The sequence below is a fragment of the Hetaerina americana genome, unplaced genomic scaffold (assembly GCF_022747635.1).
Source record: "Hetaerina americana unplaced genomic scaffold, ioHetAmer1.1.p SCAF_27, whole genome shotgun sequence".
Lineage (NCBI taxonomy): Eukaryota > Metazoa > Arthropoda > Insecta > Odonata > Calopterygidae > Hetaerina > Hetaerina americana.
The window spans coordinates 5668376-5790271 of NW_027286841.1; the positions used below are offsets into that span (position 1 = coordinate 5668376).

Below are 121896 nucleotides of genomic sequence, written 5' to 3' on the forward strand. Positions count from 1 at the left end.
CTATAAAACGCTCTAACCAATACATACTACATCCATATATACATACAGGGTCGCACCCAAAAGTGGTTCGACTGATTTTTTTACAAGAATTTTATTGACGATATACTTACATCGACTTAATAATCTTCAAAGTATGCTCCTTGAGCTGCTACACACTTAGTATAAAGTTGCTCCCATTCCCCGAACGCCCGCTGGAAATTTTCTTTGGGGATGCCGTTGATGACCCTCGTCGAAGCCTCTTGAACGGCCTTTATCGAGTCAAAACGTCGTCCCTTGAGCTGTCTTTTCATCAGGGGGGAGAAGAAGATATCCGGTGGTGCCAGATCGGGAGAATGGGGCGGGTGCGGCAACGTGGCAACGCCGTATTTCGCCAGGAGCTGTCTGACGACGAGCGCGCCATGGCACGGCGCGTTGTCATGATGAAGCACCCAAAAGTTTGCGATGGCCGGTCGGACTCTTTTCACGCGTTCTCGGAGGCGGGTGAGCACCTGCACGTAAAAGTTCGCATTCACAGTCTCCCCTGGTGGGACAAACTCCTTGTGAACCACTCCATGACGGTCGAAAAACACAATCAACATCGTTTTGATTTTTGATTTACTCATGCGAGCCTTTTTTGGACGTGGGGACGCGGAAGTGTGCCATTCAGCGGATTGTCTTTTCGTTTCGGGGTCATATTGAAAAACCCATATTTCATCACCAGTTACCACATTGTCCAAACAATTTTCATCTCGGTGCAAATTGGCTAACACTACTTTGGAAATGCGCGCACGCGTTGCCTGTTGGTCGACACTCAGAATTTTCGTCACCATCTTGGCGCACACCTTGCGCATGGCCAAATCCTGTGAAATAATGCGTTGGACGTTGGATGCAGACAGACCCAACTGGTCTGCAATTTCTTCACTGGTTAAGCATCGGTCTGTGTTCAGCATTGTCCTCACTCTGTCCACATTCGTGTCGGTTCTTGCCGTCGACGGCCGTCCGGAGCGATGGTCGTCTTCAACGAGCTCCCTACCCTCTTTAAACAACTTGTGCCACTCAAATACTGTAAAACAGCTTAAGGCAGTGTCCCCATAAGCCTGCTTGATCATATTGAGGGTCTCAGTTGCCGTCTTCCCGAGTTACGCACAAAACCTCACGGAATGACGTTGCTCTAAATTCAGATTCATTTTGTTTTTCGACGCGGACAAAAAACCTTGCATCACTAAAAACGGTGTCCTCACTCAACGACAGCCCGCAGGCGACTGAGGTTAGTGTCAGTCAATTGCTAAGAACCCCCTCCACCTTACCCTGCCAGGCAGACCCCCCTCCACCGCTCCGTTCGCGCCAGAGAAAATCAGTCCTACCACTTTTGGGTGCGACCCTGTATATAGCAGAGGAATGGTGAAATCAGTGCGCCATACAGCAAAGTTAAATCTTTATCGAGAAGTAAGAAAGGGAGATCTATGCTACGATTAGAGATAAGGCGGGTAAGGTAATAGTTGACACAGGAAAGATCCAAGAGTGATGGAAGGAGTATTTAGAAGAACTGTATACTAAAGAACTTCGACCAACAAAGTTAGACATTGAAAAAGAATATGACGTAGAGGAAGATAGCTTAGGTCCAGGCATACTAGACAAAGAGATAGAAAGGGCATTAAGGGATATGAAACTAAATAAGGCCGTGGGGATGGATAGTATTCCCGCGGAACTTTTAAAATGCTTAGGAAAATGTGGGAGGAAGAGGCTATATGGGCTGATTCGTAGTATTTATGAGGGAGGAATCTGGCCGGAAGACTTTGTGAGATCAGTTTTAGTTCCTATTCCGAACAAGGTAAAGGCTACATCGTGTGAGGACTACAGGACGATAAGTTTGATATCCCACGCAGCTAAAGTTGTTCTCAGGATCATAAACAAAAGGATAGAGAGTAGAGCAAATGATTACTTAGGGGATGATCAGCTTGGTTTTAGGAAGGGGAGAAGTACGCGTGATGCCATTGCAGTAATGAGATTATTAACCGAGAGGAATATAGAACACAATCAGGACGTATTTGCCTGTTTCGTAGATTTCGAAAAAGTGTTTGACAGAGTGAATTGCGAAAAACTAATGAGTATTCTGCAGAAAATAGGAATAGATTGGAGGGAAAGGAGGCTAATCCGCGACCTTTATATGTCTCAGGCTGCTCAGGTGCGGGTGGGAAACGGGGAGTCCGGATTGGCAGTGTTAGGAAGAGGTGTAAGGCAGGGTTGCCCATTATCACCGTTGCTGTTCAACCTGTATGCAGAGGAAATGATGAAAGAGGTATGGGAAGAACTGGAGGTAGGAATGAAAGTGGGCGGGGAATTCGTAAAATCAGTTAGGTTTGCTGATGACCAAGCTTTAGTTTGTCAGTCAGCCAAGGGGCTGCAAGCATTGCTGAGTGAATTGGAAATTCAGTGCGACAGGTATGGGATGAGAATCAATATTAATAAAACAAAGGTTATGCGATTTTCTAGAAAGAAAAAGGCTAAGCTAAACATTAAAATAGGAGTGCAAAAACTTGAAAAGGTTACGTATCGTACGTTTACGTATCTCGGAAGTGTTTTGGACCAACACGGTCAAAGTAGTAGGGACGTAAGGAGAAGAATTGCGCTAGGCAAATAAGCTTTCACAAGGAGAAGGGAGTTGACGACAGGGACCTTGAGTAAGGATGTTAAGAAAAGACTCGTAAAAACTTTTATATGGAGCTTATCTATGTACGGTGCGGAAACGTGGTATATAATAACTTTATTCGAGAGGTTAGGGGATCGAGATGATGCGGGGGCTAACGTACTGGCTTCCCACCCGGAGGGCCCGACTCCCCGTTCCCCACTCGTACCTGAGCAGTCTGAGACACGTACATGTTGCAGATTAGTCTCCTGTCCCTCTTATCTATTCCTATTTTCTGCAATATACCCATTAGTTTTTCCCAATTTACTCCATCAAACGCTTTTTCGAAATCTACGGAACAGGCAAATACGTCCAGATTGTATTTTATATTCCTCTCGATTAATAATCTCATCACTGCAATGGCGTCACGCGTATCTCTCCCCTTCCGAAACCCAAAATGGTCATCTCTTAAGTAATCATTTGCCCTACTCGCTATCCATTAGTTGATGATCCTGAGAAACCCTTTATCTGCGTGGGATGTCAAACTTAAGTTTCTGTAGTCCTCACATGATGTAGCCTTTATCTTCTTCGGAATAGGGAGTAACACTGATCTCACTAAGTCTTCAGGATAAATTAGGTTAGGCACAGGTTTAGAAACAGAGTGATCAATTTTCACAGTTTTCCGGGAGCGGATATTGATTCAGATATCATAATTTAGTATTCATGAAGTTTAGCGTACTATTCAAAAAGATGTGCAATGAAATCTCTGTTTCAATGTCTCATCGTCTTGAGCGTCCATCAATGCATTTCAATGGAAACCACAAAAAGAGCTCCCAGGGTGAACGATCATCAGATGAACCCATTGTTCATGATGAGCGTGAGCCATAATATTTCGCCAGTGGACCATTTTAGGATCTGCAAGCAACGAATTTAATTATTCCGAGAAATCTCAAATCGTTGGACTATGTCGGATGCTGAGACCTCGTTATTGCTTTCCCTTCAAAGTCAAATCCAAAGGTTCGCAAAGGTCCAGAACAAACGAATTTAACAATAACACTAAGGGAATTATGATGGTCCCTCACTACTTAGGTAGATCAGACCATAAAAATAAGATAAGGATCCAGTATTCTGGACAGTGACTCCAGTACAGATAGATAGAAATACTCATTCTTTCCCCGGACAATCAGGAATCATAATGGTAAGAAACCAAAGCCACTCTAGAAATATTAAAGACATTCTATTTAAAAGTCAGGACAAGGTTAAACGCTGCGTAGGAAGGTATATTCGTAGATGTATATGCATGCTAGAGGAGAGTATATTTATCTGCATGCATGTAAGTTATAAAGGTTTTTTAATGAATAAATACGACTTTGTGGGCGTAGATTGGCACGAATTTGTGGGTTTTGCGATTTTATTCCCTTTTTCGGGTGGTGACCTAACACCCCCCGCCCTTTCAGTGGCTTGCGGGAAAGTATGTAGATTTATGAAGTGACGGCTTCAGACGCTCGAACATACGTCATAAAAACACGCTCATCCACTTCAAAAGAATTTTGGGTGACTCAAAACGTTCGTCGCTCCAAAGTGAGCCCCTCTCTCTCTCTCTCTCCCTATCATAGAAATGAAGAATAAAAGCTCGTGTACTGTGCTGAGTTCTCGTGCCATGTCTCTCTCTTCCCTGAGGCCCGACTTTTGACCGCTCTTCTTGTCGCACACGGTCGGCGGCCTTCGGGCCAATCATGAGACTCGATATAAACCCCAGCCACCCTCTCGGAATAGATGCACGCCATGTGATCGCTCCTAGGTCAAACCAAATTCTAAGGCCAATTAACTCGCACGAACAGGCTTCAACCATTCGAGTTCCCCCTGAAGAGGCTTGTTGCCTGAAACAGGGCTTCCTAGTAGGTACACTGTTAAATTTTATAAAATGTTATTGTTACAATTGTTCCTTGTTAAATGTATGTACACCTACTTGGATAAATAAACACTTGAAATTGGAAAAAAATTCGAGTTCCAGAATAGCCCCGCTTTTATTTTTCGAAGGAGTCCCTGAATCCTTGAAGTATGACTTCCATTCTCTAATTTTACTTCAGAAGTCCGTTTTGCAGACACAAGTGGGCAATCTTCCGCTCTTTCAAGGTCATTAATCTGAGACTACATTCATCGCAGCCTTTGCTAAGCTTTGTTGGGGAATTGGCAAAGAGGAAAATAGCATTGGGCTCTTAGATGTACATATGCACTGCTAGAATAGGTACATATTGGGCCGAGGAATTGGGAGCGGTACCCCTCACGGTATGACGGACGTGTGAACGGGGCTTACTCCTCCGACGGCGGAGCCCGCTGCAGCTCTCGGCGAAGCGCCCGTTGCTAGACACACATCGTGCACCCCGACGTCGTCCGCCCTGTGTGGCCCGGAGCATGCATGCGCCTTCGCACATTCGTCAGTTTGTCGCCCGAGACAGGGTGCGTGGATGTGTCGCCAGGATTCACCAAATCTCTGGTGAAAAGGAGACGAGGCATGGCTGATTGCCCCACAATCCATTCATTGAGGCGTCCAAGATGTTCTCCTGTTATGAGAGCACTGCTGCTCCATCGAGGCCTGACTCCCTAGCAGTAGTATTTAGGGGAGACGACCGACAGCCGAGGTCATTTGCGCCATAGGGGATGGACAGGAAAGGATGAAGGGTGGAGAGAGAAACCCGGCGTCGGCATCGGCCTACTCTTTACGAAAAGTGCCAAGGGGTCAAAAAGTTTAACGCCCCATCCGACAGACGGCGTACTCACTCGAGCACCTCAAGTAGGGATCGAGATACCACTGAAAAACATTCAACACCGCCGGGATTTGAACCCGAACCCTCTGGGAGGAAAGCCAGCACGATGGCCACCGCAACATCTCGAGACGGGAGGGAGGGAGCTTTCGTTGAGCTCTCTCGCGTGCTTCGAGCCATTTAAGCGGCGGAAAGCAACTGCCGCTCGTTGAAATTGCAGGGCCATCTTGCTTTTGAGATGTGGCGAGTTTGGAGAGGAGTGGAATCGGAAAAAGGCGTGGAGTGCGAGGGAGACGAAATTGAAATGTTCGAGAGGAAAGCGGAAGTTGGGAATGGAAGATGGCAGAAGAGGTAGTTGGAGGAAATGCGAAGAAAGGAATGTCAGGCAAGGGGGAAGAAGAAGAAGGGCGACTCCCTTTGCACTTGGCGAGGAATGGGCAGGGAACTAAAGAAGGAAATAATTCAAAGACACTCCGCCAAGACTTGCTTCAGTGGAGTCACACTCTGTTGCGTGCAGACGGCTTGCAATAATATCACAGCAGCGAGGAGATATTGGTCCAGACGATTGCGGTCGCAATCCCAACCCCTCCGTTCCCGCCCAAGCGGCTCCTCTCCCATCCGGCAGAGGTCATTCCATTTCAGCCGGGCGTTCATGTCTCCTTCCAATCAGACTCCGATCCCGAAACTGACAAACAGTCTCTATACATATAATATGTGAAGTATATGTAATTGTATTGTATGCACATAATACAATTACATGTACACACGAAAAACTTCATGCCATTATACACGATGGATTTATGGGCACGCCTGACTAAATCGTTGAAATATGCTACAAAAATGCGTAACATTGGTGTGCTATAGAGTGTGTGATGTGGTGAAAAGGTTAAAGAGAAATGCTTTATATCGCTCTTTAGGGCTCCTTTCACATTTGCATCGCATGTCCCTCGTACTTTTCCCATTAATTCTATTTTTTTTGTTGGATTATCCACACAGTCGCCATGTATGTTTCACCATGGAGAGATCGTGAGTACCGCCGAAGCATTTAATCGAGACTACACTTTCGTTATTCCTGATGCAACAGGGAATTGCTCTTTTTCATCACCTCGCACTTTTTTCGGTTTAATTCCGATTGCCAAGTGTACCAAAAGTCAAAACTGTACAGCATTTAGGTCATCTGCTAAAGTTACTTTATTCTCAGGATTACGGATATCTTTGTAAACCACTGCATCATCGGCATTTAAACGTATCTTACTAGTGACTACGGAGTCAATGTCGTTAACGTAAATTAGGAATAAAAGATGTCCGATGACAATTCACCGCGGAACACCAGCAGTTATTTCTACTGCATTTGAACCATTCAAAAAGTCTTTAGTCCAACCCCGGATATTTTTATCTATGCCATATGCTTCTAGCTTTGTGAGCAGTGGACCATGAATTACTTTGCCGAAGGCTTTCTTAAAATCTAGATGAATCACGTCCACTGGAACATTGCTATCTCCCGAAATAAGAATACCATGAACAAAAAGCTCAAGTTGTGTCTCGCAGGATATACCTTTTCGGAAGCCGTGCTGGTTTTTCATTAATAATTCCTCATTATCGAGGTGTCTCACGATCAAACTAGCAACTATATGGTCCATAACCTTGAACGAAATAGATGTGACAATAGGAAATAGGTCTGTAATTGCCTGGTTCCTCCTTGTCTCCGTTTTTAAATATTGGTGTTACGTTAGCCGTTTTCCAATCTCTGGGGACGTGGTGATCTAAGCAATACTAGCGACTTCTTAAATATAATTTCTAGATACGGTACAACTTCCGACTCTAGTTCCTGAACTATACGAGCTGGTATTTGAACGGACCATGTAATTGAATAAACTCTGTATCACGTATTTCCAAAGTCAAAAAGAGCACGTGGCAACGAAGGATAGAGTCCTCTTTTTCATTTTTCTGATGCTCAAATGAACTTAAATTCTGGATCATATTTCTGAAAGGGAGAACATTTTTCCGTTTTTATATGGACTACAACCTTGACATAATGAAAGGGCCTGTTCTGGCGAGAGCAATGATAATTACTCCTAGTAGGATAACCCATGCCAGATAGGTAAGAGCCACACGAATGTTCGTCCACGTGGCGTCTGTTCCTCACTGAGGCGGCTGCAAAGGCGTCCCACTCAATGCAACGAAAGCCACATCCGTAAATTATGCCACCAATTTGAGATCACCATAGATTTCAGCATGAGTTCTAGTCATGAAATACGAAGAGTCAGGCCGCTGCTCCGGGTGACGGTAGCGGGAAAGGCGAGGAGGCTCCAGCGGTCGTCGTCTCTGACGAAACCCATGCCAAGCTCTAGCCGAAACGAAAGGAATACGAGCAGCAGCAAAGTAGAGGACACGAAAGAGAACCGAATTATTTGGAATAGGGACTTGGGATGTTAGGGAGACGTTGATAATAGAGAATACGGAAAATAGATGCGCAAGATGGAAATGGGACATATAAGGTTTGTATAAAAAGTATTGGTAACAATTTTTTTCTGACGTAAGCGTGAAGTGCTGAATTCAGACCGTACTTCTGGCATTGACAAGATAGTAACAGTCAACACACCAATATATCACTAAAAATTTAGCGATGCAAATAAGATAAGCGCTAAACTCGTCCACCCGAAGGGTTTTGGAGCAGAGTCGAGTGTCCTCTGCTTGCGAAGACCTTCTGAAGCGGCATCGCGACGATTCCCCATCCCAGACTTGGCACCAGCAGGCTATTTCCTATTCCCAAGAGTGAAATCCTCCCTCCCTCAAAGGACAGCACCACCATGGGCCCTTTAGTGCCGTCAAAGAAGCTTTACACGCTCGTACCCTTGAGGACCTTCCGCCTATCAGGGAGCCTTCGAGTCGTGGAAAAGCCGCTGGCGTCTCAAGTGTCTACACTCAAGGGATGTACTAAATGAAGAATTTGGAGGCATTGTAGCGACATCTGAAATAAATTTATTTTTCCGAAACGTTTCCCGATACTTTGTTAACAAACCATATATTGTCATCTTAGGGTTGTGCAAGGTGAAATGTTGAATTCTTCTTCCCTTACGCGTTTCTGTCGATTTCGTGCTCCGCCATTTGTCTGCTGCCAGTTCGCAACAGCGCAGAGAATCGCTAAAGTCACACAAGGTTTGTGTTTCAAATTCCTGTTCAAAGTCGTGGACGGAGGGGGTCATTGCGCAGGCGCACGGGTGCTTGCAAGGGAGTTGGGAAATATTTTGCTCCCTTCAACTTTCCGAACAAAAGCATCGCATTATGTAAGGACGCCGGGTTAGCTGAGTCAGAGAAGGAATCGGAGCGATATCGAATGTTTTTGAACCGAGTCCCGGACCATTTGAATGATTGACGAGGGTAGGCTGAAAACTAATGCACACATGCTTGTAGAACAAAACAAAAATCACCTACAGAGGAACTCCTAATGGCATTTGGAAGCAGTAACATTCCCCCTCAACACGCATGCGCGGGTTTGATATCGTTCCATTCCAGGTGTCGACTGACAGCCAAAACGTTTCTCAAATTGGCAGCATTTCCCTTGCGAAGCCCGTAGACAATCAGCCAAATTTAAATTGCTAAATAAATAATGAAATACTGCGGTGTTTCAAAGAAAGGGCTTCGTTGAAAGTCGAACTAAATGCATCCCGTAAGTGCATCAAAGCGAAGCGATTCAAAAACAAATTCCACCGAAAACAATTGAAATCCTCGAAGATTAAAATCAAAAGAAATTGAAGTCTCACTCAGACCTCAAGAAAATGTAGCAGATTTCTTCATTGCTTTGGCGAATAAATCCTGTCTGCCTGCTGCAAATACTTACTAGAAAATGGTCTCGCTATAGCTTACTCTTACACGAATGGATTAAGGAGAAGGTCTGGAATTTTGGCGCTTTGGAGTTAGCGTAACTGTTATGTCCGAGACCGCCAGCTGTGTAGCCGATACGATATTCGAGCACTCTAGGGATTTATTGAATTCGAGCGTAACCCAAACAGTGGGTCTCTAAAAGACCCCATTGCCAAACAATTTAGCCTGAAATGAAGTGAGGATCAGTTCTAGAGTTACATAAAATAGGTCATTTAATATGAATCAGGTAGCATAGCACGGAATATTTTATTAAAGATTCGATAATGATAAGAAAAATATCCTAGATAAATATTGAAGGGAGCATAATTTCATGTATCAGTAATTAACTGTCGAAGTTTAAGAAAAAAACCATTAATGAAATTGAAAGCTGGTTAACCACTGAAATCTCCGGCGCTAAATATTTCACAAAATTCTATTCCGTATACAGAAATGAAGGAGTAAATAGATTCGGCGGCGGTGACTTTATTGCAGTTAAAAACTTAGCTGGGCTGATTTAATTTATGATATGGTTTCGAAAGTATTTGGTATTCAATTAAAAGCCCTCAGTCCAAAATTTAAAAGTTTCTCATCGCTAAACTACCATCGAGACATAATAATCTGTGGACATCTCCATGTCCCTCTCTTTGATTGGAGCACAAATAGGCAGGGGGTCAAGACAAAACACACACGTGTATGATTATTATGTTACCTCGAGCACCACACATCAACTGGGGGTGATAAAACTCTTGATTTGATAGCAACAAACGTGTCCGAAAAGTCCTTAAATGTAGAAACGATTAATGGAAATAGCGACCATATAGGAGTAAATACTAAACCTTCCTTGCATGCGTTCCGAAATAAGAATCCCAAAAGAAAAATTTAATTTTTTTAAAAAGGGCAATATAATGGCTGAAAATGGGTGCTGCCGAGCTCACTTGTGGATTCTGAGAGATGTGGCAACCAAAGAAACACTGATGATGAGTGGAATGACTTCTTCCACATAACGAGCTCGGCAGTGAACTTATTCATTACATGTAAATTTATAAAAGACAAAACGGAGCCTAGATGCTACAACGGGGTAGTTAGAAAATCGTGCAGACATCAAGGATAAATTTACTCCAAGATGAAAAATACGCGGAATGATATATATTGCAAAAAGTATGAATCATTCATGACTGTAAGATACGTGTACCTAGGCCGAACGCCAGAAAAAACTTTTCGAAAAGCGTTAGGTGAATTCAAATGAATTTTGGATCTATGTCTCATGTAGTTTTATTTATTTATAAACCCTGCGAACCACCGCTAGGGCGTGTGGCAGAGGGTGAATACACACTAGAATAATTTTACCCGAACGTGATCCTACCTCGGTCGAAAAATGTGATCATGATCCCTAATCGTTCGTAGAAAAAATGACATCTTAAATCTATCTGTTCCACACTTAATCTCTCTGACATGATCTCTCCTATCGTAGTACGACGGAGGTACCATACATTTTCAATATCACTTCTAAAGAGACCTTCAAGAGATTTAATTTGTAATTTAACCTTCGCTCCTATGAGTGATTCCCAGCCTAGCTGCTCTAATATTTAGGATACGCTACTAAGTTTATCATAACAACGTTTTACGAATCTAGCTCCTCTACGCTGCACGCGATCCAATTCGGCAATCAATCCAACTTCGTGAGGATCCCATATACTTGCAGTATATTTTAAAAGAGGCCTAATAAGCGACAGATAACATTTCTCTTTGATCCTTTCATCACATTTACCCAGTACTCTTCTGATGAATCCTGATTTTTCGTTAGCTTGTCAACATATTCCACCTAGTATGTGTTTTATTCAGGAGAGATCGTGAGTGAGGTTAACGCCTATGTATTCGATTGAGTCTACACATTCCATTTCGGTGTTCCCGATGCAGTAGGCGTTCGGGAGGGAATTGCTCCTTTTCCAAAAATGTATCACGACGTACTTTTTAAAGTTAAATTCTAATTGCCGAGTGTCTAACCGGCGTTTTATAGAGTTAAGGTTATCGTTCAAAGATGCTGTGTCCTCAGGATCACGGACATCACGGTGACCACTGCAACGTCGGCAAATAAACCTATCTTACTTGTGACTACGGAGTCAATGTCGGTAAGGTAAATCAGGAATAGAGGTTCGATTACACTTTCCTGGGTGAAAACTGCAGTGACTTCTACTGCATTAGAGCTAACACCGTCTATGAATACCCTTTGTGGTACTCATAGACGGAGTTGCCTCTATATATGGTATTGTGGTGACAAACCCGGCCATTCCAGAAGTCTTTGATCCGTCGATGAATAACGTTTTTCAACCTCACTAGGGGGGAAGAGTATTTTTGGGAAAAAAACTGGTTGGTCTGTAAACACACCCTGCGGTGGCTTGAAGGGTAGTGCTTTTATTTTTCTTTTGAGTTTTATTAAGTACCTAGCGAGCCACCGCCAGGGTGTGTGGCAGGAGTGATTGCACACCAGACTACCAATGACGCAAAACACCTTTCCCTCCTAGCGCTGTCCGACAAACGTCATTTTATTCTGATCACTTATCGCTATGGGAAAAAATGGCATCTTATGCATCTCAATTTCGTTAGTAATGCAAAGAATAAATTTGATACGTGACTCAGTTTAACACCATCAACTTCTAAAGGCGGAGCCTTGTCGTTGCAGCCATTGGTCTCTCTCTCTCCTTCCATTGCCATTCTTTTCACTTCATAGCACGCTGCCACCCCACGAGTACTTATTTATTTCATCTATAAATTTCCTTCTTGACCTTCCTTTTCCTATTTTTCCTATTATTTTCCCTTCCATATTATTTTCCAGGAAGGTGTTATGTCTCAAACATGTCCGACAAATTCAATTTTCCTTTTCTCCTTCTATTTTATTAGATTCATTTATTCTCTTTCATTTCACTCATCATCTCGTTCTTCTTATCCTTCTCCAAATCCACATTTCCATTGCTTGCTTCTAATCCAGTCTTTCTCCACTTTCACAATCTCCCAAGTTTCGCATCCATATACTAATCTACTCCAAATAAACGCTTTTGAAAAGGATTATCTAATTCCAATTTAATGTGTTTGCTTCCTCAGTATAGCATATTTTTACAAATCTCGATCCTTTACGCCATTCGCGACCTAATTTAGCCACCAATTCTTCTTCAGAATGTTTCCACACAATGGCGGCATATTTTAAAGGAGGCGTAGGAATGTCAACTTCGCCATTTTGCCATAATCACATTTTTTCCACTCCTCTCTTAGTGAATCCTAACTTTTCCTAGCTTTTTGCGGTCGTGAGCCAGAAGAGTAACACTTCAACGCTTCACTTCTATATTTCGTGTTTAAGGAATCGTTTTTCAATTGAGGTGCTCGCAGACATCCTCATGCGTGCGGGATGTGAGACTCGAAAACTATTCATCTTCTGGCTCCCCTGCCTTTCGGAGAGTTCCGGAGGATCGTATGCACCTCACGTATTGAAACGCGCGTATTTCCAACTTCAACTAAGTATAGTATGCTTAAGTGCCAGGAATCTCGCTAGCGCCGAGACGCCAGTCTGGGACGGAAGGAAGTGAGGGGAGGGAGGGAGGGGGGGAATAGAGGGGGAAAGGGAGGGAGAGAGAGGGTGCAGAAGGACGAGGCGGCGGGGAACTTGAGTTATAGAGGAGAGTGTCTTCCACAACAGGCGGCGAATATTTCTGAGGAGTGGCTGTGGAGGGGGAGGGCGGGCGAGATATGAGAGAGGGCTTCGAATGAGTGGTTGGGGCTAAGTGTGGGTCCTGCGAGGGAGGGAGGGGGATGAGTCGTCGTCGGACAGGCAGCCCCAATCTCGTCTCCGGGGTCGGAATTCCCACTCGACACGAGAAACCCATTTGCGCACCAGCCCTCCCCCCCCACCCTCGCCCCTGGCGGCGCCCCTCCCCCTTATTAGGGACTCCGGCGCGGGTGGTAAGAGGACGGGGGGCAACCGGCGACTGCACAAACACACCTGCCGAGTGCCGCCGCTTCTCTCATTCCGTGGTCCTTGAGAGAGGGTCGGGACGTCTCCTGCACGGCCCCGCGCCAAGAATTGGGTTACGACGAGTAACATCGAGCGAACGTTTCGACGGGAGAGTCCCATCACATCTTCGGTGCGATAAACAAATGTGATTCGAGTCCAAAATTTATGCGACGGGTAATAATTTTTTATTAATAGGTAATCCACCGGTTAAAGTAGGTTTTGGATGGACACAACAACCCAATAAATACATATTTTGTTTCTCCTAATACAACACAACTTAACGTCCGACTCTACGGCAAGTCCCTCTTCATCTCTGTGAGCTTCCTCCATCCCGTCCAACATCCCTATGCCCTATTCCTGCCCTTTCTTATTCAACACTCATCTACATCTCAAGGACGCGTGAGGGAATTTAGCTCACCATACCCAACCAGCCATCATAATTCAATTTCTCTTTGTTAGTTTAGCCTAAGCCCATTTTGTAACCATTGTCTCAACTAATTCCTTCTTTACTGCAACCCTTACTAGTTGCTCGTTTTGCAAGCACGGATTATAGCATCTTGTTATTTAAGTGACATACTGCATGAAAAGCTACTCGTGGAACTAATTTTCAATTGTTTGAACTCTGTTATTTATATGTTTGTCATTGACATTTCAGGAGCACTTCGTTTGTATTTTTTGTTATCCTAAGAGCCACCGCTAGGGTGTGTGGCAGGGGGTATGTTTCTTCTCAAACGCACGCGAAAGAGACGAAAGGCTGGTATCCGATATAACAAACGTGGTTAATAAACGGATCTTACATAATCAATGAGATGCTTAAATATTCGCCCCCTAGGCATCCACCCAGACGGTATTTTAAAACTCCAACCTCAAATAATGGAATTTACCTACTTTGAGAATTAATTTGATGCACAAAATTATTTCTCTGCCGACAAAAACTTCACTAATTCACTCAAAATTGAAGTGGGATGTCATGACGCCATCGACAACTGAGGGCGATACCTTGAAAGCGATGTAACGTGTGTGTTTATGGTATTCCTGTTAACCTTTTCCGCCCTTACTACCGGTTGCGGCAACATGATTTGCTGATCAGACAGGCAAATGCTATGCAAGTCATTCTGCCGCACCCTGTCCTAATGTTTTGGTGGTCCGGAATGATTCCTGTGGTGAAATTACACTCCCCATCATCATCGGTGGCTTGTTGCATGTAGATGTAGAAAAACAGTCCCCATTTGGTTGTTACGGGGCACCTGCTGGCTACCTCCCCCCTCCCTCTCCCCGGAGGCGCGTGTGCGGTCACCCCGCCCGGGCCTCGCTCACGTCCCGTCGACGGCGGCGCCGCCTGACACCCGCACCCCCACCCACCCACCCTCGTCCCGCAAACGGCATCGCCCCCTAGGAGTCGTCGTCGCAAGGGCATCCGCGCAAGACACGCCGTGCCAAAGACGATACCGTGCACGTCGGCCGGCTGACATTCACCCACGCCTTGAGCCGCCGCGAGGAATTGCGGAGGGGTCGTCGCAGGGCTCTTCTCTAAGGCATTCGGGAAGTAGGAGAGTAGAGTACTTTCAGATCGTAGAGTGACGTTCAGTGAGTAACCCCAGTTGCAGGCACGGATTGGCCAAGGGAAAAATGAATCCTATTGTACGTATCGAATGGTTTGATTGGCCAGTTCGATCTCCCATTTATCATGTAGCTTTAAATGAAGTGAGGTTCAGTCCTAGCAATAATTCATTTAACACCAAAAAGATAGTATCGGACGGAAAATTTTGCAAGGGATTCAATACTCGTATTAATAAGAAGGCGTCTCTCGTTAAAAAACGGTAATGTCAAGGGAACATTATATGTATCGGTAGTTAGTTGCCGAAGTTTAAAAAAAACAAAGTCGCGGAATATCATCACCATATTCAGAGCACAGGCGCAGATATATTTATTGAGACAGAAATCTGGTCGTCCACTGATATAATATATATATCATATAGTTCGTGGAAAAAATTACATCTTCAATCTATTTGTTCTACACTTTATCTCTCTAATTTAATTGACATCATATCTCCTACTGTAGTACGATGGGAGTAATAATATACTATCAACATCATTGCCAAAAAGACGTCCTTCCAATTTATGCAAGAGATTCAATCTGTAAATTAACCTTTATCTAATTGAGTGATTCCCGGCCTAGCTGCTCTATTATTTTGGATACGCTGCTAAGTTTATCATCAGAACAACGTTTCACAAATCTAGCCCCTCTACGCGGCACGCGATCCAATTCGCAAATTAATCCAAGTTCGTGAGGATCCCATATTTGTACTTGCAGCATATTCTAAATGAGGCCTAACCAACGATGGATAACATTTCTCTTTGATGTTTTCATCACATTTACCCAATACTCTTCTGATAAATCCTAATTTTTTGTTAGCCGGTCCACACATTCCCCATAGTATGTGTTTCACCGAGGAGGGATCGTGAGTGAGGTTAACGCCTATGTATTTAATCGCGTCTACACATTCTATTCCGATGTTCCCGATGCAGTAGGCGTTTGGGTGGGAATTGCTCTTTTTACGAAAATTCATCCCTAAGCACTTTTTTAGATTTAATTCTAATTGCCAAGTGTCGCATCAGTGTTGTACAACATTAAGATTATTTGACAAAGCTACTGTGTCTTCAGGATTACATATACCACCGTAAACCATTGCATCGTCCGCAAATAAACATATCTTACGAGGGACTATGAGGAGAATGTCGTTAACTCAAAGTTTGAATAAAAGAGGTCCGATGACACTTCCCTGGGGAACACCTGAAGTAACTTCCATTGCATTTGAGCTAACTCAATCTATCACTACTATTTGAACCCGACCATACAAAACGTTTTTCATCAAACCCCGGATATTTATATCAATGCCATACACTTCTAGCTATGCTAGTAGTTTACTATGAAGTACTTTGTAAAAGGCTTTCTTAAAATCAAGGAAAATCGCGTCCACTGAAACATTGCTCTCTCCCGAAATAAGAATACCATGAACAAAAAGCGCAAGTTGTGTCTCGCAGGATCTACCTTTTCGGAAACCGTGCTGAATTTCCATTTATAACTTCTGATTATCGAGGTGTCTCACGATCGAACTAGCAACTATATGTTCCATAACCTTGCACGAAATGGATGTGAGGTAAATAGGTCTGTAGTTGCTCGGTTCCTCCCTGTCTCCGTTTTTAAATATTGGTGTTACCTAATCCGTTTTCCAATCTCTGGGAACCTTGTGAAATGCCAGCGTCTTCTTAAATATTATTTCTGGATACGGCGCAATTTCAGAAGCTAGATCCTTAAATATACGAGCGGGTCCGGAGGATTTATTAGGCTTAATATTTTTCAGCATACATTATCATATGAGATTTCAATGTTGGGATTCGGTTAACCGGCAAGATTTGGTAAGCAATCGGGGGTATTCTGTGAGATATTAGTGAAGAAGCTTGAAGAGAAGGAATTTATTGAGTTAGCCTTTTACAAACTGCTCGTTACTCTTACTCCTTTATCATTTTTGAGTGAGTTAACGGTTGACTTATTTCCCTGAATTTCTCTGGCGTCCGACCAAAATGCTTCGGATTCTCTTTCTAATTTCCCGCTAACCTTTTCATTTCGAATTCCCTTAACGCTTTCCGAAATTCATTCTTGGCATTCGCCCAAGATATCTTATAAGCATAAGTGATCTCATTCTTTTTGTCGCTAGAGATGTCATCCCTACTATTTTTCATCTTGGCGTGACATAGCCTTTTTACGTCGTAATCCGCGTCGTAACATCTAGGTCCCGTGTTATCTTTTATAAATTTACCGGGATTGAACTTGTCGACTGCTGAGCGCGTAATCTCAAACAAATGATTCCACGCATCTTCAGTCTTTCGGTGATTTCTATCTTTCTAAAAACATGCAAATTGATTCTGAAATACGCACTTTAGGCCATTGTAGTTCCCTTCGTTAAACAAGTAAATTTTCCTCTTAGGCCTATTATTTCGGACCCCATGTAGCGAAAACTTAGCATTTACTGCCCCGTGTCACTAATTGCTTTTATAGTTTATATAGTTAAGACTTTTCGGGGAAATCCGTTGCTAAAACAGGAAAAATATTGTCGCCCCGAGTTGGCGAAGTCACAACTTGATGCAATGAGTTCAACGTAAAAGAATTCAATAGCGATTCGCGGATATCTTCGTGTTTACATCGCATTTTAAAACTACATGTGCTCTAGTCAATAAATGGGACATGGAAATCTCCACTGATTATAACGTCACGATCATTGTGTTGAGATAAGAAACCTTTGAATTGCTGATATAATTCTAGTATTGAATTGTCTCTGTCGACTGTCTGTCTGTTTAATACGCATACATATATTCATTAGGATTGAGGACTTTTAATTGAGCACCAAACGCTTTCCAAACCATTACCCGGAATTACCTCAGCCCTGCTGACTCAAGAACTTTTGACTGCAATAAGTACCCCGCCCCCGATTCTATTTGTTCTGTCATTTCTGTAATTGGAAAAGGATTTTGGGAAAATTTCACCGAAGGCATAAACAGTGGATGACCAGGTTTCTGCCTCAATAAATATATCTGCGCCTGTGCTCTGAATATGGTGATGATATTCCGCGACTTTGTTTTTTAAACTTCGGCAACTAACTACCAATACATATAATGTTCCCTTGAAATTACCGTTTTTTAAATTTTTAACGAGAGACGTCTTCTTATTAATACGAGTATTGAATCCCTTGCAAAATTTTCCGTCCGATACTATCTTTTTGGTGTTAAATGAATTATTGCTAGGACTGAACCTCACTACATGATTTCGCAAAGGAGACCCACTTATTGACTTGCACTTTAATCTAAAAAGCCCTGCAGCGCTCGAATGTCCTACCCGTGACACACCTGGTGGCTTCAGTCGTGTACTGAACAACAGAACGGTTAAGGGGGTTCCTACGCGATTGGATCGCCGGTTGAAGGTCGACGAAGGGCGCCCCGACATCCCCGAAGAAAGCACGCAACCTCTGATTGACGCCTTCCACTCGGCTCCAAACCAGAGATCCACGATCAGTCCTCAGGGGGACGATGCGTTGACAAGGGAGCGATAGCGTCGCATCAACCCCCTCGGCACCACCCACCCTCTTCACTTCCGAGTTTAAATCCCTGAAGGAATTCAGAATCTCTTCAGATCCACCCTCGGTCGATGGCATCCTTGACGCCAATATGAAACACTACCCGCAGCCTGGAACACTTCGTGCCCGCAGCCGCCGCTCCAACCGCCTTTGTCACCTGGGGAACGCCGCCACCAGGAATGCACCATGCCGTCAGGCGCTGGCACACACCCTCATGGTCTGCCCTCTACACCGCTACGGGACCATCACACGTCTGGCGTTACTGCTGCCTATCCCTAGAATCCCCCATTAAGGTCTGATATCAATCCTTAACTTATTCCAGGGATCGAAGAGCCAGATGTAGGTCCGTTCTGTTGCCTTGAGTATGAGTGGAGGGTGGGAAGGATGCTGGAATAGAGACAATATAATATTTATCAAAGAGTATGTTATGCTGGGAGGCGTCCTCTTCCTCTCCTCTTGAAACCTTCTCCTCAGTTCCTTCTTTCCGCAGAGGCAAGAGTTCTTTCCACCAAAATTTTCGGAATACGAGTTTCCTTTTTTATATTTTTCTGTTTTTGTTGGCTAACGCCATCTCGCTCTTTCGTTTGATCTATATATATATATATATATATATATATATATATATATATATATATATATATATATATATATATATATATATATATATATATAGATAATAACACACAATATAGAGACACAAAAAAAGAAGAACACTCACACGTTATTTCTTGATATTTCCCTTTTTCTTGATATTTCTCCTTTTTTTGTGTTTCTATATTGTGTGTTACTGTGTATTGTACTATTCGGCACTTCCGTGTAACGTCTACGAAAGCATATATATATATATATATATATATATATATATATATATATATATATATATCCTCACGGGGAATGCTTGGTATTCCGGATCTTCACGCAGTTGTTATAAGCGCGCGGATGTGTTACGATTTATTTCGTCCCTTCACAGCATCGAATCAGTGACGTCCCACTCCATGAATCGGTGATTTCATCCAGTTTCGGTGGGGAAGGAGGGCTAGGAAATCGTTCACTAATACAGACGTTCCTTGTTTGCCATGTTTTTCTCTGTCAATCGTCTCCAGAAAAGAAAATATAGAACGCGTGATGAAATACGAACGCGAAAAGCAGCAAATGGAGCAAATCGCTACCAGGCCCGACCCCTTTTCCTATAAGGCTGACTTTTTATTCTTTCCTTCCGACCGACGCTGTGTGGCGACAAAAACAAATAATTAACCGAGATTTGACTGCGGCGCCCCGTCTAGATGGCGGCCGCGGCAGCATTACGAGGTCAATTATCTTCCCTTGGAGTGACTCAAATATTCGAACGCTTCGGACTTTGCAGCATTCGTGTTAGCAGAGGGAGGGGCGAGTGAGTGAGTGAGTCGAGCATATGTGGGAGTGAACGGAGGGTTGCGCGGAAAAGCTGGGCGCGCTTGGGGAGACCCCGGCGAATGACGAATTCGGTCCACGATAGCAAGGGGCTGCTACCTATTGGACCGACGCATCGTCTGTGGTGCTTCACCGGGAAAGAGTGAAACCTGGGAAGAGGGCGGATCGCATGAAGGCCGACAGATGTTTACCAAAATCGGTGAGTCGAAATTACTGCGCCTCTCCCTTTTAAAGGACGCCGCCTTTTTCTTCTCCTGCGCGCGTGATCGCACCCGTGCTCGAGACCTTGATGAGTGTGTTAACCGATAACTAATTGCATCACGAAAAAGCACGGGAAATTTCATCAAATTCATAGGGCAGTGGCTCGAATGAGGAAGTATTTTCGCGGTATTGTCACAAAGCTAGAAGCATATGGCATAGACAAAAATATCCTAGGTTCGATAAAAGACTTTTAGAATGGTCGAATACAAAGAGTAGTCGTAGATGGACCACTGCAGTAGATGTTACTTCAGGTGTTCCCCAGGGAAGTGTTATCGGACTGCTTTTATTCCTACTCTAACCTACCCCAACAACGCTGGTGCGACACTTGGCAATTTGAATAAGGTTTGAAAAAGTGCTTAGTGATGAAGTTTGGCAAAACGAGCAATTCCCACCCTAACGCCTACTGCAATGGGAACACCGAAATGGAATGTGTAGACACATTAAATACCTACGCGTTACCGTTACTCACGATCTCTGCCGGGCAGAGCACATACGGGGAATATGTGGACAAGCTAACAAAAAATTAGGATTTATTAGAATAGTACTTGGTAAATGTGATGAAAACATCAAAGAGAAATGTTATCTGTCGCCGGTTGGGCCTCGTTTGGAATGTGCTGCAAGTACAAATATGGGATCCTCACGAAGTTGGATTGATTGCCGAATTGGATCCCGTGCAGCGAAGACGAGCTAGATTCGTAAAACGTTGTGGTGATAAACTGGGTAGCGTATCCAAAATATCAGAGGAGCTGGTTTGGGAATCACTCACGGAGCGAAGGTCAAGTTATAGATTAAATCTCTTGCATAAATTGGAAGGGCGTCTCTTGAGCAGTGACGTTGAAAATGTAATGTTACCCCCATCGTACTATGGTAGGAGAGATCATGTGAGTAAAATTAGAGAGAGATAGAGTGTAGTACAGGTAGATTTAAGATTCCACGGACGATAAGGGATCAGAATAACATTGTCTGACCGGGGTAGGGGTACAAATATTTGGGTCAAAATTATTCTGGTGTGTATCCACGCCCTGCCACACACCCTAGCGGTGGCTTGCAGGGTACTAAAATATCAAATGTTAAATAACGCCACCTTATTATTCTACGAGCGTGATCGCACCCTTTCTAGCAACCTAGAGGAGTGGGTTAACCGACAACTAATTACATATCTCCGCGGTTAAAACTCCTTCCGGATTTATGTTCGGTGAATAATTCAGAACAAAATGACGCTTCCGGTAATCACCCATTACCAAAACTCTGGTCTGTATAGCCGCCAACAGCATAGTTTTGAAGATATAATTGCATTCACTCACTTAAGTCTAATCAATGACGCCGATTGGATGGCGCAATAGTAGAAGATATCAATTGCCAATCAGCATGGTGGGCGATTGCTCATAACCTTTTACATCAGTGTCCATGACGTTGATACTATATGCTCTGACAACACCTATATCCATTTGGCGTGCCATTCTAACGCCGTGGTGAAATCAAAACACCCTGGTTGGTGCTGAGACCCTTTGAAACAAATAACCCTAAGCTTAGCCACAGAAAATATCGTGGCATCCCACAAAAACTGAAGAAGGAAGGCTAGACAGGCAACAGCTTTAGCGAAATTAATACCCCTCGGTAGATACCTTCGTCCAGCCCTACATTTAAATTACGCCTTGTCAATGGTGAAGGGGTGTGTCCTGAGGATGACGGAAAGACCATCTTAGACTTGGTCTCAAAGCCAAAAACAATCAAGAGCTTGAGCATCAATCCTTTCCTGATTTGTCATAGGATACAGATGGTAATCATTAGAGAAATACGAGTATTTTAATCAATAATCATAAACATACTATCCAGCCAACAATCAATGAACTATTTTTATTATTGGAATTCTTATGGTTAGGCTAGGTTTTGGATGGACACAGCCTTCACAACAGTGCCACAAGTCATTTCCTTAACTCTTCTAACAAAACACAACCTGATATCTGACACTACAGCTAGTACATCTTCATCTCTGTGTACTTCCTTCATTCTGTTCCACATCCGTATCCTGTTCCTGCCCTTTCCTCATTTGCCTAACATTCTCCCGTCTATTACAGTCTTCAACATCCCACTGCCGGTCAATACACCCTTCATCCTTTTTTCCTGCCTCCTTAGGATTTCTCCCAACAAACCCCTATCTTCGCCCACCATACCAAGTACTTCCTCATTTGTTTTCTTCTCTGTCCATTTCAGCTTCTCCATTCTTCTCCACACCCACATTTTGAAAGCCTCCAGTCTACGTCTATCCCCCTGCTTCAATGACTATGTTTCTGCACCGTACAACACTACACTCCATATCAAAATTTTAAAGAGCCTTTTCTTAAAATCCTTATTCAACATCTCTGTCATCAGCTCCTTACTCCTTGTGGAAACTTCATCACCCAATGAAAGTCTTTTACAGCCCTAATATTATTTTCCTTCAGGATTCTTCCTTTTTAGGTTAACTGTTCTACATAACTTTTGTTTTGCCTACTTTTTTCTTACCCAAATTACCTTAGCTGTCGGTCGCCTCCCATAAAAAAAACTTTTCTCATTCCATACTCTGATTCTGTAATATGCTCCGCAATGATTGCAACCCTTTGTTTGCCTGGCTAGCTAATGCTTGATCGTCTGCAAATCTAATTTTAAGAATTCCCCATATATTTCATTCCCTGCTCTTGCAATTCCACTTTCACAATTTCCAAAGTGTTAATATTGAAAAGTACGGACAATAGCAGACAGCTCTCCAGCAACCCTTTTCCTAACATTTCTGAGCCCTGCTCTACATCTGCTACTATGACGTCTGAGCCACACATGTTCTCTGGATCTATCCCTCCGGTCCTCTCTTCTCCATAAATGCCCAAAGTGATCATCCCCTGAGTAATAACTTGTCCTCTTCTCCATTCTAATATGTTTAGACTCTCCTACTCAACATTAATTAGGACTGATAAACTAATAAAATCATGCATGTTTCTAATTACTACATTCAAAAATTTAATCAATTGAAACATAAGCTCTAAATTGGGACGTGGTAGTCCAGGGGCAGAATATAGGAATACTGACTGGAGTGTCCAGGTTCAATTCCCAGCCATGCATCTCTAGAAACCCTCCGCTTCTCTGTAGCTGTGAGATTTTTTGGGCACCAGATCTTTCAGGGAAACCATAGCTGGCACAGGGCAATGATCTGACCCTCCCTACCCTGCTGATTCATGAATTTCACACACCATTGGGTGAACTTCATCGACACCAACCTAACAGACCTTTTGGGTGATCACTATGTCTATGGTGTTTATAAGCTCTATGCACAAATCTACAATTTATGTATGCATGTACAACTGAATAATGGCAATGAAAAACATATGCTTGCGCATTCTCCACCATATATTATGTAGTAATCATAATTTGAGAATTTTAAAATAGTGTGAAGCAAAACACAATCAGTTGCGTAGAAGAAAGGCAAAGAAAATATAACAACAAGGAAATTAAATGTGACTTTTTTTTCAAACTCTAACAAAGTTTACTGCTGCAAATTAGTTGGTGCCAAATTCAGAAATACAGAGCATACCTATTTTTGTAGTCAAGTTTATACTTTGAAAAATATTTAAAATTTAAAAAAGTTATTTTTTGGCCACCAATTTCCGAAATGGCTCGCTATGAGTGATGTCGCCCTCAAGTAAGAAAGAGTGAAACCAGTAAAGGTGAGCTCAACTGCAATTGTTTAGTTCATTTCATTCATAGTAACGACTTGTAATTCAAAAGTGAAAATAATAGTTTGAATTTAATTAAAGTTATTTGCAACATATCTGCAATGAAAAATAACCTCTGAATTTTCAGGTGAAACGATTTAACATAAAACAAAGAGTGCTAATGTCTTATTTAAAATTTTATTTCCCTTAGTTAACATGTTTCTTGGCAAGCTTGAGGGGATACCATTCTTGGCATTATTTTCTTTTGTCATTTATCACTAACATCTACTCTATCCCCCCCATTTGGCCTCTAGTCATTCCTCCCTTAGTACAAAATGTATAAATTGAATTATCACCTCAGTGTCGGATCCAAACTTGAAGGATTCACATTTTCCCCATAGGTTGCCTAACATTCAATACTACTAACCCATTGAAAGGTAGCTATGCCCGAATTCCAACAAAAGTTCCCACTTGCTCATCTTGCTATCTATATCAGAAGACCTGGGCAAAATTCTTCCCTTCATTCTCCCTAATTCATGAGTGATCTCCTGTGGTGAGCCCCAATTTTTCTATATCACGCCTGAATAATGAATCATAGCAGTTAAATTAAATGAAGAATACAGTGTATCTTTCCACTGTCTTTTATGTCAGGCACCATGATGATGACGACGCTTGAGCGTTGAAACTAGATGTTCGTGAATAAAGGACAGAGGAAAGATGCATTGTATTCTTCATTTAATTAAAATGAATTTCCACAAAGTTGAGCTGGGAACAATTAAATCATATCAGTTATTATTAAATACATCACCAAGTACTTTCAACAGCTAATTTACAGAAACCAGGTCCATACATATTGCAAGGAACATCTGCAGTTCATCTGTTTCCCCAGATACTTATGAGGGATTAAATTCTCCAAAGTGGAAACAAGACGAGGGGAGGGAGGAGTTCCACGGGTCCTCCCATTCAGAAGCCACTATCACCACATTTTTTTAAAGGATTAAATTGTAAACAATTATCTTTGCGCCACTTATTAATTTATGAAGATCATTCAAGAAAAATCTACAGTTCACTTGACTCATTCTTTCTCAATCTATTACTGTGTCACTAGTAAATAGAACTTCTAACCCAAGTGCTCTATGAAATTTCTGTAGACTAGCTACAATATGTACACCTGAACAATGACCAAGTTCATCTGTTCTGCTTTTACCCCTACTAGTCGTATCCAGAAATGTCAGTAATCCAGGACCATGTTTGATTTCTACATGTAGCCAACAAGGCAAACTCAACCCTAATTGGTTATGCCGCCCATCTTGGCAATGCAACGAGTGAAGCTTTGAACGCAACATTCCACATGGGGAGACTATGGAACACCACAAAAGCGCCACACTGGGCGCACATCCTACGCATCAATGGCATACTGACAGAGGAGTTTGTAGAGGACGGCAATTTTGACTCTGGTGGAGTTATATACCCAGGTAAACAAACAATTGCAAATTAATATACTTCATTGCTGCATATAATTTTTATGAACATCCATCCTTATATTATTTTTATTGTAAAACAATGTGATAATAACGATGGGCTTTATAGTATTATATGCTATCCATGGCAGCCAAAACCAATGGAGGTGGAAATCGGATCATGGTTACCATTTCCATTACTTCAATTCCAGTTTTGCCCATTTACAGTTCATTTCAATATCAACCACACTTTGTGATGAAATATCAAAGCTCGATTCCCTAGGTCATATTTCTTATGATAAAAATTTGGGTGAAACAAGTAGTTTCCCCTCCCTGAAGGTAGCAGAGAGAGTTTATGAAATGTCGCTATGGCCTTGATCTAGCTGCCTGGAAAATCCTGGCAATCATCTCCACACATGGCGGAAAGGGATCAATATTTACGAGGGAAAAAGTGGCTAATAATTGCAGGGATTGGGTCTGCCTCTCCCAGGGAACTTAGAGTGGAATATTAAAGCTTTAATGGGAGTAAAAAGTAAGAAAAATCAAAGTGAATTCAATGAACCAAATTCAACAAAAACAGCGCTAAAGGTCAACTAAGAATATTATTTAATGATCTACCCCTTGAAACCATATTGAAAAATAGTCATCAAATATAAGAAAAATGCAGCAACATTTCATTTATCTACGTATTAACCCAATCATTTGCATTAATTTCAAGAGAATTATCCCACTAACAATTGTATACCTGAACCTATCATGTGCTATCATTGTTTTTATATGATAAAGCTATGACTTAAAACATGTGCTGCAATTGCTATTTTTCATTTGTCTTTTACATGATGTTTTTAAGCATGGAATGTACGCTATATAATTGAAAGAACTGCGAGAGATGCACACATTAGAGTAAATTTTAAAAGAGTCACCTGCTAATATGAAATAAAATGCACAACTTTCGGTGTAAAAGCCATTCACCTTGACCGGGATTCAAGTATAAGAGGATGATGGCTAGGTACCTTAACTGGCTAAATCACTTGGCTGGACATCGAGGTATCCGGGTTTGAATCCCAGTCTAGGTGAATGCTTTTGGCACTATGAAATTTCTGTATTTTACTATAATATATTATAATATCAGTTCCCCTAACAAAATGTAATACTAATATTATGCTGTAATGAATAGTGTGACAATATGGAACAAATCATAATTTTATTGCAAAATTTTAAAAATCTTAGTATTATTATAATTCTGGTAATAGCTTTCATTTTGATTTCTACGTTTCCAATATTTCAAAGGAATAATACCATATTTTCTCATCGATACCCACACCCAGAACTTGTAGTTATCATGAATTTGTATAGATACCGTGCACCTAGGGCTTCATAGTTATCTTGAACGTGTATAGATGCCGTGCATTTGTATATACATGTACATATATATATATATATATATATATATATATATATATATATATATATATATATATATATATATATATGTATTATATATATATATATATATAATCCACAGTAACACACAATATAGAAACACAAAAAAAGAACACTCACACTTTGTTTCTTCATATTTCGACGGAAACAATCCGTCTTCATCTGAAGATATAGAAGTAATGACTGCCGGAATTGCAGAGGTGAGGGGTGCAAGAGAAAGGGAAGGGGGCCAGGGGAAGGGGAGAATGGGAGCCAGAGGAGGGGTGAGAGGAATGGTTGGGGAGAGGAATGCGCATAAAAATTATATATAGTGTGTGTAAAAATACGTCTATATCGGATGTGTATGTGTAAAAATTCATTTATGTTTGGACTTTTTCAATTTTCATTACATAACGTGCATCATCATTTTTTTGATTATCTGAGCATTTTTGTATAGATGACGCATGTCTTATTGATGGGAAAATACGATATTTTCTTTCCTGTGATTAATATATTCACTTCGGTCATATTGATGCTTTCCTGTTTAATAAATCTGTAGAGCTCCTCCTATCAGACCTGAGTCTTCTGGAGCCTCCTACTTTGAATGCATAGAAGTGTGAATACTAAAACTATAACAAGAGTGAAAATGTTAATACACTGAAATGAAATGAATGGGTGAAGAGACAAATAACAAAGTCAAATGATAAAATACTTGGGACAATGAGATGTGGCAGAAGGATCTGTACGAGGAGAGAGAGAAATTTCAGATATGAATGAATATTAGAAGCACTGCATAAGGAGGTGAGGGGATTTAGTTATTAACAGAACAAAAAGGGATTCAGGAAAGGTAGAAAGAATGCATGGAAAAACTTTATGGTAGAGAGATAAGGCCAGCTAGCTTTGAAATAGATAGACAGTGTAATGTAGGCGAGGATAGCTTGGGTTCAAGAATACAATATGGTGAGATAGAAAAAGGACAATGGGAAATAACATTGAAAAAGGCAGACAAAATAAATAATATCCCACATAATTCCCTAAGAGTTTAGGTAAACATGGTAATGAAGAGATTTTTTGTATTGACCGGTAGTTTTAACAAGCCAGAAATTAGGTCAGAAGACTTAATTTAAACACTGACTTCCAACAGAAAGTGAGTAAAATGGCAGTATACAAGGATTGATACAGGATGAATTGGTAGTTTAATTTTGCAAGCAGAAAAGGAAATTCTGACAACTAGAATAAGACAATAAATAACCAATAGATAGTTATTCAGTTCAATCAACTAGCCAGGTGAAGATCGATTTGAGTTCAGAAATGGTAGACTACCTTGGATTGCAGTCTGCATCCTTGATTGGTCCTCCTTTGTGTCGTTCCAGCGAAGAAGGACAACCAGATGCCCATGATCCTCATCCTACCCCTTGGCGGAATCCTCCTCTTCCTCTCGCTCATTGCCCTCATTGTTATGTTTCGGCGACACCCAGCCATTGTGATGACCGTGGCAGCATCATCCCTCCTGGCCGTGGGGGCTTATAACCTTGGACTTGTCCTCTGGACTTCTGAAGAAAGTGCATACCGTACCACATTTGACCCAAGAGCACCACCAAAGTATGAGTGATACATTATAATTCAATGCAACCAAGTTTGTAAATAGCAGTGAATTATTACACAATGCAGAAAAGGTGCTGTATTTATTTTTAAAGTTAAATGTATGTGTGTGTATACTATATAAACACAAATTTCAACCCAAAAGTCAGTTTGCTATGTGATGGTAGAGTTCACCCACTACTAAGCTCTTATACGGTGTATGGAATTCACCCATCAGGGTAGGGGGGCCAGTTCCTTTCCCTGGGCCAGTTATGGTTTCCCAGGAAAATCTGGTACCCGAAAAATCATATAGCTTCGGTGGAGCTGCAGGTGGTCAGAAACTTGCCCGGGAATCGAACCCTGGACACTCCAGTCAGTAGTCCAACGCTCTACCCCCTGGATTACCTCAATACACACACACACACAAACACACATATATATATATATTTACATATATATATATATATATAGAAATATGTATATATTTAGGTATCCTAACGTTTAAGGTAGGTTTTTGGATGGACACTACTCCCAAATAAATATTTTATTACTCCTAACACAAAATCCAGCATCCTACTCCACATCAGGTCCCTCTTCATCCCTGAGTACTTCCTTCCTCCCTTCATCCCATCCAACATTTCTATCCTGTTCCTTCTCTTTCCTCGTTTGCCTAACATTCTCCCCTCTATTACAGTCTTCAACATCAACTGCCGGTCAATACCCCCTTCATCCACTTTTCCTGCCTCCATAGGATTTCTCCCAAAAAACCCCTCTCTTTGCCCACCATAGCAAGTACTTCGTCGTTTGTTTTCTTCTCTGTCCATTTTACCTTCTCCATTCTTCTCCACACCCACATTTCAAAAGCCTCCAGTCTACGTCTATCCTCCTTCTTCAATGACCACATTTACGTGCCGTACATAGCTACGCTCCATATCAAAGTTTTTACGAGTCTTTTCTTAATATCCTTACTCAATGTCCCTGTCATCAGCTCCCTCCTCCTTGTGAAAGCCTCTTTGCCAAGTGCAATTCTTCTCCTTTCGTCCCTACTACTTTGACCGTGTTGATCGAAAACACTTCCGAGATACGTCAACTGTTTCACCTGCTCTAGTTTTTGCCCTCCTATTTTAATGTTTAGCTTAGCCATTTTCCTTTTGGAAAATTGCATAATCCTTATTTTATTTATATTGATTCTCATCCTATATCTATCACACAATTTCCCATTCACTCAGCAATGCTTGCAACCACTTGACTGACTGACAAACTAATGCTTGGTCATCAGCAAACATAACTGATTTTACGAATTCCCCGCCCACTTTCATTCCTACCTCCAGTTCTTCCCATGCCTCTTTAATCATTTCCTCTGCATACAGGTCGAACAGCAACGGTGATAATGGGCAACCCTGCCTTACACCTCTTCCTAAAACTGCCCATCCGGACTCCCCGTTCCCCACCCACACCTGAGCAGTCTGAGACATGTACAGGTTGCGGATTAGGCTCCTTTCCCTCCAATCTATTCTTATTTTCTTCAATATACTCATTAGTTTTTCCCAATTCACTCTATCAAACGCTTTTTCGAAATCTACGAAACAGGCAAATACCTCCTGGTTGTATTCTATATTCCTCTTGATTAATAATCTCATTACTGCAATGGCATCAAGCATACCTCTCCCCTTCCTAAACCCAAACTGATTAAGTAATCATTTGCCCTACTCTCTATCCTTTTGTTGATGATCCTGAGAAAAACTTAAGCTGCGTGGGATATCAAACTTATTGTCCTGTAGTTCTCACATGATGTAGCCTTTACCTTTTTCGGAATAGAAACTAAAACTGATCTCACAAAGCGTTTGACAGTGGTAGTCCTTAAGACTGCAGACTACCTACAAGAATGAAAAAGATTACTCTCCGACACGTCTTCCTATCAACATATTCCTACGGACCCTAACCCCGGATTCCAAAAAGAAATAATCGCATTCCTCTGAGACAATGGCCCTAAGGAGAATCCATCCTCCAGGGACATTTCCATCTTTTCCCCTTCCCAACCACACACCCCTCACTTCTACATCCTTCCTAAGATCCACAAACCCAACAACCCAGGCTGCCCTATAGTCTCCTCTTGTAGCTCTTCGACCGAAAGAATTTCGGCCTTCGTGGACTACTACCTCCAACCTTTAGTTCATTCCCTACCCTCCTTTATAAAAGATACCTACCACTTCCTCAGATTGCTCCACTCAACTTCCCTCCCTCCTGACACCCAAACTACTATGGCTACAATCGATGTCACCTCCTTATACACATCCATTCCTCACCAAGAAGGCCTTTCTTCCCTACGCCACTTCCTCTCCAAACACCCTACCCCTCACATCCCCAGCACCGAATTTCTCATTGATCTTTCTAATTTCATTCTCACCCATAACTCCTTTTCTTTCAACAATAACTATTACCTCCAAATAAAGGGCTGTGCCTTGGGAAGTAGATTCAGCCCTTCACATGCAAACCTCCACCTTGGTGTCCTGGAAGAGAATTTCCTTTCAAACTATCCTCTGCAACCCCTCCTGTGGGTCCGATATATTGATGGCATCTTTCTACTCTGGCCACATGGCATAGATTCCCTCAATTCCTTCATCTCCCTACTCAATGATTCCTCATCTCTGTCTTTCACCTCGACCATTTCATCCTCTCAGATTACCTTTCTCAATGTTAATATTTCCCTCAGCAATAACAAATTCCTTACCTCTGTTCACACTAAACCTACTAATAAGCAGCAATATCTTCATTACAACAGTAGCCACCCCTCCCATACCAAGCGCTCCCTCCCTTACTCCCTCTCTATCTGCGGTCACCACATTTGCAACCATCCCGAATCCCTTAGCAAATACCTCAACAACCTTCACCACTCCCTCCTCCAACGAGCATACCCAGATTCTCTCCTCCATAAAAAAATACTCAAACATTCCAACACCCCCAAGCCTACCTCAACCACCGACTCCCAGCCTCTCTCAATCTGTACTTCCTACTTCCCAGGCATTCAGTCCCTCAAATTCATCCACGAAGACCGATTCCCCATCCTCAAAAATCACAACACTCCCTCCAACCTTCTTCCCAAATGCCCCTCTGTCACCTTCAAACATCCCGCCAACCTAGCAGATATCCTCAAATCCACCAAGCCACTCTCAAAATCCCCTCACATTCCCAGAGCCATACTCACTCCATGTCATCAAGGAAGATGTAAAACCTGCCCTAATTTCCCCACTCCATCCCACCTTTTAACACCCTCCAGCCCTTCCCCCATTCCTCCTGCACATCCAAGAATGTTGTTTATCTTCTGACTTATAAACTCTGCCTGGCCTTTTATATAGGCCAATGTTCCACACCCCTGAACCTTAGAATTAACAACCACTGTGCCTCATGCAATCCCTCCTCCCCATCCCTAAACATGCTTCCCATCATAAAACCCCCTTCAACCAGTGCTACGTTTCCGTCCTAGTGTCCCTTCCCACATCTGATAACCCTATAGAATTAAGAACTATTGAAATGGCATTCATTTGGATCTGTATGGCCTATCAGCATCCAGGTCTCAATGTCGTTCACTAATGAGAATGGTCTGAATTGTCACTTTGTGGAAGCGATGCATATCGGAGAGGTGAATACTTTGCTCTTCTGCATGAGTTTTGGTATGCGTGGCCTTTGTTTTGACTTGCAGGATCTTGATTACCACTTTGTAAGTTGAAACCTGGGCCTTGGATGTTGCAATAGTTACGGTGAGCAGATTGTTTTCTTTTCCAATTTTGTGCCAATTCCACCTCCTCCCTCTCCCTCCTTCCCTATCTCCGCTCCCCTCCAGCCTCTCCTCTCTCTTTCCTCCACGCCAACCATTCCTGTCACCCCTCCTGTTCTCCCCTTCCCCTGGCCCCCTTCCCTTTCTCTCGCACCCCTTACCTCTCCTATTCCAGCAGTCATTACTTCTATTTCTTCCGATGAAGATGGAGCTGAATTCCGTTGAAATGATCAAGAAATAATGTTTGGGTGATCTTTTTGTGTTCTTATATTGTTTGTTGCTGTCCAAGTTTGTTATATATATATAAATATATATATATATATATACATATATATATATACATATATATATATATATACATATATATATATATATATATATATATATATATATATATATATATATATATACATACACACACACACACATGCACACACATAATTATGGCAAATTTTCCATGATTCAGACCCCAGAGATGTTGAGCATATGAACCCTCAGAGCTTTCTATAAGCTGGGATTGAAGACTATACAGTGATAATTCATCCACACACTCCATTCCCTCTTTGACTTTCAACTTTCAGTTCAAGAAGCAGTCAATCTCTCCTCGGCATCAGAATGGCTAGCGGCCAAAATTCACTGTGTCAATAGTGTTTTGTCTTTTTCCTGCCTTGCCCTCCTCTCCATCGTCAAGACTTTTTGTGCAATGCTGGAGAACTGCTTTCATCAACTCTTATCTCTCCGGTTACATACAAGGTTTGCATAAATAGTATCAGTAACAATTTTTTCCTGACATGTACTGAATTCAGAGAGTCGGTTGATTAGTGCGCGAATGACTGCACGTCATATACTGGCATTGATAAGATGACAGTGCGCACGCCATTATCATTGAAAATTAGTTGATGCAAAAGATCTCCACTAAGCTCGTCCCAAAGGTCTTGACGAACGATTAAGAGCAGAGTTGAGTTGTCTGCTCGTGAAGATCTTCTGCAAAGGCATTGCAATGATTCCCCAACCCCTTTACAGTCCCAACTTAGCACCAGCAGACTATTTCCTACTCCTGTAAAAGTTAAATTCTCCCACCTTCAAAAGGCACTATTAGACAAAAGACACATGAAGACTATTTTCTTTCCCAAACTTTTTATACAAAGCGTGTGTGTGTGTGTGCATGTAGAGGGAGAGAGAAGAGGTGGAAACAGCCCCTTTTGCCATTGCACTGCATTTGACAAACTCCAGCAATCAAGACTTTGTAAAAGGTTTATGTTAAACACATGCAGGAGTAAATGTACATGTAAAAAAGAAAAAAAAAGCCATTCACTAGTGGCAAATGCCCTCAGTCCCAGCCAGCCTTAATATATTTCAGAGGTAGATTACCAATGAAGGTTTAGGATAATAAAGACTGAACATTGCTATATTTTCTAACTTCGTATAACGAGACATCAACCTGACATACAATAACTACATCATATTAAATTGGCCTTCAGTTTCACAGAATTCCTTCCTCCCTCCAATCTGTCCAGCATCCCTATCCTATTCCTGCCCTTGCCTTGCTTGCAGAACATCCTCCCCTCTATTACAGTCTTCAAGATTCCATTGCCGATCAATACGCTCTGCATTCATTTTTCCTGTCTCCTTATGATTTCTACCAGCAATCCCCTCTTTCCCCCACCATTCCCAGCACGTATTTCTTGGTTCTCCTTTCCATACATTTCACCTTTTCCAATCTCTTCCAGATCCACACCTGCTTCATCAACCATGTTTTAGCACAATGAAATATGTTCTACATCTAAGTTTTCACAACTTTTTCCTTTACATCCTTGGCCAAAAATCCCTACACCACACAATATATCAAAGTTTTAATGAGTCTTTTTTCTAACATCCTTCTATGCCCCTGTCATCCATTCCCTCCTCCTTTTGAAAATTTTCCACCTCATGAATATTAGTCTTTTAATGTCTTTACTACTTTGACCACCTTGGTCCAAACCACTTCCAAGATAGATGAAATGTTCTGCCCTTGGCGGGTTTTAAACCTCAGCAGCTCATGCATAGTTTAAAGTACATAATATAAACACCAATGTACAGAGAAATTATATCCCAAGAGTTTTCACCTGCAGAAACTCCTTTACTGATCAAATGGAGTTTTTAAGCAGCAAAGAATGGTAAGACAATTTGAATTTTGGTAATGATGCAATAATTTTATTCTAACATTTTTCCCCACCATATCATGCTCTACTGGCTCTTGTAATCTGCAAGATGAAATGCCTAGATTAAGTAGTTTGTGGGTATGACGACAGTGAATAGTACTCCAAATTTTAAGATCTATCAACTTGCCTTTTGTAAACACCAGATCCCATCATAAATACACAAATTTATAAAAGACATAGGTAATAGTTCATCTCTCCTGTTCCTTTACATTAATCCTCATTCCATACATGCTGCATTGATTTTCTAATGCACTCGGCAATGATTGTGACCCCGTGAACTAGCTAACTAAAACTTCATCATCCGGAACATAAGGAATGCATTGCACGTGAGTTCTCCCTTTCAATGGGTTTTTTCTTGAAGCACGAAGAAAGAATCAAACACTTTGCATTTCCACAAGAAAGAATTTATCGCTGTCGAGTAGTTTCACAACACTGAAGCGACGATGACATCTCTCTCCCATTTGCTACAGAGTAGCGAAACTAATCAGGAAAAATAAATTCTCTCTGGTGGAAATGCTAAGTCTTTGATTCTTTCTTCCTGCTTCACCAAAGGATTTCCGCAAAGTATCGGACTCTCTCAAAAGGGTTTTTTCTTATTTGTCTTCTTAGTGTAGTCAGTGGAGTAGTTACTGTATAAAATTCATGACATGTATAACCCTCCTCATGGGTTGGAGCCTTGACGTGGCGGAGGGGCTTGCGCATTCCATGTGCCAGGGGGAGCAATGATATTTGCTCCTGGATGCCAGATAGATCGAACGTTATAAGCCAGACGAAAGGTAGTCACACAGCATCTCTTCCTCAGTGAAGCAGCTGCAAGGGCATTCGATCCATACTGGGGTCGCCGTTCGAGTGATGGTGTCATGTTGAAAACACTATTGAGGAAGGCGACGGGAAATCACCTCGATTACTTATTCCTTGCTGCTATGAGAAATATTGGATGGTCAGAGATTGAGCCATGGTAACCATGGAATAGGGCCCACTGAGGGGGTAGAGGGGGAAGCAAGGCTTCATGCAAGTATGTCACCCCATCTCACAAAATCCTTGCAAAGTGAAAGCGACAGCACAGAAGAGGACCAAACAACTTGGAAGAGGGACTTGAAATGTTAGGATGATGTTGAGGGCAGGAAAATTAAAAAAAACAGAGGGAGAGGCAGAGAGAAGAAATAGAAAATATTTTAAGGCTGCGCTAGGTGAGATGGAATGATAGAGAATAGGATTACTAGGTGGGTAGATATAGAAAGATACGCAGCAGAAGGGAGGAGTGCCAGCAAGAAGAGGAAAAATTTTGAACAAACGGGTAGGAAGAAGTGCAGTGAACATAAGGAAGCCATTAAAATAATATTATTACTAGAAGTAAAAGCAGAACAAAAGAACTTGGTCATTGTGCAGGCCAACATGCAGGCCACCGAGCAATTGTGGGGAGGAAAGAGTCAACGGGGTATATGATCAACTAGAAGAAATAATTGTGGGTATTCCTTGGAGGATCATCACAGAGTGACAGGTGATTGGAATTCAATGGTAGGCAAAGGGTGAGATGGTAGTGAGGAAGGGGACTATGGCTTGGGAACAAGGAATGACCGAGGGAAGAATGCAATAGAGTTCTACATGAGACAGGGATTAATCATCACCTACACTTGATATAAACACCACAATAGGCAACATATGCATGGAAAATACCAGGAGATTTCGGTAGATATCGTTATCAGGCAAAGATTGAGGAATATCATCATTAATTTTGTAGGGCTTCCCAGGAGATGTGAAATCAGATCAACATTTAGGGCTAAAGAAGTGTAAGATTAGCTCGGAAAGGATAACACAGGGAAGATGTATGGCAAAATCGAATGTAGAATCATTAACTAAGATGAAAAAGTTAGGAGTGCCAGGAGGCAGGGGGGATATTGATGAGTGAGAACAGGGTAACAAGTAAAGGAGAAGAAATAAGGGAAAATATAAAAAAAGAGATATTGAACGGTTCTCTATTCCAACAGTACCAAAATTAAAGAGATATCATCAATCGTTGAAGGGAGAAAAGTAGTTTTTGGTATGATTGGTGCTCAAAATATCCCAAATAAGGGAATAGTGAGTATGAGGGAATTTTGGAGAATTTCATTTTCTCCTTCATGACATTTGGTACATATGCATCATAGGGCGACATTTCTTTATCAAAAAGTATTTACTGAAATGCCATAAAATATTTGATCCTAAAACATTGATTTCTATGAAAAAATTAAACATTTGTTTTTGCCGACAAAGATATTTTTGAGTAATGTTTTGAATTGCTAAAACTTTCTAATTGAGGACTTCTAAATTCTTTCAGTCTAAATACAAGTTATAATAGTTTAAATGTCAAATTATAATAGTTTAAATACCAAATAATAGTTTTTAAATACCAAGAGAGTAAGAGTGTTAAAAATTGTCAAATCTATCACCCCTTATAGTAATTATCATTAATTTTCTTAATGATATGTACAGAGAAAAGATGAGGATGACTTTTTAATAACGGAGTACTAGAAAGAATGAATATTGAAAGGAGACTTACAAGGTTTATTGAAAAAAAAAGAGGCTTACTGGGAGGACAAACAGATACTCTACCACAAGCTTTTAAATTTTACATTGTAATGCAAAAGCCCTAGATGCAAAGAATCTATTCACGCAAAACATAATGTCAGACACAAGGTAGGCATGAGATTTCACATGGTAGAGTGCAATTAATGTTCCAATGGACAGTGAAGGGGCCGATCTTCTATTCATAGAAATACAGATAACCAGTTTCTCAGCTGATCCTGACACAGGAATAGACCTGTTGTTTAAATGTGTGGTGGGTGTAATAAGGGGTTCTAAACCACTGTATCTCAAAATCTTTACACACTGAGTGAGAAAAGCAATTTCATCTCTCCATTTTATAATAACCCCAAGCAATTTTATTTCTGGATGTGGTTATGACACCAGGATTCTGTCAAAGCAAACTGCACCCATTATTGGATGTGATTTGACAGGGTTCCTATTCATGGATGGATTTTACCTTCTAATTCTATTCAAGTTTGTATTTTGCTGAAGTTAAACATTGCGGAACATATATATTAAATAAATGAAGAATAACCACGAGGAAAAGTTCTACGGTTTGCACCTACGTCTTAAAGATGACTTATTTAGCAATTCCTGAAGAAGTTTCTGTCCACATGGTAACTAGGAGATTCCATATGCGCCACCTCTTTCAACTTCTCTCAGGTCACTGGTCACCATCAAAACAAAGGATATTTTCGATTACTGCTGGTGTGTAATTGAAGCATTCAATTTCAAGGTAATGATTTCTTCACTTTAGGATATCATATACTGCACCACATAAGCTTAATGGGTGGCTTTTATATTCAAATGGAGAGAGAAATGTTTTTTTTTGGTTTTGCTAATTCATTGCCAAGCACTGAAAAGTGATACCAATTAAAAGTAAATGTGAAACCAATTCCATCAAGCAGGACTTGACCAAAGTCCTGACAATTAATTACGAGCCAGTAGAAGAGTGAAATGATTAGCACATCTCGTGTTATTATTATCATAAAAAAACATTTCAATACAAATGGAAATTCTTACCATGTCCTTGAAGGAATTCTAACAGAGTAAATGCACACAGTTCACACAAAAACACAGACTGATACCATCAGCGTTTGACGAGTCCGTTTACGGCAGAGTGCACACCCCTAGCATATGTTATTCACGATGCAAATGCACACACTTACAAGTCACTGTCGCTGGCACTCACTTCCAATGCCTTCCTTCTTTCACACACTATTTTCCAACACGGCAAAAATGTCAATCTTATGGATTTTCTGCTGTGGGATCCAAATGGTATGATCCAACTGATATGGGAGTATGCCTCACAAAGAGTACTTTTAAAACTCCAGTTTAACCAGCGGCGAGTTTAGCTTTCTGATTTGCCATTTCAACCGACACTTGCGTGACTGTCCTCAGGTACAGGGTCAAAACTTCTCTGAGTTCATTGTGGAGCTGAAAAAAAGAGATTCGTTGGAAATCAATTATGACTATAATGGAATTAATACGGATACATTTAAATAAGCAGGCACTCAGAAGAACATAAAACAAGTATTAGCATTCCTTCTGATCTCATGAATATCCTTCCATACACAAAGAATGCTCCATTTCCAGGAAAATGGAACAGAAAACTATTTATTTGAAAATCTCCATGAGAATTAGAAAGACGTGTGTTAAAATGACAACATTTGCTGGGGTTCCAAATAATTGGGCACGGTAGTCCATTGAATAGAGCGCTCGATTACTAACTGGTGCACCTAAGTTTGATTCCTGGGTGATGCTTCTGGGCACCCTCAGATTCACCCAAGCTGTGCGATTTTTCATTCACCAGAATGTCCTGGGAAACAGAGGTGAGGTGGCACAGGGGCCCTTCTGAGGTCCAGCCACCCTACTCTGATGTATGCACTTCCATTGTGCTTGGTACTAGGCGAGCTTTTCCCTCACCCATCAAACCACTCTTTCGGTTGAGTACTATGCTTTCGTTCCTAGAAAGGACTATGCTTTTGGTAATACAGTGTATCCCTCAAATCCCAGGATCCAGAATGCACTCATTTCTCAAAGAGACTTAGTTTTGTGCAGTCCGGAGGGCACTCCACAAAGAGCACTGCAACCAAAACCTCACTTCTACATGAAATTTGTTGTCTCCGGCATAACTTTGTAACTCCACACACACTTTATGCTTTTTTTCCCTGTATTTCCTCGACCAATCAATTTCTAAAGGTAAACATCAGTTGAAGTACTCCATTTTTGGAAAGAAATATATATGGACCAAATAATTAATTTAACTCCAAGGCATTGCTTCGCCCAAAAGTTTTCAGCATTTCATGCAATGATCCTCCGATTAGCCTCTATTCCCATGTCAGATTCAAACGTAAATTAGGAGCTTAATGTAATTAAAATGATGGCAGCTAACCATGGCTATCCAGATGAACTAATAAATAAACTTCAGCAGAAGAAACTTACTAAAATAGCCATAAGCAACATTTACCACCAGGACTATATAAAAGATCCCACTGCCAAACAGCAACAAATTCTCTGTCCTAGGAACATTTCTTAAAAAGTAATCAAGAATTTACAAAAAGAAAAAATTAAATTTGCCTTTTACAATAATTAATGCTTTAATAGCCTGATCTCAAATGCTGAAGACAAAAGTTCCCAAAGATGAAAGGAGTGGAGTGATGAATCAGTGCTCTGAGTGTTCCACTAAATATATTGGGAAAACGGGATGGAAATTTAAAGAAAGAATAAAAGAGCACAAAACATACTTGAAAAATAAGACCACAACATCCCTATTTGCGAAGACCCTCATCCAAAGTGGCTTTGTGACTAAAATTCTCCATTTTGAAAATAAAGGCCACAGACTCAATGCATTGGAGCAGTTGGAAATTTTAAAATGTGTTTGTTGCAGGGATGAATTTGATGACAAGATTTTGTCTCCCTCCCACTTCCCCCTCCTGGTCGTACCACTCTTTCAAGTCCAGTGATCCCCACAGGGGGTATCCCCCTCCCAAGCAAACCCCCATTGACAGCCAACGATTGACACCAAAAGATGTACTTCCCTTTCCTTTCCCTCTCATCTACATTTCTTAAACCTTCACTTCCTCTCCAACTCGGACCAACCCCTCCCCCGCTCAGAAGGTAGACATAAGAAGTTGTCTTCTCAGAGGACCACCTGATGATGACGTCCAACGTCAGCGTGATGTGGTGAACATTATGTCGAACATTATGAATAACAATGCTCAATCAGTTATTCATCGTCGAAATTTAGGTTGTGTTCTAAATAAAGTAAGTGCGTGGGAATCACAAAGTCACTAATTTCATTTCAATACTCAATCTATATTCCTGGAACCAAGAATCCAAACAAAATCTCACCAATTAATGGAAAAGATAAGCCTCCTTTTATTGGATTTTAAGTGAGGCATCATTCATACATACATATTACATCTATATTATAGGTACATGTTCATTTAAAGTAGTTTTTTCAAAAGCATTGGTCATTATTAATTTGTATAAAGATAATCAGACTATCATCATTCTAGGGGTCGGAACTTTGAGAAAATTTCAATTAAATATGGTGATAAATTTTTCTAGGTAACTGACGGAAATAGAATGTGGATGGGTGTCATTAATTTTAATTTTTAATTAATTTAATGGGTGTCATTTTAGTGCAATTAAGAATACAATTGAAGGGAAACTATCATGCACTGCACAAGAATATTCCACTGGAACCCTGCTAAATTCCCCCCAGACTCAAGCGAAATTGGCTCCGTCAGACAAATTTACATTTTCAAAGATATAAAATCTGCTCTAAAACCACAAGAACAGTAAATATGAAAAGGACGTGGTAACCATGGATTAAGAAGAGACAGAAAGACAGAAGGAAATTGAAGAGTGAAAAAACAATTGAATCGAAGAAAATACAAAAAGACAAATAATAAACTAAGGCAGGAAACTTATAGGGAGAAAAACGCATGGTGGAAGATGCAGAGTAACCATGTAGAAAGTCAAACAGGCATTTCATAGAGTGAACTGAGTAGAGTTAATGAATGTATTGCAGAAAATAGAAGCAGATTGGAGACTAATCCGCAACCTGTACATGTCTCAGACTGCTCAGGTGCGAGTGGGGGATGGGGAGTCTGGATGGGCAGTGTTAGGAAGAGGTGTAAGGCAGGGTTGTCCATTATCACCGTTGCTGTTCAACCTGTATGCAGAGGAAATGATTAAAGAGGCATGGGAAGAACTGGAGGTAGGAATGAAAGTGGGCGGGGAATTCGTATAATCAGTTAGGTTTGCTGACGACCAAGTTTTAGTTTGTCAGTCAGCCAAGGGGTTGCAAGCATTGCTGAGTGAATTGGAAATACAGAGCGACAGGTATGGGATGAGAATAAATGCAAAAAAACGAAGTCTATGTGGATTTTGGAGGAAGATGAAGAGGCTAAGTTAAAAATAGGAGGGTAAAAACTACAGCAGGTAATACAGTTTACATATCTTTGAAGCATTCTGGACCAAAACGGTCTAAGTAGCAGGGACATTAGAAGAATAAGGCTAGGCAAGAAGGCTTTCACCAGGAAGGGGGAGTTGATGACAGGAAAGTTGAATAAGGATGTTAAGAAAAGACTTGTCAAAACTTTGATATGGAGCATAGCTATGTACGGTGCGGAAACGTGGTCACTGAAGCAGGAGGATAGATGTAGACTGGACGCTTTTGAAATGTGGGTGTGTGGAAGAATGGAGAAGGTGAAATGGACCGAAAGGAAAACAAAAACCAGTAATCCCCACTATCCTTCCATCTCACCTTGCACTTCCCTAACAATGTCATCACATTCTCCCCTAACATATTTCCTCTCTCCATCTCCCAGTTTATATTTTCTAATTTCCCACTCCTAAACACTGTCCTACTATTCTAAGTCCCTGTTCTAACCATTCCAGTTCTTTTCTGTGTCTTCCGTGCTGGTCCTGTAGGTTCAGCTTAGCAAGTATTTTGCGTGATGACAACCGTAGGAGCCTTGCTCTACCACTGCCGGGCAAGACACACAGCCCAGCAGGCTGGCTTCTGTAGTTGCTAGGATTCATTGCTATACACTTCGTCGTCACTTCTTGGGATAAATAATTGAGGTGATTTCTCATGGCCTTCCTTAGCAGTGTTTTTAATCCTCAATAGTGCAAAATCAAGACTATTCCCTGCAAGTATAGATGTATAATGTGACACTGTATGCCTGCACCCCAACCCCTTCACTGGTCAGAAAAGTACGACACCAGGGGTAAGGATAATCTTCAGAATGGCATAATTGCAGAGTAGCAGCACTACAGAAAACTCCAGAAGTTTCGGGAAGACTGTTGTTTAATCGACTCTCTGAGAAGCTAAAACGAATACTCCCCCAAGGAAGTAAATTCAAATAGCGCTCAAAGACTTCTTCATAAATAATGTTTTTTATAGTATCCTAGAATGCATAGAAAGAGCCGATGCAGGGGATACTTGTTTTTTAAATCTTTAATACCCATTATCATTTATTTTTCTATGGCAAATAAATCTACCATCCATCAATCTAATGTGACAACAGCATTAGCATGAGAGATAATCACAGTAATAAACCCAAAGGTCGGTTTCAAAAAGATGATAAGAGCTCACCTAGTGCTAAGTCCCATAAAATTCAGAGAATGCTAACGGGGGCAGTTCGTCATGATTTCCTAGGAAGATTCAAAAAATAGCACAGCTTGGGTGAAGTTGAGGGTACACAGAGGCATCACCCAGATTTGAACTCGGGCCCTCTATTAGGGGATCCAGATTATGAGGTGGCTAACATACCGGCTTCCCACCCAGAGGGCCCGGGTTTGAATCCCATAGGCAGCAAATATTTTTGATTAACATCTCGATCCCTGCAGATGGTGCTTTGTGGAGGGAACAGAGTGAATCCGCCATCCATTGGATGGGACGCTTAACTGTGGACCCCTTGATGCCTTTTGCTAATTCCAACCTCCACGTTTTTCTCCACCCTTCCTCCTTTCCTCTCCATCCCTGATATCAAAAATGACCTCAGCTGTCGGTCCTCTCCACTTAAACTACTACTACTACTCAGGCCCTCTACTTTGTAATTCAGCACTCTAGCCACTGGACCACCGTGTTCCGAGCTGTGGACATGTTTATAGAAAATTTTGGTCGCTGCATCATCACTTCAACATTAGTACAAGTATCAATTTGTGTCGCTTAAAGTGAGCCAAGCACTGGTATATCAAAGGTGCAGAAACAGGTTATTGAAGCAAAAATTTTTATTGAAAACATAAAGGTTAAGCATTTCCAAGAAACTCACAAGTATCTTCAAAAGAAAATTGTGGACATAGCAGCAGTTGAGTAGTAGCTTTTCCAACAAAAAAATGTTTCACTATGCTGTTATTATTGCTTAGTAGTGGCTTAAGAATTTCTAGTCCTTGCCACATGTGCCCTTCAAAATAAATAATATTTGGTAATTTTGAAAATTATATTGCAATGAAGTGCTTCTATTTAATAATTGTATTTGACAAGCAGTTTTACTTTCAAAAAGATATGTGCATGGGACTTTCACAGATTTCCACACTTTGCAATGACCATAAGCCAAGTAATACCAACCTGTTCGTACTCGGGGTCCGGAGGAGTAGCATCGGCCAACTCCAACAGGTAGAGGTGAAATATGCTGTGGGGTAGGCACAGCTGCGGTTTGTTGGCATGCAGTGCAGACTCCAGTCCCCAGCGGTCCGTCCCCTTTCCCAGGGCAGCCCAAAGGTACTCTATAGCCAACGCCCCACCCTCACTCAGCCGACCCGCCTCCAGGAATATGCGCAGCAGCTCTGCCGGATCTCTCCTCTGCACGATCAACGTCAAAACAAATTCGAGCCAAACTCACATTAATCAACGAACATCAATCACACCTGCAGATTTCTCAAGACCAAAGCATATTTATAGATTTTCCAGGAAAATAATTTCGACAATTCAAGGTATTCATATTGGAATTTGGAACATCAATGAAGCACACTGACAGTAGAGTAGTAATACCTTTACAGTGCAGCCACCGTACAGAGGTTGATTTTGTGGATGGAGAGAGAGAGGGCATACGAGATTTGCATGAAAAGTATCCGTGGCAATTTCTTCCAGATGTGTGCGTGAAGTGCTGGAATAAGACCGTTAGTTATGCGTGCACATCGTCACGTATTGAATATTGACATTTTTAGGATGACAGTGCGCACACCATTAGCCAAGAACATTTGGCGAGGCTAACGATACCTGCACGAAGCTTGTCTCGAAGGTCTTTGGACAGACGACCAAGAGAGCAGAGTTGAGTGTCTATTAACAAAAAACCTTCCGCAACGGCATCACGATGATTCCCCAACTCCTTTAGGGTCTGGACTTGGTACCAGCAGACTATTTCCCATTCCCGAGAGTGAAATCCCCCCCCCTTTCAAAGGACACCACCTCAAGTGTCATCAAAGAAGCTTGCACGCGTAGTACCCTTGAGGACCTTCCGCTGACCAGGGAGCCTTCCAAGTCGTGGAAAAGCCTCAAGGGCAAAAGTGTGCGTCGACGCTTTCAAGGGATGTACTTTGAAGAATTTTAAGGCATTACAGCGATATCTTAAACAAATCTATTTTTAAGAAAACCTTTCCCGATACTTTTTATACAAATCATGAACGTTGCTCCATTTTGAGTGGTATTTGCACCCCACACCAAACACCAACTTTCCTCCAAGACGCTACCTAGCGAAGAGGAAGCAACACCCACATAATGCCACATACTTGCAAAAACATTGAAAGACCTTGACCCATGCAACACCAAAGAAGCCTTTGCATCGACTTAATTTGAAAACAAGTTACATTTTCATAATTTAATGAATGGGAGTCGCTATATTAGAAACATACTTTCATTCAGCTGTAATTCTATGAATCATACTGGCCAATGTTGTAATCTTTTATGATTTTGAAGATTTTTACACTCAAAATTTTCAGAATATTAATCATTTTACAACTATTCAGATCCCTCTATACTGAAATTTTACCTCCAAATTTACCAGATTTTCAGCAAAAAATATAGATGATAGAACAGCATTCATATTAACCTAAAAAATGGAATATTATGAGCAATATTTCCAGCAATTTGCAAACACACTACATACACAATTACAATGTACAGAATCACACCTCTTGCTACCTGTCACACTGAACTGACAGTTCTGCAATTTTCCAGAAAAAAAAAACTTCAACAACAAGCTAAGTAATGGTTTCGTTAAAACTTATTGTTATAACAATGGGCGATGGACATAGCATGAGAAATCCTTCATTTCTAGGGAATTAGCCCATGATGAAACTCTTGCCTTTGGACCAGATTTAGCATTTGGCACTAGCATACATGAAATTTGTTTTCTCCTGCATAACTTTATGGAATTTATATAACATATTGAAATAAAATGAGTAACTTTATAATTCCAGACAGACTTTATTTACAAAGTAATCACAAATTTAACAAAAGAAAAAATTAAATTTGATTTTTACAATAATTAATGCCTAAAAATCCGTATCTCCCACGCCAAAGACAAAGTTCCCGAAGATGACAGGAGCAGAGTGTATGAGTTAAAGTGCTCGGAGTGTTTCATTGAATGTATTGGGCAAACAGGATGGAGGAAATTTAAAGAAAGCATACAGGAGCACAAAACATGTGTGAAGAATAAGAACATAACATCCCTCTTTGCAAAGCAACTCATTCAATGAGACCACAAAAGTGAACTTTAAGACTGAAATTCTCAGTTTTGAAAATTAGGCCACAGGCTTGATGCATTGGAGCAATTAGAAATTTAAAATGTATCCGTTGCCAACAAAATTATGCGCCCATCCCACTCCTAGATCTACCACTCTTTCACGCCCAGTGCTCCCCACAGAATGCCTCCCAAACAAACCTCCATTAACGACCAACGATTGACACATGAAGCAGTACTTCCCTTCCCTTCCATTTACAGTTTAACGTTTATATCCCCTCCCACTCTGACCCATCCCCCCCTACCCTGCTAAGGAGGTAAATTAATACAAAGTTATCTTCTGCGAGGCCCACCTCATGATGATAGACAATGTCTAAACCTAGGTCGTGCTATGTAGAGAGTGTGTGGAATTACTAGTCAATAATTTCATTTCAATATAACAATGCATGATTTTCCAGGTGAAAGAACTGCAAAGCTTGGCAAAACCATTTGCCAATGAAACACTTACCTTATAGGAGGCTAAGAGCCAGTGCGGCAAAAATGCTCCCATTGAAAGAATTCGAGTGGCCACAGCTTTGTGAAGTATTGTCTGCCCTGGTGTTTCATACTTGTTCACAAAATGCTCGAGGAGCTTCCAAGAGAGTGAAACTGCAGGAGCATCTCCAATGCCAAGCACTGCAAACACAAGAGTTTGAAATTTTCCCAGAGTAATTAATGCTGCACATATTCAGTATTTAAATCCTTAAATAGTAAGTCAATTGTTTTAAAATGTTGTGTTAAAAACTAATAAAAATAAAAAATTGTGTTAAATACAAGTTTGCATTGAAAATAAGAAGTTATGTTGCCGCACCCTATATATATCTTTGGAAATTACCATTCTTCAGCAACAACACAAATATATGTAAACTATTTGATTCAAAACTTAACTAAAAAGAAACAAAGAAAGGGCACTCACGGGTAAGTTTGGCATTTTGGAGGGAAGGTCGCCATCTTCAGAAGGTGGAATTCTTAAGATGGTGGCCTGCCCGTTGAAACATCTAACATACTTAAGAATGAATGTCCTTTATTCAGTTAAGGCTTGAATCAAAGTCTATGCAAATTGTAGCCTTAGAATGCAATTATTTCCTCATGGGGAGTTTAATCCTTTCTGTAAGAGACGTGAAGAGAGGAAACCAATGGCATACTTGAGAGATCGTTTTCCCCAAGAAGGTCCCACGCAGACGTGGAGTCCCGGGACCCTCCAATCTCCACCCCTCCACTTGCATAAGCAGATGATGGTCCATTGGGCAGGAGTCGAACACAGGCGGAGGCTGCTGTCTCCAGGACACCCACGGCCCACTCACAATCGTGCCGTGACTCAAAGAGAAGGGCACCCAATCGAAGGGCATTGTCGTACATGCCAGCCTTTGCCAGGGCACCAATCAACTCCTCTTCCGAAAGGGCTAGACCTCAAGTAATTGGAAAAGCACACTCTTGATTACTCAAGGACCAAACAAAGGAAAAAATGAATTACAACAGCATTCCTGTTTCCCCTTTTACTGCTCTTATTGATTGACATCCAATGCACAACAATTTGAAGTGCGGTGCGTGTGCGCATGGTTTTACAGTAGAGTGGTTGCAAGTCAAGGAAGGACGAGCAAAGTTATTGGGGGGGAGGGGGGGGGGGAAGAGAAAATTTCAGGAATGGGAGTAGACAGGATGATGCAGTTGAGGTCAGAATGTGAGGAAATACTTCACAAGTACAAAACATAGATGGCTGCAATGTGCTCAGGGTTTGCACACCTGCTGTATGAGTGGGAAACATTTTTAATACTTCAAAATTACATCATCTAAGGTCTGTGAAAAGCATGCGATAATTCATATTATTCACTTGCGAGGTTTACCATCCATTGCAAGTTATCGTAGACAGAGTAGGACATACTGCAATGGCGCCATGGATTTGGGTGCAGTGCATTAGTGGGTTCAACAGAGTGCAAAGGAGGTCAAACCAGTTGGGGTGCTCATGCAATTTTCATGACCCCTGCAAAAGCGTTCTCAGCAGACATGGAATCATAATGTAGGCATTGTGAAAAAGTTTTTGTCGATGGGTAGATTATGCTGAAGAGTAGCTGAAGTTTCCACCTTCTCGTGAGTGTGGTGTGCCAGAAAATATTACGAGACCTTAGAAATTATCTTGGAACAAATATTGTAAAAAATAATTAATTATCGACTCGCTAAGTTAAATAAAAGAACAATGGTAAAAAGAAAAGAAAAATAACAAAAAGCAAAGAAATTTTAAGCAATTGTTTTTTTTTGTAAATTCTTAACTATGAAGCAAAAGCCTCTACGTAGCATTGGGGGACCACATATATTGAATTCTCCATATTTTACACTGTTTAAGGAGAATACCAAATAAAATGCACTGAAAAATATTTTACATAGGAGTGAGCTTTTACAATTGCTTATTTGATTCTGCAACACTTCCTGACCAAGACTCACCAAGGCTGAACTTGCTGACAAGTTAACAAGAGAAAAGCTAAATTTTGATTTATTTCCTATTCATTGGATTAGGGATTTGAAAACTTTTTTCAAAGCCGAAATATCTCAAAAGTCAAGGCTCAATGGACATTTTTTCCTAAAATATGGCAGAATAAATTTTTCTTTTATCCAATGACGTTTCATGATGGTCCACCCTTTGCAATCGGGATTTAGTAACCTTGCTAGTTTAGCATTTAATTTCACTTCAATTTAATTTGATAAGTATTCCCCCAAAAAGGATGAAAATAATGAAAACAGGATAAAATTTAGCAGAATTTAAGAAGGACAGACACAGTAGATGGGAATGTTAGGAACTTGCTGAAAAATTAAATTCTGTGTCTGAACATTATTAAAAGACACAAAATTAGCTTTCTCTTTATCACCGATAGATGTCATGACAGAGAAGATGACTATGGCAAAGTAAATCATATTCCTTCTTTTCTTTGGGCCCGGAGTGGTTCGGAACCAATTGACAGATGCAGTGAAATGTTGGTTTTGAACAAGACAAGCATGATGCACAAAATGTTGCCAATGGCAAATCTAAATTTAAATGTATTTATACTTTTGTTTCCAAACAAAAAGGCTGTGCTTTAAAGTTCTCACTTCGTCTACACTTCTGCTTTCATTAAACACATGTTTTTGTAAAACAAAATTTGTGGATATTCCTTTATTCATTTCATTCACCTTTGTTGATATAATTATAGGGTAGCAATACAAAGATGCTTCGCTCAAGCCTCAATTTTACATTTTTATAATTGATGAAGTGCACTGGGAATTTTTTTTCTGTGATCATTGACACTTCCATTCCTAAACCATAAAAAGTTCAAGTATTCAGGTGAGTACTGATGAAACTACCACAAAGAACAAATTATTAACACACAGCAAGGAACAATTCAATCCAAAAGACAATAAAAAATTATCTATGATAAAAGAATATGGCAAAACACTTTCAAAATTATCACACAGCCACAAGGGAAGTAACCACGCTCAACAAATGGACTTGACGGACCAAAACTCAAAATCTTCACTTCACATTGAGATCCACTTTCCATGGCATTTCAGAAACAGGAGTCCCACAGCCAGAGACTACGGTAGAGTTTGCATAGCGTGGTAGTTCCCGGTCAGGGGGAGAGAAGTGAAACTGTTGCATTCCAGACAGGGTTACTCAACAGCTGTGATTGGAGCATTGAGCACTATTTGATGTGTTCACTCAGAGCCCTCGAGTGGAGCATCAAGCAAATGTGGAACTGTCTTACTTTGCTTTGTCCGCCTTCCTGCTATTCATACAAGATTTGTATAAAAATTATTGGTCAGAGAATTATTTCCTGACGTGCATTGCATGAAGTGCTGAAATGAGACTGTGTTGGTTAAGTGTACGCATGATCACAGATCGTATATTGGCATTGATAAGATGAAAGTGCACACCATAATCACTAAAAACTTGGGGAAGCAAAAGATGTGCTAAACTCATTCCGAAGGTCTCCCGACAGATGACCAAGAGCAGAGTCGAGTGTCTGCTTGCGAAGACCTCCTGCAACGGCACCGCGACCATTCCCCAACCACCTTACAATCCCGACTTGGAATCAACAGACTATTTCTATAAAAGTTAAATTCTCCTTCCTTCTAAGAAACACCACCATGGGACCCTAAGTGCCGCCAAAGAAGCTGGCACGTGTACCCTTAAGGACCTTCCGCCTACCCGGGGAGCCTTCCAAGTCGTGGAAAAGTTGCCGTCAAAAGTGTGCCGACACTCTCAAAGGATGTACTTTGAGGATTTCAATGAGCAATACCTGAAATAAATCTATTTTTCAATAAAATTTCCCTGATACTTTTTATATTAACCATGTATATCTCAGGATCTCTTTCTCTCAGCGAGTGCGAGATGGGTGGAGGGGGTGCTGCTGAGATGCACTTGGAGCTGTGGGCTTTTTCTGCATCCTTTGCCCTTGGGCAACTCGTTACACCCCTCAGGAGAACCCTTCTACTGACTCCAAGAGGCTTAAGTATGCAGAGGTTGGTGTGACAAAAAGAATTACTGGCAGAGAGATGAGGACGAATGTCGAGAAATGACACGCCCTCCCCAGAGGCTAAATTATTTTTTAGGTTTTATTGAACTCGAATTAATATTTTTTCTACTTTCTTGAATTATTCACTTTTATAAACAGTGCTGTGTATTTCATTTACACATTTGCAAATTCTAATTTTCATTTTAGATATTCTGAGCTTCAAATTTCTGTAACTCAACTTGGCATTAACATACAACCCTTCTATCACTTGAAGATTACGAACCCTCTGTCTCACTGTATTTTGCATGTACCCTTAATCTTCTTTGAAGTTCTTGTTTTAATTAAGGGGAGACTACTTATTTTTTTTAGTAACTTTGCTGTTAAGGCAGATTTCAATCGACTATTCCAATTGCTGTTGTTGAGGCAACATAGGCTGGGTTCCACTTTATGACAATTATGCAAAAAATCTAATTCAGCTCCATGCATGGGAGACCATTCCGCATGCATGATGTTACTTAGCAAATGGTACAGTCCATTCAAATCATGTTCAATCATCTCAAAACCCAACTCAATCAACTCAAAGTCAAGTCTTGCTTGTAGCTCCCTCAAAATATTAGGATTTAGCACTTTAAAATCTGGACCACTTCGACAAATATCCAGCTTTTATTAACATATTGGCTTGTATTGTCCAAAAAATCAATGCAGTGGATGCCTCACTAAAGTTATAACATGGCCACGGGAACTCACATACAGTGTAGCCTTGTACAATGAGAATAATTTGTTCCACAACCTTTCTCGAAGTGAAACTCGCTCAGTGAAACAATTTTTTACAAATGGATTAATGAAGATAATGCATTCCATGTCAAAATACATTACATACAATGATAGTAAAGAAGAAAATTCTACACACATTATTTAGGATTGTGGATCACGTTCATCTTTTCTTCAGTCGTGGAATGAAACAACCAGGAATACAAACTCAATTTTAAAAACAAAAAAGAATTCAAATAAATAAATAATTATTTATGATATGCACCTAATTCCTTTTTACTAGAAAGCTGTCTAGAGAAGTTTGTTTTTGCTGATGCTTCTAAATTTTGCACAAATTCAACTCAGCATTGTAATTAAACAAATTTCTGGTGCGCATAACCACTGCTTGATTACAGTGATGCTTCATACGCACGGAATGACACAACAGTTTCCCATGACCTCCACATCACATTTCGCATGCTCTTTCGGGCTTCTCTTTCACTTCACATTTTAGGATTCTCTGCATGGTAAACAAGGAGAGTTTCCATTTAGATTCCCTCCAGCATTCTCTTCCAGATGAAACCAGTCTCGTCACAATTAAAAACAGGTGACCCTCTGAATCTATGACCTTCTTGAAGTCACCGATGAAATTACCTGCCACAATTGAGTTGGAGCTCGCAGCTTCATCATGCCGTGGATGCCGGCTCTTCTCTTTAACCTCTCAAATCATGCACGTCTCCAAGTAAATCATCCTTCAGATGTTGATAATTCTGGCATCACCTTAACGAGGTCAGCAAATATCACTTTTGCCTCCTCACAAGTGATATTCTGGTCAATTGTGTTGCAATGCAATTTCTTTTTGTTTATGCACATGAGAAACAACCTTTCAACATTATTGAGAATACATTACTGTCGCATAGATATTCTCGTCACTCTCTCTGAAGCATCTCCTTAATCTTGGCCTTGCTCTCCAAGAAAATGCAAATGGTCGACCGATTGTACATGCGTTCTTGGTCAGCCACGCTCACACCTTGTTTCTCATTTTCAATGCTTTTACTTTTCATTTCTACGGTTAATTTTACGGCTGTGTTCTTGCAAATTTTTCTTCGAAGACACTTTCAAAACTATGCACAAATTATTATTAAGCTTTGTACAAAAAAAAATCAAAACTAATGCCTGAAAAGGAGGGCATGAGGTGTTAGTGGAATGAGCACCAATCACAAACTGAAGCAGCAGGTGTGCCATCATTCCGGGAATTCCCCTCCCCTCGTCTCACTCATTAGGGGAAGAGTCACTCGTTCAGTGAGTCATTTCGGGAACAATATAGTTTCTTGTTTTACACATTACTTACAATACAAGGCACTTGTTAAGCAAGGTTCCAAGTGCACTCACGAGGGTGGTCCCAGAAGTACCCGGCCTGACCTATAGATGGCGGTAGTTGTTTCACAAATATCACTGTATTATAAAGATTGCAATCTATAAAGCATATGTTTCAAGTTTGAAGACGCCACGTTGTTTAGTATTTGTTTAGCAGCCATCAATAGTGAACGTTTTCAGTGAATTTGCGAAAATTTGTCATCATAATATGATACAATACTTTTATTTGAATGGCCTCAGCCCAACCAAGATAAAAGCTGCACTGGACTCTACACTGGGTGAGTCTAATCCTTTGTTTACAACAGTAAAATATTGGGCAGCAGAGTTTAAACGAGGCCATACGAGCTGTCAAGACGAGCATCGCATTGGTCGACCAAATGAGGTGATGACTCCAGAAACGGTGAAGAAAATCCACAAAGAGATACTGGATGATCGTTGACTCAAAGTGCACGAGCTAGCAGACGTAGTAGCCGTTTCAAAAAGCGCGGTACATCACATTTTAACTGAAAATTTGGACATGAGAAAGCTGTGTGCAAGATGGGTGCCACGTTTGCTCACACTCGAGCGAAACCAGTGTCGTGAAGATGTCTCAATTGAGTGTTTAGCAAAGTTTCACAGCAACAAAGGAGAATGATTTTTGCACCGCTTCATAGCCATGGATGAAACATGGGTCCATCACTTCACACCGGAGACAAAAGAACAATCAAAACAATGGATTCAAAAGGGAGAACCGCCTCCAAAGAAGGCGAAGACCGTTTCATCTGCAGGCAAGGTCATGGCGTTGGTTTTTTGGGATGAGCGTGGGATAATTTTTATTGACTCTCTTGAAAAAGGAAAAAATATCAACGGCGAGTATTATGTGAACTTATTGCAATGCTTGAGCAAAGAAATAATGCAAAAACGGCCGCATTTGGCATCAAGAAGAAAGTGCTGTTTCATCAAGGCAATACACCAGCTCACAAATACGTTATTGCAATGGCCAAAATTCATGAATCCAAGTTTGAATTGCTACCTCATGCCTCACCCTATTTGCCAGATTCAGCTTCCTTGGATTATTTTCTGTTCACAAACTTGAAAAAATGGCTCCTCGGTGGTCAAAGATTTTCCAACCGTGAAGAAGTGATGTCGGCAGTTGATGACTATTTTGAGGAGATAGACAGTTTTTATTATAAAAAGGGTATCGAACATCGCTGGGAAAAGGGTAGAGAGCTGAAAGGAGATTATATTAAAAAATAAATACATTTTTTTCCAAAATTCTTGTGTTTTCTTTGTTGGGTCGCGTACTTCTGGGACCACCCTCTTAGGAATTCAGATTAGCACTACTAGAACATTTCCTGGTGGTTTGCTTACGTAATTGCCTCTTTTCCGAAAATTCTATGCCTCCTACTAATTCTTAAGGAGTGGGCATGACATGCATATTGAACATTATTATGCAATCGTACACTCTCGCATTTAAAGAATTGTCAACTTTCAATGCCATCACATCATTAATTTTTTTGTAATTAAAATTTTCAGGTTCCTACACTCCACATCAAATTTAAATAGCGGGGATGACTTGAAACACAGCAAAGATTCTAACAACCAGGGGCCATATTAATTACAATCACTACAGCCTATCCAAATAATTATACAGCTATTTACCTGTTACAGTGGCGTGCTCTGGGGCATATTTTATCAACTTCAAGCGAGCAATCACAACTTCATATTCCTTCTTTATATCTTTATACTCTAGGACTTCCACTTGTCTTTTAATTCTGTTTTGCACAACCTGGAAAATATGAAATGACATACAAAGTTAACATAATAACTTACCCATGTGTGAAGATTAATTTTCGATTATGATAATGGTACATCATAGTCAGATGTAAAATGTAATCACCTGACCACATTTCTTTAATTCTCTTTCTTTCTAGCTCATAGAGCTATATTGTCAATGCACTCAAGGATGTGCTCATCCCAACATGCTCATATTAAAGGCATTTTACTTAAAAAAGTTGACAAGTCATATTGCCTAAAAACTTTTTTATCACAAAAAGAAATACCTCAATAACAAATTATTGGTCAGAGTCCCCCTCAAAGTATTCTCCTCCCACAAGTATATACTCATCCCAAAGGTGTTTCCATTTTTTGAAACAGTCCTGGAACGCTTCTTCCGGAATGCTCATAGGCTCCTCCATTGAATTTTTCTCTATCTCTGGAATGGTGGCAAATCTTTTTCTTTTGAGCGAGGTTTTTAGTTTTGGGGGACAGGAAAAAGTTAGACGGGGCCAGGTCTGGTGAGCAGGGTGGGTGTGGTGGCACAACGGCCTTGTTTTTGACAAGAACTCACGAGTTTTTAGAGACCAATGAGCTGGCACGTTGCCGTGGTGAAATAACCACTCACCGCTCCTTCAAAGCTCTCGGCTGTTTTCATCAGATTCTCTCTCTTTGGTGTTTCATAACCCCAAGGTTGCACTCAATGTGGAGTGCCTGGCCTCTTACTAGGGTAGGTATTCGTGATGCAAAACCTCCTTTGTATTGAAAAAACAGTCAACATCACCCTGGCTGGCATTTGAGCAAACTCGTCTCGCTCTTCTAGGGTGGGGAGATGCTTCACCAATCCATTAAGAAGATTGCACTTTAGTTACCATGTCATAGCCATAAACTCATGACTCATCACCTGCTATGGTCCTAGACAAGTAGGTTTCACCCTCTTCAGCTCGTCCATACAGTTCCTGATAGGCTTTAACCCAGATGTTGTTTCTGGTCTGCTGTCACCAGGTTAGGCACGATTTTGGCAGAGACTCAATACATCCTCAATGTTTCAATCAGGATTTCATAGCATGAACAAATCGAGATGCCACACTCCTCTGCAAGTCTCCTGAAAGTCAACCATTCATTTGCCTGAATGAGATTGTTCAATTTCTCGATGTGAGGGTCATCAGTTGACATTCATGGTATTCCAGCATGCTTGTCATCTTCCACCGATTGCTGCCCCTTTTTGAACCGGGTAAACCACGCATAATACACGGTACATTTCATAGCATCCTCACCATAAGCCTTGGTGATCAACTGAAAAGTTTCCGTCAAAGATTTCCTGAGTTTCACATAGAATTTCACAAAACAAGGCTGCTCCTTCAAAGAGCTCACTTCGGTGGATACAATTTTTTGTAGTACTCCATGAACATCCCTTCACGCAAACAACTGTAACTAAACAACAAAGTGGTTGAAGGTATTCAGGAAGCTTCTATGGACAGATTGCCTCCAAACATTAAAAAATAGCCAACTAGAGGTGGGGGTATCCAAAAACTTTGGCAACATTTTGAACAGACCACATACTTCCTCTTAACTCCTGAAGTCAACCATCCTTCCCCATTAACATTTCAACCATGAATGCCACACCTCCCTTCATAATGCAAGCCAACGGTTCTTCTTTCTTTCGGTTCTTATTTCTTCTTTCTGCGCCACTTCCTGGCCAAATAAGGTCCCCACATATCCCTCATTCAGAATTTCTCATCAATATCTGCCATTTCATCCTCACCCACAATTCCTTCTCCTTCACCAGCCAATTCTACCTTCAAGTAAAATGCAGTGCTATGGGAAATAGATTTAGCCCATCATATGCCAGTCTCTAATGCGGCCATCTTTAAAAAAATATTCCTCTTAAATTATGCCTAGAAACTTCTTATTTGACTCCGATTCATCAATGGCATTTTCCTTCTCTGGTCGCATGGCACAGAGGGCCTTAACTTCTCCATCTCCACCCTCAACCACTCCTTCCTCTCTCTCTCTCTCTCCTACACCTCCTCCATTTCCTCCCCTAAAATTAAGTTTCTTGCTGGACATCTCCTTCAATAACATTAAACTTAACACTTTTGTCACATCAAACTCAAGTGCAATCAACAGGATCTTCATTACAGCAGATGCGCGACTACGTTTAGTTTCTCTTTTCTTTATGCTCTTGTTTCTTCATTTTCTTCTACGTCATGCCTCGACCATCTAATGTGTCCTCTCAAGACCAACAGTATTAGATCTCAGAACAGGAGAGCATGAATGAATGTGACAGAGGTGAAAGAAGCATGCAAGGTTAGGCTGTTATGAAAGACATTGAGGGAGGTTAGGTTTCAATTATTAACTTAACACATGGTTTTCCTCAAGAGTACCTCCCATAATAAGAAATGCTGTGAAGCGTACGCATGAAGGTAGAACACCAACATGTGAACATAGGACAATGGAAATAGCAGCTCAATAGAAAATGAAACAGTTTCAAAGAAAAGGTTAACTCTGCTTGAATGACAGGTTAGAAAGACTTTCAGACTGAAAGATTGACGCCCCAAATGTTTTGGAAATGAGGAAAGGGTAATGTTTCGCAATCTGAAACTTTCAGATTTTTCTATGGCAGCCACCAACCATGGTTTGTGCCGGTGAAAGATTGAATTGCAACCACACTCACTTCCTCGCCGTCACTACGGCGCTTGGGACTCCTCTCCCCTCCAATGAAAGCAGGCCCGCTGCCGCCTTCGGGACTGCCTCCTGCTTCAAAGGGGGGCTCACGTGGGAGGGGCTTGACGATCCACGCATAGCGCCGCTGCACCAGGCAGAGGGCATTCATGCAGGCCAGCAGGCAGCGGGCCCGCTTGTCCAGGGCCCAGCTCCAGCTGCCCACGCCCCCCTCGGGCCCCACACGGCAGCCCATCACCTCCTGCTCCAGCCGCATTGCTTGCTCATACATGGCACACGCCGCTGAAATCAAACGCAGAAGGCATCATCAATCCACAACACGGAAGCAGATTTAATGGAACTGCAGGAGGACGGCGTGATCTTTGCTTTTTCCAATCACAAATAGCACCTACAATGAAAACAACCTCAATAACGGTAGGAAAAAACACGTTCACAAATAAAGGATTGCCATGCCTAAAAATGACTCCAAATAATTGTTTCGAATAAGCCACATGGTGCACTAATTAACAAGTGAAAGGGTTCCGCATAAAAACGAGAACATGATGGTTAAATATAAGGTTTACTCCAGATGCATTCATAACTTATGAATGCCTAAAAAGAATTGACCGTAAGAAGATGATTGCCTCAATCGAGTTTAATCGCATTTGAACTGTTGAAATGTGATTAAACTCGATTGAGGCAATGGGTTAAACTATTGTAAATTCATGTTTAACCTTCAGATCTTCTTAATTCAAACTATTAAAACTAGCATTGTAGAGTCTTTACAGCACATTTTTAACTTCTCTTTTATCTCACACTTCACAATTTTTCTTAAAATTTTCCAACTGTGTCATACCCTTTTTTACAGACTACAATTTGAAAATTCAGATTACACAAGTAAGAACTACAGAAGCCACTTCGCAGTGGTTGAACAATGGTATAAAACCTAATTTTACCTAAAATTGGAGTATTTCAAGAATTTATTACTTTGCGCAGGCAATTTATATTACTTCAAGAATTTATTACTTTGCGCAGGCAATTTATATCTTACATCAGCTCTGGTTTGAGGTTTTAACTCTAAAGACTGACGGAGTCTTCTTCTCTGCAATCATAGCAATGCCCAAATTTCAATTCTTTTAAACATCCCAGAGTCTTCATTTTCATAGCAGCTTTTGTGCAAGGTCCCATCAATGCCCCATTAACCCCTCCCCCTTTTTGAACATCATTGGTTCTTCCAATCCCCCCTTCTTCATCTTAGTGTCCATATAGAACGTTTGTCTGTTTCCTAGTTCACTTACCAACCTTCAACTGGAAGGGTTTATTTCCTTCAGTTCCCTGAGGAGGATTGCTTTGTATCCGAAATACGCATATCCGACGCACACCCTTATCTTTCCTTCTTCGCTGCTATCGCTTGACTTTGCTCAATTTGAGTCATATTCTCCCAGCATTCAGGCCCCCTCTGCATGTGTGAGAGAGTGTGTCGGCCCTGCCCCTGCCGCAGAATTAATTCCCAGAAGCATTCACTGATATTGCACAAGTGGTCATGACCCAGGCACCCTTGGTGGGGTCTCTTGAACCCAGAGAAGAATCCCATTTCAGGTCCGAGTGTTTGTGTCCGCAGTTGGTCTCTGGCGAGACAGTAACATGACTGCAAACCACCGCAGAAGGGTATTTTGGGCGAGAGGTTGTGGTTGGCCACTGTCGTGGAATGTTTTCTCCCACAAGCCATCACAGCAATTCATAGTTTTCCTTTGGAAGAGTGGTGCTAATTTACTAGGGCCAAAGGAGATTTTCTGAAAAGTTGTCACCGTTCTTTAAACACACAATTTTGGAAGGAACCACTCAAATTACCTTTCCTCATGTTTCCCCTCGTGACATGGAACGAGTAGAGGAAGTCGTAGTAGTTGTGGCCAGAGGAGCGGCTCCCGAGGAGGTCCACGGCCCTGGCCCTCGCCTCCAGCACCGTCTCCACCTCCTCCTCTTCCCCACGGATCGTGCCTCCCCTCCCAGACGCCCTCCCGGCCCCTCCCACCCCCCCTTTTGCCTTGGCCGCACTCACCCCCGATGGCAAATTCACCAGGGTCCTCAGCTCACCACGGTCCCAAAGGGCCGTCACCAGCTGGCGAAGGCAATCCCGCCGACGGTCCCCATCGGGATTACTCACCAGCGCCTCCTGCGCCTCGCTCCAGTGCCCAAGGCGCAGGTGCTCGCGGAACATGATTGAGTGAAGCGTGGGCTGCGAAGAGACGAGGAAGGGTTGATATAGGGGCACTACCCACACAAAGAATTCCCCGGGGATGCCGCCATGCTGCTAATCACAGGCACAGCACCCCTCCCTCTCAATAGACCACGAGTAAAAAACTTAATGATCCCACGCTCCCAAATATCCAAAGCCTGAGGAACAGGTTAAGGACTGGATGATAAACCAAGGGAAGAGTGGGATTACTTTTTCAACAAAAATGATGTCAATAGCAGCTAGAAAATTAGCCATAGGTATTTTTATTGTTGCTTTGTCTGGGACAACATCACGATGGGAGTGATTCATGAAAAGGAAAAAATACAATTCACCAAATTATACGTTCCTAGTGTCAGGCACTGCCAGCATGCTATTAGGTGTTGGAGGGAAATATGTTGTAAAACAAGGGAGTATTTAATGAATACCTATCCAGAGCAATTATTGGAAGAAGAATCTAATAATAATATTCTCACCAGGTCTGGGTCATTTGGATCGGCCACAGTTATGGCTGTTTTCGCCAAATCAATCACTCGATCGTGATAGTTAAGTTGGTCAAACAGCTTAATCACCTGAAAACATTAAGATATTTTGCTAAGTAAATGCATATAATCACACATACAATAAAATTCCTCATTTGCACTTTTCTAGGGACCCCAAATTAAAGTGTAAATTGTAAGTGGAGGAAAACGGAGACTTTTTACTTTTACAAGCTCAAATACTGAAATCATTGTCTACAGTATGATCATCATCATGAATAACTTCAACTGGAATATCTTCCTTTAATTCAGTATGGAATCCTGCCTTCCTTACGCAGTTATATAATGTGGAATCTTCAACTGGCTTCCAAGCTGATGATATGCAGTGTAAAGCATCATGTCCATGCAATTTGATTGTCTTTATATTCCTAGCACAATCATACATAGATATCAATTTCTGTGCCATAATTCTTAGATAATGTACCTCAAACCAGTGGTTGGAGCTCACCAATAGAGAGTATGCAGGGAAAAATTGTGACTATACATTTCTCAAATGTACATTCGGTGGCTGGGCTGGTCATTGGTCAATAAACACTAGAATTTTCCTGTTCTTAGACCCCATTTTAGCTAACAGAGCATGAAGCTCACCCTCAAGTATTTCTGAAATAATTCATGTTTTGGAATTCATTACATATATAGTGGGCAACGTTTTTACATATTTGACCAAAGATGCATGAAGGTCTCTCTGATTCCAATGCAACAATTTCAGAGTGTAAAAATCATTCGCCTTGACTGGGATTCGAACCCAGATCCCTCAATATCCGGTCGAGTGCTTTAGCCACTTAAGCTACCGAGGCGTCCTCTTAAACTGTGAAATTTTGGGACTTTTAAAGGAACAAGATGTTGTGACGAAATAGCGTACATACAATGTCACAGGCATTCGTAGTCGTGCGCGAGGCGCCACAGTCCACGAGGTTAAAGCCAACTTTAAACACTTATGGTGTTTATCCTTTGACAAATTCCAAAGAAATTGCGGGAGATGCCGCAACAGTAACTTTTAACGGAGTCATCCGCTAATGTGCATTTCAATGCAATGCAAGGATATTGAGGGATCTGGGTTCGAATCCCCGTCAAGGCGAATGATTTTTACACTCTGAAATTGTTGCATTGAAATGCACATAGCGGATGACTCCGTTAAAAGTTACTGTTGCGGCATCTCCCGCAGTTTCTTTGGAATTAGTCTCTCTGATTATTTGAATGGGTTTGTATCTGTTGGCAGTACGGACCAAATGATTTAAAATGTTGAGCCTCTCTTAAATATGTATTGATTTTCTTCAATAGCCTTTCCATAAATGGAATATTGTGTATCCAACTCCTACCCTGAAGTGTTTTGACTCATTTACTGCTACTACTGCCTCTAACTATTCTGGGGAAATGAAGTTTTCTTGCTCCAGAACTTACAATTCAAATGACATATTTCAAAGCTATTGATAACGTGGGCCAAATTCTCTAATTATGATAATATATGCACTCTCACTTGGCCAGAATAGTTAATGGTAATGCATAACGTGTAAAATATGAGGTTTGTCTGGGAACCATACAGCCATGCAATATTTTGAGAAAAATATTGCCAACCCAGAGAAATGAGGAGGCCTTAGTTGTCCCAATCGAAGTACGTCCCTTGGGGCCTCACACACTTATCCCAGCATCCCTTTCACTTTTCAAACAATCAACAAATTCCTTTTTCTGAATGGCCATCACCTGCCTTGCATGCATTCTCCTTTATCCCGTCCATAACAGAGTGTTGGGAAGACTGGGCTTCCCAACACTCTGTTGCAATACTTCGAAGGGGACAACTAAGGCCTCCGCATTTCTCCAGGAGGGCTATTTTTTCAAAATATTGCATTGATGGATCCTTCCTAGAAAGCTCTTATGCAGAAAAATATCTCCTTAACTGGGACTGAATAAATTAAGCCCTAGAGTTGTGGATGAAAATGTTTACAGAGCAGATAATCTACTTTGAAACTCTAAATGAATATTTTGAGCAATACATTTAGAATGAATTATGTAAATTCAATTCTACACAAAACGTACTCTTTTAACTTTGGATAAAACTAAAATGTAATCATATGCTAACTGGAAACCTTCCTTAGAAGTTTATCATAAATCACATAAAAACTTCCAGAGGGATACCCCATCAAAATGTACCAACATTCTTGCATTGTAAGTGTGTGAGGTCCCAAGGTGAGTATTTCAAAGGAGTCTAAGGGCTCCTCATTGATCTAAGTTCACTATTTTTCACAAAATATTGCCTGGCTGAATTCTTTCCGGGCAAACATCGTATCTTGAACACTTAAGCGCATTTTGAAGTGCTTGCAGCAAAGACCCTAACCACTCACCAATAAGTAGTACTGGGTGAGAAGCCTCGCATTTGAAGGTTGATCTTCTTCAGCAGAAAAGCCAGCTCCAAAGTCCTTGCCTCCAGCACCTTCAAGATCTTTCTTTAGGCTAGGGTAAATGCCTTTGTGGGGCCTTGACGAGTGCTGCAGAAGAGCATTAGCCATGAAATGGTCAGAGCTGACACCTTCGGCAGCTTGCACCACCAGGTCATGGGCTTTGTCAGCTTCTCCACCTCCAATCAAGAGGGCTGCACCCAAGATGAACTTCCCTGCAGGCAGGAGAACAACAGAAGTATGTCACATTTCAACTTGAAATGGCATACCCTTCAGCAATATTGATGATGATTATGTGTAAGACAAGACAACCATGAAATGCCATACTTTCCCATCGATAATGCGCACGTTATCAATACAAAAATGTTCATTTGATCGAAAAAATGAAGATGCGCATTATGTAATGAAAATTGAAAAAAACCAAACATTTACATACCTATGCACCCGATAATTTAGAGAATAGTCTCGCAAAAATAAATTAGTCTGGAAGAATACCTTTCTAATTGCATTCTATTTTATACAGATCTGCTACTGTCACAGTTATTTCATCCCAAAAATCCATGAGAAAAAGAAGAAACATGTAATTTCTATTCTTCATTTATTCTTATGCATAGTTGTAGTAGTAGTATTCAAGGGAAGGAGGCGACCGACTGCTGAGGTCATTTGCGCCATAGGGGATGGACAGGAAAGGATGAAGGGTGGAGAGGAACCCAGCGTCGGCATAAGTCTACTCTTTACGAAAGGCACCAAGGGGTCCGCAGTTTAACGTCCCATCCGACGGACGGGGTACTCACTCAAAAGGCCCTCCACAAAGCACCTCAAGTAGGGATCGAGATACCACTGAAAAATATTCAACACCGCCGGGATTTGAACCCGGGCCCTTCGGGTGGGAAGCCAGTATGACAGCCACCACACCATCTTGATCCCCCAATTATGCTAATAATGCAACCTTACTAGCAAACCTTTATAAATTATCATTTATTATTACTTCATTCGAGGTCATTGCAACTTTTAGAAAAATATTTTGAAGTATACATTCTGTATCACTATGGATATATGGATAAATGGGTTTTCGAAAATTAACGATATAAGTATTAAAACGTAACCCCTGAATTTGCTACAGTTTTATTTTCTAAATATATTTTGTACCTCAAATAAATGGAAACTGAAAAAATTGAGTAACATGGTGTCAGTAGAGATCAGGTGGAAAAGATTCCCAATGAAAGGCTAATTCCTTGCACTTATCATACGTGGAATACTCATTTTTAGCAGCTTCGGCGTAGCAAAATAATTATCTTCACCAACGTCATCACAAACTTTTTCCTCCTAAGCACCTAATTTTCCATCTCCTCTCCCATTATCTTATTATTTCATGCAGACTTCTTACTGCAGCTGCAGTCCAGCCCTCTCCTCATTCGGCCACTGCAGCTTCTGATGCTCCTTTGGTGGTGGAATAGCAATGGTGGCATTTGGTGGTTGCAGAATGATAATGGAATGGAGTCAGAGGTGTCCTCCATGAGAACTTGACCCACCGATATACAACGTGAACTGGTTTATGCGCTCACTTTCATCACAAACACCAAATTTTAAAGAAGAAAACTCTTACTTACTCTCCAATTCATCAACAACAATTTCAACGTCTCACAACGAAAGAACACATTCCATGGAACATGCCCTAGCAACGTGCTATCATAATTTTTTTCCCTTGACCTTTTACAGGGTCACCTGATAAACAATGAAGATTAACAACTATTATTACAGTAGTCTACGATCAAATGTGAGTTTTTGATGGACTTTCTAAGCCTAGCCTAACTTGACAAAATGACACTGCATGAAACACTCCTTCAATTCTCTTTTTTTCCATTTTCCTAACTCACCTCCCCAATACTCTCCATCCATCATGTTTTCTAAATTCCATGCCACTCAAAAAGTACCAAATTCATTTTCCTGCTCCCTTTGAATTTCTCAACAACCCTATCTCCTCTCCCACTACTACTTCGGCATTTTTTTACTCTCCATTTACCCATTTACATGGTTTGCAGAAAAAGTACCAGAAAAAGTTTTGGAAAAAAAAAAGATTTATTTTAGATATTCTTACAATGCCTCAAATATCTTCAAAGTACATCCCTTGACTGTCGACACACCTTTGCCAGGGGCTTTTCCACGACTCAAAGGCTCCCTGGAAGGTGGAAGGTCCTCAAGGATACTATGCATGTAAGATTCCTCCACGGCTTGACTTAACGTCCCATGGTGGTGGTGTCCTTCATGTGAGGGAGGGAGGATTTCACTTTTGGGAATAGGAAATAGTCTACTGGTACCAAGTCGTGACTGTGAGGGGGTTGGTAAATAGTCACAATGACATACAGGCAGAGGGTCTTCGCAAGCAGAGACTTGACTCTGCTCTTGGTCATCCATCAAGGCCTTCGGGACGAGTTTCGCTCAGATCTTTTGCAATGCCAACTTTTCAATGATAACAATGGTGTGTGCACAGTCATCTTTGTATCAATGCCAATATAAGATTTGCGATTGTTTGCACAATTAACCAACAGTCTGAATTAACCTCTTCACGTGCATGGCATGAAAATATTAGTAGTGGTACTTTTCATACAAACCTTGTATTTTACTTATTCCATCCTTCTCCACACCCACACATCAAAAACCTCTGTACTTTTGCCGCCCTTACCTCAATAACTAAGTTTTCTAATCATACAAAGTCATGCTCCAAATTGATATTTTCAAAACAGTGGAACCATGCTTAGCAAGTAATAGCATCCCTGTGACGTTGTGCTTGGCGCAGCGTCACTTGCCCAGTTCGAATACGCGCGCCTCTCTCGCGAGCCGTAGAACGGCGGGGCGCTATCTGTTGGCGCCGACAATGTATGTAAGAAAAAAGAAGAGCGGGGCGCGCCGCGCGCGGAGAGTGCCGGCCAACACGTGGTAAGGAGAGTTCGTTGTGGGATGCCCGAGAGAGAAGGTCGTGTGCTATCATCGTCGAGTCACCGACAGCCTGCGAACACCGGGGGTGCGCGTGCCAGCAACCGACCTCGCCGTGTGGGCCCCCCGCAGGCCCCGACCGGAACATCGGGAGCCAGCAGTCGACAGCGAGGCGGCCATCTTCGGCTGCAGCCGAGCGGCCACCCAACATCGTGGCCCAGCAGGCGTCGGCACCGCGCGTCATGTTTGCTTGGGAGCGCCCACACCTTTTCTTGTGATAATAAATAGTTCTTGTGAAGTTTACTCGTCGTAGTCCATTTTTATGCGCCTCCTAGCGTCCCTCGTGATTTCAGCTGAAGAGCCGCTGCCCACCCCGGGGCACATAAAAGGTGAGCGAGCCCTCCCCTGGGACGAGGAGTGTGATGGGCCAGGTGACAGCCAGCGGCGTGACTCTGCGGCTAGCCATGCGGCTAGCCTGGCGCCCTCAAAACAAGTAGAGTCGCGGCCTCCCTTGTCTCGCGGTATCGGGGAAAATTTATCTATGAATTAAATACCGCGTCACAAATGGCGCCCAACGTGGGGCAAATCCTTTAATTATTCAATAGGTTAAGAATTTTCTTCTTCCTAATTTACAATGGAGGGTGACACTGGATTTTTGGCGAGATATCAGAGAGATATGAGGGCACTGCTACGGCATTCAGCGGTAAAGGCAGAATTTGAAATAATTAAGCAAATGAGTGAAGAAGAGGTGGAAAATGAGTTGTCAAGTAAAGGACACTCCTTGGTAGGGCCACTCTTAGTGCGCAAAGAGCGATTATTGCGGGCTAAGCTTCTTTTGGCACAACCACGGTTAGGGACACCATGGTCAAAGAATTGGACGAAGATGTGCAGCCTGACGATGTAACCCTCTCAGGAGCTTTATACGCCTTAAACTGGGACGAAGACCTAGATGCAGGGCGGAAAATGAAACGAGCATGCAGTAAGGGGCATAAAAAGAAGCACATCGAGACGGAGAAAGTTGCCGCAAGCGACGGAGAAATTAATGAGGAACTGAACCCCATTCGGACCATTACAGCAAACGCAGCGGGGGGCCCTCAGCCCAAACTGCCGCTGATGGACTCATATGATTTTCCGCCGCTGGGGGAAAGGAAAGAAGCGTCAGATTTGACCAGAGAAAAGAAAAAACTGCGCATTCTGCCTTCGGAAGCGAAATCAAATCAGAAAGAGATACCAGTACAGAGCGACCGCAACTCTGAGGAAATAAAGGAGTTGCGGAGTCAATTGCAACAGCAGAACGAGATGATCAACAACCTAACGGATGGAATTAGCCGAATTTTACAAAAATTGGGCAGTGAGAAGAACGATAAGGAAGTGAACTTGAGAAAGGGTTCCAAGAAAAAGTATCGGAGGGAAATAACATCCACTTCGTCATCTTCTTCAGAGTCGGAGGTAACGAGCGGGTCGTTATCTACTGACAGCAGTGATGACTCGGACGATGTATCAGGGGACGATGGACATAGACAGAGCATCAGCTATGAGTTAGGAAGGGCCATAACGAGACCTACGTGGTCTAGGCCTTCACAGGCGAGAGACCAGGGACCGGGCTTTGACGGAGCTTGTTATTCCTGCGGAGAGTCGGGACATAGGGCAAATGCATGCCCGAGAGTCCAGTGTTTCAGCTGTGGCGCAAGGGGGCATATCAGTGTCAATTGCCCCAGTCGACCTGGAAGGACACAAGAAAAGTGCCAACTTTGCGGCAAGGTCGGCTTATTGGCAATTAATTGCCCTAATTGCAAACACCTGTTTACTCGGCAGGAAAACGGACAAGCGGGGAGTCGCCTAGCCCAAGCGGCTTCCCCGCAAACCAATCCGTCGAACATAAATCGGCTGAATTAGATTTAGATAATCATAGGAATAAGTCGATTAGGTTAGGAAATGGTGATTCGATTTTGGAAAAGCCGAGTTGGACAGCCAAATTCTGCGAACCAAATTCGATCAAGGGAGATGTAAATAGTGGAATAAAGGATTGTATAGAGAAAGGAAGGGAGATAAACTCAGATGGGCCAGATGAAACATCTGCTCCTGGGTCGAGTTGGACAGCCAACATCCGCCACCCATCTGAGGCGTTGGCAAAGATCAAGGATGAAGAAATCTACAGATCGAGGTGGACAGCCAACCTCTATCGATCTGGCCAATGCAATGGAGCTATCAGGAAAAGCTCTCCAGCTGAGCAGTCGAGACGGACGGCCGACCTCCACTGCAAAGCTGATATTTGCTGTCCAGCCGTTGATTTCGCCGAGCCGAGCGGGTCAGCCCGTCTCCGCCCACCAAATCAACCGCATATGGGGCAGAAGGCGCATTGGTCGACGGAGTCAGCTCCGCTCTGCCAATCCGTTAGGTCGGGAGAAAGCGAAAGGGTCAAGTCTTTGGTAGGATCGAACAGGCCAGCCTGTCTCCAGCCGCCAAAGCAAGCAGAGAGTGAGAGAATGAGTGAGAGGCCTCAGAGCATCTCGTCGGTGCCACAAAGCCCGCCGAGACATGCGTGGAATGTAGATTCTGCCCAGTCGCTTCACGCGGGCCGGAAATCAGAACAGGAGAGCGATTATGAGAAATTGCCTCAAGTACTGTTCGCTCTGGATCGGTTGTGTTCCAACAAAGGGACGGGCAGGAATGAGTCGAGTGAGAGTGTGACATACCCTGTAACCATTGAGGACAAACCTGATAGGCTGTGTCCGGTTCAGGGAGGGGGAGTCGGCGTGGAGTCCACGCCTAGAGTGAGTTTAGCGAGTGTGACGGCAGGGCTAGTAATCAATAAGGAGAAGAGCGAGTTTTGTTGTACCAGGGCTGCATATCTTGGATATCTGTTAGACGCAGAGGGACTTAGACCAGATCCGGAAAAGATAGCTCCAGTCGTGAATTATCCAGCACCATCTAACCTCAAACAACTAAGACGATTTCTTGGTATGATTGGATGGTACGCTCGGTTCATAAAGGACGATTCGGAAATCAAGCTTCCATTGGTCAAGTTATTGCACAAAGGTCAAGAGTGGGAATGGACAGAGGAACAGCAGAAAGTGTTTGAGACATACAAAAGGGCCATTACAGAAGCCCCGGTCTTGGCAAGGCCGGACTTCTCTAAACCCTTCATCGTACAAACTGATGCGAGTAGTGAAGCAATTGGAGGTGTTCTTTCTCAAGTGAATGAGGACGGAGAACATCCAATCGTTTATGTCAGCCGAGTTCTCACATCAGCTGAGAAAAACTATACGACGACAGAGAGAGAGTTGTTAGCTATTCTATGGGCCATAAAAAAACTAAGGCCTTATTTAGAGGGCTACAAGTTCCTCGTGATCACAGACCACTCCGCACTCCAATTCCTGCGAAATCTCAAGGAACCTACGGGTAGGCTCGCGAGATGGGCGCTGGAGTTGCAGCAGTGGGACTTCGAGGTGGTGCATCGTCGAGGTAAAATCCATGATTTGCCTGATGCACTATCTCGTATGTACGAGCAACTTTCTGGCGAAGAGAAGATCGCTGAAATTACGGAAGTAAAGGATGAGGACTACCAACGCAGAGTCGAGGAAGTCAGCAAATATCCGGAGAGGTATAAAAATTGGAAGGTCGAAGCGGGCCACTTGTATCGTTACAAGTACGATGAGCTGCTCGATCCAATCGCTGATTGTGAAGAGGGCTGGAAACTCGTGCTTCCAAAAGAATGTCGAGAGCGGGTCATAAGGGATGCCCATTGTGAACCTTCATCGGGCCACCTCGGAGTGGAAAAGACCTTCGATCGAGTCGTACGAGATTACTATTGGAGAGGGGCCTATCACGACATTCACAACTTTGTGAGGCAATGTCAGGACTGTCAACAGTTCAAAACGTCGCAGCAAGCGCCTCAGGGACTATTGGGTAAAAGAACGGTAGAGAGACCATGGAGCGTCGTAGCAGCAGATCTCATGGAGTTTCCGCTTAGCAAAGCCAAGAACAAGTACTTAATAATCTTTCAGGACTTATTTTCAAGATGGGTGGAGCTAAAGGTGGTCAGAGTTTGATAACAAATGCGTAAGAGAAGCATTGGCAGAGTATGGAATAACGCATACAACAACGCCTCCATACCATGCTCAGGCAAACCCAGTGGAAAGATCCAATCGAACGCTGAAGACGGCCATCGCGATGTTTGTAGAAAAAGACCATAGAGACTGGGATCAGCATTTACACGAACTAAGGCATGCAGTCAACACTGCGAAGCAGGCCTCGACTAAGATCTCGCCAGCCTACTTGAACTTCGGAAGGCATCCACTGCCAGTGAAGAGTTTGCGGCGCGAGCTTGAAAAGGGGGAAGGCATAGAGAGCAGATTGGATCCACAAGCGTGGAAAAAGAGGGCCGATAGGTTAGGCTTATTACGAGATCTAGTAGCCGAGAACATAGAGAAAGCTCAGGAAAAACAGGCGCGAGCGTATAATAAGGGTAGAAGAAACATCCGTCGGGATCACGTCCAGTGGGATTGATAGGTTTTCAGCCAAGCTAGCCCCTAAATTTGAAGGACCAATCGCGATACTAAAAAAACTGTCTCCAACAGTCTATATAGTAGAAACGCGTTCCAATAAGCAAAACGCGAAAGTAGATATTGGTGACTTGAAAAGATATATAGCACCAAGATCCACTCGTCAAAGTGGTGAGTCCTCCGAGCGCCAAGCCCACGGAGCACACTCTCAAAAAAAGTTCCTTATGAATTTTGGTATTATGTAATAGGTCAGCATTGTGTGTTTGCCTCATGTTATCTTGTCTGTGTGTCAAAGTGAGCGATTCATTTTTCAATTATGTGAAAATCTCTGTCGGACATTATTGTTGTTATGGCACATAGCCCTTGAATTGTGGTGAATGAAAGTTTGCAAACGAGGTGTGATGTGTTTGAGCTGAGGACGTACTGCCTTTTATAGAGTGAATTATCTGAGCGAGTGATGCTTTTGTTGAAATTTTGTGAGAAATTCCCTTGGAATGTATGAAAGATTCATGCCAAAAGTTTGTTCATACCAAATGTATTACTTGATGTTCATAGAGAATGTGGTTAAAATTAGAAAAAGTTGTGCTATCCATTTTCTATCCAATAGCTGAAGACAGAATCTCAAAACTGAGTGAACTACTGGTAGAAGTCTGTGAAATTGTTGTTATTATATTGTGTTCATAGGTTTCAGTTGCAGGCTCGTTTGTAAGCGGTCCACTCGGACGAGTGTCCGGCTTAGGGAGGGGGTATGTGACGTTGTGCTTGGCGCAGCGTCACTTGCCCAGTTCGAATACGCGCGCCTCTCTCGCGAGCCGTAGAACGGCGGGGCGCTATCTGTTGGCGCCGACAATGTATGTAAGAAAAAAGAAGAGCGGGGCGCGCCGCGCGCGGAGAGTGCCGGCCAACACGTGGTAAGGAGAGTTCGTTGTGGGATGCCCGAGAGAGAAGGTCGTGTGCTATCATCGTCGAGTCACCGACAGCCTGCGAACACCGGGGGTGCGCGTGCCAGCAACCGACCTCGCCGTGTGGGCCCCCCGCAGGCCCCGACCGGAACATCGGGAGCCAGCAGTCGACAGCGAGGCGGCCATCTTCGGCTGCAGGCGTCGGCACCGCGCGTCATGTTTGCTTGGGAGCGCCCACACCTTTTCTTGTGATAATAAATAGTTCTTGTGAAGTTTACTCGTCGTAGTCCATTTTTATGCGCCTCCTAGCGTCCCTCGTGATTTCAGCTGAAGAGCCGCTGCCCACCCCGGGGCACATAAAAGGTGAGCGAGCCCTCCCCTGGGACGAGGAGTGTGATGGGCCAGGTGACAGCCAGCGGCGTGACTCTGCGGCTAGCCATGCGGCTAGCCTGGCGCCCTCAAAACAAGTAGAGTCGCGGCCTCCCTTGTCTCGCGGTATCGGGGAAAATTTATCTATGAATTAAATACCGCGTCACATCCCAAACATGATTTTTTAAAGGGGTTTATGAGCAAATTTGTGCATAAAAGTAAGCCCTTTGTCTCTCTGTGAGGGGAGGGAGGATGCCTCGCGCCATCCGCTGCCGACAGTCGTGCCTCACAGTCCTTACCCGTGACTTTAGGGGTGGGGACCAAGAGCTGCAAGTCAATGTAATGGATGAATATACCCTTTTTACTTTTCAATTCTGCATGACCTGTCCTGTTATGGTTGAAGCTTGTCGTACAAATGGTTGCGGTTCATTTTAAATCACTTTTTTCACATTACATATAAAATTAATTCATTAGGTGAATCAATCCTCGTTTTGAATTAGGTCTTCCTCCAACATGTATACAAATTGGCATGTTATTTGATAGTTTTTTTAACAAATACTTCTCCCTTCCTCTCCTATATCCTTCTTTATCACTCACCCTTCCCACCTGGTGATGCTTTCATCCCTTGCCACACACCTTTTTGGTGGATCGCAGGGTATTTATGTCAATAATGAGAAGAGTATCCCAGAATGATTGCACACCCACTGCCAATTGTTCTGCTATCATCTTGGTGTCGCTAGTGATGACAAATTTCTTCAAAACTGCGTTCAGATATATTTGTTGTGATTTTCTAGTGAAAGTACAATAAAACTTTGAGCATAGTTTTAAAACTGTCTCAGAAGAAAAAGCAGCAAGAAGACAGCCATGGGAGAATAAACATGACCGGAAGAATCAAAAGTAAAATCATACAGAGATGAGAATGAGGTGTGAACATGGGTGATCTAGTAAACACACACACCATTGGTCTCCACTAGCCATTTGCATCATCCTCAGGGACAAAGACAAAGCTAAGAAGATAGATGTTTCAAAGGGAGTGAGAAGAATATCTCTGCAATGGTTACGCATCCTCAAAGGTGTTGGAACGTTGCTTCTCGCATGGATAAAAGAACAATTGCAACGTGATGCCTTGTAATGCAAATGCAATGCTATTAACAAGAACAGTATCAGTTGTGAGAAGGTGAAAGTGATTTTTGTTGGCCTTGTTAAGAAAATGCCCAGGATCATGAATGGCCAAAGGAGAAGTATTTAAGGGAAGCCGTGAGTGATGCAAGAGTTTAAGAGAAGAGCCTGTATTCACGGCATTGAGAGGCGTGGTGGAGCCACAGGCTCTGATTCAAAGGCATCCGGGGACTTCATCTGTGACTCGAAGGGCTTAAGAAGAGGAAAAGTGCAATTTGGAGGCTTTAGAAGTGTGCACGTGGAAAGCAATGGAAAAAGTGAAATGGGCAAACAACAGAACTAGCACTAGGCATGGTGACATTTCAAGAAGAACCCACATTTGTGCGACAGATACACAGGAAACTTTAAATGACTATCATCTTAGAGAGAGGAACCATTGTTCCAAACATCCAACGGATGGCGGCAGCAATAAAGGGTTCATCATAAAAATTGCATCACGGTTATGCACTCAATATTTTTTGATAAAATTACTCACGTAGTCCCAGTTTGATCTCTTTATGAGAATATCAAACAAGACAGTTTCAGGCATAACATGGTGGAAATCCCTCATGATGAAAGAAGACACTTTGCTTTTCCAGTTTCAGTACACTCTTTACTCGGTCGTAATGGAAATACGGTACGTGAAAAAGCTAGCACATAAGTAACCCTGAAGTGTAACATCTTCAGGACCTGAATATGTTATGCTGTACCAAAACCTAGGTCGTAATAAAAATACTCATGTGGAAAAGCCAAGTCTCTTTATGAGAATCGAAATCAATGAATTACTCATGCAATAACAATTTCTAAGGTTTAGGTAATTACTCACTTGAGCAACTGTTCCACTCACACCAACTCTGAAGAAGTCTTACGTATTCTTGGATCAAAACATACTGGCGTGATGACAGTAGAAATTCAGGGAAAATGAAGTTCCGGCTGATTGGCCATCTATTTCATTGTCAAGAAGACTATCACAGTTGAATAAAAAAAATAGATTTAAAAAAATATACATGAACATATTTTGGCATTCAAGACCCCCTTCAATAGTTGAGGCTAATGCAGAGTATACCTACACTAAGCAGGAGTTGAATCCAAAACAATGAGGCAAAGCAAGAGACTATGCACTCCTAATTCAAGTCAACCAAATGCTCCAAATTATGAGAATCACTAACGTAGCTGGAGCCTCATTAAACCTTACACTGTGACTGAACGAGCAAAACGCAGTCAAGTAATGACTGAAAGAGCTTTCCTAAATCCAACAAAGGATACATGAGCTGCCCGACGAGGGTGACATATGGGAGCATAGCAGAGTGCCACTGACAGTTGAACAGGTTGGGGTTTCCTTCCCCTTCCTCACTTCTCACCCCACCGTGCATGAGGCGGACTGAGAGTGAATGCGCGTGGCGACCCCCATCGGATGCCAGGAATAACTCCGCCAGCGTCCAAGCACCCCCCCTGCCCAACGGGTGCAGGTGGTGCAGTGTGGGGCCTCCCACCGAGCTCGAACTCTTGCTGTCGTTTATTTTCAGCAACATCATCTGCTGAAGGCTGTTTTCCCTTGGAAAAAAAAGGAAGAATTCGACTCACTGAATCCACTGATTTGTTCCAATCTTAACCATCCAACTAACTTCAGAATAATGCACATCATATCCTCCCATGATTATATCAAAACTTAAAAATAAATACTGGTGAGAGAAAAATAATACCTGTCCTAAAATGCCACCAATATATGACTGCTTTTCCATTTTTTGAAATGGGAATCCCAAAAAGGAAAATTCCTCCCTTAAAAATACTACTACATGAGCCCATAAAACCCTTCCTTACATGCTTTCCTAATTCCTTAAAGTGACTCCTTTTGGATGTTATCTATCTCAACTGAATTATTTCATTTGGTTTCATGCCTTTTCTATGATGCAGCTACATATTTACAGCTCTGAGATATCATTATCAGCATCAAGCATGTGCAAGAAATAAAAAGATGAACTCTCAATTCGCAAAGCATTTGATTGATAATAACCATAAAAGTGATTTTGATTTCGAAATTTTACATGTTGAAAGCAAAGGCTATAGATTAGACGCCTTAGAACATTTAGAAATTTTAAATAGTGTTTGTTTAAATGAAAATATTGTTAACGAATTTCTGTATGCCTCCCACTCTCCCCTCCTTAAAGTCCCAATCCTCACGGTGGGCGATGACACCGCCCCCTCCCCTTCATCTAACCCTCTCTAATCCGCTGACTCACGAGAGCTCTACAATGTAGACTTCTCCCTCCCGCTCCACATTCCAACAACATCGCGGAGGGGACGCCAAACTGCCCTCCCCTCCGGCACGCAAACCAATCCTGACTTTACCCCTCTCAAACCTTCCTGATTATCTCCACCCTCCCCCGCCCTGGCTGTATATATAAGAAGGGCTGCAAATGTAGAGAGCTCACCTGATGATGAAGTTTTACTTCGAAACCCGGGTCGTGTGAATAAATCGTTTTCGTGTGGAACTACAAAGTTAGTCCTTTCATTTATTTATAATGAATCGGTTCCATAAAGTTACGCCAGAAACCATTAATTATCTTTCCATTTTGCCAAAATCTTGTCGGCTTTGACTAATATTTTACCCTTTAATTAATTTTAATGGTGCTAATGGATTTTACTTTCTTATACTATGACAGTTTCTTCACCAATTCTACATAGCATGCCCATTTTTCCACCTCTGTTAAACTGTCCATATCCTTGTGCTTCTCATTCCATATTTAATCTTCTCCATTCATTTCTCACCTCAGTTAAACATTTAACTCTTTATACTTACTTCTCCCTAGTTCTGCGTTCATGGTTCTTCCATTTCCCACTTTCATACATCCTAATGATTTTATCTCTAATCCAATGCTTCCCAACCCTTTCCCTACTCATCACTCCTGTAGTATACCATTTTCATCCCTTCAAGAAATTACCACCTTAATTCTACTCTATCCGTCCTCTTATCCTCATTCAGTATTTTATTAAATGCCTCCAGGTCCTCCTTTTTCCCTAGTTGTTTTTTCATTCCATTGTTTTATTCTTCATTCTTCTGCAATTAACGTCACACTTAATGAGTACTAAGTTGTGATCCAAATCCATATCTGCTCCCGAGAAATGGCATTCATTAATCATTCTTTTCTTAAATCTATGCAAAGCCACAACATAATCTAACTCATATGTCCATGAATCTCTCGGCATATTAATGCGTTCCTCTGCATAATTGTGGTGTTTAAACCAGTTGCTAGAATGAAGCTCTTTCTCCTGCAAACTGCTATTATTTATTCCTCACGGTCATTCCTTCCACCTAAACAGCAGCCTCTCTTACATCTGGCTCCTGCCACTCCCTTTGCCTAGCAACTGCATTCCTTCCCCATCACTATCTCTCTCTGTTTTCTGCCATCTACTGACATATTCATTTTTCCCAAACATTTAGTAATCACCCATGTGAAGAGGTAAGAATAAGGATGAATTTCACCATATCAATGAACATACATTTCCTCATTATTTAAACAACCGTGAAATATAAATTGAAACATTATGAGATGCTCACTTTTAATCATAACAGTATCACTTAAGGTTGAATAATTCAGATTCATAGGCCTCTATATTACACTTCTGAACACAACGCTGTTTCCATTCAAAACAGGAAGGCTGATCAACATAGAATAGTCGAATGCTGCAGTTGTTTGATAAATACATACAAGGAGCTGGTGGGCGGTGGATGGGGCGCACATGGTGTCTCTGTCACCCATTTGAGCAGGAGGTATGCTTGCGTCAGCAGGGTCGTCCTTGGTATCAGGTCCGATCTGACCCCGTTCACATGCTCCTCATCAATCAGAGGCCCGAGGCCACCTGCCCAGCTGCTTCCGCCAAACCCCACGCCCCCTCCGCTGCACTCCAGGATCAGGTACTGCAGCAGCAACAGGTTGCAGCACGTGGAGAATCTGAAACACCACCAGCAGGATGAAGCTCTCCACCTCTACTTGGGTCAGACTTGAAGCACCTCCATTCAATCAATTACCCTTCCCAAAAAGGGAAATCTACAATGGGGCCATGGGCTCAGTCATTGAAATACGCATTTGTTTTCTTCTTCCATGCACGAGCACATCTTTTATACCTCTGGTCGGATGTACTGTTGGGGTTTACCAGAAGCCTTGTCGTTATACGTTAAGTTACTCGAAAGATGTGGTTCAATTACACCTATATAACGACCTGAAATTCACCACAAGGGCATGTGCTAGGAGGTGTTAGGTCACCGCCCCTAAAAAAGTATAAAATCACATGCAAAACCAACATACTCATGCCAACCTACATCCCAAGGTGGCATATATATTCATTCTACAACCATTTTAACTAACACAAATGCAAATAAATATGCCATCAACTAACATATACATACACCTATAAATATACCATATGTCTTTGCAGCGTTTGAATTTGTCCTCACTCGTAAATTAAATACCTTTAACATTTATATTTACTTTGGTTTCTTAATTATGATTCCTGATTGTCAAGGTAAAGAATGAGTATTTGTATCTGTACTGGACTCTATCTCCATTATCTTATCTTTGTGGTCTGATTTACTTAAGCAAAGTGGGGCCATTATAATTCCTTTGCCAATTCTTGAATTTGTTTGTGGAGGAGAGTCATCAACAATCTGCACTGAAGCTGAATCGTCACACTTTCAGCAACAAAAAGGATAACGCTGAGAAACATGTTAGGGAAGCAAAATAGGTTACAAAAAATAAGTTTAACAAATCATAAAAATATAATTAATTTTATTTGAATAAATTTAAAAAAATTTAAAATTCAATTTCTTTGAGATTTGAACTAAAAAGAATGAATAGGCAGCTCTAAGAGATGTGTGAGAAGAAGTTGGGAGGAAATGGTAAAGTGATGCAGAGTTGAAGTTATTTATTTATTCCACTTTAATCCAAAAACAGAACTCAGGCTTCTACATCTGACTTTTTGGCAATGATATAACAATAGAAACAATTACAAACACCCAAGCACTAGATGGAGAAAAACCCACCTAGGCAGGAATCAAACCCACGAACCTTGGGTTGGCAGGCGAGGATGTTATCCCACTACCACCGGGGTCGGCGGGGTTAAAAGTTTCCAGTCAAATATAATATGGGAATGGTAGCATAATGCTGGAAAAGTTGTTAAAAGATGAAAAAGGTTGAATAAACAAATAGCAGAAGAAGACACTGATTGTGGTGCTTTCGAGGCCATGGTGTTGACAAATGGAGGAATGGAAGGGGATATGTGAAGGGGGAGAGGCACCACACAAACTGCTAGCTGCCAAGGGGGGGGAAGAAAGCATTCATCGGCATCAATGCTAGTCATTAAAATTATTACAATGGCAGTGATGAGGTCAGTTAGAAATGAAAGGATGGCAAATGCACATGGCCTATGCCAGTGCTGTGTTTGAGTGACTGTCTGGCCGTGCTGTCTCAGGACAGACACGCATTATGTGGGTTTCCTAGACGGTCTCTCCCAGAATTAGTACGACTTATTTTTCCCGGATAGACACATGGATGGGGGGCTGTTTCTCTGGCTGGGTTCGAAGGAGGGGGGTCACAACAAAGCTTGGAGGCGGGTGGAATTTGGCTCCCAGCCTTTGTGGAGTGCGGATTGTTCCTTTGCAAAACCTCTATTGCGTGACCTCGATACGCTCCATTGTTAACCAGTTGTTGGAAGAGAGCTACGCCATCAAATTTTGTGCGAAAGTGGGAAAAGCCAGGAGACACACTTGACATGCTCAAGGCAACTTATGGTGATAATACCGTGAGTAAACGAGTGTTTTTGAGTGGCACAAGTTGTTTCGGGAGGGTAGAGAAAATGTTGAAGACCCCAAATGTTCAGGTTGCCCTTGGACCTCAAGAAGCGATGAAAATCTTGCAAGAGCGAATATTACAGATACATAGCTGAAGAGCCATTTTTTGAGTTTGCCATCAAATAATCAACCCCCCCCCCTGTAATACAACTTACCCCGTAATGGCTTTCACAGATTTTTTAATGAGATTCTCTAGAGGCAGCCCTTTAACTACAGATGTGACTGAATAATAAAAAAGTAAGCCATTTTTTTAGGTGTTATTGGATATTAAGAGAATTAACCACTTGAAAAACTTCTGAGAGGTAAAATATTGTTTCACAACAATAAATACAATGATCCAGGTTTTTATCCCAGTCAAAGTGACTTATTTTAACACTTATTGCCATGATCTATAAGAGTTATTCAAGTATGTAAGGTAATAAAAATTTGTCACGGCATGAAATAAAAATATTGCGGTCTTATTAAGCCACACAAAAAAATTTCCTAATCCCACAAAACATCCTTTTACAGAGAGAACAAATTTGATTGAGCTATTATGACTCGTGCGTCTAGAAATTAACCTAAAACACTGAACTTAAGTAAGAGGATTATGTATTGCCTGTATGTGCTGCTGGCACAGATATTTTTGATGGCTCATTATTTGAGTATGGACTCACTCCTCCCCTCCTTGCTTTTTCTACCAATATGCTGAGCAAAAACGAGGACCACAAATATTCCGAGAAATAGGGTCTGCAAGCTCTGCTATTTCTACAACAGCACACATGCTTGAAGGATAAATAAAGGCTAAGACAGCAGTAGTTATGCTATCTCAAAAACTATCCGATGGTTGAAATTCAACAGGATTTTTGTTGTCATATTTCTATTTTCATGAAATTTCATCAATGAGGAGAAAAAATATTAGGTATGGAATTTATCTGCATAGTATTACCACTATCAAGAATTTGGCAAAACAATTTTCCACTAATATTCCATAAAACAAAGAAAAACACAGCATTACATAAGTCAGTCATTTTTGACCAATGAATATCCATTTACGCATAATTAATAATGAAATCAATAATTAGTTGGACCACAAAAATTGTTAAATGAATATGTGCTAAACATAAGGATATAAAGTGAAAACCGTGCATGTAATATTTATAACTTTTGATATAATTGGGAAGGCATTACTTGAACATCTATTTTACCTGACAACAGCAATCTGATGAAGTGATTCAGCAATCACACTTATTCCTAGTTGGCTACTGAAGAGGTAGTTGACGGACATCATCATCCGGGAAGAACTTGGATCTGATGGTCAAAATGAAAAGGATGCCACATAAATCACTCAAGAGGCTATTTGAGAAGTAGGCTAAAGCAATGCAATGAGGATATTCTCACCAAGTTCCAAGCAGGAACATCTGTGGATGTTCCATTTTGTTTTATCACCGCCTGTATGATTGGCATTGGCTTTCTACCAATACAGCAACACACTTTTGACTTGTGCATGAGGGCATTAGTGAGCAGAATGGCCATGACACAAATCAGTTTGCCTACCATAGTTATACCTGTTCATTTATCTCCGGCAAGGGTCCAAGTAGTTGGCAACCTAATAAGCAGTCTGTTATTAGAATTGTGGGATTTTGCACATTGCAAATATATATATTAACACTGGAAACTCTCCGATTATCTGTTCTCCTCTCTCCTCCCACACATTGACATTTTAATCAAATTACAACCGTTAAGATAATTAAATGCTTTGAAACTACAATATATTTTTTTTAATAGAAATTTGAAAAACACCTCTGCTTTCCTAAAACTTTTTAATTTCCCAAAATCAAAAGTTGTCAACGGTATTTAATGTTTTAATTTAAGCATTTTTGTATCATTCATACTTCCCCATCATCAATTACCTCCCATTCATTTAATATCCCTGAGAATTCCATATCCTTGACCTGATGATGACGTTCAATGTCGAAACCTGGGTTGTGTTTTTAAATAAAGTGTGTCGAATTACAAAGTCAATAATTTCATTTCATGTACATTTTCCATTTTCTCCTTTAAGGCAAGCAAATAGATAGCTTGACTATGCAACAAATAAGCCATTTATTATATGCACTGCATTATTTTAATTGGTATCATTATCATTTGATGAATTTGAATCCGTGTCAGCGATCCTTTTAATAATTCATTTTTTCCCAGTCATTTGTTTTTTGGCTAAAAAACTGAAAAAATGTACTTCCCATTGTCCCATTGCTAGAAAAATGCAAATTAATCACAAGGAACAAAAAAGGAGAATCTTCATGCATGTACATCGGTTAAATATGTCAGGGCCTTATTTTCTGCTTATTTCGGTTATCTGCACTTCATCGTGCATCCATCCATTGGCACATGGACAATACCAAGAGTTAGCTGTATTTCTCGTTTGCCATAACCATGGCCACCTCCCAGAAAAGTATGACAAACAATGACTCCAATATTCCATCCTCTCTGCCAATACCTGGAGGGATGATCACATTGAAGCACAAAGAGTAGAATTGTTTCACCCGCCACATGACCTGATTATTTTCTTGAAATTAGCGCAAGTTACAATCTATGTCCCAACATGGAATGCCGATTTCTTTACTTCAGTAAGAAAATGGACAAATTTCAAAAGTGTCTGTTTTTTGTTATTTGAAGTATTAAACACCAAAGTTTTAATTATAACAGAAACAGCTTTCCTTTCTCCTTTTACCATCCAACTAATTCACAGCTACTTAAAATTCACCCATCAGCTCTCAGTATTTACCTGGATCTTCCAGGATTAGATCGTTGGGTTGATCATGATCGAGAGTCAAGGCTTTTAGCAGCATCAGCATGGCTTCATACATGTTCTTCACATCTTCTAAGCATTTCCAAAAGCTGTCTGGTGCACATGGATCAAGCACCTATCGAAGGCAATTTGAAATAACAAAATTCATTTCACAACCATTCAGCTTTGTACGCTTATTAAATTTAAATCACATAATATGTGCAGTGAAACCTTCCTCCAAGGCCTCACCTCCCAAGCAGTAATCTCTTCAAGCAACCTATTTCCATTCAAGGGTGTATTTCCCCAACTTACCACATGGGCTGCTTACAAAATTTGCTTTTAGCTACACTACTTACACGCAACCATTAGATACAAAATTTGCTTATGGTACACCTTGAATGATTTCTTGCTTCAAAGATGTTGTCCCCCACACAGTGTTGTAGTATCACCATTATATGTAATGGATTAATTTACTTATAGGCAAAGTAAAATGTAGAATGTTAATAAATAGAGTAAATAAAAGCTCCAAAATGGAGCTTTGGTGTACTGGTTACTGTAAGAAACTTATTTGAACTAATAGTTTGTGGTTTGTAAGGTATGACTTCATCCATTCTTGAGCATTACTTTTCATACCAATAGTACTTAATTTTAAAAACAATCTATTACACTATGAAATTGAATTTGGGAGAGATAAAACATTCCTATGATAAACAGAGGAACCTTGTGCAACCAGCATAATTCGTTCCAAATTGTCAAGTGTAACACTTGTTAAGCGGATCAAATTTTCCCAAATAAATTCATGTAAAATATGGCAATGCACTCCATGTCAAAACAACAATTATGTACACATTGTGTAGGTCCATGAATCATCATCTTCATCTTTTCTTCTCCCGCAGAATGAACCAACCTGGAATGCAAATTCAGTTTATAGATACCAAAAAAGAATTGAAATAATTAGTTAATTATTTTTCCATACATTCCTAATTATTTTTTACCATAAACCTGTCTTGAAAATCTATTTTTGCAGATGCTTTAAAATTACTTGAAAATGTGACAGCATTATCATTAAATTAAATAGCGGCAAGCATAGCCACTTCCTTATTCTGGCAATACTTCTTCACATACGATGCAACAGTTTCCCATGCTTTCCCCAGACCTCCAGATGACATTTAGCCTTCTCTTCTGGACTTAATATTTCTTGATGACTTGTGAAGTTTCTGAATGGTAAACAACAAGCAGGGATTTATTTTCAAATAGCCAGTTGCATTGGCACAAAATAGCAGCTTGAGATGGCCTTCCATTGGCTAGCAGCTATCCAGTGCATTCTTCTCTGCAGTTATATAGGTACCCTTTGGCTTCTTTTTCCAGAAGAGACGAGTCTCGTCGTAATTAAAAACCTGCTGTGACAGGTAACCCTCAGAATATACGACGTCTCTGGAGTCTCAGATGAAGTTCTTGGATGCCAATTCTTCTCTTTAACTCTCGAACCACTCACCGCTTCCCTTAAATACTTCTTCTTTGGCCATTGACGATCCTAGCATCTTCTTAAAAAAATCCGGAAAAATCACTTTCATCTAGCAGTTTTAGGAGAGGCAACAGACAGCTAAGGTCATTTGGGTCATTGGGGAAGGATGGAAAAGGAGGAAGGGTGGAGAGAAACCTGGCCTCAGTGTACTCTTAATGAGAGGTGCCAAGGGGTCCACTGTTTAACATCCTATCTAACGGTCGGCACACTCACTTGAAGTTCTCTCCATGAAGCACCTTAAGTAGGGATTGAGATATCACTGAAAAATATCCGCCGTCTCCATGAATCGAGCATGGGCCCTCTCAGTGGGAAGCCAGTACGTTAGCCAACCCACCATCCCGATCCCTTTCACCTTCACACAAATGATGTTTTCCTGTCAACATTGTAGATTTGCAATTCCTTTCCGTTTATCCACATGAGAAGCAACCATTCAACATGGTTGAGAGTACATAACCATTACGTTGATATTCTTGTCACTCCCTTGGAAGAACATATCTCCTTAATTGTGTCTATGCTCTAGAGGATAGTGCAAATCGTTTATGTTGACTGAATGTATGTGCACGCTGGATCAGCCAACCTCATTCTGCCCCTTCAACGAGTTTACTTGACATTTCTATGTTTCTTTTTATCCCTTCATGACTGTCTTTTCGTGGTTTTTTCTCCTGGGACATTTTTAAAATATGCACAGAATATTATTAACCTTTGCACAAAAAATAGGAAAAAGAGCCGAACCTCCTACAAAGAGAATAATCCATTCCGCAATCTTTCCACTAAAGCAAACCACTCTTTTGGTGAAACAACTTTTTGCAAAAAATTTAAGTAAAATACAATAATGCATTCCTGAAAAAAATAGATTATGTACCCATTGTTTAGGATCAAATTTTCATTTTACGTAGGAAGTTAAGTTCCCTATACTTCCTCATTAGATTTATTAGATATTCTGTTAATTTAGAGGTCCTTCTATCTATTTACTTTAGTGAATTTTATTCTCGTGTTACTTTCAGTATCCTCTTCTGGGGTTCCTCTCCCCATGTGGGCATAATCTTCAAAATTCAAAAGAGGATTATACGTATTATGAGCAATGCTCCTTGCGATGCACCATGTAAACCTCTCTTCAAAAGACTTGATTTATTACCAGTACAAGGGTGGTCCCAGAAGTACCCAACCCAACAAGGAAAACACAATATTTTTGAGAAAATTTTCAACATCATCTCCTTTCAGCTATATACACTTTTCTCAGCAATGTTCAATAGATTTGAAACCCTTTTTTAAATAAGAACTGTCTAGCACCTCAAAATAGCCATTAACTGTCGACATCAATTCTTTACGGTTGGAAAATCTTTGACCACCAAGACATTTTTTCAAGTTTGCGAACAGAAAATAATCCGAGGGGGGCTATATCTGGCGAATAGGGTGCATGATGTAGCAATTCAAACTTTAATTCGTGAATTTTGGCCATTGCAATAACGGATTGGTGAGCTGGTGCATTGTCTTGATGAAACAACACATTCTTCTCAGGCAAGTGCAGCTGCTTTCGCTTGATTTCTTTGCTTAAATGTTGCAATAAGTTGATATTTTTTCCTTTTCAAAAGATAGTCAATAAAAATTATCCCACACACATCCCAAAATACCGATGCCATGACCTTGCCTGCAGATGAAACGACCTTTGACTTCTTTGGAGGGGTTCTCTTTCTTGAATCCATTGTTTTGATTGTTCTTTTGTCCTGGATGTGAAGTAATGGACCCATGTTTCATCCATGGCCATGAAACCGTGTAAAAATTTTGCTTTGTTGCTGTGAAACTTTGCTAAACACTCCATTGAGACATCTTCACGACACTGGTTTTGCTCGAGTGTGAGCAAACGCGGCACCCATCTTGCACACAGCTTGCTCATGTCCAAATTTTCAGTTAATGTGCAATGTACCACACTTTTTTGAAGTGCCTACTATGTCTGCTAGCTCGCGCAATTTCAGTCGACGATCATCCAGTTTCACTTTGTGGATTTTCTTCACCATTTCTGGAGTTGTCACCTCATTTGGTCGACCAATGCGATGCTCGTCTGGACAGCTCGTACGGCCTTGTTTAACCTCTGCTACCCAATATTTTACACTTGTAAAAGAAGGAGCAGATTTACTCAGAGTAGAATCCAGTTCAGCTTTCATATTGATTGGGCTAAGGCCTTTCAAATAAAAGTATTGCATCACATAGCGATGACCAATTTTCTCCATTTTCACAAATTCACTGAAAACGTTCACTAATAATGGCTTTCATACAAATACTAAACGATGTAGCATCTTCAAACTTGAAACATATGCTTCATAGATCTAACACAGTGATATTTTTCAAACAACTACCACCATCTCTGGGTCAGGCTGGGTACTTATGGGACCACCCTCATACCTGGCATATATATATTTAATGTCATCTTGCATGCAAAGGGTAATATTTCTCAGTGCAGGCCCACCTACAATTACCATAGTCATTGTCAAGCACCTGCAATGACCTACACTAACCATTTGTCAGAACACACAATACTGGTCATGGGCCCAGAGGAATGGGCTTACGGTTATTCAATCAACTTCCCCATCAAATCAAACATGGAACAAAAGCACCTGTTTCAAGAATAAGCTCTTCAACTTAATAAAAAATATTGGCATGTACCTGTATATACAAAGTATTTTTTCTAAAATTGTGAAGTTCATAACTGACGTGTCCTGTATTTGTGTACATGCGAATATGCACCTAATCTCCGGACAACTAAATGCAATATTATTATAGTGAAGATGTAAACTAACAAGTTAAGAGTACAAAGCTGCATACGATTTCTCCAAGAAATATCAAAATAATTTCAGGGCATTCACTGCAGGTGCTGATGCAGGCTAGGGGGTGAATTCAAGAATAATGACTCTCCACATAACAATTGCAGTTGTTACACTGAACTTACATTTTCTTCTGAAGAATCACTGAGGAGGGCACTAGCTATGTCTGCCATGGCACTGTCAGGACTACGAAGCCGGTGCAAGTCACATTCAAAGGCTGCCTTCAGCCCCTCAGGAATTCTTTTCTCTAGGATTCCTAGTGCACTGATCACTTTGCACATTTCTGAACAGACTTGAGGGTCTATAATGGTTAAAAATAGATGCATTAGAAGGAAGAAGGCACTGAATTAAACAGGCCACAAAGCAAATAATAAGATATAGATACTATTGCTACGCATGGTCAGAAAACAAGTCACCATGCACAATGACCTGTGATATTAGATAATGATTACAGTTTGCTGCATTTCAACTTGAACCTATCGATGCATAGGAGAGAAAAAACTGGCTATTTTCTCTCATTGTATTGCTGTTAAGGCAATCAAAACGTTTAACAGAATTCAAATACTTGAATCGGGGAAAAATTTTCTCAAAAATTGGTATTCTCATTCTGGTACACCAGTTCAAGTACAAAATTTGAGAATGATGATGGTCAATATGATGAATTTATTCTTTAATTTGCTTTTCCTTAAAAAAAATTTTTTTAATTTTTAAAATTGAAGTGAAATTCAGCAAAATGTCATACTGACCTTCATCATCAATGACATACTTCTGAAAAAGCAGATATGTATTCAAATACAATCCTGATAAAAATCCTCTATTGTGGCACACTTAGGATTTGTACATGAAAATAAGAATAATAACCACCTAAATTGTCAATGATGGTTATGACGCTTAGCATATTTTTCATTTGTTTCCTACCAGTACAACCATATAATGAACCAGGCACTTGAAGAGGCCTCCCATTTGATTCTCACCTTTCCCAAGGATGGGGGTGGAGGAAAAGAAAGTCGGTGGCACGTTTTCAGGCTGCTTCAACGATAAAAGGTACTCGAGGGCATCGGCCGGCCGGAAGAGGGACAGCTGGGACCTCCTGACTAGCGCCAGCGGAGGAGTGGAGCGCAAGCCACCATCCCCTGGCACCAAACCCATTGGACGGGCACCAGCCTCGCGATACTGCTCACAGCAAAGCAGGAGCCTGGCCCAGCATCGCATCGACACCTCCCTGTATTCCTCTTCATCGCATGAGACAAACTCATTGTTGAACGGCTCCCCATTCAACTCCATCCGAATGTCCGAGTCCACAGCCTTGCACACTCGGTCTCGCAGAACTGCAGCCAGTGGGGTAGAGCCAACATCCAGGGTCTGACTGACTATTCCCCCTCCGGGAGCCCGGCGATACACCTGCCATGAAACACATGCAAACAAAACACAACAGGAGAATGAACACACTTCTCAGATAATTGTTTAAGACTATATTCTAAGCGTCCCGTGACCAAATATTTCCTCAATCTAGCCACTTTGGTCCTCTCAAAATATGCATTTTTGTTCCAGAACTGCTTCTATTTAAAAATGAAAAGCACCGCAATGGGATTGAGGATGGCACCATCATGCACCAATCTCTTCATAGGCCACCTTGAAGAGATTTTCCTTTCACAGTAACCCCTCCCCCAACCTCTTTTCTGGGTCGGCTACATTGAAGACATTTTTATTCTCTGGACACACGACTCCGAGTCCCTTAGCAATTTCTTATTGGCCTTGAGTTCTTCTTTCGCTCTTAAATTCACTTCTTCCGTTTCAGACTCCACCAACACCTTTCTTAACATAGAAGTCTCACTTCACAAAAACAAATTCATTACCCAGTATGTATCAAACCCACTAACCATCACTAATACCTACACTTTACCAGCTATCACCTTACTCACATCAAACGCCCAATTCCCTAGTTCCCTAGCACAGTTCTACAGCATGATTGGAATATTCGTACCTTGTTATTCAATATCGTTGCATGTTAGTTCTTTCTTTTGAGTGATTAAAATTTCTCCAGCGCATGATCAAATGCAATCGTGCATGAATGGTCGGTGACCTAACACCCCCTCCCACACACCCTTATGGCAGGTTGCGGGGTATCCTGTAGATGTAGTGACACTTCAATATCCTTAAATATCACACGATTGTTTTCGTGCAACAGTTTTTCCACAGTGGTGATGTTTCCCTCAGTCACTGGATGCCTGTTCCTCTCCTTGTCTTTCAACTAAGTTCAACCCCCTCTCAATTCTTGATACCACCAAAACATTGTCGCTCAGGAAGGAGTCCAAAGACCCTTTGTGAAAGATCAAGGCTTTCAGATTTGTTTAAATCACTTTTGAAGTCATGTGGAATCATTGCCCAGAGTGCTCTCTTGCTGGCTCCATTCTCACAACACCTGCATGCCGTGCAAACATACACAAAGGAAGACCACTTAGAAACAGTGACAAGCCGAGTAAGTTGCAACATGCACACCTCAATTGGAAAGGACACCGCTGTCAAAACCCTTTCTTGGAAAAGGCAATAATAGACTGCAACATAGTCTGCCTCAACACTTTCGTAGTGACCCTCGCATAGAATGACTGTATGGTAAAGAACTTAGGCCAGCAAGATTGGATACAGAAAAAGAGTATGACATAAATGAGGTTAGCATAGGTCCAGGTTAACTTGGTAGTGTGATAAGAAGGGCAATGAGGGAAATTAAATCAAATAAGTGGATAGACAACATTCCCACGGAACTTAAACTTGTGGGAGAACATAAGAGGAAGATTTTATAATATTTTAACAAAATAATAATATTACACATTTAAGTGATCCATCATGACAATGATGTTGAATTAGTAAAAAATGGGGAACTCTACGCTGAGGTTTCAGGAGTGCAAGAGAAAAAACATGTAAAAGAACCTTTAGAAGATGTTTAATTTGGGCCACCATACAAATGCACGGAAACTGTCTTTGTGTGATTCATGGGGAAATAAGCATACTTCTCACATGATCACACTCCCCTTGAAAGTGCATAATGATCACACCAATAATAAATGATCTGCTATCCTTTCAATTTTTTCTTTCATTCATTTTGCATCTAAAAATTTTACCCTTGATATAAGTTGAATGGACCAAGTATACGTACTTTGAAATATTTCGATTAAATTCTCATTTTAAAGCAAATGACACCCAATTCGAATCGAAATTCATTGTCAGTACATATAGAATTAAGTACGAGAAATAAAGAATAAAACAAAATGAAATATTGATAAATATGCAGAATGAGTGGGGTGACTGGGACACAACCTGCTACACCTCAAACGAGACTCAACTTCACACAAGTCAATGAAACATTTGTGGATTTTGGGTGTCAAGCAAAGTTAACATTTGGGTTCCTTGGAATTTCCGTTTAGAAGCTGCTGACATTTTTCAGAACAACTAAAATTATGTAATTGTTTAACTCAAAGAAAAAACAAACTTTTGGATAACCAATGACTCAAACCCTGTTTCTCTCCCGATCTGATTTTGCTGATCCCCTCGCCCAACCTATGGACAGCTCCTGATGCCTCTTGATGCACAGAGCATGAAATTCACATATTAACAGTAAGGGGTGCAAGGTGCTCATTCCCCATACACAACCCACAGTTTCCCGGGAAGGCATGAATGATCACACAGCTTGGGTGAAGCTGAGGATCAACTGGGGGCATGGCTCAGATGGTAGAGAGCTTGCTAAACATGTGAGAGGCACCGGGATTAAAACCTGGCGGCTCCAGATGAGATGCGAAGGGAACAAGCAATAATTTAAGATCTTTAGAAAAGCTCACAACAACTGAGTTTGGAAATGACACAAAAGGAATTATTATGGTTGTACATTATTTGGGTAGATCAGACCACAAAGATAAGCTAAGGGAGATACGATTCCAGTACACAGGTGGATACAAATACTTGTTCTTTCCCCAGATAATCAAGAATCATAATAGTAAGATACTTAAGTCATTATAGAATATTAAAGACATGGTTTTACAAGTCAGGGCAAGATTAAATGTTGCAAAGACAAAAAGTATATTCATAGGTGCATGTGTATGTTAGTTTATAACATATATATTTGCATGCATGTATGTTAGGTTTTTGCATGAATATCGCATTTGCCTCTGCGGGGGTAGATTTGAATGAATTTGTTGGTTTTGCATGTGGTTTTATTATCTTTCAAGGGTGGTGACGTAACACTACTTGCCACAAACCCTTGCAGCAGCTTGCAAGGTATTGTGTGGACATAGAATGATATGTCATCAGAAGCCAGGAATCAAACCCGGAACATTGGAGAGTTTGGTCCAGAGCCAATGGGGGCGGCAAGAATGAGATCAACAATAATGGTGGCGCACTCACAGCCAACGCCTTTGCAATGACAGCCAAAGGGAAACGCCCGGGATGGAATATGTGGGCCAGATATGCCTGCCTGGGGTCCACCATGGGGTCCAAGCCCTCCTCCGGGGAAGCAGTGGGGACGAGGAGTCCCCTGGGTGCCACCTCCAAGATGGCGGTCTCCCACTCGGCCTGGGTGCTGGGCGCTGAGCCACCTGAGGCCTTGGCCTCGCTGAGGTCCATGAGCATGCTGCTCACGAGCATCGAGCCATCCGAGACCGTCCATACAGCCCACAAACGGTACTGACTGAACTGGAAGTCCACCAGGTCATGCTGAAGGGCAGGAAAACAATACCACTGACATCAAAGTGTTTTGAGACAAATTCTGGTGGGCAAAAGAATCATATAAATTCAAAGTCACCACAATTAAAGGTATTTAAGGAGAACACAGGAAAATACTGGAGATATTCTAGTGGGGTCATGACATGGGAACAAGAAAAAGCCTCACATGAAATGTGAAAACTCATAAATAATATTTGAAGTGTGAAAACTTGTTTGTTCTACAGGAAAAAAGCTGGAGGTCACTACCATAAAGGTCTTACCTCAGGGGCATAAATGGTAGTAAGTCGAACTAACTGGTAGATTCCAGACTCGAGAACAGGTTTGAGAATGCAAAAAGCACACTCATTTGAGAAGCACATATAAGCTCCCAGGTATAACGTGTTCCCATCATTACTGACAGCTTTTCGAAGCATATGGTTCTGGGCTGCAAAATCAAAACAATAGTACATCATTACAAACAAATGAAGCAAAGAGGAAATACAAATATTCACATTGTGCAAATATCTGCAGCTACAGCACCAGATTGTACAAGGATGGGTTGAATTTGACCAGTCCCATGTAATTTACAGAAATTATTTTTTTCATTCAAATCATTATAAAGGTGACTCACATTTGAAGCAAATCCATTTTTATGAACTGACATTTTTTTTCATGCCCAGCTACCCAATTTTGTTCAACCCATTCTGGAAATCATATTGCTAAAAATGTATACGTAGTTTTTATAATGCAACAAATTCTAAAATTCATAACTGTGCAACTGACAATTTCCAACTCAAGTCACAAACCATCAACCAACAGGGCAGCATGCTCTGCAACTTTTTTGATATGTTACTTACTTCTAACAGATAACACATTTACCCTAAATGGAATCAGAGGATTTTTTTTAAATGTTAACTCTTTAACATTCTAGAAACGATTTGAATATTTTCATTTATTCAATTACATTTTGTTTTGCTTTCATAACAATTCCAATTTCTTTGATCAAAGTAACACTTTTAAGGCCATAATATTTTAGAAATTTAGTCTTCTTAAGTATTACCGTTACATACTGTAAACATATCATTAAACTGGAAATCATAACAAGGCCAATATTCCAAAGTAATAGTAATTAAAAATTAACATATTGACTGAAAAACGAAATTATCACTTATGAGCAAGTAATTTTTAAATCATGCACATGTTATGCTATATCCATGCCGGTATAGCAACTCGATGATTTCTCATTTCAGGTTCTAAGAAGAATATAAATTCATTTTTCAAGGTTTTGCCTGGCCCCACCGAAGCACCTAATCCAACAGACACATGCAAATATTTGAGTATTTTACCCTACAGCATATAAATTCACAGCTAGATAATTAATCAATAAAAATAGTCCTCAAAATTTGAATGCTCATCTAAATAAACATCCCACCTATCGCAGAAAGATAACTCGTTTGGTATTTTGACACCCTACATTTGAGTTTTTCACCCTTTTAAACACATAAATGAATCCTAATGGTGCCATGATACCTTTTTGCATTGTTTATTGCTATTATCAAAAAATACAGATAGATTAACAACTATCTGATTCAGGTTCATTATTGTTTGGAATTGGAGGTCAGCAAGACCCTGCAGTAGGAATTGACATTTCCTCGAGGATTAACTGTTTAAAAACAATTACACCAGAGATTGAACCACATTTTGTTAATTGAGATTCTACACCCACTTGAAAGCACAGGATAACCTCAGCAGGCACTAAATGACTGACTTAACTCATTAATTAGAATGCATGAAGCAAAAATTCAACAAAACAGCCACCACTTGAACTTAAAAAAAAATACAAGTAATGGCATTATAATGTTTTTTATTTATTTACACCTCAAACTTACTCTATCAGTTGCTACGAGCGGAAGTGGCAAGAAATGTTGGGTGATCAACCATCAGAGTATATAGACTGATATGTCTACCTTGTTTCCTCCTGTTTTGGTTTTGAATTGTATTCACAGGAGGAATGATTCATAGCTATCAATTGGCCCTGCAGTAGATATGGGCAATTCTGAGTTACTTATCATTATTCTAGCATAGCCATGACAAAACTTGGTGGCACTTACAATAATATGAATAAGAGAACAGAGATCAGGGCAAATGATTACTTAGGGAATGATTGGTTTGGTTTCAGAAAGTTGAGAAGCATACATGATACCATAGCAGTAACGAGTAACTATGAGGTCATTAACACAGAGATTGAGAATGCAAGTAGGATATATAAAGTGTCACAAATTAATGACTGTGCTGGTGTTGCCACTGGCAAACAGCAAGTGCACCGCAACAGGTTTGAATGTGTCTGAGGGTGTTGATTCTTCCCCCACACTGAGCTTGACGTCACTCAGTCTTGCTGTGGCAATTGCCCATTCCAGTCCTTGCGCCTTGCCAAAAAAATGCAAAGCTTTCAGGTGGAGCAACGAGATAACTTCAGGTTTCTTGTGAAACCGGGGAAAACCATTACATAAGCTTTTGCCATGTTAATGGAAGTGTACGGAAGTGAATGTTTATCATGCATACACGTTTTTGAGTTGTTTAGAAGGTTGAAGGAGGGTCACGAAATGACCGAAGATGCTCTGCGCCCAGGACTAACCACAACATCAAAAACAGATGACAACATCCAGAAAATTGGTAAATTCATCTGCAAACAATCATTAAATGGGTGTCTGAGCTTTCGCTGAAATATCAGGAATTAACAAAGAAAGTGCCCATCAGATTTTGCGTGAATCATTCAACATGCACAAAGTTTGCATAAAAATGGTATCAAAACTTCATACCAGTGCTAAGTAATCAAAAATGAACATTCGTGTTAATCTTTTAAAAAACATTAATTATGACCCAGAATTGTCAGACAGGGTGATTACTTGAGGGCAAAAAAAAAAGCAAAATGAGCAAATGAAAATCCATAGATGTGATGATAGTTTTTTTGACATGCATGGAATAGTCTATGTTCACCATGTCCCAGAAGGTCAGACAGTCAATAACATTATTATGTCAAGGTTCTGACTGCCCTCCGTGCACAAGTAATGAGACGAAGAGCAGATTTGTGAAAGAGTCATTCCTGGATGCTTCAACAAGGCAATGCCGTGCCAGCTCATTCCGTATCGTCCGTGGGGGTGCTCCTAGCAGAATACGGATGACATCCTCACGTTGGACCACCCACTGCACTCACCCAACCTGCCCCTTCCGGCTCTTGTTTATTTCCAAAGGTCAAATCGAAGCTTAAGGGGACAAGATATGACAGTGTGGAAGCAATGAGAGCAAAAGCGATGGATGTTCTTAAGCTGGCAGAAGCAGACTTGCTTTGGACTACGAGAGATTCGTATGGAGCGTTGTGGGGATTTGCAGGGAAAGGACATGGAAGGCAAGGAACTTACTAATGCACTTGGTGATCAATAAAATGTTTTGCAGCACCAGTCTGGTTATTTAATTGCCACACTCGCATTTGTCCATTACGCATATTTCAAAGAGGCATTCCATAAAGTGATTAGGTAGAGTTGATGAATGCATTGCAGAAAATAGAGATGGATTGGAGGGATAGTCGACTAATCCGCAACTTATAAATGTCTCAGACTGATTCCAAGTGTCATGGTTACTACTCTAAACAAGCAAGCAGTTCAACAGAGACGAGCATGTATTATTAAGTTTATCAAATGGGAGCTAACACCATTACCATCACTGGAATATTTTAAATTACCCAAAACAATTCACAAGATCGAAATTTTATGGCATCTTCAATTTTGTAACAAAAAGATTCTGGGTTGATTGACTGAACTTTTTGAGAAGTTTCAAAAGGATTTGTTATGGCATGCAACCAAGGGAGTTGAATCTATTCCTGGGATAGGTCACAATGTGAGCACACACAATTGACTCAGAAGAAGACTCCACTCACTTCCTTGCAGGAGTCTCCGACCCGACTCAGCAGTGCTCTCCAACACATAAGACGCCAGCTTGCACTCTTTCTGAGCCGTTGACCACATCCTCAGCCTACCGTCTCGGCACAGGCAAAACAGGAACGTCTCGTTGGCAATGGGATGGATCACCATTCCCATGGCCACCTCCCCGGCACTTCCAAAATGAACTCCAAAATTTGACATCCCCAAACCACCAGAGCCGCCTCTGCTCCTGCAACAATTGCCAATGCCAGCCACATTCGTGTACATTCATGGCGAAATGAGAAACACCAGGAGGGAGCAAAAGATATGCTTTGTCCAGAAACAAAATGTGAGCCCTTTGAGAGAACCGTGGAGGTGACATTCAAAAGAAAGAATACAGGCTGATGCCTTGAGATCCAGGGGTGCCCATACCGTCACTTCTTCTTGGAATGCATACATCTTGTTGAATATAAATACTCATTAACTCAAGACAATGTTTATGCATTATTTTACACAAAATATTTCACTTGAATTCACAGCCTTACCCACTGCAGTGTTTATGCAAAACCAGTCTGTCCTCCAGATTCCCATCATCATATGATCATATTTATAACTCGTTTACAAGTATATCCCGGTTAAAGCTAGAGAGTGACAGGCATCTACATATTCTTTCAATTTTCTACAGCATATTTTCAAACCACTCACCTCAATTTATTGTATATATTATTATTATACAAAAATTCTTCCCCATCAGTTCAATATTTATATTTCCGAGACATGATAATATATATACTGTGAGAAAAATAATCATTATAATGTCTATGCATCTTTCTTCTAATTCATAGGGTTTTTGCAGGTTTTTCACACCCTCCTTCTCTTTGTGGGTGTTTCCTCCCTGTTTAGTTTTTTGCTTTTATGGATTTCTTTTGCTTTTTGCTTATGTATGGATGTACTTACAAGGCTTCCGCGGTCGTCATCCAACGAAACCCTTGCAAGGGAAAACCAGCAGCAGTAGGACAAAAGACGCAGGAGAAGAAGACCAAATTAGTTAGAATAGGAACGGGTTTCAAGAAAGGGTTGTCTTAAGCCGCAAAAGACACGATTGGAACCATTAATGCTAAAAAGACTAGGAAACCATGGATCACGGATGAGGTGATTACAAAGATGGATGAGCGGCAAAAATGGAAGAATGTAAATACAGAGTTAGGCAAAATGAAGTACAAAGAATTGAACAATAAATTGAGGCGGGCAACAAATAAAGCAAAGGAAGCATGGTGGAAGACGCAGTGCGAGGATATGCAAAGTCTGCACAGGAAGGGTTAAATCAGTGCGCTGTACAGCAAAGTTAAATCGTTATCGGGAATTAAGAAAGGAAGATCTATGCTAATAGTTAGAGATAAGGCGGATAAGGTAATAGTTGACACAGGAAAGATCCAAGAGAGATGGAAGGAATATATAGAAGAACTATATAGTAAAGAACTTAGATCAACAAAGTTAGACATTGAAAAAGAATATGACGTAGAGGAAGACAACTTAGGTCCAGGCATACTAGACAATGAGATAGAAAGGGCATTAAGGGAGATGAAACTAAGGAAGGCCGTGGGGGTGGATAACATTCCCGCGGAACTATTGAAATGTTTAGGAAAATGTGGGATGGAGAGGCTATATGGGCTGATCCGTCGTATTTATGAGGAAGGAATCTGGCCGTGTGCATCAGGTTTGGTGATGACGTGATCCTCTGGGCCATCAGTTGATCAACAACAGTTACATGGGATGTTGCAACACCTTAATGGCATGAAGGAGTATGGCTTGACAATAAATAGGAGCAAGACCAAAGGAATGAATGTTGGTGGAAATGAGGAAATAAATATTGTAATCGAAGGAGAGTCACTGGAACAAGTGGAGGTACAAATATCTGGATACGGGGGTAACAAAAATCTGGAGAAATGAAAAGGAAATTAAATTCAGGATAGCGATGGCCAAGAAAGTGTTCAACAGGGAAAGCATTATGTAGCTCTCTATCATCAAGCAAAAACATATCCTGAACCAGCAGACTAGTTACAAAAATACTCAGTTATCAACCAGAGAGGTGTTTTGATCGTGCTATTAAATGACACCAGTACTAATAAATTAAAATTATGATTCCCAAATTCACAATACACTTCCAAAATCAAGTAAACCCATTGTTTCCCCTGCTACTTATAAACGGAAGTTTGTTAACTGTTACAAAGCAAACTGTATTACGGTGTGGACGAGTTCATTGATAAAAAATTCAAAACAAGAATCTTCAGCTGCCAGTATGAGTAGTAGTGTTTATTAAATCTTAGTATCTGTGCCCATATCCTACATTGTTTCCTTTGCATCTAATTAAATCGTTCACATGCTGGTTAGTTCCACATCCTTTGACCATTTTGAACAATGAAAGATACTTTATATTATTACATTCTGGCAGACAAGCAATGCGTGGTAACACAGATAATGACATCCATATTTGAAAAAAATGTTTTTACCACGTCTGTGGCACAGGATTATTTTTCATAAGAAGGACATAGGGGATTCCGATTTACCACTTAAAGAAAATTATCTGTAATATTGTTCATTATCTCTTTGTATCTGTGCTTATATTCATATTTCCAGCATTTGGTGACCATAAAAACCCATCCAAATACTGATGAATTTTGTCTTTTGACCATTTTGAACAGTAAGTAAATAATGACAGAAGTTTTATAAAACCATTTACATAATGGTTAAAGCCACTTAATTCTAAACTGAAAAGCTTAAAGATAAATTTGGGTCAGAAAACTACTGTTGACAAAAAAAACTTACTAGACTTCCAGCTACATACTTAACCACATAGTTTGATTACAAAGTTAGTTGGAAAACAAGGCAAAAAACTGTATCCAGCTTTCTTTAATATTCATGGCAGGACTATTTCAGTTAAATTAAAATTAAAAAAATGACATCCAGTCCATCTCTAAAATTCAGATTAGCATTCATTATATTACTGCCTATTATAATACATTATGTTCTCACTAACACAAGTGGGAACAACAAAAGGTTAGAGCCCAAGTAAAACATAATATGCATTGGGTAATGTTGCAAAACACCAAAAATTCACCTCAATGCTTCCGGCATTATTCCTGACCACAATCGGTTGATAACAGACGACTGCTTGAGTTCAGCAGATGAGACCAAGCCAATGCGCGATGAGCCCATGCATAAGATGAGAACGGAACCCGTCCCATAGCCCAGGGCGAACAAGGCCTCATCGTTGGCGGAAAGCCACGAGGCAGAGGTATGAGGCAGCATTGAATCTACAGCGGCAACAAATGATAAAATATGAATAAGAATTTTTTACATTTTTCATCGACAAAATATATTACTGAAATAAATCAGAATGTATTAACATTAAAGGGATGAATATCCTTCAAGAAAGATTTCACAGATATCTTCATAAAAGATTTGACCCAGATCAAGAATCAAACTATATACTAGATGAAATTTTCCAAATAAATGTATTTGGCCACATTGGCCCACTCCCTCCTTCCGACTATTCGCACCCACCGATGCACAGCAATAATATTTTTGAATGCATGCCTGTCTTCCCAATTCCATCCTCTCCAAGTGTGTCCACCCTTATGGTGGTTAGAGAATACTATGTTTTGCGTGGCACTAGAAGCTGCTGGGGCTCAGTTGGATTAACCAGAGTGGATTCCGAGGTTTATCATGCGATCCCAGGGGTGCATTCCTCTTCACAGAACTGGAGGAGCAAGATTTAATTACCAGGCTCCAACATCTTTCTTCCGATTGGTTTCAGCAACCTTCCCTATCAACCCTGTGACTGCTCTTCCTGCATGCCTTATCCCTTTCCTCAACTCCTTCGAATATACCTTGCGAGTGAGTGAGCACGTGGACACATACACATGTTTCACTTCAAATATGACTTCTTCACAACCAAGTCAATGTGACTGCCATATTTTTAAAACACATGTGCATGTTACATCACCTAAGGGCAATCAAAATTGTTTAGCAAGCATGAGTGGGGTTAAATGATGGAGGAACTCCAATGAAAGGGCAATCATTGAGGTCCAAGCCATATAGAGTCCTTCAGGTCACTTGCAAATTATGTGAGGTCGAACTCAGTGAACCTCCATCAAGATAAAAAAAGAAAAACACTTTGGTAAAACACAAAATATAAATATTATAAGCAACTGGCCGGTAGTGAATCATCTTGTAGCCAAAAGATATTAGACTGCATAAAATCTAATCGAAGATCAAATGCTATGTGAAACAACAAATTTTGTTTTCTTAGCCATTATCTTTCTGATTAGTAATGGTGCACCATGAATTCTGAGATCATGGACACACGAACTCAAAAATAATGCTGTTTTGATTTGGCTGAATAAATAGGTAGGTATAAATAGAAGTTGCCGCCTAAACAACTTGTGTATGACGAGGGTAAAATATAAGAGAAACTTTACAATTCCACACACTTTAAATGTTCTACGAGCATAGTTTTGATGCTGTGCAACATCATCTGGTGAAACCAAGGTCGTAGAACATTTAAAGTGTGTGGAAGTTTAAAGTTTCTCTTATATTTTACCCTCGTCATGAAGGAATTGCACAATGTTAAGCCTGATGCTGTTAACTTGTACATGAATAGACTTAATGTGACCAAAAACATGTCAGAAAATACTTACTTGCAATGGCATTATTAATTACATGAAAGGTTGCAGGATCACGTGCAGCAGACTGCGATGCTTCCGAAAATATGGACGGTACGCTCATTTCCGGGTGGTGCGATGACAAATGATCCTTAAGATGTGAAAAAGCCTCAATTGGAAAATTGAACAATAATTTATTCTCAAACACAAGAGTTGCAACATGGGTTAAATGGGGAACAAATTTCTTCAACTCTACTATGGTGGGGCGTGGTCACATTCCGAGGGCACGCAATTTTAATCAACACAAATTATTTGAGACAAAAGAAATCCAAAAGTGAATGTATTCTGGGGGGAGGTCACTAAAATTGGCGAACTTTTTCATCATCCATAATCGTTATTATAAATATTAGGTGCCAGAACACCTCATCTCATTGTCTATTTCTCTTCCATTCTGGCACCATGGTTAGATTATGACTTATTCTGTGATTGCCAGTCAACCAGAACTACTCATGCCATACCAAGCTCAAGCTTCAAGCAAAGCCATCATCGAACATCTTTGCACCATTTCATATCATTATATAATACACATTCTTTTAAGCATTACAATCTTTAAATTAATCAATTCCTCTCAAAAATTCAATTTAATGGACAAAATATACATAGATGAAAATATGCAACGAACAGGAAAATAAAAACCTTTGTACCAATTTAGGTATTATGAACAATGCAATTCTAACTAAGTATAACTGCCTTACTTGGCCAAACTAACGGCTATTGAGCAGGGTGATGAGCAAACTCGAATTAAAAATTTAACCTGTGCTATACAAGGTTTGTATTAAAAGTATTGGTAACAATTTTTTCCCTGATGTGTGCGTGAAATTGGTCAAGTGTGCTCATAATTACAGATCGTATTGTCATTGATAAGATGACAGTGCACACCAACATTATTTAAAATATTGGTGATGCAAAAGATCTGAGCTACACTTGTCCCAAAGGTCTTGCCGGGTGACCAAAAGAGCAGAGCCGAGTGTCAGCTTGCGAAGACCTGCAACTACATTGCGACAATCTCCCAACCCCCTCACAGTCACGACTTGGCACCAGCAGGCTATTTCCTATTTCTACATAAAAGTGAAATCTTCCCTCCCTCAAAGCACACCACCACCATGGGACCCTAAGTGCCATCAAAGAAGCTTGCAAGTGTACCCTTACAGACCTTCCGCCTACCAGGGGGCCTTCGTGTCGTGGAAAAGCCACCAGCAGAATTATATCAACGTTCAGGGGAGGTACTTTGAAGAATTTTCAGGCAATGTAGCAAATATCTGAAACAAATCTATTTCTCCATTAACTTTTTCCAATACTTTTTACACAAACAATGAGCATACACGGAACTCGAGGAAGATTTTTCCTTCTGAGCAGCAGCATTGAGATGGACGAAGCAAGAGGGCTATGAGAGTAAGCAGATTAGGAATGGCGAAGATGGCTTTCATAGATACACCCCTGCTTGTTTAACACTCAAACTTCACAAATCCTCAAGAAGTGTACAGTTCAGAAGAGGCTACAGGCTACATGTCATTTGTTCCCAGCAAATCGAGTTCACATTCTCCGTTCGTCACTTCATTCTTCGACAGGAGAAAAGATGAGGATGATTAACGAACCTGAACAATTTATAAATAATTTCTTTAAAATAAACCTCACACAATTGATTGGTTTTCAGCAAGGAATGCATTACTTTATTTTAACTTAGGTTATATGGGAAAAATTGCTTTGCTTAACAAATATTTTGCTCTACAAGGAAGATTTGAGAACAAATTATGCACGTTTTGTGAGGTTCCACTGTATTATTAGATCAGCCAGTTTAGAAACAGAGAGGTTATGTGATGTAGACAGGGTTAGCTTAAAACTCAAGATTATTAGATGAGGTTGAAAAAATGCTAAAAGAGATATAGTTGAACAAAACTAGACAAAACAAGATCAGACATCTTACTATCAGAATCTACAGATTACTTAAAGAGTTGAGAGAAATAGAGAGGAAGAAATTCCTTGGAATTTTACAGAGCAGAAATAATTGGTCAGAGGATTTCATTTGATAAATTTTGATTCCCATCTCAAAAGAGAGTAAAATAGCACTGAGCAAGGACAGAATGAGTTTAAGTTTAATTTTACAATCAGCAATGTTTTTCTGAGAATTATCATTACAAGGTTGCATAACATTGCCATACTTGCTGTGTGGATATATCAATTGAAGAGAAAGGGCTAAAGAACACACAATGAAACCCTAATGCCAGCAGAAATGGTTTATAGAATATGATCAAAATATCTTTGTGTACTTCATGTACTTTGAGAAGATGTTTGACAAGGCAATGTTGATGGAAATGCTACAGAACATAGAGAGGAGAGTGGAGAGATGGGTGACTTAGTTGATATCTGCACATGAACCAGATGGCACAGTTAAGGGCGGCAGAGGTCAAAACAGGATGGCAGAAATAGGAAGAGCAGTGAGACAGGGTCGCCTTATATCATTGGTAATTTCTAACAGAAATCCAGAGGAAATGCTAAGGGTGGCAAATAGGAAGTGCTTGAGCTGGGAATAAAAGTGGGTGAGAGACAAAATGATTTATTCAGTTAGGTATGCAGATGGTCAAGCTATAGTTACACAGGCAATCACGGGATTGCAGATATTACTGCATACTTTGCTGAAGGTGTGTGAGAGTTTTAGGATGAAGATTCACTACATGACAACTAAAGTAGTGAGATTCTAGAGAAGTTGGAAAGTTAAGTAACAGATTAAATTTGAAGGGACTTAACTAGAGCGATTCATTTACGAGGGCAAACCCATAAGTACCCAGCCTGACCCAGAGATGGTGGTAGTTGCTTGAAAAATATCACCGCATTAGAAAGTACACAATCTATGAAGCATATGTTTCAAGTTTGAAGACGCCACATTGTTTAGTATTTGTTTGGCAGCCATCAATAGTGAACGTTTTCAGTTAATTTGTGAAAATGGAGAAAATTGGTCATCATAATATGATACACTACTTTCATTTTAAAGGCCTCAGCCCGATCAATATAAAATATAAACTGTATTCTACTCTGGGTGAGTCTGCTTCTTCATTTACAAGAGTAAAATATTGGGAAGCAGAGTTTAAACAAGGCCGTACGAGCTGTCAAGATGGGCATCGCGTTGGTCGACCAAATGAGGGGATAAATTGAGTAGCTTCAGGCGTGATGTGGTGGAAGTCGAACATAATGAATAACTGATCGTAGCACTTTTCCACTTGATAAAAATATTTTTATTTACGACCGGGTTTCGATGTATTACATCATCATCAGGTCTCATCAGTACCTGATGATGATGTAATACATCGAAACCCGGTCGTAAATAAAAATATTTTTATCAAGTGGAAAACTGCTACGATCAGTTATTCAAATGAGGGGATGACTCCAGAAACGGTGAAGAAAACCCACAAAGTGATACTGGATGATCGTCGACTCAGAGTGCGCGAGCTAGTAGGCATAGTAAGCATTTCAAAAAGTGCAGTACATCACATATTAACTGAAATTTTGTACGCGAGAAAGCTTTGTGCAAGATGGGTGCCGCGATTGCTCAGACACCAGCAAAACCAGTGTCCTGAAGATGTTTCAATTGAGTGTTTAGCAAAGTTTCACAGCAACGAAGGAGAATTTTTGTGCCATTTCATGACCCTGGATAAAACATGGGTCCATTACTTCACACCCGAGACAAAAGAACAATCAAAACAATGGATTTTAAAGGGAGAACCGCCTCCAAAGAAGGCAAATACCGTTTCATCTGCAGGCAAGGTCATGGCAATCATTTTTTGGGGTGCACGTGGGATAATTTTCATTGACCATCTTAAAAAAGGAAAAACTATCAACGGCGAGTGTTATGCAAATTTAATGCAACGTTTGAGCGAAGAAATCATGTAAAATCGGCCGCATTTGGCTATGAAGGAAGTGTTGTTTCATCAAGACAATGCACCAGATCTCAAATCCATTGTTGCAATGGCCAAAATTCATGGAATTAAGTTTGAATTGCTACCTCATGCCTCACCCTATTCGCCAGATTTAGCTCCCTTGGATAATTTCTGTTCGCAAACTTGAAAAAATGGCTCCTCGGTGGTCAAAGATTTTCCAACCGTGAAAAAGTGATGTCGGCAGTTAATGGCTATTTTGAGGAGCAAGAAAGTTCTTACCATAAAAAGGATATCGAACATCGCTGGGAAAAGGGTATAGGGCTTAAAGGAGATAATGTTGAAAAATAAATACATTTTTTCCAAAATTTTTGTGTTTTCTTGGTTGGGTCAGGTACTTCTAGGATTCCCCTTGCACATGGGAAGTACTTTAAAGGAAAATTGCGATTGAGTTGTGCGATTATCAGGAGAAAGATTGTGTTGGAGAAAGATGTCTTTACAGGCAAATAATTGATGACAGTAAAATGAATTATGTGCATGGATAGTAGAAAATCTGCATGCAATAAATTGACCACTGATAAATATTGAATGCATACAGCATTAAGAAATGTAAAATTTAAAATATATTTTTGGGCAGGTAATTTTGACTAAAAAAGAGCATATTCTTATTGGTCCATATAAATGGGGATTATGTGACCTAAATTCAATTCATGAGTACATGGATAAAATGCTCCATTAAAGATAAAATTAATTTATTTTGCACACACTTTCAGCAAATCATTACAAATCATCTGTAGTTTTCCCCAAATTAAATGTGCAGTCCCAAGCATAAACGATATAGCTCCAGGCTCATCATTGCATGCACATAAAAATGAATAACGAGCCATATGACTAAATACCTTTTTGTGAATGATATCTGGATGAGGGAATGTAAGACGATGAACACTGGACACAGTGGCCACCAACAAAACAACATTGCTACCACCACCAGCCTCATGGATGCTAAGGCCTTCAAGAATAGCCGTGTCTTGGAATTTGTACCGGACATGGTTCCCGATAAGATTGATTTCCAAACTCTGCTCCACAAGTTCCAGCACATCACCTGTGATCCGCCTAGTGAAACAAAGGGTACAGTCAAATTTAAAAATAAACCAATCACATAATTATTAAGAAATTATGGCTAAATCTGTAAAAAAGTAACTAACTCAAACAATGTTATCTTTAATCAAATATTTTTATCCAACATGTACAGCGCTCTCCTTAACATACAAGAGCCTTTTTAATATTTACATAGTTAATTTTCCATCTAAATCATAAGCACTGTAGTATAGGAGGGACAAAACTTGAAGGACTTCAAACGAAAGGTAGCTTAAACTATGTAGGCAGGTGACAATCCGCTCAAACAATATGCTCATGGTTGACAAGCTTAGCAATGCAACACAAGGATGTTTTGAGGAAGCACTGTGTAGATCTAGATAATCGCCAGTGGAAAATAACACCAGAAGAGAGCTTTGGAAACCAAGTGCTGAAGATTTAATGGACAGAAATGAGGGGGTATGCAGCAGGGAAGAGGGAAACCCCTTGCGGAGCACATACAGGAAAAGAGAACTACTTGAGTGGATTGCGCACACACTGAGACATGATGGAGAAAATAAGGTTGTACTGGAACTCAATGAATTTCCAATTTATAATTTGAAACAAGACTTCTTGGATAAAAAGTTTGACAACTTTATCCTTTATTCATTCTCAAGCAGAAACTTGATATAATTTTATATCTTGTCCAATTCTACTGGACTTAACTCCTTTCAAAATTCCAAATTTTATTGCAAGGAGTATTGACTTGAATTTATTATGTTTTCTGTGATTCTCCTAGAAGTAGAAGATTTAGGGGAGGCAACCGTCAGCTGAGGTCATTAGCGCCATTAGGGATGGATGGGAAAGGTAGGAAGGGTGGAGAGAAACCTGACATCGGCATTAGCCTACTCCTAACGAATGGCGCCAAGGGGTAAAACAGTTTAACGTCCCGTCCGACGGATGGCGTACTCACTCAAAGTGCTTCCCACAAAGCACCTCAAGAGGGGAATAAGATACCACTGAAAAATATCAGCCATCTCCGGGCTTTTAACCCACGCCCTCTGGGAGGGAAGCCAGTACAGTAGCCACTGCACCTTCACAATCCCGTGTGGTTGTTGACGGGACAGCGGAAATAATAAATACTTTGAAACAATAATGAAAACTTTCACTGTGGGTAGCTGCATGTCTGGTAACTGGGAGGGAGGCGGATGGGGAGAATGGGTCGCAAGATGCTATGTGATTGTTTATTCTAACATTTAAAGGCGTGGTGCATTGGCCAACATAAAAAGATGGGCAGAGTGTACATTTAGAAGTTATACGTCATTTTTTTAAATGAAAGAAGAAGTCAGAAGATATGAAAACTAAATAAAAATTGCGGTTTAATCATTTGTACCGTTCCAACCCCCCTTTATCATTTTATTTTTATTTAATTTCAATTATGTATTCATTTTTCCTCTCTAATTTCCCCCTTGATATCCTTTGCCCACTTTTAAGACGACGTTCGACACCTGGAAAGTTTACCCAGCAGGTGATTCACCATTGCAAAGCATCACACAGATTACTCTCTTAATATTTTATCAACCGAAACTTTAAATTATACTTTGCATAATCATAACCACGCTTCTCAGCAATCGAGAGATTGCTGACAACATAACACAGTAAAAAATAAATACCAATAAATGAAGCGATTCCTCGTGTAATGTTTTGATGAATCTTTATAGCAGAATCCTCCAGCCCTTTCTGGCACCTTGATATCCTGTAGAGTACTTTGAGTACCTCCTAGAAAATATGAAGTTCTCAATTACATATTATATTTATTTTATTACCGATATATGTTTCTGCAAATATGGACAATACGATTACCTGCATTAATTATGAACTCCTTCCATTTAGAGGAATAAGTCTGGTCTGGAATGACTTCCTTAAAGCCCATCGGCATGTGATCCATCGTGTTTATTTAAAAAATGCTAATAGAATTAGTCAACATAGACCAAACAAAATTAAACTTTTTAAGTCCTACCAACTTAATTACTTCTCGCCTTCACTCCTAAGTCAATTACATTTCCGTACGTTCTCAACCCGTGTAACTAAATCACACCGGTTCTAGCGCCAAAACGCATAACGAGAGGCGCATGATATATATGAGGGATGAGAGGTACAGATGAGTTGCGTGGGACGCCTGAAAAGGTGAGATATAGACACTTAGCGCCCCAGAGGATGGTGTCAGAAAATAAAAACATAGGTTTTTTAATTGGGTTTTATTTTCCCGTGACTTTATTAGTTATTGCGTCATTGACATTCATAATTAACAATTTACTTCACTTTCAAGATTGCTCATGAGTATATGCATACACATGTTTTCGATGCCAGAGTGTAATTGATCTGATTCCTTAATTGTATAGCCAAAGTGAAAATAAGTGCAGTTTCTTCGGATGATTTCAGTGCAACCTGCTGAAACAAAAGGGCATTCCTTTAATGATAGTTTATTGTAAATATCTGCCCTGAAATATGACAATGATTCATTATGCTTGGAACAAGAGTCCTGTTCTGAAATGATTGATGCTGTTTTTTACCTTTTATTGCCCTTATTGTGATTTGTTTAATGATACAAATGTAGGATATGTCTAGAAAATATATTTATCCATGTATGATCAAATTTTGTTGGGTAAATTCATCAATATATTTCTTTTTTAAAATAAAGATCACAGTAAAACACAGAAATTATTCATTAACATTTCACCTCGTCATTTTACAATTGCAAAGTTTAAGATGAGTTAGTTGAATTTGTTTTTGTGTTCCGCCAAATGAGTATGTCACGGATTTTTTAAATTCCCTATGAAGATTGACCAATTTCAGGGCTTGGGTTTGGTAATATTTATTAATAGATTACGCAGTCACGACGAAGAAGTCTTTGGAAAACAACGTCCTCTTTGAATGGATTTCCTAAAGAGAAAAATGAGAAGATGAAATGGGCCTTCCGGAAATGGGCGTTCCATGAAACAAAGCGCAGCAGCGCAAGCGCATGGTGTGATTTCGGTAAGCTCACGCAATTCGAATGGACTGAAGTGAAGAAGTATCAGTAACAATGCTCCTCTCGTAAAACATAGTGAAAGCGTAATATGAGAACGTGTGCCGTAATCAGAATGGGTAATTTTTTTGTAAGAATTGTTTAGTTGAAGACTGAATTTCTTGTTCATGTTTGATGCAAGATGATTCCGCGCGGGAATTTCAGGCGAGGATCGTTCAGTGTTTTCTTACTCGGTTGTTTAATAGGGGCAACACTTGCTCTTATTTTGCATTACGTGGAGGAAAAAATTGTCACAGTACCATACCAACCTAGTCATAAAACCCCCAGAAAAAAGCACTCGAATTTTATTCTTCATAAGCATTCAAATAGAGACCTAATTGATTATGAGGATTTGATGTATAACTCATCGAAAGTAAACGAAACTGAAGCGTATCTGTTAGCTCAGACCGTTCATGTAATGTGTGTTGTATTTGTACGGGACGACCGTAAGGCTGTCACGGCTCGTGATACGTGGGGGTCACATTGCAATAAATTAACTTTTTTCGGGCCCCCCAAAAATTATTCCGTCCCAGTTATGGAGCTTCAAGCGAAATCTTCATGGCATTTTTTGTGCGAAGCCATTCGAATTTTATGGGAATCTCACAAAACAGTTTTGCATTGGGTCCTATTTCTACCAGAATCACAGTTTGCCATTCCTGAAAATTTGCGTATGTATGTGGCAAATTTGAGCTATGAAAAGCCGTATTATATGGGACATGCCATCAAGTTTTGGGGTGTGGACTACAATGTAGCTCAGGCTGGCTATGTACTGAGTAAAGGTGCCGTCAGAGCAATTCGTAAAAAATTTAACGCGACTGATAGTTGCGTTACAGGAGGAAAATTTTGGAGGAATGAAGATTATTACCTTGGTAACTAATTTTACATTTTTGTCAAATTACAGTTCAACAGAACATTAGAAAAAAAATAGTCGCAAATGTTATAATTACAGGGAAGCATTTGAAGGAGATGGGGATATACCCAGAAGATACAAGGGATTCGTTTGGAAAAGGAAGATTCCATGGGTACAATTTCAATCAATTGCTTTTCCCTGGTAAAATATCATCTCTAGCTAGTTATTGGACTAAAGGCATTTATCCTGTGAAGGAGGTAATTATTACTTAGTTCATGCATATTAAAAGTTAAGCTATCTTGTGTATAATGCGAACAATCCTCAATTGCCTTTGCTATCACATTTACTTCACTTATTACTATCATTAACTTTCCTGCTGGTATCAACTCACCATTTACTGTTATTTATTTTACTGACTTGAGATAAAATTCTGCCTATGTAAACAAAATAGCAGTTTTTATTAATTAACAGATTTTTCGCTTTACAAGCTCTACATAATGACTAGAAAATGCTCTCGGAGCTATTGAAACAAAAAATTTATTTGATTGGAAAACATTCATTGGCATAATTACAGAATTCCAAACAGTTGTAAACTGATAGATAACTGTAAAGTAAACTGATTGATATATTAAAATATGGCTCTTAGAATTTATAACTTGGAATTCATGCATCTTTTTACATGTTGTAGTAAATCAGAGATGGTAGGCATTATTATTTGGTAGTCTACTATTTGAAGGTAAGCTTTGGACTGACTAGAAACTGTACCCTCCTATATGTCTTAATCTTGCCTAACAAGACAAAACCTGACACCCCACCCTACAATAAATTGTTCTTCACTTCTGCATCCATTAAATCTTTCTTCATTTTGTTCCAACATCCTCTAACATGGGTTAATTTACGTTACAAATGGTCATGTCTAACATGGGTTAAATGGAAGAAGGGACCATTTGGTTTCAATTTTGCCCAAATAAAGACCTCAATTTATCTATCTATCTCACCCTACCCTATGTAACATCCTCCCCTCTATGGCAGTCTTCAGCATTCCATCGCCAATCAAAATGCTCTGCATCCATCTTTCCATTTCTCCCGACAATGCTCTCCAGCCATGCTTAGTATTTCTTTGTTTGATTTCCTATCCATCCATTTTACTGTTTCCAACTTTACCCACACCCACTTTTAAAAAGTCCCAGATGCTTCCAGTACCAAGTTTCCAGGTTGTACAAAGCCTTGTTCCATAACAAAATTTTCACTTCTTTCTTTCTCTGGTCTTTTCTTAACCTCTCTGTCAACAATTCCATCCTTCTTGTGAAAGCTTCTATTTATATCACAAGTCTTCTTCTCATATCCCTAATCGTGTGACCATTTGTTCCACATTAATTGTTCTACCTGCTATACTTTATGCTCTCACATTTTATCGCTTAATTTAACCTTCCTCATGCTCATAAACTTCATAAAATTTGTTTTGTTTACATTTATTCTCATCCCATACCTTTTGCATTGACTTTCCAGTGTACTCAGCATTGCCTGCTACCTCTTGGTTGAAACTAAAGTTGTATCATCTGCAAACCTGACTACCTAACTTTTTGTATGTGTTCCGCACCCACTTTCATTTCTATCTTCAGTTCCTTCCATGCTTCCATACTACCTCTACACTACTTCTTCCACTTAAACATTGAAAAGCATGAATGATAATGAGCACACCCGTTTACCCTTTTTCCGACCACTGCCCATTCCAACTGGACTTCCTCAACACTGACCTGGGCAGCCTGAGTCATGTATAGACCATGGATAAGTCACCTATCCCTCCAGTGTACTCACATCTTCTGTGATACATTCATAAATTCTACCCAATTCACTCCATAAAACCCCTTCTTTAACTCAAAAAAATCCATCCTGAATATTCCTCTCTTATTGGTGACCCCATGACTACAATGGCATCACGCATGCCTCTCCTTTTCCCAAACCCAAACTGATCATCCTGAAGTAATCAATCGCCCTGCTCTCCATCCTCTTGTTGATGATCCTGAGAACCACTTGAGCTGCATGCAAAATCAAATTAATTGTTCTCACATGATGTAGCCTTTCCCTTCTCTGGGTTGGAACTAACATTGATTAGATGAAGTCTTCTAGCCACATTTTTCCCCCATAAATGCCATAAATAAGCTCATAAAAACTCTATCACAATATTTAAAACCCTTAGATCCAAAAAATGTTACCTTCCCCCACAGACTTGTGTGATTTCAATTCCCATGCATCCTCTTCTAACTTGCCGTCAAATATACCTGGATGTAAACTATCCCTATTTTCTTTTTGTCTAAATTTGCTGGATTGAAATCTACTCCAAATATATGCTATATGCATTCTTTCCAGCTCCCTTGAATCTTTATAGGGTCAAATAATAGTTTTCCTGCTGAATATTCATTGTTGTTTGTGGATTTTCCCTTCTTACTTTTTTTTCTCTCATCTTGTTATTTTACAATGGTAAAATGTAAGATAGATCCCACAAAAACAATAAATGTACACCCGCATTCTGATAAATGGTCATAGTGGAATTACCTCTTGTCGTACCTTGACAATAAATATTCATTTAGGTCGTAAAAACAACTCTTGATTAGAAGAGATTTTAACCTTGATTTAAGCATGTGATATGAGTTGGTATCTTTAATGCCTGCTGGTAAGTGATAATAAATTTTAATGCCAGCACAAGGGGTCCTTTTTGAAACAAAGAAGAGGAATGCTGTATTTAAATGCACCTTCTTTCTTTGTCTTGTGACATAGCAATGGACATCTCATTTATTTCAAATAGACACATGTTTTCTAGAACATGCACACACACATGATATATGTACAAACGTGTTACAAGTAAGATTAAAAAATTCATAAAATGAGATCTACATGATTCCCTTTTTTGAATTTCGGACATTATCTAATAACTCTTTTATTGCATGGTCATTACTTGATCAACACCCTTAGCAGAGCCCCAAAAGATAATTTCTTAGCACTCTAGAGATTGGAAATTAACAAATTTGGCCGCTTTTAAAACCACTGATCTATAACCTTTGCTAGGTTTCTTTGGGCATGGGAAATTCTAGAAAGGTTACTGCATAGAAGCCTAATATGTTCATTCCAGTTTAAGCTTTCATCAATAATTAAACCTAAAAAGCTGATAGATCTTTCACCCATCTATACAATGCACCCATTTCACCCTTCCTTTCTTAGCATTCCACAACCACAGACTGCTTCCAGTATGCTTCTTTCTCATTTTTATGTACCTGCTTCAGTTTTAGTATAAATGTTTTCTTACCTTCTTGTACCTAATTCTGCATTTGCATTCATCCATTTCTTTCGATCATCTATCTTCTCAATCGTCTCAATCACCTTCCCATAATCCTTGAGTTACTCGCTCTTATAGTTTCATTTGCAGTTGTCTATGTCCCTTTTTAATGTTCTGATGTTTCTTTTACTGTACCCATCTCTCTGTCTTTATCAATACATTTTTCTACTACCTCCTTGTACTCCTTTTCTTTTTCCAAAGTAATGTTTGAACCATCTATGTTATGTGTCTTCCTTGTTTTTTACCCCGTGAATCTGCATCCAGTCCTAGGAAAGTATGAATCAATCATGCTGCTTATAAACAATAAACCAGATACCAGACATTAGAAAAATTCCAAAATTATTAAAACTTAATGAAAAATTGGTGAACGTTTGTGAGCAGTTAGGGAAAAGCATTGTGTTATAGGTTGTGGAGGTATCCACATGGTACTATGGAAAAGATGGATGTAAGAATTTTAATGGTTTAATGTGCACTATTTATGATAGAGGAATTTGGTTTGAAGATTTTGTTAGATAAGTGTTGGCTGTCATCCCGATGAGAGGAAAGACATGTGAGGACTATAGACCACAAAGTTTGATTTTTCATGGAGCTTAAGTGGTTCTCAGGATCATCAATTAAGAGGATGGAGAGCAGTGTAAATGTCTGCTCAGGAGATGATGTTTGTGTTCAGGAAGAGAGAGGCTCATGTGGTGGCATAGAGGTTATGGTGGGGTCACTAACAGAGAGGAACATGGGATACAATCAGGACGTACTTGCTGCTGTCGTAGATTTTGAGATAGGGTTTCACAGAGTGAATTGGATAGGAATAATGAATGTATTACTGAAGATGGGACTGGTTTAGGGGATGAGTGAATTATCCATTTAATTTGTACGCATATCGTCAGACTGGTTAGGTCTGTGTTGCGGATGCATAGTTGGAAAGGGCAGTGGTAGGAAGAGGGATAAACAGCAGCCAATGGTTTTTCATTTTCATGGTGTTGGTGATGGCTTTTGTCTTCTTTGTGTTAAATTCTTCAATTGAACAGCTTCATGTGAATATTCAAATATTACTGGATGTAGGAAAAGGTATTCTGTGAAACCAGAAAAAGTTAAGGAAATTCAAAATCTAATTTCTCTTTCTCCTGAAATCTTTTAAAATACTATTTTTCTCATGGAAAACTCCATGGCTTTGAGATAATTTATTGACAAATTTGTTTGTTTGATCCAAGGCCCTATAGACCTCTTTATCTATTTATCTTATGAAGATACATCTCTTTCCTGTTGTCACCGTTTCCTTCTTTGCTCCATTCCCTCCCATCTGTGAACCCTATCACTTCCTTAACCTCATGCCTATGTATCTGATAGTGCCTCAAGCTGTCGTCTTCATCAGGCCCTTTGTTTCATCTTGAACTTCGGGAGTTCTTGATCATGAAAGCCTCATGCTTATGCATTTATGGTTGCAGAAAAATGACATGAATATTTCTACCAATTGCATAATGCTTTCTTTAAATTACTGCAAGAAATCTCACTCTTCATGGATTGCAATCAAATGGAAATGATCTTAGCAGCGTCCACTGCTACTGTTTAAAAGCACTAGAAATATTTATACCACTTTAATATTTATTCATAGAAACACATGTAGTTTTTTTGGAAATGCCTAATTATTTTGTATCCTAGCATCTTTTTATTTAAATCAAATTTCTTTCATTGGAATCTTTGTTTTAGCTAGCATGCCTTCCAACTGAATATAGTTATTGGTGCAGACATGGAGGATGGTAACTGTGGAAGTAAATGGAGTAATATTATGATGAATATATCCTTAATCAAGTTAATATCAAAACCTGATTAAATTAATATTATTTTAATCAGATTTAACAATTACATTCGTCATGAAATATTTCAAACAAATATATTTTTTCCCACTTGAATTCAGTATCAAAATGTGTCCATTTCTCAAAGGATGAATACATTAAATATTGTATAAGCTGAGAAAGAATATTAACGTGTCAACTTTTAATCAAATAAAATGAATGTTTCGTGAAAATGCTAATGGGAAAATCAATGACTTAAGATTTACAAAAAGTTATCTTTTCAGCTTATCATGTAACGCATTACCACTGATGTCTGTTCTTCATAACTAGAGGGCCAATGTTGAGGATGTGACTTGAAAGTTGTTGGTATGCATTAATTTTAAGTAATATTTGGAGTAAACTGTCTCTGATTCGAGCCAATTGCATTGCCTCCATCCCTAGGGCAGGAATTGTTGTAGTGACTACTCAATAACGTTTCATGGCACAGAGCCTGACAAAATATATCAACACAACTACCTGATATATCAGCTGAAAGTGTTTATGTACGGTGGCCATATTGGAAATCAGCCGGCCCCTACGCCATTCCCAGAGGATTCAGTTTGGAAGAAATTTTTAATAGAAGAGGGAATAAAAGGTAAGAATGTTGAAGATGTTTCTTCAGAGGAATTTTTCAACATTTGGAAGGAGAAAATATCTGGTCCAGCTAACTTCAACAAAAAACTAATGGAAAGTGGACTGCGCATGAGCAATTCAGATGTTTTGTCCAGTATTATTTTGTCAGCAATGGCAAATAATTCATCGGCCAGTGATGATTGATTGACATTGTGGTGATTCTACAGGAAGTGGTGATTATGAAGATGAAGTGATATTTATCAAACGTGTGTTTGGAAGGTGATGTATTTTTTGATCAATTTTGCACCATGTACTTAAATCAATTTTTGGATGTCAGGCTTTTGCCTTTGGTTTGTAATTTATTTGCTAAGAGTGTCCATTGGTACCTGAAATTAATGAAGCATTCCATTTTTTATGTTAATATTTGATGTGGCTTACCCCAATGAGTTAGGTTAGGTTTGCTGATGACCAAGCTCTAGTTTGTTAGTCAGCCAAGGGGTTACAAGCATTGCTGTGTGAATTGGAAATTCAATGGGAGGGATATGGGATGATAATCAGTATAAATAAAACAAACGTTATGTGATTTTCCAGAAAGAGATAGGATAAGTTAAACGTTAATATAGGAGGGCAAAAACTAGACCAGATGGAACAGCTTAATGTATCTCGGAAGTGTTCTGGACTGAAATGGTCAAAGTAGTAGAGAATTTAGGAGAAGAATTTCACTGGGCAAAGAGACTTTTACAAGGAGGAGGGACTTGATGGCAGGGATTTTGAGGAAGGATGTTGGGAAAAGGCTCGTCAAAACCATGGTCATTGAAGCAAGGTATGGATTGGAGGTTTTTTAATTATGGGTGTGGAGGAGGATGGAGAAGGTGAAATGGACATGAAAGGAAAGCAAATGAGGAAGTACTAGGTATGGTGGACAAGGAGGGGGGTTTGTTAGGAGAAATCCTATGGAGGCAGGAAAAATGAATGTAAAGCATATTGATTGTGAATGGGATGTTGAAGACAGTGATAGAAGGGAGAATGTTGGGAAAACAAGGAAAAGGCAGAGAAAGGATGTTGGACGAAATGAAGGGAAGAAGGAAGTATATAAAGATGTAGAGGGGCTTGTTGTAGAGTAGGATGGGGGTTGTGTTTTGTTAGCTAGACAAGAGTAGTTGTGTCCGTCCTAAACCTACCTTAACCTGTATATAACCTATAATAACCCAAAATGGAGGCCAGCCCTTGCACCTCATAGAGGCGACCACTGCAGTAGTGAAAAGGGTGCTTTCCTAGTTGGTTTTATGATGTGTTACGGTGGTGCCATTTTCAACCCCTTGGATATTTTTATTGATAATTACAAATTACCTACGTATGAATCTTTTAATAATCTCTTCTCTTGGGTTGTGTGTGGTGATTATTTTTGATATATATAATATATAATAGTCCAATAAATAAATAAATATATATATGTATACACACACACATATATATATATACACACACACTGTATATATATATATATATATATATATATATATATATATATATATATACACACACACACACACATTCAAAGACGAAATCCCACCAAACGGCAAACAAATACTCATTTATATAGAAACAGAAATAAGGAAAAGGGATAGGAACTCACATAAAGGACGAACACAGGAGGGGTGGGGAAGGCGGAATCGAGCAGAACAGGAATGTAAAAATATTTCCTAGACCGGGATTTGAACTCCGAATCTTTCCACTTGCCGGGCGGAGGCTCCTAATCACTTGAGCTATGTAGGAAACATAATTTACACTGAGATCTGCGATGCTTTATGCAACCAAGTGCCCCAATTCTTTGGCCAAGAGATGGCGTTAGGGAGCTGTTTCACCCACCATTGGAGAAATAGAAAACACGCAAGAAGAAAGAATAATACCTTTTCCTTATATTTGTTTCTATATAAATGAGTATATATATATATATATACACACACATATATATATATATATATACACACACATATATATATATATACACACACACATATATATATATACATACATATATACACACGCAGGTACCTGTGTATGCTTACAAATTTGCTTTTGCAGCATGTATGAGTGATGTATGCTCTCCTTTAATCAAATCAACCTGCTGTAAATTTCATTTGACTTTGATGTATATACTTTTATTATGTAATTCATAAATCTTTTAACACAATGGAATCGACTGGTGACGCAGACCAAGGAGGGTCGCCCCGGCATCAGCTGCCGCAGCTGCGGGCCAGAGTGAAGTTCACGGTATCGGCCGCAGTACTGCGATGTGGAAAGTGATGGGAAACCACCCCATCATTCTCTCTAGAATATGCAGCCTTGTTCTGGCATTCGAATATAGTAGAATGGAAAGAATGGCTGCAGTAAACCAATCCTAGGATTGAAAGGCTTACTTATAAATCTCTTTATGGTATCATTTACATTTATGGCGGAATTGTATTTGCTCTATCTTGAGAGCATTTAAATTATTAAACAATCGATGATTTGATTGAATTATTTTTCAATTATGCAAACTTGAAAGTTGGTCTGGTGGGTGACATGGCTGCCTTCAAATTCTAAATTTCATTCCAATTCTAATGTTTCCTTCACTGTTGTGTGCATTTTGATCAGGTGTGCTGCGTATTCCAGAATGGCTGAGCCAGGGAATCTAATATCACTTGCCAAGAGTGGCTTGCCAGAATTCCTGGGGGCTTATGAGCCACTACAAATGTCCATAAATTATCATGAAGTGTGCTTAGGTCTTGGAAAACTTTTTCACTCAGTGGTTCCTAAAGGTCATTGGTGGGCACCCAATTTTTTCGATAACATTGTTACCAGAGGTAATTTAGGACTGCTTTAGTGAGGCCGGCAATTGAAAGTACTATATTGAAATGCAGTTGGAGAATGTATCAATAGGGGATTGTCAAGATTCTTAGAAAGTTATTGATGGCTGAGGGTTGATTTTCAGAGCATGACCATAACCTCATTGTTGGAAAATCTCTCCTGTGCATATCTTTTGTGAATCATTACATATTTTTATTACCTTCTGTGTTTTTACAAAGCAGGTGATGATCACCTTGACTGATTCAGACCATCTAGTTCTTTAACAGTATTGCAGTTTCATGTTCTAAGCGTTTTCATGCATGTTATTATTTTTCCAGAGTTACTGATTTAAAATGAGAGCAGTGGAGTTTACATATCTGCATTAATGGGTGCTTTGTTGTTTTCTACAAAATCATCGCTGGGAAATTTTATATCAAGTTTTATAGCTGTTTTACATTGATGTATATGCTGTAAATATTAAATGCGTGTGTTCTAAAGTGTTTGTGGCATTTATTTGAATATTCTTAATCTGAATAAGTAAATTTTAAATGCATGTATCATCTGGCATACATTTCCTTGCATTTTTCTCTTGAGCAATTATTATTTTCATTGTTGTGAGTGAAGTATTTGAACTTGGGCTTGCCTGAAGGGGGATGAATGCCCCCCCAACAATGCATCTGGGATATTTCGGGTATTGTCCCCCTAAAATATAATCCATTTAGCCCAGCAAAATAAAAAAGATATTTCATTGCCTCTGTAGGCTATCAGTCTAGGTACTCTACAAAGATTTAAAAATAGCAAAGTATCCAAATGCAAAATTATTTCCTGTGGAAGATGTTCAAATGAAGACAACACAAGCTGATGGTCTGAATACAACACTTCTCACACACGTTGCAAATTGTCGTCGGTTCTTGACGTCGACGGCTGTCCAGTGTGGGGCTCGTCCTCAACACACACTCAGCCCTTTTTGAAGAGCTTGTGCTACTTAAAAATTGCAGTTTGTGACATGCTTTCATCCTTCAACACTTGGCAAATCATGCCCAATGTCTCTGTAGCCAATTTCCCCAGTCCAGCATAAAATTTGATAGCGTACCGCTGTTCCATTGTTTGTTGCATTTTGTGCTTGCACCAAGTCACTCCACAGGAATCCACTAAAACATGATCTGGCCTGAACATACACTTGCAGTTAATTGGTGCTGGGTGCATGTTATAGAGCAGATGCCCCACCACCAGGCCTACATGGTGCCAGTGCGCTGGGACATACAGGTACATCGGGAAAAAATCGTTCCCAGTAATTTTTATCCCTGCCACATAATATGCACACATAAATGGACTCGAATAATAATGTCTCCCCCTCCCAAGTTTACATCTGATGGTGAGTTTGTGTCATCAGTGATAAATGCTGAAGGTACGATGGAATACTCGCCTGAGTCGTATTTGGGTGGCGAGGTGGAGCGTCTTTGCATCTGCAAGAGTAAAATGCGAATTGATTACAATGTCACAATATTCACAGCAAAGTTTTGCATGTGGCTAGATGTTTCCATGAGGCAAAGGTGTATCGCGTGAAGTTCTCCTGTTCTAAAAAGGCAAACTCAAATGACATTTTAAAATACATTAATGTTGCCATCATTTAATGCCAGTGGCTGTTTTAAATGGAAGGTGCAAGTTTTCTAAGGTGAAACTCATAAGAATGTATTTCCTATCATCAATGGCTGATGGATGAACTAATATCGATTACATTGTTGTCAGTGGTTCACTGTGCCCAAGCCAATTATCGAAGTTTGGTGATCACAAACCATGAAAGGTTCCATATCAATATACATACTGAAATATACAAAATCAATAAGACAATTTATCAGACCAATTTTCTCCTTTTTGATTTTTGCATTCTGCTTCCCTATTATTGAAATTCTGAGAGCTAAAAATAGATACTACCTCCTTGGTTTGTGATTCTGGCGGGAATATATATTGTGGTTTTAAGAGAAATGAAAGAGGGGACACTGCACCCAGGGCACCATTTACACAAGGGCCCTGGCTGAGGCTTATTCAAGTTCCTCCTGCTGAAAGCTGCCAGGAAGATCCGGTGGTAGTCATTGTAAATTGAAAAGTCATAATTGAAACAGGAAGTCTCAAAAAAGAAAACTGTTCCTATCTGCCATGCTCATAAAATATGTGGGAGATGTATCAGAATGGAATTACAGAAATATTGGTTTGTTGATAAAATATGCAAAAATATGTTGCAAGACTTGATTTGATCTAGACAGATTATCTAAGTATGAATGGTTCCCCTGTGAGGAAAAATCAGCTTGTACCATATTTTTTAAAGGTTGCAATATATCTCCTTAGCTGGAGCCTTAAACTCTTTTAAGGCATTTGCTGACATGTCTGATGGACTTCATTTATTTCCTCTTGGGACATCCTAAAAGTCCATGCTTTCCACTGATGAATATCTATATAGTCTGGTTTTCATAATGAATTACTTATTCTCCGGTACATATAATTCACTACTTTAAATCAATTAAATAGGGACGTAATTGCATATTTTGCCCCTTTTACTGTAGGTAAATTGCACTATTTCAAGTCTCATAAATAGCTGAAAGTCATTATACTTGCTGGAAGATTGTGTAAATCACGACTGTTGACATGAAGGAACCTAGAAGCCATACAAGTTCCATTTTGGTCCGCTTAAATTCTGAAACCAAACTCTCTCCCAAAATTGAAACTAAATGTGTATAGAGATCTGCACTTGTGGAATTGATTAATGATGTGTGGGATCCACTGTCCGCATAATTCATGTATTCCCTATTTAAGAGTAACCAACAAAGTCTTTTTGTTGCTATCATGATCAGTGAACCATGACTATTGACCAACCTTTGAAGATTAAATATATGTGGGCTAAGTTATTGTAAATTTTTTATCGTCAGTTCATTGTGCAAAAATTGATTTTTGTTATATTATTAGCTTGATATTTAATGTCTATTTGGTGCAAGTTTGATTAATTTGCTCCAGTATTGCATCAGTAATTGCCGTTACAAGTTGAAACATATTGAGTTCCCTTGAGGCAATGGTGGAGATAACATGTGACAGCCAATAATCTGCATTGAAATTTTGCTTTCACTTTAACAAAGCATCAAGCCTATGAAGTGCTACATGAGGATAATGGAATGCCTTTTCTTCGAAAGGGCACAGCTAGAAAATGGTTACAAATATTAAGTAGTTTCTAAGGAAGTGGCCTGGGAGCTCCAGTCACTGCTTTTATGACCCATGCCAAGCGTTAACATTGTGAGAAAAAATGGCTGAAGAACTCTGTCAGCAGATGTTTAGCAGATGACTCCCTGGAAAGTTACTCTTGTGGTGTCTCCCACATCTTAGAAACTATCAGAAGTATTGAAAATGTCCCTGGGTGGCACCCACACATTGGTCCCCAAAAGTTTTACCAGAGATTGATTGTGCAGGGAGGGTTGTGTGAAACCCAATGCAGGATTGTGATTATCTCATGAAAACCAAGTTGAAGAGTGTTTCTCATCCTCCTCCCCACAGTCCCCACCTTGTCCTGTGTGACTTTCATCTGTTTTCTAAAGTGAAGGAACACCTTGGCGGTAAAAGTTTTTTCGGAAGCAGGAGTTTGGCAAAACTGAACATGCTTCAACTTGCCACAGCTCCTTCTGATGTAATACTGGAGTTGATCCAATGAAACTTGTACCATGCATACCTGTATATGATGCACAAAGCTAACAACATGGCAAAATTAAAAATTTTTGCGTAATAAATACTGAATAGGTGTAAATTAAACTCCCTCCTTGTCGAATACCTACTGCCTTGATGTCATGTGAAAGAATGCAATTTCTTATGACTCATAGAGTTGCAATAGTGGTAGTAGCAATGATTAATTCTGGTCACCCATGCCAGACTGATTGAAGGGTCTACATCTACATAGTACCCTGCAAGCTGCCACAAGGGTGTGTGACTAGGGGTGTTCAGTCACCTGTAATTAAGAAAAAACTGCATGCAAAACTCTCAAATCATACCAACCAAGGATCAGGAGTCAATGACTGACAGTCTGTTCCACAGTGAATTGGCAGCAAAGGCATTTGATCCCAATGGGGTGGCCATTTCAAGTGACATTTTAAAAAACAGTATTGAGGAAAGCTGCAGGGAGCCAACTATTTATTTTTCCCATGCAATCAATTATGATGAATCCTAGAAACTATGGGAATTGACTTGAATCTAGGGCAAATAGGTACATGGTTTGTATTGAAAATATCAGGAAAAAGTTTCAGAAAAAGTTATGGAAAAAAAAGATTTATTTCAGATATTGCTACAATGCCTCAAAGTTCTTCAAGGTGTATCCCTTGAACGTCAGCACACTTTTGCCTGTGGCTTTTCCACAACTAAAGGCTGCCTGCAAGCTTTTTTGATGGCACTTAGGGTCCCATGGTGGTGCCCTTTCACGGATGGTGGACTTTACTTTTAGGAATAGGAAATAGGGTGCTGGTGCCAAGTCGGGACCGTAAGGCAATTGGGGAATCATAATGATGCCGTTGCAGAAGGTCTTCGCAAGCAGACACTCGACTCAGCTCTTTGTCGTCCATTAAGACCTACTGGAAGAGTTTAGTGGAGATCATTTTGTCGACAAAATTTCAGTGATTTCAGGAAAGGTTGTGGGTATTATTGAAATGATAATTATGTAGTAATGTACAGTGGAGAAGAGAGAAGGTACCGGGGTGTAGCAGTCAGACTGAATTGAATTTTAGGGAGGAGAAGAGTGAATCTTGAGGAAGTGAGTAAAAGATGACTGCTAGTATTAGAGTTGAAGCATACCCTACAAATTCAGTTGTGTGGGTGAATCCCAATAAGTGGTCAGATGGGAGGGAGAAGTGGATAATGTGTGCAGTCAACTAGGGAAGTTATGCTAGGGAGATAAGAAAGTTATTGAATGGATGTAATTTAGAACTTTATCATTGAATGCATCCTCCTGTATGTCAGTGGTATATAAACTTAAACTTTAGTAGTATATGTGGGTTTTGTCGCAATGTCCAACAGTATGATTCATTCGTAGTACTGCAGGAAAGTTTCACCTGAGGAAATTGAAGAATTTCACTCTTCTTAAAATTGGGAAATTGACAGATGTTCTTGAAAAATAGGTATTTGACACTTAAGTTCCCCGTTTTGAAACACTTTTGAGAGTACTAATTTGAGCCTTGGCATCTCTGTCCTTCCCAGTCTTGCTTTCATTGACCATCAGGTGAGAGGCACTAATTTAAAATTCCACAAATTGAGGCAGTGATTCATTCTTCACATGAAAATAAAGGCCTTAACATTTTGCTATGAATATTTTTATTAAGTAGTAGTAGTAGTTTTGAGGGGAGGCGACCGACAGCTAAGGTCATTTGCGCCATAGGGGATGGATAGGAAAGGATGAAGGGTGGAGAGAAACCCGGCGTCGGCATTAGCCTACTCTTTACGAAAGGCGCCAAGGGGTCCGCAGTTTAACGTCCCATCCGACGGACGGCGTACTCACTCAAAGTGCCCTCCACAAAGCACCTCAAGTAGGGATCGAGATACCTCTGAAAAATATTCAACACCGCCGGGATTTGAACCCGCGCCCTCATGGTGGGAAGCCAGTACGTTAGCCCCCGCACCATCTCGATCCCCATATTTTTATTAAATTTGCTAAAAGTGTTATATATGCCCATGTATACTATCATGTGTATATTAGTGGTTGGAGTGGGTGAGTGGCTAGTGCAATAGATTCTCACCTTGAGGGTCTGAGTTCAAATCTTGGTGATAGCTAAATTTTCAGAATTTTGGCTTCATTTTCCAGAGAATATACGTCCTCTAAGGGAGAATTCACAGTCCACTTGCAATGAAAAAGAATTTTAGATTAGGTTGAAGCACCTATGTACTTGATGTCCTTCTCATATTCTCATGTACTTCCTGAACAAAATTATATTATGCAATGGGTATGATATCGCTTTAAGACAGCCAACAGTTCTTCATAATTTCTGACGCCTGCAGTCAATGAGTTATATAACCATTATATTTTGTAGAGTACGCTCATTTGTGGATTTGGAATGTCAAACTCAAGAGAGTTCCATTGCGCCCTGCCTTTAATGAATGAGATGAAGAAAAGAGAAAAATAAGACTTGGTGCTCTGCTGCTCCTTAGGGTAGTGATGTGGTGGTTCCACATTGCAGCGCTGCACCCATTAAAAGTTACTGCTACCCCACCTGCAGTGAGATGAATGCCATTGTTACCTTCTCTTGCTTGGAGGAGGGGCTGCTGCTCCTTCCTCCTGGTAATTATTGGAGTATTGTTTGGCAGAAGCAATTTGCTAAATCACGGCACATTGGCAGATTTTCATAGAATTTTAGGAATCTTACCCAAGGATGATGCTCGTCTAAGACCAAGTACTACCACCAATTGTCCACTGCTGCTTATTCATTGAGTAAACTTTTTTATTTCACAGCTCATGTCTGTATGCAGACCAGCGGTTGACCCACTGGCTGGTGAATGCAGTTGGCGGCTTGATGGATTTTTACACTCTGAAATTGTTGCATTCAAATGCACATTAGCGGATGACTCCGTTAAAAGTTACTGTTGCGGCATCTCCCGCAGTTTCTTTGGAACTCAGCCTTGTGATTT

At 40.5% G+C, this 121896-nt stretch overlaps 2 protein-coding genes across 2 annotated transcripts; one reads left to right on the forward strand and one right to left on the reverse strand.

The window, feature by feature from the left end:
* Positions 1-37688: 37688 nt before the first annotated feature.
* On the reverse strand, positions 37689-104855 carry LOC139689672 (nuclear pore complex protein Nup160 homolog). The gene is made up of 26 exons (XM_071586861.1): positions 104633-104855; positions 104443-104548; positions 102595-102808; positions 97803-97917; positions 96221-96416; positions 93120-93352; positions 89467-89630; positions 88889-89197; positions 85412-85894; positions 85240-85261; positions 84619-84794; positions 80147-80285; positions 78567-78669; positions 75242-75484; positions 72798-73085; positions 72358-72476; positions 61610-61878; positions 59208-59303; positions 58554-58734; positions 58350-58478; positions 56512-56801; positions 53721-53847; positions 46614-46877; positions 45938-46104; positions 43317-43550; positions 37689-38167 (listed from the first exon to the last, which is right to left on the reverse strand). Exons 1-26 carry the CDS (start codon positions 104715-104717, stop codon positions 38066-38068), a joined length of 4854 nt encoding a protein of 1617 aa, XP_071442962.1. The 5' UTR covers positions 104718-104855; the 3' UTR covers positions 37689-38065.
* A 965-nt stretch (positions 104856-105820) lies between these two features.
* On the forward strand, positions 105821-113941 carry LOC139689683 (C1GALT1-specific chaperone 1-like). The gene is made up of 3 exons (XM_071586873.1): positions 105821-106705; positions 106786-106943; positions 112252-113941. Exons 1-3 carry the CDS (start codon positions 105979-105981, stop codon positions 112624-112626), a joined length of 1260 nt encoding a protein of 419 aa, XP_071442974.1. The 5' UTR covers positions 105821-105978; the 3' UTR covers positions 112627-113941.
* The last annotated feature ends 7955 nt before the right edge of the window (positions 113942-121896 follow it).

Coding starts and splice junctions, on each gene's coding strand:
- LOC139689672 (XM_071586861.1), bottom strand. CDS start 104,717: ATGGATCACATGCCGATGGGCTTTAAGGAAGTCATTCCAGACCAGACT. Junction 78,670..80,146: donor TCTAATCCTGGAAGATCCAG/GTAAATACTGAG, acceptor TTTGACCATCAG/ATCCAAGTTCTTCCCGGATG. Junction 46,105..46,613: donor TGGGGAAAACGATCTCTCAA/GTATGCCATTGG, acceptor TTGTGTTTGCAG/TGCTTGGCATTGGAGATGCT.
- LOC139689683 (XM_071586873.1), top strand. CDS start 105,979: ATGATTCCGCGCGGGAATTTCAGGCGAGGATCGTTCAGTGTTTTCTTA. Junction 106,706..106,785: donor GAATGAAGATTATTACCTTG/GTAACTAATTTT, acceptor TTATAATTACAG/GGAAGCATTTGAAGGAGATG. Junction 106,944..112,251: donor GCATTTATCCTGTGAAGGAG/GTAATTATTACT, acceptor CTCCATCCCTAG/GGCAGGAATTGTTGTAGTGA.